The following is a 121,808-nucleotide window of genomic DNA, read 5'->3' on the forward strand; positions in this document are numbered from 1 at the left end:
GCACCACAGAAGTGCTCGTCATGTGTGAAGGCTGAGGCCATAATGTGAAGAAAAAAAAAACACGTTTTTATGCAATTTTAACTGCAATAATCTATACATGACAGTGGAATGTATCAACTAAATATAAGTAATAATAATAACTAATAGTATAGTTAATATATATTATATTAATATAATAATGAGTAACTAAATATAATCTGTAGCAGCCGTTTTGTAAAATGCATTTTTCATTGAAAATGTCACCAGTGTTACCTTTCCTATGTGTAACACCAGTGACACCTATGGACACATAGAAAAATGGACTTTTCTGTAGAATGACACTTATGTGTGTACAACTGTTCAAAGCTGTGTTTGCTAGTCATGCACTGGCTACTATGGTTGTGATGTTCTGCTCAAACTTAGCTTCAACCGTCACACAAGCAACGCATCTGGTAAAGTTTCGGTAGTGTTATAGTTGTTTTGGCAGCGGCAAAATGGAGTGTTCAACCATTTATTTTTACAAAATAAACAGAATTAAAGTCTAATGTTACTGAATGACCCATAACAACATTATGCATATGGGTCAGTCTACAGAAACGTCCACTTTTTTATCTCCCCATAGCAGTCACTGGTGTTGCTGATCATCATTGGTGTTACACATAAGAAAGGTAACACCAGTGACGTTTTTATTGAAAAATGCATTTTACAATTCAGTTCTAAAACTGAACTTTGGAGGTGTGGAAAAATATCCCTGCCGATTTCTCTGAAAGCTGAATGAGAGTCTCCTGGAAAGGACGGAGGCTGTAATGATCAATCAAATGTCATATTTAGTTGTCGAGGCTTCTGTGTGAATTCATTTCAACATTTTTCTGCTTTTTCCTTGATGCTGAAAAATGAGTAACTAGTATTTAGTGGCCCAACAGGAGATTAAAACAATGAAGGGTGGTCTCAGACAGTATTGTACATAACATTGTGATGAGCGATACACCTTAGATCTTCAACAATGATGGAAACAGCATTAATATCTATGCTCAGTGTCTCAGTCATGTCTGTAAGGTCCTCATACGGCACCAGCCGTCTGTGTGTCTGTCTTTGTCACCTCTGCAGGGCTTTAAGTGGAGTCATAAGATGGAGCAGCAACAGTCGTCAGATTCAAGAGGAAAACAAGGTCAGCACAGCATTGGAAACTGGATGAGGGAGCAATGGATGCAAATGCACATCCCCCAGAAACCTGTATGTAAGACTGCATGTGAGTCATGTGGTGAGGTCTGTGATTTTGATTTGGCCACAGCCAGTGCATTGTGCTGTTGTACAAGCCGTGCAAAAGTAAGCAGAGATTTAAAATATCAGCCCGTTTAAAATATATTTAACAATTTTAAAATATAGAATTTTAAAAAAATATTGAACAATTAGGTCAATTGTACCGAAAACCAACATAGACTGATCAGGCATAACTTTATGACCACCTCCTTGTTTTACAAAAAAATTTAGCAAAATTTAAACATTTTTTTCCAACTCCAGGCTTCTCCATCCAGATATGTGTACATTTTCAACATTTGGATAAAAGAGATGTATGGAAAACTATCTTATGATTATCAACTTATCACCTTTCAACATATTTCATAGATTTATTTATCCTACATTTTTCTTTTCTTTCATCTTTTTCCCATTGAGGTCCACTTATGTTTGTGTGGCTTTATGGGTCGTAATTCATTTTTACCTGACCATTTTCCAACCTCCCTTTATCCCTTAGAATCAAATAGGTTGTTTTTGTTACTGTGCCTTTAAAATTGATGTATGTAAATGACCTCATTCAAAAAGTAAGCCCAGGCTGAAACACTCCACATAACTTCAGTTCTAATGGGTGGGGCTAAACCTTTGTAAGCTGAACAGGCAGGGATGTGTAATGTTTTTGTTTTTAATTGTTTTATGATATCACAAAAAGTGAATTCAAAATGTTTTGTTTAAAATGTGTTTAAAATCTACATCAGAGTCTTTTATTTAAAAAAAAATGAGAAAAGAAGTGGTTTTCCAAGCTATGGGCCCTTTAAAATAATATTTTCATGTTTATTTTAAAAGCAAAAGTTAGTGTTGCTTCCAAACTTTAGGCCTGTGGTGCCCGGTGTTCTCACTAGGATATGAAAGACGGAGTGCATGCAGGGAAAAGGTGCTGCTGTTTAATATCATGTGACCCAAAAGGATGACATGAGATGCCGCTTGTGGCATGAGCCTATGTTTATTACATAGATAAACAATAATGTGCCGTGACAACACATTGGCCAAGTATGGTAATGAGACGAATGCCGAATATAAATATAGAGCTCTTCACTACTTTAGGTCAACGTTCCATAGTAACATGTAGGATTAAATACAGAGAGAGGGTGGGAGCTTAGCTGGAGTTACAACACAACACAGCACCCACAGAGTCAAAAAAACAAAAAGCTTATACATTAACACTGCAAGGGGGTGTGCAAACTGGACACACAGGTAGATGTGGTCATTCTGTCAGTGACATCCAGGCAGAGCTGCACTTGTATCAGCACCATGTACCACGTCAGGAACACTGCTGTGCTGAGAACGGTCCACCCATACAATATCCAGTCAGTGGTGGTCCTGTGATGGTCATCTCCATGTACATACCACCAGTTCCTACCACTGTCTGTCTCTGGACTCCTTGTAAAACCATCCCTTCAATGAAATGAGAAGTCCATAACACCAAGAGAGTCAGTCTGGAAGGAGGGGGTCGGAGGTGAACACAGACGTTCCTTCAACGCGTGACGGTTTGGCACAAATACTGAAGATGTGATCGAGTCCTTCCTCTGTTTTAAGCAGAGTTGAGCAGCAGCAATGGGGGCGGTGTGGGGTTCACAGTGAAAGGTCCACTCTCCACTTTGCTCTTTTCTGTGTGTTTGAGAGAAAGGCGGGTCATGCTGTCCTCCAAGGTGGTGCTTTTCTGATTGCCCGCCGATGTAGTGTTGTCTCGCCTTCCCTCTGCGCCTTCTGCCCTTTCCCCTAAAACATGCACAAGCACAGGTCACGGTTACATGCAGTTAGAGGCCCAGTATGTGGCACATCCTGTTATTGTGAGTCAGTGATGGCCCTGGATTATTAGTTCAGAAACTAGATTTTAGGACCTATTGATCAAATTTAGTCTCAGCTTTTATCCAGTACTGTGCAAAAGTCAGAACACACTTCATTCCATTTCCAGTCAAAACATCAAGTACAAGTTCTTCATTTTTAGGAGATATGTATGAGGACATTATATATGAAGTAATCCATTAGCATATAGAAGGAGAAAGTCAAAGGAAATTAAGGACTATTAGTCAACAACAGTGAAAGACCTGGTAGACCACCTTCAGATAAACAGCACCTAAAACTTCATCTCTGAGAGAGAGAGGAGAAAATCAAGCTGCTTCACATCTGAAACAATCCACACCCATCCCTCCACTGTCAGAAGACAACTCAGCGCTATGGGTCTGAAAGGATGTGTAGCTGTTCAAGAAGCCTTAGTGAGAAAAGGAGAACAATGGACTGTTCACCCCAGTGTCCAGACCTTAGCACTGTTAATGTATTTGGGATACTTGGACTGTCAGAAAATACAATTTATCCCTTCACATTTCTTTGAAAAACTGAAAGCGAGTCTCCTGAAAAGTATGGAAGCTGTAATGAAGGCAAAGAGTGGACACACTAAATACTAAAAACATTTAGTAATGTATTTAGTTGTAGAGATTTCCATGTGATGTATTAAGTAAGTTATCTGCCTTTTTTCTGAAGCTGAATAATGAATAAGCAGTACTTAATGGCTGTGTTGACTGGAACTCTAAAAAAGACAGGGTGGCCTCTGACTTCAGCACTGTACTCTAGCATGTTAATATTACTGTAAAATTAAGAATAAGTATAGACTGGAATCTCTCAAACACAGTATGACGTGCTTGCTTCTTTTCCCCTCACCCACCATGACGAAAGACACAGTACAACTCAATAACAATAACAGGTGTTTGAATTGTATGTGAATGCCAATGTGCTCACATGTGTTTGGGCAGCATACAGCCAATATTGCCTTATGTCTGCATAAATGTGTCTAAAAGTTTGATGACAATCTTTAAATATTCTAATATTTGTATCATCAGAAAGCTGAGATGTTCCAGTGATGTATAAAATGTGTCTCTGGGTCAAAGTGATTTAAATGGAACAGGTTACGTATAGTGCACTGTGAAAGTCATATCAGTGGCATATATGAGCAGTAATCACCTCTCTCCTGGTCGCACTCAGGTGAAGAGGCACCGCTGCACTCACTGCGAGGGCCCAGCACGGGTGAAACCAGGGCGAAACCCTCCAGGGAGTCTGGCTCAGGCAGCTCCAGATCACCAGGGCAGTGTGAGGGTGAGGGTGACGGAGGAGAGGACGATGAGGGGAAGGGGCAGGAGGAAGAAAGCAGCGGGTAGGGAGAGGAAGGTGAGGGTAGATACGGGCAGGGCACGTCCAGAGGGGCTGAGTTAGAGCTGAAGCTGCAGGTGGACTGGGTCTCTGGATCCTCCTCTGATGCAGCACCGTTACAGCTCTCCTCCTCAAAGGTCTCAGAAATCACTGAAATCAACACACACCTGCATCAGATCCCCACACAGCTTCATACTTTCATTACTTTCTTAATGGTCCCCTAATCATTATAACCTACACTGGAAAATCAAGGTGTATGTGTGTACACTATTACAGGGATCCGAAATGATCCCCTAACAACTATGTACTACATAAGAGCTCTACAGAACACTATTATAGGGAACTAAAGTGGTCCCCTACTCAATATATCCTATATTGGAAAACTATAAAATACTACTACAGGGAACAGGAATGGTCCCTAACCACTATTCCCTACATTGGAGAACTATATAACACTACTATATGGAAAAAGTGGTCCATTAATCACTATTCCCTATATTGGAGAACTATAAAATACTATTATAGAAAACACAAATGGTCCCTAATTACCATTCCCTACACTGGAGCACTATAAAACACTATTAAAGGGAATAAAATGGTCTCCTATTCACTATCCCCTACAACTGAGCACTACAGACAATATTATAGGGAACAAAAGTGGTCCCTAATCACTATTCCCTATATATGAGAACTATAAAATACTATTATAGGAAACACTAATGATCCATAATCACTATTCCTCACTTTGCAGCACTATATAGAACTCTCTTACACGGAACGGGAATGGTCCCCTAATTGCTATTGCCTACACTGCAGCACTACAGAACACTATTAAAGGGAGCAAAAGTGATCTCCTATTCACTATTCCCTTTATTGAGCACTATAATATACTATCATAGGGAACAAATATAGTGTCTAAATCACTATCCTACATTGGAGTACTATAAAATACTATTACAGGAAATACAAATGGTCCTCACTCACTATTACCTAGATTGGAGCACTATTAAAATTCCCTATATTGAAAAACAAAAAAATGTTATTATGGGGAACAGCAATGGTCCCTAATCAGTATTCCCTACATTGGAGCAGTAGAGAACACTGTTATAGGGAAAAGAAATGCTCTTTAATGACCATTCCCTGCACTGGAGTACCACAGAACACTATTACAGAGAAGTGTTCTGAATCAGTAAACCCTGTACTGCAAAACCAGGATCACTGTACAGAACACTATCACATCAAATCCATCCATTCATTTTCTAAGCCGCTTCTCCGTCAGGGTCACGGGGACATCAAATCAAATCTAATTTATTTTTTGGTGACAGTGGCAAGAAGAACCTTCCTCAGAGCTGAGGAAGAAACCTTGGGAGGAACCAAGGCTCACAAGGGGGGACCCATCCTCCTCTGGTCAAACTACCTACAAAGTGATTATACTACTAATATTAACAGTAGTAGTAATAGCTAAGAGTCCACAGAGAGCAGAAGTGGTCCTGTAATCACTATTGCCTGCACTGTTTGTACACTACCTATCGTTTACTGTGGGATTATAATTGTGCACTGTATAATCACCTTTATGTCTTAGGACACCACAAAACCCCCAAATAGTGCGCTATGTAGTGAACTAGGCAAACATTTGAATGTAGCCTTAGAAACAAGCAAGCATTGTTCAGAACCAGCCTCCTTTTGGCATTGATGTTGTATCATCAACAGCATGATACTGCATCAACAGTCCCAAACAAATGTTTTGTTTCTCCTTTCTAATGCACAATGCAGAACTTCTTCTCCCCTTCAACAAAGACGGGCCTGTGCTTCTGCCGAGGGACACGCTCTGTGTTTTAAGTGAACTATTTTATGCCCTTTTCTTATTAATCACACTCCTTAAAGCATACCACTTCCCATAATGCAGAACAGTCACAGGCCAATTGATAACCTAAAGCAGGGGCATATGTTTACTCAATTTAAAAAGACGATCCTGATCTATACTTCCACTCATCCTCTTCACTCAATTTCAGATGCTGTCATCAGGCAGAATACTGTCAAATTACTTCACCATCTCTAGGCTGGTATTTCTTGTTCAGTAATTTTAACACTTTATTTACCTTAATGTCCAAATGTTGTGTTTTGTTGTGTATCGTACGTAGTGTTTATACGCCCATGTCAATGGCTCTCTCTCAAAATTTAATAGACAATACATGTATGATCCTGAATGGAACCCTAACTGTCCTCCAGCAGAGGAGGTCACTCACTGGATATGCCGTCTGACTCCATCTTGAAGTTGGCGATGTCGTCCCCGGCTCCTCCGTCTCTCTCGGCCCCCACTCCACAGCCCCGGGGCCCCATGGCCGAGAGGCGCCGGCGGGCGTGGATCTCGTCTGAGATGGTCTCCAGGTTGCGCAGCGCTGTCCTGTACTCCGCTTTGGCCTGGGTCAGCTTAGCCTGCCGCTCGTCCACTCTCCTCTTCAGTTGCTGCAGGACAAGAAGTCACGTTCTTTACTGTCATGCGCACAGAGGAGTGGGTTCACTGAAATATTCTGTTTTAGCACCACTAACAAAGAAACAGAATAATGCATTACTGACACATACATGTACATAATTCCCAAACAATTCCCAAATGCAGAAAATGTTATTTTTCTGCTGCTTGTTCCCCAAATTTCCCCACTGTGTAATTCTATAAATTTTAGATATTTCATATGTGTATAATAACACACGTTTTCAATATATTACAAATAAGCATTTTTTTCAGGTTTGGACATAAATTTCAATTATTCTTTTGAAGCGGCCCAAAATGACCAGGAATAAAAGTCTGGTTACACTGACTTATATTAAAAGTAAAGTAGTTTTTTTCCTTTTCCTGTAAAAGGTACCATTTTGGAGATTTCATTTCGACAGCAGCAACAGACATAAAATACTTAAAATGTAGATATATGTAAAAAATATCTGCTTCATTTTTCACAATCCATGAGCTGCGGGTGCTTTATTAAGTGACGTTTCTTTTAAAAGAAAATAAATAAATTATATATATATATATATATATATATATATATATATATATATATATTTGTGTGTGTGTGTATGTATGTATATATATATATATAAATTTAGTTGATTTTCATACAAAATAAACAGTAATTGTGCATTAAAATGAGCAGATATAAGTTCTGTGGACTACATATATAGTCTCATCGCTGTTGGAACAAAGCCCCATTTGTGAAATAAACACATACAGTCGTCTGCAAAAGTTTTGATGGCCCTGGCCAAATACCATGTTTTCTTGATATATTCTTGTTGTATATATATTCTCATGTAACATGGTCTTTTTACAAGCAAAAACACTCTTACTGCTCCAATAAATGGTTCAAAACGATCTGCTTAGATGCCGTACACTTTTGCGCAGTACTGCATTATATGTATATTCATGGTAACTACAATACAATGTAAATATATGACATTTAAGCAAATACAGGAACATATGCAGTCAAATACAAGAACATGAGATTTGTGTATAGGAAAGCAAATGAATATTCAGTACTGGATGAAACTCAACTACAGAGGTCAGTTTTCAAATGTACACTTTGGACTAAATATTACTCTGTTTTTTTTGTTGTTGTTCAAAACCAACTTAACAAGTGGCTGGAAAACCAAACCAAACAGGAAACATAACCAGTGGAAGAAAAATGTACCTACCTCAAGCTGAAGGTAATACTTGGCTTTTAATTCAAAATACGGCCTATAGGGGGAGAAAAAGACAGAGACAAGTTTGAGTCCACAGTGCAAGAGAGATCACCATGGCAACAGCGGAGCTCCAGGAGAATAACACTCTGCCACCACATTCCTGAGTAGAAAGCAAGTGAGAGACGGCACATCTGGAGCACATCAGCCTGGCCCAGCAGACCAGCATACAACAACACACAGAGGCCCGAGTGGGGAGAAACCTTACAGTACATACATATTCAACACTTCCCCACACAGTTGACTGTACAGACACTCACAGGGACTAGTGGGCTTATTTTTACACAGTTTCCAAGAGTGCTTAGAGCACAGTTCAGGACCAGTTGTGTTCCTTCTCTAAAGGAAGTGGTCTTTTTTAGATTGGAAACGGGTCAGTTCTCAAATGCAGAGAAATGTGTTATTTTCTGCCCTGGCTGGACAAATAAAACACTAAAAACTGGACAAAATCCAAAACCCAGGCTGAAATGCATCCGACTTTGCAAAAACATACATCCTGACCGAGTGTCCAATTGAAAAGGACAAATGTTTCATAACAAAACCCGTGATTTGTCACCCAAGAGGTTTCTTTTTTTGTTGGGAGTGGGGAAAAATGATTGGTTCTGTTGCTCAAATGAAAGGACAGCAGATAAATTTCAGTGAATTTTCTCAGAAATGCCATGAGATCAATGTAATAAATATATTTCTGAGAAATGTGTCCACATACCCATTTTCAGTGCCATCCATTTTGCCATATTACTGTGCAGAAATAATGCCAGTGAACTATATATGCTTTTAAAGGGTCCATATCATGGAAAACTGAATTTTCTTTTCTTTTAAAAATAGAGTAAACATTGTTAAAGTCTCAAAACATGCTGTTCACTGCCCTGTCCATACAGTCCACATATGGAGGCAATGCTGCAAAAATGCCCTATTTTTTTGTGATGTCACACAACTATATTTTATACACATAGACATACACAAAAACATATTATGTATGTATGTATGTATTATAATGAGCGTTTCAGACCCAGGCTGCTTTCTGAATAAAGGACAATCTATAAGTCAGCCAATCAAAGGAAAGATTATTTACATCAGTCTTAAAGGGACAGTACTAAAAACATTGTTTAACTGTAAAAGTATAAAAAGAAAGGTTGGAAAATGGTCATGTACAAATTATCTCTGTTTTTGGTACTGCAAGACAAACAAATGCCATAAATGGGCCTCAGACAATACGAGAAAAGTGTAGGCCCTTTAAAGTGACTATGACTCAGGGGAGAGAGTCAAGAGTACTGACCGCGACTTGTTGATGGTGCGTTTGAGTTTCTTCTCCAGTTGCCTCATGTGGCTGATTGCTGCGTTGTATTTTCCTGCTGTCTCTCTGTGCTCCAGTTCACTGCGGGTCCTGCTCTGCTCCGCCTCCATCACCTGCAGGAAGTCATGTATGGGTTACATAAGTCATAAAGCAGGGCTGTGTTCAGTTACAGGAATGGTTTGTAACAATTGTGGTTTTGGAAAGTATGTGGTTTCACACATTTACTGTGCAGTACAAAAGACCACCCTTTCGTCTAGTTTCCAGCCAAAGTCATTAAGTACAACCTAATATTAACATTAACTCAATTTAACATCAGTTTAATTTGTCCACTCTTTACTTTTGTGTGCCTTAAACAAAACCATCCCCACCAGATAAACAGAACTTAAAGCTTTCGTCTTTAAGATGAGCTCCAGGAATCAGTCTATGCTGCATTCTGGTGTCTTTCCTGCTCTAACCAACCTGAACTGATCAGTGAATTAACAATCCCTTCCTGAGTTTAAGTAGCTGTATTAGAGCAGGACAGGAGTACTGTAGGACCAGGACAGGGAACCACTGAGTTAGAACATGCAGAGTGCAATGCTTCTGAGCAGAACTCCAGCATTTACAGAGGATTTCCTGAACAAACTGCTGTCTACTGCATCTTTATCTCACCCTCTGGGTGGCATGGTTGAGCATTTCCTGCCAGGCCGAGTCAAATTGTCGGCTGTCCTCCTCCAGAAGCCTCTCCTCAGCCAGAGCGATGGTCTCCTTCGCTGCCCTCAGGATCTCTATGGCCCTCTGGAATTCCTGTGTGGCCCTCTGAGCCTCCACCTGAGCCTGAAAGAGCAGTGAAGGACAGTGAGCCAGCGCTGAAACTCGGTAGGCTTACATATCAAAGGTCTGATCTCTATTTTAGTGATGGCCTGGAGAAAGATGAAAGGCACACGGTTTTTCCCTGTTAGCTCAAATGTACTCAGTTACAGGAGACGTGTTTGGTGTTTGAAATGTTCTTATTTAGTTTTGCACTCAGAGCTGCCAGGTTTGCAGTTTTCCTGACAACACAGTTGCCAGTGAAAATGAGAAAGTCAAGAACTGTATTTGTTGGGCTACTTTCAAAATGAACAACGACATAAAATGAACAACAAAAAAGACTGCAAACAGAAGACATGAAAAATCAAAAATCAGAGAGAGAGAGAGAGCGAGAGAAAGAGAGAGAGAGCGAGAGAGAGAAAGACAGAGAGAGAGAGCGAGAGAGAGAGAAAGACAGAGAGAGCGAGAGTGAGAGAGAGAGAGAGAGAGAGAGAAAGAGTGAGAGAGAGAGAGCGAGAGAGAGCGAGGGAGCGAGAAAGAGAGCGAGAGAGAGAGCGAGAGAGAAACAGAGAGACAGAGCGAGAGAGAAAGAGAAAGAGAGAGAGAGAGAGAGAGAGAGAGGGAGCGAGAGAGAAAGAGAGCGAGAGAAAGAGAGAGAAACAGAGAGAGAGAGAGGGAGCGAGAGAGAAAGAGAGCGAGAGAAAGAGAGAGAAACAGAGAGAGAGAGAGAGAGAGAGAGAGAGAGAGAGTGAGACAGGAATGAACGGACGGACGGACACAGGACAGCAGGACAGTAAATGTTACGTGTTATTCTTTGTTCATTCAGCATAAATAAAACACCAAAGCTCCAAAGTGAGCTAGTGAGCAAATTGAGTAAACAAGTGTAAAAACAATCCGGGAACTGAACCAACACAAGGGAATGAAATTAAACCCGAAAGAGGAATTAAGAACTACTTCTCACAAGCAAGCTTTAAAACAAATAAACCATGAGGAAAGTACAAATCTATCAACAGAGTACAACTTACCTGTTTAAATGTACTGAGTTATTGTAATTAAGTACTACCTACCTCTGTACATACTACAATACAGGCTTGTGGATACATTTTAGGCTACTTCCAGCTTTTAGTGGGTTTAAAACACAATGTAGGCTGGAGATTTCTGTCAGATGTGGCAACCCTGTTTGCACTGGAGCTACAAAGCTGATGTAGCGAACAAGTAATGCAAACAGCCTCCCATTAACATTGTGCAAACTGGATGCCTAAATTATTACCCACTTGCTTCAAACTGCAAACTTTGGCCACCAAAGAAGTTTTGGCTGGATAGCTATATTTGGGATAAGGGGATGAAAACCCCCAAACCTTTGTGTTGGAATTCCTTTCATTCTGAATCCACCACACGCATCACTTCTTCCACAATCATGCTATAAATCCACTGTCTTTTTTCCTTAATTCCTGTCTTTTACAGGACCTTATGATGGCAGTGCTGCAAAATTAGCCACTAGATGTAAAAACCAGTCCCTGTCAGTTGCCATACGTCTCCGGCCTGCAGTGTGTGTGAAGGGGCTCATGCTGTATAACGATCTGCAGCTACACAGCTCGTCTCTCCTGAATTATTCAGCAATATCTTGTGCTAAAGAATTCATAAAGAAAGCCGGCACGTTGAGCTGAGGAGCAGCTGTATATTTCATAAAGCGCTTTTCTCACTGAAAGGCAGAGAGCGCTCGGGCCCTCTGCTCTGTGAGATACGGCGCCGCGCTGCTGACAGAGCTTCCTCTGAGCCACGAGACGAGTGGCTGGATTAATTTAAAACCCTCATTCCCGTCCGCGTTCCCAACCTCATTAGAAACCACAAACCAACAAACAAACGGGATGTCATTCAGAGCTCCTAATAGCTTATTACCATCACAAAGGCAGTCTTATCATTCCATGCTCTCTCCTTTTTAAGAAGGCTCTCAGTGGCACCCTGAGGGCCAAAGCCCCGGAGCCTGGGGATCAAAGCAGGAGGCATTGATTTTGGGTAGCAGCGGCTTGACTTTCCCAAACTCTACGGAACAAACCGTGACCTGCTTTATGGAGCCTTGAGTTTTCCTTTTTCTGCACCCGCCTTTTCTGTGGCCTACATTTCTTCTGAGGTGAAAGACAGAAAGAGAAAGTGGGGTTGGGGGGGCAGACTACTACGTCATACTGCTGCAGACAGATGAGTCACCAACTCAACTGTCCCCATCTTCCCCTCATATGAGGACACTGGGGACTTTAGTACTGGGGGTGGGTACTAATAAATCATATTATTCCATTTATGTCACAGGATAATGGTTTAGAATGATATTTAAGTTTGTAGTAACACTGTTACCACAGTTAAACAGCTGACAAGTCATTCAGAGTGGTTTGGTGAAATGCTCCTTTCTGGAGAGACTTGTTGCGTCAGAATTGTTCACAGTAATGGTGATAGGAACCGAACGTCTGAAGACTTAAATGTGTCTAAAAACTCCCTCACATTAAATAGTTCTGAATACGCTGCCTGATATCTGAGACATTGTTTTATGATACTTCTGAGACTCACTGGAGGATTTGGATAGTAAATAAAAAGGCTATATCCACGTCATAGACATTGTGATGCCTGGTTCTTATCACCACCACATCCACATCTGAATGAGAGGCTCTCTGCAACGAAGCGTTTCACATCAAACCACTCTGCATGACTTTGCTGACAAAGACTGAATTAGAATTTCCCTTCAGTGAACCCATGTTTTCAGGAGTGCTGCCAGTCTATGCTCCAAAAAGGCTGTTTAGACACCAAACGGAGCCTTACATAGCACCGTAACCAGAGAGAATCCACAATTACAGAAAGCAAACTTACTGTTTGTTTTCTGATCTTATCTTATTCTTATCTGTTCATTCAAGATAATCTGAAACACCCAGCAAAAGACATACACTGCCGTTAAAAGAAGAGTGAGAAATCCACAAAATATATCCACAAAACCTCTCTCAACCCACTCAAACCACATCCAGCTCTTCATCAAGGATGCACAGACTTGTCAATGTGGTTCAGGACACAGCATGACCTATTGTGAACCATAAAATGAACAAAACACCACGTAGCTGAACACGGCAGGCAGCTGCTTTAGACAACAGGTGCTGTGCCAAATTCTAATGATTCAAACCAGAGAAGCTTGATGCTTGAGCGCATCCCAAAGGCCAAGACAATTTAGATCTGTTTGACGTAAAGTCAGCAGCAGCCATGAGCACAGAGAATAACCACTGTTAGCAGTCGTGATATAAGCAAATATGTTTTTGTTAAAGAATTTTCATTTTAGGCTGAGAATATGCAATGGGGAAGGTTCTAACTAGCCTATATATTCGTGCGATAACATGATTTTGTACAACAACCAACATATGACCCTTTTGTTTAATTTGTCTTTATTTGGCCTTAATACCTATGGGACCCACCAAACCAGCCTGCCTACAACTAAATCAGTTTTTACAACCTAAATAATATATTTGAATGAATTAACTGAGAAAAGGTGAGTTATTAGACCTATGTGCCATGCTTCTAGGTCCAAAAATCATTTATACTGATATGCATATTATGTTAATGACTCTTGCCTAGTAACACTTGTGAAAAAAATACAGAAAGTAAACCTAAAAATATTGTGAATATCTAATATCTAAATGTACAATATATAAGTCTCCTCACAGTCAGACTTTCCACCAGGGGATCTCCCTAAGACCTCTGCCACAATTCGAACCCTAGTAAATGGAATTTTTATTAGTTCAACCTGCTTCCAGCACTGCTATAGTCACCCCTTTGTCAAAGTTGTGAGGAGGGGGTGTGCAGTCCATAATTTTCCCAGCTGACGACATTTAGGCTGCTGGACAATGAACTAGGAGGCGATTCCAACAAAGAGGTCATTCTTCCCCCAAAAAATGATGCAGATGTCAGTGTGTTGGGCGACACAATGCTAACGACTCAGACAATTCTCGAGCTATCAACGAGGCACAATACTGTACAGTATTGTTCGAATAATGGTGACCTACTAGAACAATACAAACTACAAAATTGTGTCATAACAGCTGCAGTTGGCCTAAAATGGTCAGAGCGTCACTCTTCCCGCCGCAGTCTTTGTGCTCTGGCTGCATGTATGTGAGTATATCTGTGAAACTGTGATTGTGTTCATGTGAATTACTGGGGATTTAGCTGGAACACTGGCCCTCTGTGTTGTTTACAGAGCACAAAGGTCATCCAAACTGACGCATGTCTCAAGATGATGGGCATGTAAGACCATCCACTGCTGTCATTATGTAACGTACAGCCCCCTGTTAGTCAGGCCCAAAGCCAGCCAGCACTCACGTCAGCTGTTCCACCGATTTTACGCACCCCAGCCTCAGCTGCTGACTTAACACCCGAGGTGTTCCACACTTTCACCAGCGATTAACCTGAAAAGCTGCTTTGTCATTTATACTTGGTGCCAGTAACTGAGTTTAAAGAGCTCAAGTCCTACATTTTTTATTTTTTTGCTTTTTAGTTTTCTTTTTACCCCCTGAGGTTCACATTAGCGCTGGTTTATGAGCCCAAAACAGTCATAAATAATTTTTACTTGACCTTTCTTTGTCCCTTAAAATCACAACCACTTTATTTCACCAAATATGTAAAATATGTACAAATTTTGTTGATTTTCTTTCTAAGTGAAAATAAAAAAAACATCATCTACAGAGAATAAACAAAAAAAGGCATTTTTTTTTATTTTAGTGCACGATTTCTGTTTATTTACTGACTTTAACATATTGGAAAGAAATAAAACATAAAATAAGCTGCAAAAAATAGTATTGTGTCAAGTGAAATTACCTATCCATCATCCATCCATCCATCTATCCATCCATCTATCTATCCATCCATCTATCCATCTACCTACCTACCTACTTACCTAATACTGATGTCCCATTCTGAGATGGTTGTGCACTTATTATAAGCTTATCTAGCTTATTTCTAGGCATTTTTTATCTGTTTTAAGTAATTTTATCAAAATATCAAAAATTATCTCACTATACTGGCAGATAATTTTGCTGGTTCCAAGCACATTTCTTAAAATAAGCAACATATCTGACAACATACTGAGAAAAAAATTACATAAAAAAATCACTCAAAACAAGTAAAATATGTTTGGAAATAAGTTAAATCATCTTAAAATTATGATTCATTTAATATTAAATATTAGATTTATTTACTAGATTTAAGATCATTTTACTTGACAAGACACTATTTTTTGCAGTGTATAAATCTGTTACTATAGCACAGATTTTTTTCAACTTATTAAATTCAGCAAATAAACAGTAAGTGTGCATTAAAATGAGCAGAATGTGTCTCTGTCGAGGACGTGTTCACTTATTATTACTCAGAAAAACAATGAAACAATGAAGTTTTTCAAAATTCTAACGTTTTTTTTCCAGGTTTAAATGATAATTCAAACTTTTTATCTTTTTGCATATGTACATGGCATATGAAACAGTTGCTGTATTTACACGACAGCAGGCACTGACTGGTATGAGGTAAACTAAAAGCACAATGAATATAGACATTACTAACTAGGAGTTGCATCAATATTACAGTGTAAAGCATAGTGAAAGTTTCGTTACAGCAGCAGGTTATGATATATTGCACAGTGAGTATTACCAGGAGAGGTGATACAGTGATGAGGTTCAGCACAGTTCAGACAGCAGGAGATCAGTACCGTCTCTGCAGTAAAGAGACTCGTTATAAAGCCGTATAGCAGTGGGTAAGAAAGATCTCACACAGCGCTGTTTAACACAGCACAGTTGTAACACTGTGTCATACAGAGTCAGACACCACATAAGCAAATTTATTAGAGATTATTTAACATGTAATAATTGAGATGTTCAGTTTACAGGATGCTAATTGGCTGGGTACAAGCTTCTTGTGAACATTAGCCTTGCAGTTCCATTTCAAAACTAAAGAAGTGAATTTCAAACCCCAAACAAGCACTGGCTGAACAACATTTGGGGCAAAATTGGGGGAAACTATGTATACATTTAAATTCTCACCAAACTATGGCTTTAAGAGAGTGAGCAAAGTACACCATTAACATAGCTGAATCATGCTAGTAGGATCCTGTTCAAGATAACCGCATCTCCAAGGTCAAAACTAACCACACACAAATCCCACATGTTAACAACTCTCTTCCCTCCCCTCCCTTCCCCCCACCCAGCCCAGGATATAGAAGTGATGAGAAAAGCACATCTTCAGTAAGACGCTCTTCCTCAGATCTTAGTTACTGTTATGTGGAAATTCAGACTCAGCTCTGCGTTTCTGGACTGGGTTTGTTATTTTCTTCTCCTTAGTAATGGCAGAAACAGCACAGCAGGATTCGATTCGTAAGAGGTTCTCTAGCGCTCTGCATCCTGTGACCTACTTCAACTGGCCTTGCTGCAGACAGTTAGGCAAAAAAAAAAGAAACCAAGGACTGATGTATATTTCATGGAGATTGTTGGTTCTGCTTTAGGATGATGCTAACGTAGCCGCTGCACTGGGATTTCTGCCTGTGTTTAACTCCTGACCTGCTAAAGCCTGCGACCCACTTCTGCCCGGCCCTGCCTCAGCCCTTAATGCGAGTTCATTCACCCTGACAAGGAGAGGAAGTCGACCATCCGCTGCTTTTATAACAGCAGAGACAACCCCCATAATTAGTCACTGCATAACACGAGCTACAGCATGAAACTACGTCAGCTGTTCAACCGCAGCTTCCCCTATTCTTATGGGCAAATCATGTACAGTAAATTATGAAAGGGGGAATATGGCAAAAATCTAGCAAAATTGTGAAATATTTGGGTTGTAAAAAACGCAAAGACAGGAAAACAGTACAGCCGGGTTTGCAACTCATTCCAAATTTAATTCCTGCAACATGTTCCAAAAAAGTTGGAACAAGAGCATGTTTACCACTGCGCTACAACACAAAACATGCCAGTTTTTAATGCAGTGCTGTTTGAGAGATCAAATTTTGTGGATAGTGAACGTCTTGTTTTGTACTGTTTTCTGTCAAACTCAGGTCAAAGTACATTTCTAAACGACCAATTTTTGCTGGGTTATTTTGTCATAAAAAATCTAGCATAAATCCAGCTAGGAGCGATATATTAGGAAATTTTCACAAATTCATTACATTTTTTTTAATGCAGCTTTTCTAGAAGCTGAGATTACCGGTCCTGGGTGATGATTCTGAGAAAAAAACAGGCCTCAAAACTGCACCAGCCAGTGAAATCTCAGACAACATTCAGCATTTGTGTGAATGCTGTGATTAGCACAAAGCCAATACAGGCTCACTTTAATTGGTCTTTTTTTATGATCCAAGCACTCGCTCAGTGCTCTAGAAATATTGACCACGCCCATCATATACTCAGAAAAGCATTTCATGACACACATGACAAATGATAAAATATCACATTGCCCAGCCCTATGACAAATACTACAGTAACAGCAGTCTAATAAGTTACAGTGTGAAGTCCTAAAATACAAAGAGTATGTCACTGGTTGAACCAACGGCATCCTATGGTGCCCCATATGTGGTCTCTCCATGTCTGCTTCAACTGCCCCTCTATTGTGACACACATGAAGGCCATTCACAGAAACACAAGGGAAACTGTGTATACTCATAGCACGGCCATAACCAGGCCAATGAGATTCCACAGTCTCAGCTAAAGCTGTATTGTTTCCCAGCTATCTCCCACCCTGTTACATATGAGGGGTCTCAGTGTGTTCTGAGAGCGTGTTCAGTGGTCCTTATTAAATTTGTCTGAGTAGAACTGAATAGTGCTCTTACTCGAAGACATTTCACAGCTGTAGCCCCTTGCTGAAAATTGCCTCATCACCCAAAAGCAGTGGTTTGTGGTTGTTTTTTTTTGCATGTCAGTCAAACCACTCCTTCCTGTCAAAGAAGGCCGGCCATGTTTCTAGAGAAAACACACCACACTCTCTGACTACAGGTAGAAGCCTGGCTCGTGAGACTAAATTTAAAGCCACAATCAGGAAATGACAACGCAAGCACGTCATTTCTAAAACTCTGAGAGGGGCGGTTGGTGACACATGCCTATTAACATGAATCAAACAGCTAAGAGGTGCATCAAAATCTGAACAAGGCGGGTCCCGCATATTTGGCACAATACATTTTGAGGCTCGTATTATGGTTTAAAGGGTGGGGCAAGTTTTGGCTCCTTATGGAAGCAGATAGAACAGCAACAAATAAGCTAGAGGTGTGCTGCAGAGAAAAACACATTGGCACTTACCACACACTGCTGTCGGAAGAAAACCTCATATCTCCACTTTTCCGCTCCAAATTTTTCATATTCCAGTTTTTGATATAATGTGAAAATACCTGTTGCCCTTTACATTGTGAGTGCATTTTATGATGAATGGACCAAATGAAACGTCCCAAAATGACTTGGGAAAAAATCTGGTTCCACTGACTTTAAAGGCAAAGTAGTTTTTTTCCTTCCCCTGTAAAGTTACCATTCTGGAGATACGAGGTTTTCTTCCAACAACAGCGATACACTACTATACTATGCGTATAAAAACAGGCTTTTCATGTCCTGGCAGTATCTATCATTGGCTTTAATTTAATTCTGACTGACTTGAAGATGCTTTGTATCATAATCAGCTAATAACAATATATAATGTTGTCGCGGTTAAAACAACATTGCAAGTGACGGTGACAGTGATGCACTGCATACTGTGTGGTTCCATGTGCGATGTCTTCTGTCTTCCAGCATTCAAATGTTCAAATTTCTGTACTGCTGTGGCACAAGGGTTGAACGAACATGCTCTGTGCCAGTGGTGGAAGCAGTGTTCACAAAGGCAAGGTGCGAACAAGGACCATTGCCCAAAGCAGGCGGGTGCAAGAGGGCATGACATGGTTGACATGACATGCTATAAATATGCCATAACCAAATGCTGCCTATAAATCCCTTACTGTACCTTTAATACCAGGTCTTGAATGCACAGCAACAGACACAAACTGTGAACACACTCAAGCTCAGTATGAGTAATGGAAAATTAGACATGTCATCAGGCAAGTTGGGCAACACCAGACACACGGCAGAGTGAACTGAGGTTAGGGGTATGAAGAATTGGTGAATGTAGACTGTAAGTCTCTAAAGATTCTGTTGAGTATATTTTCTGCTTTTCTTCCTGACACTGAGAAAAAGAATAAAATGTCATTTCAAGTGAACATTAATCAATAAAAGGTCATCTCTGACTTCCACAGTACTGTATTCAGTGCACTCTGGAAGAGCAGAACGTTTATATGTCATGCTGAATAATTTCACTAAAATGTCTGCCTTTTATTCATTTTACTGAATTTGTAACCCTAAATTAAAGTTACATTTTCTGTAATGCTAAGTGTGGATTTAGCCCCAGTTTCTCTACAGTGTATCAAACAGCATCAGCACCAGCATTGACGAATAAGATGAAAAATACTAGACATCAACCCAGAATTCCCACATCACTTCATCTACAAATCCCTGACTGTATCTTTAAATGATTCATAGGCCAAACTCTGACTGTGCTGAATAGCCAAAGGTGCAAATGAACAACAACTGAAGTGCCCTATGTTTTGTATTTAAAAAAAAACAAAAAACAAAAACAAAAACCACTGCTGTACAAATCTCTCACTGCACCTTTAATCTCTCTAAACTGTACATTCCTGTTCCTTCCTTGTTTCTGCAATAACAAACACATCTATCATCATGCTCAAGCTCCCCGTGAATATTACTGCACATGCAAAATTAGGCCTGTCAGCAAGCAAGCTGCACTGACACACTGCTGAGTGAAGAATGAATGTATATCTGTGGCGCAGAAACGCTACGAGCTTTAGGCACATGGAAAGAGACAGAGGAGACAGAGGAAGTCAATGGGTGGGGGTCTGACTGAGCAAGGTGACTTCGAGATGAAGGGGGAGTCCGTGAAGCATGGTACCAGCTGTGTGACTGAAATAGCGAGTGTGTGTTCTGTGGACTTCCCCTAACCTGCCTGTATGTGTGTGTGTGTGCGAACAGCTGGCCAGCAGTAGGAAACAGACCACGCTGATTGTGGCCTGGATCCACAAGGGCACTCATGACCTCACGTGACTAGGCGTGGTCTCATAATCAGCCCGTAAGAACAGATCCTCTACTCTGTGCTCTTTTAAAGGGTACATATTGCTGCTTTTGGAAGAAAACCTTGTATCTCCAGTTTGTATCTCCAGTTTTCAGTTTTTGACATAATTTGATAATGTCTGTTGTCATTTATATTGTGTATATATTTAATGAAGAATGGACCAAAGGAAATAACCCAAAATTACTTGGAAAAAAATTTGGTTCCACTGAGTTACATTAAAATTAAATTAGGTTTTTTCCTTCTCCTGTAAAGTTACCATTATGGAGATACAAAGTTTTCCTCGGACAACAGCAATATACTACACTTTCCATGCATTTTATTTTGGCCCTGAAGTTCATTTAAGAAGTTTATGTACAGTTGTATGCAGATGTTTGGGAAGCCTGGTCAAATTATATGTTTTGTTGATGACTTTCTACATGAAATGCAATCATTAGTTAACATTAATGACAATTAATGACAACATTAGACAATACCTTATTTTTGCTGCACATAATGTGCTCCCTGAACACACAACATATACACACTTTTAAAGGAGTTTTCAACCACGCTTTCTTAGCTAACATCCATTTGCTAATGAAAGGCTTGTTGTTCTTCACACACAGTCGAGCATCGCCCATGTTACACTCAGTTCGTTCCCACCCTAATATGTTCCCCTTCACATTTAGCCCAACATTTCTCTTGGTTGTCCCCAGATGTTCTCCTTACACTACAGGCACCCAAACTGCTCTGCCTCCAGCAAATGGGTTAGATTTTTAGATTATCTGCTGGCTAGTCCAAACCCTCACAAACACAAACAGCAGCAGGACCATGACCAGAGGGATGAGGAGTTTAGCTCTAAGCAGCTCACGTGCTTATCCCGTTATATCTCATTCAGCCAAACGTGCAACACAGCACTGAACAGATGTCTCTTCACTGGCAGTCAGTTCCTGTCTGGTCTGTGAACAAGGCCGGCCTGTACTGTGCCCGAGCAGGCATGCGTATGTGAGACAGGGGTTAAATAAAGACTTGCGGTATGCCAGCCTGCAAGAGGAACACAGGATGAACCATTCTTTCCACAACTGTCCCGTTACTCTTTGGTGTGTATTATCAGACCACATGAAATCCTGAGATTAATCAGAGAGCTCAGTGAACTCGTCAAAGATGAGTAAGCACGCGAACACTACAGCGCAGTGGAAAACAGATCACTTTTTTTTGTATTGTTCCATCGTCCTTTCCCTTTATCTCTCAAGATGTCTGTATATCTGGTTATCTGGCTGGCTTTCTGTCCGTGTGTTCATTTGACTATTTGTCTGTTATCTATCAGTGTCTGTCTCTCTATCTATCAACTTGTAAATCAATCTGCCTGGCTATGTGTCTATCTACCCATGTTTTCTATGTACCTGTCTGCCTGTCTGTCTGTCTATTTACCTATCTGTGTCTGCCTGCCTGTCTCTCTATCTATCAACTTGTAAATCAATCTGTCTGTCTGTCTGTCTGTCTGTCCCTAAGGTTTGACAGACAGCCAAAGATCTCAGTATTTCAGGCCTCTGTGGTATTGCTGAATGGTGGTCTGTGATTGGCTGGAGAGGAGGGGTTGGGGCTCGAGCCCCTCTCTGTGAGTGACAGCTGGCCAAGTCGAGAGCAGTTTGTCCATCTGTTCATCTGTCTGTCTACCTGTCTGCCTGACCCACCAGACACAGTGGGGGGGTGTATGTGTGCACAGAGAGAGAGAGAGAGAGAGAGAGAGAGAGGGGCATAGACCGGCAGGTGTTTGGACCCTCCTTAGTGGGCACGTGATGATGGGGGTCTTAAGTCAACATAGGGCAGTTATATGAGACAAACTCCCATAACACACACACTGAGCTTATTAGTTTACCAACACAAACAGCTGAGGACACAGTCCACCTCAAGGGAACATGAGAAGACTTGTCACCTTCACACCGAACAGGCTGCAAATACAATTTGCACATAAACACACATGGCACAATGACAAATGAGGCTTCCAAAAAATCATTAAAAATATTTTAATTAAAAAATATATACAATGCGCTTTTTGTATTTGCAAGAATAATTTCATGGCTTTTATAGGGAAATTTATTTTTAAACAGGAATTTGAATCTATCAGGAAATGTCAGGTGGTGCAACCAGATATTAATAAAAACATTATTCATGTCTATTTAAAACCTCTATATACTATTTTTTGTCTTTGGATGCCCATATAAACCTTGTCCTTGAAAGATCTGAATATACTTTAAATTATTTTTCAAATACAGAAATATAATTATAATATTAGCAGATTTTCATTGTTCCTGTGGTCACACCACAAGAACTGGTGAACCAACCCACAAGCCTGACCAATGACGCAAAATCTTTTTTCCAACATTTGTGAAGGGGCTACTGATCTTGGCATTGCACCAAGAAAGTCACTTGGGGTCATTTTTTATGATGCAATATGTGCCTGCTCTTTCTTAGAAGGATGTCAGAATAAAAGTCCTTAGCTGTTGATTGTGCCATTTGAGGAAATCAGAATTTGTGGGCTAAGATTTTGCAGTTAGTTGATTACTTTTGAAGCTGCCCTACTTTGCATAATTTATATGATTAAATTACCCTTTTTGGCAGTTTATTTAATCTGACATATAAGGTTGGATGGTCGCACCACAAGATGTTTAGATTTTAGGTGCTGAAATTGAACTTTATTTTGAAGCATTTGAAAATGCATTGGCATAAAGGAGGTATCGTATAATAACGTGATATATGTCAGATTTAGTGAATTACTTTATAGAAAAATAACGGACACGACAAACGCAAGGATAACATGTTAACTTGACGCTAAGATGTACATATTAAAGTCACTAATGCTAATGTTTGCTGTAACTAAGCACTTGGAATCTTAACCTGTACCTTCTGCCTGCAAACATTCTGTGTCTATTTGCATATGTATGTGAGTGAGTTCAGCCCCTGATCCAGCCGAATTAAACGCTGTGCCAGCAATTTGCTGGCAGAACACTCCTTGTTCTGCTGTTAGAGTTGTGAATCTTCCCCGCAGCCATCTCTATTTCCTTGACGCTTTTTCACGGGGAAAATAGTGCACACAGCAACTAAGGTCACAAATGTGAAAGACAGCGGTTGTTTATGTGCTTGTTTTTCCCCCAGAGTTACACCCAATTGATCTGTTAAAAAACAGATCAGCTAAGGCTCCATACTCCACTGCCTCACTTTTTGAGCGGACTAATTCAGTTCTACAGTGCGGGCCTGGTCTGCAAATAGATCTTGTACAGGATTGAGATGCAGGCCGACGTCCGAGAAAGTCTCTTATCAACCATGCAGTGTCTGACTCTCACAGATTAGCATGAAAAGCTCTGCCTCACCCCACTTACATGCAGCAGCACACAAACTGTCACAATCTTTTACTTCATAGGCCATAGCTTCATACTAGGGCTTTCAGTATTTGATGTTTATTTGATGTGAAATTAAAAGGCCCACATAATACACTTCACTTCTATAACATTTTGAGCTATGCTTAGGGTGTCATTGTGGGTTTATGTACCTAAAGCAGTACATGACCATTTCCAGCCTTTTTATCCCTTACAATTAAACAGGCCATATTATTCATGTGCCTTTAAGGCTGATACACCGATCAGGCATAACATTACGACCACCTCCTTGTTTCTACGCTCATTGTCCATTTTATCAGCTCCACTTACTGTATAGCTGCACTTTGTAGTTCTACAGTTACAGACTGTAGTCCATCTGTTTCTCCAGCAGCTCAACTTCAGCAGCACTGCTGTGTCTGATCCACTCAGAACAGCACAACACACACTAACACACCACCACCATGTGAGTGTTACTGTAGCGCTGAGAATGACCCACCACCCAAATAGTACCTGCTATTTGAGGGTCCATGGGGGTCCTGGCCACTGAAGAACAGGGTAAAAGGGGGTAACAAAGTATCAGAGAAACAGATGGACTACAATAAAATTGAGGAAAATTTGGCAAAAAAATGTATTTCACATTTTCCACATTACCTAAATACACCCAGTCAGCTGAGACATGTTTGACAAGTTTGCTTCTTTAGTGTAGCACTGGGTTCCTAAGGCTAATGCAGCTAATAAATAATGAAAGACTATGAAGCACCAAGTACTACTGTGCAAACTGTTACGCCTACATCATCACTAGACATCACAAACAGACTTTCTTATGCAGTTTCTGGCGCTGATACATTCTATTATGTATAAAGATGTACAAAGGTAAGCCTATTTGAGACTTCCTAACCCATCAATGCAGTGAATGGTGTGTCCAGACTATGACTTGGCCCAATCCCATTTCACGCTGTGCCCCTGCCACTTAGCCCTACCCCTCCGTTTTGCATGTTCACGTCTAGAGGTAGGGTCTCCCAATTTTTGTTGAGATAGAGGGGTAGGGCGAAGTGTCAGGGCTACATGGCCCTCCAGATTTCAACCACTACCCCTGGTAACTCATGAACAAGAGGCAAGGTGACACTTAGAAACAAGGGGTAGGGGTAAAAATAAGAACTGGGACTGAGCCCTGTAATGTGCACAGTGCTAATCCTGATGGGCTGTAAGCTTTCTTGTTAGCTAAATTAGCCTTATATCTTCAGAGCAAAACTAATTCAGAGAAGAAATAATTTCAGACACCAAACATGTCTTGAATAATTCTGTGGTCAGGGGCAAACTGTGTGTTTGATTTTTCCAAATAGTATCGCTTTGATGAGTTATTTATTCCATTTAATTCTATTTCTCAGAACCAACAAGAATCTTGTCTGCGTTCTGTCAGACTGACAGGAAAACTTTGACATAATTAAATCATTAAGGGGTAATCAAAGTCGTTCAGAGAGGTTTGGTGTGAAATGTTGAAATGTCTGTTCTAGAGAAACTGTTCTAGAGTCAGAACTGTTCACAGTGGTGGTGGTGCGAACCAGACGTCTGAAGAGTTTAATGCCTCTAAAAATCACAGATAACTTTGTTGTGATACATTTTTGAGCGGGTTTAAGCCTAACAGGTATTTTTCAAAAATCAATTCATGGTGGAGAGGTACATACAAGGTGTTGTCAGGCAAAATAATCTTATATTTTCTGATTAATAGCTGTTTAACTATTATCAGCATTACATATAAAAGCGCAGAAGACACATGTAGGTTCACTGGTCATGTTGGATAGTAAATATATGTGTTGAAAATATTTGTTTTAATACTGTGTTAATATTGTATATAGCAGACCAATGAGTACAGCAGGATAAAGAGATCATATATTACATGGTTAAAGAGAGCATCTCATTGCATGCATTCATCTCTGAGAGGAATGTTGTGTATAGACTGTGTGCATGTGGGGGCCTGGCTGCTTAACTGGTATCACAATGTGATGATAATTGCCGTTTCATGGCTGCAGCCTCCAATCAGCTGTAATCCCGGCCTTCGTGCTAGAGCCTCACTAATTAGCTCCAGCGCTTTCCTATATATAGCACTGTCGGCATGAAGTCACACATACGCACACAATCCTGCACTGTGAGGAACAGAAGCTGATCCTTATTTCAAAATAACTTTCTAGACTTGAGCTGCTGGGCTGTGAAAAATCACTCTGACCTATGAGCAGCTGTGCAGATGAAGCTGTCCTCTGAAACATCCCTCCCTCTTCGTGGGAACTGTACAGACTGTTTGCTAACAAATGACTCCAGCACTGATGCACGTACAGCAACGTCATCTATTACTGAGAGTGCAGAGGCTACAGCGAGCGTGGGAAGGGAGGGAAGGGGAGGTAAGTGAAGAGAGGTAAGTAAGGGTAAGGAGGGTATCTGAGGCTGCAGAGTGAAAGTAGAGCAAAGATTTAGCAAAAGTGCCATGTCAAAAAACTGTTTTCTGAGCCACCTCGTTTTGAAACTAGTTAAAGAGTGAAATAAGGTTGCACAGAAGTGCTATATGTTGTTATTTTTGAAATTCAGAAGTATGCAGTGGTTTTGTACCACTGGAATGCACGGCTACTGCAATAGAACACAGCTTAACACAAGCTAAATGGCTCTCATGCTGCTAGAATGTACATTCATTGTATTAGGAAGCAGATTAAATGGACTGGTTATTATGCACCTGACAAAATGAGTGCCACTTCATAGTCTGAATAGCTGCTTAGCTTTGGGTCATTAGCTCTTTCCCCGACGCTACAAAGCCTCTCGCAGCTGCCAAAAAACTAAGTGCCTTTCTCTTTTTTGAAGCCTGCTGTCCTACGAGCTGTGATGACTACATCTGCTGCGTTCCTTAACGTTTGAAGAGGCCTATAAGTGTTTTCCAAAACATTCCCACCAAGTAAGCTGCAGCATCAATCTTGTCTGTGTTCTGTCAGACTAACAGGAAAATTTTGACATAATTAAATCATTAAGGGGTAAGCAAAGTCATTCAGAGTGGTTTGGTGTGAAATGCTCTGTTCTAGAGAAACTGTTCTAGAGTCAGAATACACACTCTCAAAACAACACACATTACTGTTAATGGAAGTCAATGGAACCAGATGTTTTCACAAGTCATTTTGGGCCGTTTCTTTTGGTCCAATCATCATGAAATTTACACACAACATAAGCAACAACAGGCATTTTCAAATTGTTTTTGCTTTTTTAAAACTGTTCTTGATGTTAAACCTCCACAGAGAGGATTCCTCTCCTTATAAGCTTCAAACGTTCCCATATAAGATAAACTTACTGGGGGTAGTACAGCAATGTTAGCCTGGCGCAAACACAAGAAAAGAAAACCTCATAGAGGTGCTACTGGAAATCAGCACTGTTATAACAATGGATAAAAAAGTTTTTTATACATTTAAAGGAATGACTTCTGGGAAAATTCAAAATAACACAAAATTCCCCACTCACCCCAGATGTAGTTGATCAGCCAAGCAGGCCTTGGGTGACATTTAAAACACTGAAGCAAGCTGAAGTTACAAAGCATGAAGGCATTTATTTTTAGTTCCATGCACTCAAGCTAAACTTAAAGTAAAGAAGTAGAAGGTAAAGAGCCATACTGTAGCTAAAGCTAGGATTACAGCGAGAACAAACACAGGCAGCTCCTGTTCTCTCAAACATGAAAAAGTCTACTGAGGCGCATCTTAAAGAAACATGAACCCCAGTTTAGTGGTAAATTGGTCTGTTTCCAAATCTGTGATTATCATGTTTTACACATCGCCATCGGGTTATTTATCTATCATCAATGATATCCGATGACATCGCCATATCGCCCAGACCTACAGTGTGTTAGTTTAGCGCTGGAGCTACAAAACAAAGATTAGCAGTCAACAGACCCCAAATATTTCCATAAATGCATCCCAAATCATCTACCTGGATGAAAGAAAAGCTTTTCATCATTCATTGCACTGACAGTATAACATCAGGCTAATGTGTGTTTTAGCTCTTTCTTGACTGACATTCACTTGCTTTGCTCACTTTCATTCACTTATTTATCTATTTACTTCTATCCATTCCTCCATTCATCAGTTCTCTTCTCCTCTACATGCTCAATCAGCCAAAACTTGTGCTAAAAAGGCCCAAGACAGCCACCACTGTGGGACACACCACATAAACTACAGGCAACGGTCAGTCACTGGCAGGCAACGACAGCCTGATAGTGTTTGACAGTGCATAGTCAGCTTGGTTTGTCAGAGCACCAGTTTGCAGTCTTGGTGAGATGTCTCACTCCAAGAAGTGACCAGTACCTGCCGAGCCATTCTCCGAGCTTCCCAGTATGGCTTGGAGTCCTCCACTGCTTTGCCAATCTTCTTGACCTGCTCATCCAGCTTGATCGTAGCCTCCACCAGGACAGCACGGAACCTCTGCCTGGAATCCTGACAATCAGATTTGCAATTATAGAAATGGTCTTATAGAAACAACACGCACAAGAAAGTAGTGCACAGTTAGCCCATATACTCTGTACAGTAAATCCTGGGACCAGGGCTGCACATAGCATTTGTTGATCATCACTGCAATACAGCTATTGCCCAGAGCTGTAATACACAAATGAGCTTCTAACCAATCACAAAATGACTTACAGGGGAGGTACACATTTTTAATCAGTACATACTGTAATTTATAATAGGTACAGAATTGCCTTAAGGTTAATGAATGAATAATAAGCATGAAATGTAAAATTTAAGGGGTTAATACATCACATGGCATTTTGTACTCATGTAACAACAGAATCATGATACGGTACCTTGCACAATGAGTAAACCTGAGATGGGCAGCTGGGCTACCAAACACAATAAAATCACTAAATGATGCTGAAAGTAAAACTGCATTAAATACAGTGTGTAAACCAACCATGAGTTTGAAGTATTTTATGCTTTACTGTGACAGTTCCTTTACCTTATAGCTGCGCTCTGTGCAATCTGCTAAACGGTAGCCTTTAGGCGGCTGTAGCAGTCTTTCCATCATGTCCCTCTCTGCTCTCTCAGATATGAGTCTTTATCCTCCAAACATGTGATAGATGAGCATTTATTGGCTAGAACCGAGAACCGAGTTGTACTGTGGTGGATTCCACATTTAACCTGCTAACTCAGCTGGTGTTAGCTTAGCCAAGGGGGCTACAGCTTAAAACACCACAGAACAGGTTCGATTTCATCGGTCACCTTCAGCACCCTTCATTCGTCTACACTTGTGACAGCAGAGCGCCAGATTGCTGGAATAGTACTACTAGCTAAGCTAACTAAGTGCAGCTAAGTAGAGAGAAACTGGATACACCGAAAAAAATATAGCAACCATTAAAAGGTTCTCTTGGTTAACAGAATCCATTAATGGTATCTTGTGGTTTTCTGATGGGTTGATATCACAGTGTAAAAGATTCTAATGGTTTAGTAGGTCTGATTCCAGCTTTCCAACTGATGGTTTTTTAATGGGATCTACAGGTGTATTACAAGAAACTAGTTGTCTCTAACGGTATCCCATTAAGCCAATCAGGTTTTAGTGCTAATGGTTCTAATTGTCTTTTATCAAGAGGGTAGCACTAGCCTAGCTAGCAGGCTACACATTTAAACACTACAGATCGTTCTGCTTGGCTTCGTTGGTGGTGAGCACAGCAGTTCCCGTGCTATTCTAACATTAACCAGCTCCGCTTTTCTAGTTATCAGCATTTAGCAATCATTGTTAGATTGACGGTTTGGCATTTATTCAACGGTGGATTGAAAATTGAGCACTGCTTTTATTTACTTAGCCACTGTGTAAATGATTTAAATGATTTATTTCAGTTTTGAAATAATGCTGGATGCCAAGGCCCAATGTAGAACCAGCTAATAGCTACGTCACCAAGTCATCCCACTAAAAGTTTCTGAGGCCCTAAGCCCAGTTAGCAAACCAAGAAAACCATGCTGAGCACATTTCGGCAGACTCTGCATAGTTAATCAACTGCAGAGTCCAGTTCTAACTCTTGTGGTGTTTGTTCAGGAATGCTTTATACCGATTTACATTCTCCTCTCCTTCAAGCTATGCTGCCACTCCTCGTCGTCCTACAGCAATCTGCAGAAATGAAACACTTCTATAATCGAGCTTTGTGCCCTCTTGGAAAGCACTGCTTCAGCTAATTCAATTCAGCACTAATCGAGTTAACAAGCAAGACACGCCCTGCTTCTCTACAGACAGAAAAAGCTCCTTCAGCAGAAAAATACAAGCTCTTTTGTTGTGTAAAACGTCTGCAGGGCTATGGATGTAGGTCAAATGGTGATTCCTGCATCAGTTGTAATGTTTGTGTGCCCTTGAGAAATTGTGCACTTTGGTCGTGGTTCCCTTTTGCCCTCGAGAGACAGTTCACAGTGTTTGAAGGCCAGACACTACTGCCAGTTCGTGCCTCCAATTCAAGCGCAGTGACACCTACATCCTCCCTCATGGCATCCCCACGGCTGAACAGAGGTCAGAGGGAGCCAGGCTTCCTCCGGCAGAACCCATCCTGGCGCTCTCGGGTGACTAATGGGCGTTCGACAACAGCGGCTGCGGAAAAGCCACATTTGTTGCATAACTCTTCCCCCTAGCTTGTTAACTGAAGTGCGACACAACCTCCGGAGGTACTGTTCGGACAAGAGGCCTTTCTGAGAAAGAGCATGGTACAGAGTCCTGTTCTTTCTTTCACAAACATTTTCAAGGAATTTCTTTTGTGTGGACTAAACTACTTTAGATAAGGGATCTTAACTGTTATTAGATTGCAGAAATATCACCAGACTGGATCTGCTCAAGAGATGTAAACAGCAGCTCTGTTTTCCATAAACCTGAACCTGAATAACCAGATTGTTCTACAGGAATATAGAAAAACAGCTTTACTGATGTTGATGCATAACTAAAACGCATGCATTCAAAGGCAAACGTCTGAACAGCTATGGAGAAATCAGGCATTTTGTTGACATGAAAATACATCCTCAGAGAATAAACTAAGATATGGCATTTTTGTAAATGTTAGTGTACAATTTTGATGTATTTGCTGAGTGCAACATATTTTAAAAAAAATGAAACATAAAATACATGAATACAAGAATACTTATTACATCTGTCTCATTCCTGTGCACAACTGAGGGAGCACTACTGACAAAAGCACTTCCGTTAGCCTTGGGCTGACAATCAATGCCAAATATTGCAATAGACGCAGTGAAAAATCTCATTATCTCATTATTTCCTGACTAGTGACAACTAACTCTGCAACACTGTAAATGATTGACTGATTGATTGAACTAATACATGCATGACAGCGACACAAAACACTGTCACTTCAACAAGACATTCTTGTTCATAACCAAAGAGTAAACATGCTACTTTTGCATTTTATGGAAAAAATATCCAGTATATAAGAATGTTTATTTGTTTCTTTTATATTTTATATTGTATGAATTTTCAATCTTATTGTTTGTTTTTAATAACGATTTCCATTGTCCCGAAACCACAGCATCAATGGTCCAAAACAGGGGTCAGAAACCCAAAAGATAAGAACAGTCATTTTGTCCTTTCAGCAAAAATCAGACCATGTGTCAATGTAAATCCAAATATGTCTCCAAATTATTGATGTTCGTCTTAAATTAAAGATCATTGTCTGTGTTGCTATGGTGACAGCACCAGCTGTCTGTGTGCCAACCTTCAGGGTTAAAGGGTGAATTAGCAGTTCTACATTAACTCCAGCATTTAAGATCATTTATTGTTAAACTGTGTTGAGCGCTCAGCAGAGCTTTATTTTACTGTAAAGGTGGATTATTTTATTTTCTTATTCTGCTGTGGAGCCACAACAGGGCAGCAAAAGAGCCGCAAACCAACCCCTGGTCTGAAAGTTGTGACATCTGCCAAGTAACAGTTTAGCTATGAATTTTAGCTATGATCTCACTGTACTGTTGCTATTTAACGTTTAGGGACAAAAACCTATTCACACTGATTCCAATAGTGATGGACTGTGATGCTCCACAAGAAAAAACTACATTTTCTGCAACATACAGATGCGCTGAAAATCAGGCTGACCAATCAGAGCTCAGTTGTTGGATTTCAGTACAAACAAACAGCAGCAGAACAATTCATCTTGCTTGAGGCAGAGCACAAAAACCTACATGAAAAGCAATAAGACGAATAACACTATAAATTTGTTGTGACGGTTCTACTATATTAAAAGCGCATCCATGAAAATGTATTTGGTATGAAACAGTTGAGTGACCTATGCAGCTCCCGTTTGTTTCACCAACACAGGTGGATATATTTAACAACAATTAAGTTCAACATGAAAACTAGTTTATATAGCACAACCCGTTTTAATTTATTATTGCATTAGCCCACTTTTTAAGCCCCAGTTTTCGGCACAGATGTTTCCATCCAATGGTTCTCCATGTTTGCTTGTTTGGGAACCCTAAATATTACCAAACTGTCTTGCTATAAGTGATAAAGTAATACCAGAGGCTAGCCCAGATGGTAATTACATGGTAACAGTATTACTATCTGAACAATTGCATGCTAAAGTTAAAGCTCTGTAGTGCTGTGTATTGTTTTTGCTGATGATTCATCCGATGATAATCGTTTTTCTACATTTGTATCATTACTAATAGGATACAGAATACTTCTATATGTTTTGTTTACTTTAATATATCGCTGCTGTCAGAACCAAACCTTCTCTCCCTAAATGAGAACTTTACAGAAGAAGGAAGAAACACACTCTACTTCTAATGTAAGTCAATGGAATCAGACTTTTTTCCAAGTACATTTTGGCTGTTTCTTTTGGTCCATTTGTCATGAAATGCTCACAGAATATAAAGGGCAAAGGGCATTTTCCAATTTTGTCAAAAACTGAAAAACAACAAAAATTGAGATACAAAGTTTGTTCTGAGAGCTGTGATACATAAAAGTGGACCAGCGTTACCAGAATCGCTTCTGTTTACACACACGAAGAAGCCTTTATGCACAGGAAATATACTTAATATCCAAGAGTAAGTTTAAACTGAGTGAGCCATTTATGAGAGCATGACTGCTAAAACAAAACCCTGAAAAAGTAACTCATGTGACCAATCTGTCTTATTACTTCCTAAAATGTTTTTTTTTTTTTTTACAGAGCACGAAATGACAGAGCAGCACCGGATTTCCAGCTGCACAGATAAACAATTTCCCCTCCTCGTTCAACACAAATCCAGAGGACGCCAGTCACGCGTGACAAACTTTCTATAGGCCCGTCTGGGAAGACGGGGGGAAGGGCGACGAGCTTTGAGAGAGGTCTTCCTTTCTGGAATCCTGGCTGCCACCACTGGAGAAGAAACAATAACATGATAAACAAGGCACGCGGCCGAAAGGCAGGCCTGACCTACCTCCAGCTCTGTTTCCCATCTGTTGATGTCATCCGTAGACTGATTCAGCTTCTCCAGCTCGCCCTGATGTGAGAGAGAAGGAATGAGACTTACGAGCGAAAGAAAATGTCTTTCACAACACGAGCCGAGCAGCAACATCTGGAAAGTATTAGAAAACACAAGTAGAAATTCGAGCTCGGCTGTGGCTGTTTCACCTCAGCAAACATCCTACTTCACATACTTCTGGCACTGCCTTTATATTTCTCTGAGGACAGTGGTTAAACGCCATAGGAATTTTTAAAGAAATGTTGCCGTTTTCACAACAAAAATACACTCGCCAAACTGCATAACTGTGGTACCAGGGTTTTCAGACACACGTCATGCTGACTAAAAGAAAGTGTCTGGACAGTTCACGGATAAATCTTTGGGGCTTTTCTTGAGTAACGGGGGAATTCCAAAATTCAGGCACAATAAGATGTGAACAAAGTCATTTAGAGTGGTTTGATTTGAAATCTAGTCAGAATTAGTGGTACTGATAGGGACCAGATGTCCAAAGAGGCAAAAAGCCCATAAAAGCTACCTCACAGAAAGTTATTACATGAAACAGTTGTGCTATCCAGAGCCTGAGATGGTGTTTTATGAAGGTTTTGGCCTAAAATGCAAAACAAAACTTTTTTTTTTCCAGATTTACCACTACATTATCACTGTCGTCAAAGACATATGGTTATATATATAGGTTTACTGACTGTTTCGGACTGTGAAATGACTTCCATTTGAATAAACTGACTGTTGTGGACACTGTGACCCCTGGTTCCTATCACCACCATTGCAAAGGAATAAAAGTTGCTACGTTTCTCTACAAAGAACCTTTCCATGTTAAAGCAACCTGGCTGGCCCTGTCTACATCTCAGTGACTGAACTATGCATACATTTTGAAGATTCAGAAGAATTCACCTTTAAGCAGCCTGCCCACATGAACCAAAACGGCCAAGCATGACCACCGAGCACAAACACATGCAGTAAAATGGGCATAATCTGAATGTAAACTAGGACGTCTGAACCTAAAGTTCACCAAGCAGCTTGGGTCCTTATCACAGTGTGACATTACTGAAAGCTTATCAGCTGCTGCAGAGTCTCCTTAACCTTCAAACCTTCAGCCTAAAGCCCTTTAATCAGAGAACCTGTTGAAGAAGCAGTGACTTCAGTGTGGCTGTGCAGCGTATATGACAACATATAGCCTACATTTGTACACCTGCATAGAGAAATGCATGTATAAATGTGGACATGCAGGCACGTTTAAAACTAGGTTTAAAGCCATTCGCCAGCTTCTTGTTCCAATTTCCCGTTCCACCTTAAATGGTGCGGTTGTTTAAGGTGGAACGGGAAACTCGCGGGGATGGTAAAGGAGAACGTACAGAGCCAGTACCTGAATTCTCGGGTCAACTTCTTCGTCCTCGGGAGATTCGGGCTCCTCGTCGGACTTATTTCCCTTATCTGAAGTCTCCATGTTGAGAAACGGCTTAACGTGCCGGGTTATTTAGAGGAAAAGCGGCGACGGGGAGTCAGTCAGTCAGTCGGTCGGTCGGTCAGTCAGTCAGTCAGTCAGTCGGTCAGTTGTGTCCATCGTGAACTCCTCAACGCGGCTGAAAGAAAAACGGAGGAGACCACAAGCAGCATTGTGACTCGCCTGGCGACAGAAACAGGCTAGTCGCCCCTCATTGCTCAGACTGAGGGAGGAGAGCAGAGCAGCGGAGGGGAAAGGTTCGGATCTCGGTCGCCCCCTGTGGCTGAAAGCCCCTCCTAACCGAACCTAATCTCCAGCAGTGGAGACAAAGCCGTTTGGAAACGACAGGATATGGAACACAAATACATCCCAAATCCATAGAAACCGCTGTTCCTGATGGTTTTGTAATGTGTTTTTTAATGGACTGATATCGCAGTGTAAATGATCCTACTGGTTTAACAGGTGATCACTGGCTGATTCTAAGTGGTTGCCTAATGGGATCTAAAGGTGTTCTACAGGAAAACAGTGGTCTCTACTGGAAGCCATTAAACCCATTTTCATTCAAAATTAAATCCGAATTTCTATTTTCTTACGGTCCTTTTTCAGCAGGGAAGACATATATTAGCATTCCTGGATCATTATCTTGAGACAATGAGTTAAGTATCTTGTGAACTCAAGATAAAAGTAAAAAAGCAAAGTTGTTATCTTAAGACAACAAGTTAATTATCTTGCGATCTCAAGACAGCAACATTGTTATCTTGAGACAACGAGTTAATTATCTTGTGATCTCAAGACAATGAAGTTGTTATCTTGAGAAGAGTTAATTATCTTGTGTTTTCAAGATAACAAAGTTGGTATCTTGAGACAAGTTAACCAACTTGTGATCTCAAGAAAACGAAGTTGTTGTCTTGAGATAAGAAGTTAGTTATATTGTGATCTCAAGACAACAGTCCAGAAAATACAGCTCATGGACTCACCAAACTACAGAGCCCTGATCTTGAAATCTCATATAAATAAAAATAATGCATGGCCATGACTTAGTAAGATGTGGGAATGAGATAATCAAGGTGTAGCCATGACTTAGTAAGGCGTGAAAATGAGATCATGCCTTATTAAGTTATGGCCAGGCATTAGGATCTTTCCCATACCTCACTAAGTGATACCTCACTAACTGGAGGGTCAACACAGCAGCATGTGGCACAGCGGTGTTGCTGTGGTTCTCATACTTCATTATCTCATTCCCACATCTTACTAAGTCACGGCCACGTATTATTTTTATATATATATATGAGGTCTTACCAGCAAGGCTCTGAACGTCTGCATGTATGTGATGCATATGCCAACTTATTTTAAACGGGCTGTTTTTAAATAATTATATTTCACTCGTAAATCATTATATGAACATACATGTGTATTTAACAATATATAATAAAAACAATCATATATCTGTGGCATATATTACTCATATATGCTAGCTTCATGTTATAGAATATAAGGTTTTTTATTGGATGTGTGTGTATTTGGTGTATTTCTTTTCAATCTTTTTTTTGCTGTTTGTATCAGAGAGACAGTATATATGTGATCCATATATCATGCATGCATATGTTCACCTATCTATCAGGCATGTCTGTGGTCCATTTATGTACATATGTCCAAGATTTGATCATTCTACATATTTATGTACCATATAAGTACATATATTTTGAAATATATGACTGACCTTTTATGATATGTACATACATAGCCATGTATGAAATTTCCGTATGGGCCCCCTGTGGCGGAAAGCCCCTCTAAGCAGAATGTACTTTGATCTCTTATAGCGGAGATAAAAAGACACCACAAAAACACACCCACTGCAGGACACGCCCAATGCGAGATACCCGACAGGCCCATGTAGACCTCTGAAGTTGTGTAGTCGGCGTCATGCCCATATTAGGAAAACCGGGTCTAAGCAGGTTTTCTCTACTGAGAAAATGAATGGTGTTTTCAAATATCTTGCTCTGTGGTAAATGTTCCAAAGCACTACTGGGATGGGATTAGATTTTCATGGGATTCTGGGATAATTTCCTCTTTTGTAGGCACTCCCATTTTATTTCTTTGCTTTTCTCCCTCCTCCCCTGAGAAAATTACGGCGAAAACTGCTTCCTGTTTTTCACCAAACTTAGCGCTTATCTGATAAATTTAATACATCTCTCTGCAATTTTGGTGGATTTTCCAAGCATGTGTCATCGCATTGGGACAAATAATTTGCTTGGAAGTCTTTAAACTGCTTAATTGGTCTGTGGGTCTCCATCCTCTTGACGCTGGGAGAGCATTAGCAGGAGGTGAAACAAAAAAGAAAGCCTATCAGAGAAGCAAGATTTAGCAATGACAACAGGGGCAATTACAATGGAAGTGACATGTATTTTATAATCACAGGTTTGTAGAAATTACAGCCTAAAACTGTGGTAATTTTATAGCCGTGTGGATGTGTGATTTTTATCACGTAGCCTTTTCAACTTCTCGAGACCACCGATGGTTCCAAAACGCTCTTCGTCATATTCCTCATAACTTTTATATTTCATAAGCTACATTCAGAAGCTGGGAGTCGTATGAGGCTGTAACTCTTCTCTCCAGTCAAATAGATGGTGATGTCATTTTAAACCATTATAATAAAAGAAGCTGAACTCAGTGTGTTTTTCTACTAAATGTCAACTCGTTTTTTTTTGCCTTACGATTTGGTCACGTGAATTCAAATGGAAAAAACAAAATATACCCATGGGCATAAGAGATTATGATGCCAACTACAGATAAATTACTCAACCACAGTAGTCGATTAGATGCCCGATACAAGAGACGTGCTTGAGAAAGGTCACCGTGACCTGCCGAAATTTTTTACATTTACATTTACAACATTTAGCGGATGCTCTTATCCAGAGCAACGTACAAGAAGTGTTTTGTCTATCTATAAAGTATCTTTGCTAGTTACCAATAGGTTAGAGAAAATGACAGTCCTGAACTCAGATACTGCTAGATACAAAAGTCAGTGTAGATACCCAGAAAAAAGGGACAGAGTTGAGTACAGAACTCTGTGCCATGCAGTGCCATGGAATACAATACAATACAATAAACTACAATACACAGTGCATTCAACAATATAGTAAACTACAAAACACAGTGCAATACAATAAATATGATATACAAGTGGAGCACAAATGGACAGTGCTGACTGTAAAGTTTGGTGGAGGTGGAATAATGGGTTGGGTCCTTTATTTCTAGTGATGTGAACTCTTAATGCCACAGCATACAATGACATTCCAGTAAATTGTGTTCTTTTAATTTTATGGCAGCTGTTGGAGAGTGCTCTCCCTAAAAAGGTTAAGATTAACCCTTGGTGGTTCGGAGTGGGTTGAACCGTTACAAGGCGTCTGGCCCGAGACCTGAGCTAATGAAAGTGATCCAATCCCACGTACTCAGCTTTGAATTTTATTGAAAGTCGACGGGGTATGTAGGAAGTTGTACTGGTGTGGTTCTGCAATCAACAGATACAGAATAAATGTATAATAATCAGTCAGTAACAGGTATGGTATGGTTCAAGCTATTTACACTTTAAACCTGTTTACACAAACTTTGCGTACATAATGCTACATCAGAAGCACGATGCTAAATGGCAGTGAGGCACCCGCAACTGAGGTAACGTTCACGTGCTCAGCGCATGTCCTGTTCATGCAGTAACGCAATACTCTTACCATACTTACAAACTTATAACCAACCTAACATTAATACGGCTGTTATAACGAACATCCATCGTATTAATGTAAATAACTGAAATAAACTTACATCTCTACTGAATTACACTCAACTACAAACGAATGAAAATACAAAGTATGAACAGCAACATACTACACGATTGAGAGTCAAAGACATCGAAGTCCGAGAAACATCGGCCTTTTAACAGCAGCAGTTTTGGTGAGTTTGGTGTGGAAGAACTTGACTGGTCTGCGCAGCACTCTGGCCTCATGCATTGTATGACTGTGATGAAAGGAATCTACTTTTTAGTTATCTATAGTTTAGTTATTCGCATACAACCCTCAGTTCCTTCTGCTGGTTTAGGTTCGACCTGTTGCGTTGGTTCAGAGTCTTCTTATTTTATCATATTTTAGTCCAAAAGGAGAAGAATAGAGTAGAACAAACTTTATTTCCCATGCTAACAGATGCTGAGTAGATTTATAACTGTTTTTTTTTTTTTTTTTAGGCTGGTCCTTTTTTTACACCTACTCAAGTTGTTACTCAAGAACTGAAAGCAGCTACTTTTAGTTCTCTTTGAGTCGTTATTTCATAGAAACAACAATACTCAAACATGACTGTGGGCTACTCAGTAGTAGCCACTATCTACTTCTGAAAGTGACCCCCTGATTACACCTACTGATTGCTGATTTTTCGTGGGCGAGCACAGACAGACTGCCTGCATAGATCTAATTAAAGAAAGCAGGAAAATAAACAAAGGTAGCACTCATGTGCTGGTCAGTCTTCTTGCTAAATTCACTGCATTTATCTGAGCAAATGGTCACATGTCTGCACCTTGTCCCAAACCACTGTCTTATCAGATAGAAGTGCAAACTGTGGGTGTTTGGCCTTTCTCACTCATGGACACATTGGTTACTTCAGTCCACATTCAGCTCTCTCTCTTTCCCTCTAGCCCCTGTTGAGGTCAGCACATTGTTGCAGTGTTATGGTATTTGTCCTGTGCCAGTTGCTATTTAAGTCAAACATACAGCAGCGTCAGTGTTTGTGAACGGTGTCTGGGTGAATGAGTGTGAGGGAGGCACTGGACACCCCCGTGGGACCCAAAGCTGTTCAAAGGCTGGCTTGGCTAAAATGATGATACCTCTGTGCTTCATTCTTTCATAGAGAAACATATTTTTTCAGTTGTTGTAACTACTAACAAGCACTTTGTACGACTTGACGTTCATGCTGAGGCAAAAACAGCAAACCGACTGAACTGTCCATGCAAATAATGCTGCAAAAAGAGGCCAGATGACCACAGAAGGAAGGAAAAGCAACGTCAGAGGGAGAATATTTTCGGACTTCAACAATAGAAGCGATCCTGCAGTTAAAGGGCACATCCCCTACATTTTTATTGTACTTCATTTCTCCCCCGAGGCCCTCTTATGACACTGGTGTGGGTTTAAACATGACTCATGTCCACATAATGATTTTCCAGCCTCTCTTTAAACTTAGAATTTAGAATTAGAAGCTTTGTTTTATATGTAAATAAGCTCAGTTCTGATTGGCTGCTCTGTATTCTGTCTCATTCAAGAAGCAGTCTGGGCCAAAACGCTCTCTACAACTTGTGAGCGGGAATGAGTGAAACTGAACTGTCATAAGCTGAATAGGCTGATATATGGAAATGTGCTGTTTTTTGTGACATCACAAAATAGGCTGTTTTTGAAGCTTAGTGTCTATATAGACTGGAGGGCCTACAGAGTAAATGGTGCGCTTTGAAACTTTCAAACTAGCAATGTTTACATATTACTTCACTCTTTTGTTTCAGAAAAATTTGCAGAATTCAGATTTCAATGGTACTGGGCCTTTAAAAAGCCTCTCTCTCAGTTTTATAGCCCTAGAAGAGTTAAGTCTTTTCAAGTAGGTCAGGACAGAATTGGCTACTACCACAAATAATAGCGCAGTGCATGCATTTATATTCCCTCATTGGTCACTTTATTAAGTAGGTTTTGTATCTATGCTCATTGTCCTTTTTCATCAGGTCCACTTACCATATACAGTAACAGGGACAGGTGTTTGAAATTATTTAATTTCAAACCAAATCTGAAATTAAGATTAAGAGACCCTTATTAGTCCCACAACAGGACAATTTCACCGCCACATTTAACCCATCAGTGAAGTGGGCAGTGAGCACACTTGCACACTTGGGTTAGATCAAGGACACCTCAGTCATGTACTATGGTATCAAACTGGTGATCAAACTGGCGACCTCCCGGTCACAGGGCCGGTTCCCTGACCTCCAGCCCACGACTGCCCCAAGGAAAAAACGCATGTACTCAAGAGAAAATGACACATAAGTCTCAACTACTAAAATACAATATCGTTTTTTAGAATTAATGTGTCCACTCCAAGGATGGTTGTGGATGTTTTCAGATCTGAAGCAGCTTGATTTCCTACTTTATCTCAAAGATGAATGTGCTGTTTATCTGATGGGGCAGTTTTGGTGTCTAGCACGTCTTCCAGGTGGTTGTTAGGAGCCCCATTTTCTCTGTAGCATTTAATCCTTTTTGAACTCAGTTCTGGAAACTCTGTTGTTCACATATTTTTCTTTGACTTTCTCCTTCCTTATCCGAGTGGATTATTTAATCTAATCTCCTCAGAAATATTTCCTGAAACAATTAATAACTTGAATGTATTGACTGTTGGGAGGGTGGTCTCTGACTTCCGCACAATGCTGCATGTGACAGATAATAAGAATTACATCCATGATAAAGAAAATAGCTGCGTTCCTGTTACCAGGTTTCCTGTCTTTTAGCATGTTTTCTGCATGGTCAGAATTTGCAATACAGTGCAATACAAGGCATCTTTGGTGAAGATGTAAGATAAAATAAAGCAGCCACGTCAGGTAGAACACACCTATAGCACAGAGCACCAGCACTGGGTTCATTAACCCCTTAAGCCCTTAGTTCTGTCAGAGGGCCCTAAGTTTCATTACACACTTCTATAACCTAAAAATAGCTCAGCTAGTTTGTACTGAAGTCCATGTAGTTACTGAATAATAAGCCTTTGTATGTAAGAAGCCTGGGATTTTAGGGGATTAACCTTGTTAATGGTAATAAATATTGCCTCTGTGATATTTAGGCAGTGCTATATCATGACATTGCATTGTTTGTGTCACTCAGCACTATTATTTTGTGCCAGATCTGAGACGTCTGGCCAACATAAGCCATAAAACATTGAATGTCACCTTGTAAAGCTCTGCTGTCAGGAATGCATCACAAATCCAGTTAAGCTGATAACACTACAACCGAGTCAAGATGCTTTAAATAAGCTAATACCGCCCCCTAGCTTTCAATGCAAACTCACTGACCCTCAGAAAATCCCTCCCAACATGCCTGCTGTACAGGGGGAAATTCTCTCAATCTTTCAGGGATGGAAAATAGCCATCACTGTGTGCAGGAACAATATCAGTGATTACATGTTGAACTCTAAGACAAGAACCACATCTATATTGCTCTGGCAGCTAAATGGCAGCTAAATGTTGAGCTTTATGTAATTTCAGAGACTGAATCAGAATCAAAATCACCTTATTTCACTAAATATGTTGCACATACATAAGAAATTAAGTACAACATCTCAAGTTCTTTTTTATGCATCAAGAAAAAATGCAGGAAGCATATATTTAACAGAAAATGACACATAAGCCTCAACTACTGAATACAATATCATTTGTTAGTATTTACTGTGTCCACTCAGTCTTCATTACAGCATCCATTCCTTGCAGGAGACTCGCTGTCTTCTCACAGTGGAAGGATTGATGTGAATGTTTTCAGATCTGAAGCAGCTTGATTTTCTCCTCTCTCTCACAGATGAAAGCTTTAAGTGCTGTTTATCTGATGGGGGCAGTTTTTGTGTCTACCACATCTTCTAGGTGGTTGTTAGGAGCCCCATTTTCTCTGTAGCATTTAATCCTTTTTGAATTCCAGTTTTGGAAACTCTGTTGTTCACATATTTTTCTTTGACTTTCTCCTTCCTTATCCAAGCAGATTATTTAATCTAATCTCCTCAGATATATTTCCTGAAAATAAAATCACTTTATTTCACCAAACACACTGTCTTCATCAAAAGTATTCGCTTGTCTGTCCTCACATGCATATGAACTTGAGTGAGACCTCTTTCATAATCCCTCGGCTTTAATATGATGTCAGCCCACCCTTTACAGCAATAACAGCTTCAGCTCTTCTGGGAAGACTTTCCACAAGGGTTAGGAGTGTGTTTATGGGAATTTTTGCCCAGAAGCACATTTGCGAGATCAGACACTGATGTTGGACAGTCAAGTTCTTCCACATCAAACTTGCTCATCCATGTCTTTATAGACCTTGCTTTGTGCACTGATGCGCAGTCATGTTGGAACAGTAAGGGGCCGTCCACAAACTATTCCCACAAAGTTATGAGCATGAAATTGTCCAAAATCTCTTGATGCTGAAGCATTAAAAGATCCTTTCACTGGAACTACGGGGTCGAGGCCAACCCCTGAAAACAACCCCACACCATAATTCCCCCTCCACCAAACTTTATACTGTACACTTTACACACCACACAAAATGCAGTCAGACAAGTACTGTTCTCCTGGTAACCGCCAAACCCAGACTCGTATATCGGATTGTCAGATGGAGAAGCGTGGTTCATCACTCCAGAGAACACGTCTCCACTGCTCTAGAGTCCAGTTGTGGTGCTTTACACCACTGCATTCGAAGCTTTGCATTGCGCTTGGTGATGTAAGGCTTGGGTGCAGCTGCTCGGCCATGGAAACTCATTCCATGAAGCTCTCTACGCTGCTCTTGAGCTAATCTGAAGGCCACATGAAGTTTGGAGGTGACTCTGCAGAAAGTTGGTGACCTCTGCGCAATATGCACCTCAGCATCCGCTGACCCGCTCTGGCATTTTACGTGGCCGACCACTTCGTGGCTGAGTTGCTGTCGTTCCCCATCGCTTCCACTTTGTTATAATACCACTGACAGTTGACTGTGGAATATTTAGTAGTGAGGAAATTTCATGACTGGACTTGCACTGGTGGCATCCTGTCACGGTACCACGCTGGAATTCACTGAGCTCCTCAGAGCGACCCATTCTTTCACTAATGTCTGTAGAAGCAGTCTGCAGGCCTAGGTTTTATACAACTGTGGCCATGGAGGTGATTGGAACACCTAGATTCAATTATTTGGATGGGTGAGTGAAGACTTTTGGAAATATAGTGTATGTTGCAAATACAAGGAATCTGTCTTGGTGAGTGCACACATGTACGACATATAACAAAAACATATTTTTAAAATGTAATCATTACAGAGAGATGCATACAAGGAGTTTAAGGCAAAAATAGTATCCAAAAGAAATTTTTTTTTTTTAATTTACCACTACTTTGCCACTGGGCACTGGGCATTTCTTGTCATATTTTTATCATAACCCTATCAAAGATTCAGAGAGTCAATACGTTTCTCTCCAATGAATCACATATCGTCAAACCATTGTGGATTACTTTTTTGCGTCTCAACAGCTGAATTATGCAGACATTCTGAAAAATCCTCCATTAAATAACTAGGGGCCTGTACTTTGGTCCACATTTCAATATTCAACATTTGTAACTTACATAACTCCATAACTCTACATATTACTACACACTACAGATTATTATCATAGTAGTTACTAAATACTTCATAGTAATTACAGATTAACACATGTGAATAACTGGACATTAAGCCTGGGGATTAAGAGTTTTAAAGTCTTATTATATTATTTGCATTTGCTCTATAAGAAAAAAATCCACTAGTGATCATAAACTGAAGCTGGAATACAAAATGAATTTATGTCCCTCCCCCATTATCAACTGACCCACTGAATCTACCCCTATAATGTTCATCAGCTGTGGCTGTACTGACCTCTGAACACGCTCTCGAAAGGTTTTTTAGAAAAGGACAAAGTTCTATTTAGGACCATAAGATCTGTATAGAACCATAGTGGTTCTGTGCATGGTGAAACGGTTCTTCAGACTGACGCAGAATGTGTTGTATATGGTTCTATATAGAACCTTTGTAGCCTCTTAAGCTCCTTGGAACCACTGGTGATTCCAAAATGCGCTTCATCATGCTCTTCATAACTTTCATATTTCATAAGCTACATATTTCTACTGAAAGTCGACCCGTTTTTCCCCAAATCTGGGCTATAAACTATAAACAGATGGCGTCTCTTCAGTGATCTGCTCTGTAAAAATGATTTTTATAAAATAATACAAAGAGCGTCTGAGATTTTTGGCTTTCAGCAGTAAATTGTAAGCATATAGCGATATTTGTGATTATAAAACACATGTTCTGTTAATTTGAGGGGCTTTTACTGAAAAAAATAAATAAAATAAAAAGTTACACTTACTTCATGCAGTTACTGAGTAATTTGCTGTACGATTTGGTCGTGTAAACTCAGATGGACAAACCAAAATATACTCTGGAGAATAAGAGGTTAAAGGGGTTCTATCTAGCACCAGAAAGGGTTATTCTGTTTTTACAATGTCAAGCCTGTAACAATAAAAGAACCGATTTTGATATTCACTCAATAGCAGGAAACTTTTTAATATACACATTTGATTACTAGGTGTGGTTAGTTGGCCCATTGATTTTGAGGTTGGTTGACACATTTCAATGTAGAAATGTTGTAACAAATATATATTACTACAGTAACAGCTACTACACAATATGACTAAAATGCAGTCCAGGGCTAATTCACTCTTTATGTCAAAGTTACATTGGAATTGTAATAAGTTGTGATAGGACTAGGCTGTAGGCCATTTGCTGATAAGAAACCAGCACACCTTTGAACTTTGAACCTATTTCTGTGTTGAATTAAATGTTTTTATATTGTATTTTGAACAAGGCAATGTTTAATTTGTTAAAATAGAACAGTTTTAAGTTGGTGAAGTGGCCCTGTTCAATGATAAAATAATTGAAACATTTCTGATGTTTACTTGATTAAAATGTTATTTGCCATTGAGTGCTTTAGATTGTGGTGTGGATTATTCTGATTTACAGCTTTATTCCTTGGAGCTTTAGTCTATTAACTTTGTGCCAACCATCCCCATAACGCATGCCCATGCTGATGCTGGTTGTCCACAGCATGAATCGTTTCTGATAGTGAAAATGTTTCAGATGTTAAAGGGGAACTCTCACTGTACAATTTGATTATTAGGATGTAAACAAAGTCATCCAGAGTGGTTTGACATGAAACGCTTCACTGCAGAGAAACTTTCACAGTCAGGACTGTTTGTTGTCACGATTGACCCCTCCCAGTCCTGTCCATGTGTTCATGTTTTGGTTTAGCCCATGTGCGTTTGGTTTAGCCCCCTTGTTTCATGACTCCGCCCCTGATTGTCTCCACCTGTTTTCACCTGTCCCTCCTTATCCCGGTTTTATAAGCCCTGTGTCTGCCCCTCAGACTGATCTTTGTTGGTGTTATCTGTTCTGTTGGATTCTGGTTTGTCTGTGTGTGGGTGGACGGATGACGTGTCCGGACGACGAGCGCTCAGGTAAGCCTGCCCGTCTTGAGCAACGCTGCAGGGAGGAGCGACCTGCAACGCAAGACGTGGCTAGACGGAAGGAGACCGCGGTCACGCCATCTGCACTTAGGAAAAGCTCGGTCGCGCTATCTGCGCGAAAGGTTCTAGTGCGCGTCTAAACTGCATTTTACGGTTGCAGCTCGCACTTTCAGTACAGATATTCAATACAGACCACAATTTGAAGTCCTATAAAACAGACAAATCAGAGTGTTATCATATCAGACAAGTATATACTTAAATAACACTCTTTCTTGTATTCATGGTATGTGGACCAAGTGATATTACAGTAGAAATTTGGAGTAATGGGATGGCAAACTTGTAAAAAGTGTCTATTCGGTTATGAATTAATCACAATTTGAGGTCCTATAAAATAAGCAAATCAAATTATCAAATCACTACACTATATTCTTGAGCAGCACTTCCTATGTATCCTTTCTATCACTTTCAAGTGTTTTTACTGTAGCATTTTGGAATAACAGGATGGGGAAATCCTGTTACATGATGATTCAGTTGCCTATGTTCACTATTTGGAGCTCTATAAAATACACAAATCAAATTGTTATCAAAGCAAACCACTATATTCTTGAAATACACTTCCTAATGTACCATTCCTATGATTTCCAAGTGTTTTTACTGTAGTATTTTGGAATAAGAGGCCAAAATCCTGTTAAATGGTGATTTGTTTCATTTCCAAACCATCCAAGAAAGCATTTTCTGTGTGGTCGCATTAATCGTTACATTTAAGCTGTCATAAATGCACACCTCATTTGGCCCACAAATGTTACTTGCAGTAATCCAGTGATTGTCATTAATGTTTAATAACTGTACAAATGGCTTCACTGGTGTCCCAACAATGCCTCCACGACGAAGTGCTGAAAACAGCAGACATGACTGGAAACCATCAGTGTCACAGTATTTCTGTGCCATGTAATGCAAGCTAAATCCATCTCATCACTGCTTAGCCATGTGTGTGGGTCCAGAATGTTAATGAGCTGATCATGGTGAATAACTACTGGTCTTGACAGTCTGGCTGTTGGAATGATTCCTTTCGGTGAATAAATTCCCCAGATTGGCCCATGGTTTTCTTTCTCTCCTGTTTTCATTCCAGTGCTTTTCTGTTAAACAAAATGTAATATCAGCCACTGAAAAGTAATGAATTCACTTCCACAGTGCATGCCCTTAATAATTTTACATTTAGGCTAAATACTGTTGTAGCTGATGAATTACACATTTAAGCTTAACATTACATTTTGGTTTATCATAAATTGTATACTTGTTTACATATTCAGTTCAATACTGCACATCAAACATTTTCTGTTACTTACTGATTAAGCCAGAATCATTTATTAAATATCATTATTAGAATCACACATGTAATTAATTTCTAGTATCACATAAATACCTGAACAGGAACTGAGACCTTTCTTTCATTTGTATTGGTTTTCTTTCTCAGAACACATTTAGAAGTGGGTGGTTCAGAAGATGTGGATGGTGTAGATGTCATGAATGTCACTGGATTTCTCTGTGGATATATATTATAGATAATATATAGATTATATAGTCACATAGCATCAGGTAATATAGTTAAAGCTTTACTTATTAGTTATTTCTTCCATTCACTTACTTACATGTGTGAAAAAATAAACCTGTGTTTTTGAACATACACTCACTGTCAAAAAACGAACTGCACCCAAAAGGGAGTAGGGCATTGCAGTGCTATTGGGAAGGCAGATACATGTTACGAAGATTACCATGATTACAATTTTTGGCTGATATGGGCAATATTATTGAGCTACACCTACAAAAGTACTTTGCCCTTATTAAAGGCACTTTGACACCATTAGGAACCTCTACAACTAAAATATTGCCCATATCAGTCAAATAATCACTTATGTTTCCTGGTAACCTTTATCGTCCTTCCAAGAAGCATTGCAATCCCAAACTTCCTTCTGGGTGCATCTACTTTTTTAACAATGAGATTATTTAAACATATTAAAATTTGGTCTTTTTAACAATATTAAGACTAAACACTGAAGAAATAAACTAAAGAATTATCTTTTAAATAATTGGTCAAATGTAATTAATAAAATTGCAATTTTCTTGCCAGGCAAAAGTTAGGATCCCTCCACTTTTATTACTATATAAAATGTCTAAAATTCGAATCGGGTGCAGCACATCAGCTGCATATGTAGGTGAGTCTGGGAAAAGGTTTCAAAATATCTCAGAACAACTTAAAAATCAGCTGTTTCAGGACATCCTGGCAAGTTCATAGACTGCAAGTTGCATGAATGATTTCTGTTTTTACAGCAATGGTTTCATCTTTGAACACTTCCCACGAGGATCTAATGTGTTTGGTCTGTTTGATCTCCGCTTTGGTCACTGTCTGTGAGGAGTTTGTGTGTTCTCCAAGAGGAATAATGGATTTAATGGCTAATTTCTAATTGTTCTGAGATATTTTAAAATCCCTACCCAGACTCACCTGCATCTACAGCCTTTTGTCTGAAAGCCACTGAGAGCTCTTTGGATCTGGTGATCATGGTGATCCCTCTCACCTCAACAATACAGCACAAACCAAATTAAATGTTTGAGGTTTAAAGGAGTCCTCCAAAAACAACTCTAATTCTAGCTTTGCACATGGTAAATAGTAATAAATGTGGGGTGTCAACATTTTTATCGTAAGAAAATTGCGTTTCTATGAATTTCATTTCACAATTGATTTTGTGTAAAAATTGTGTTTAGTTATATTACCTCCTTCTCTCAGTATTGTTTAAATGAAGATTAAATGCCCAGATGGTTTCATAATTATTAAACAAAAAACAGATCTCAGGAGAAGCAATTTTATATTGTTAGAATCTGGTGTCTTTTCTGGGTGTCAGGAATAGGTGAGGCATATGCAGTAGTCACTGTGGGTATAGTTTTCTGTTTGAAAATTAAGAAATAACATGGTCAAACAGATCAATAGAAGAATCAATGGAATGAAATAATAAATTATAATACAGTACAGAGTATGTGGTATATCAGACTATTGATATCATTCAATGAGGGTACATCTGCTGAAAACAAACACCCATTGTCAAACAGATACAGTATATCTATACAAAATGCACCTGTACTGTATCTGGCTGCTTCTTAGTGTGGTCCTGATCCATCCGGTCATCAGCTGCCACAGGTGTTTTAGACCCAATGCTCTTGCTGGTACTAGACTTTATAAGAAATATAAAATAATATACAAATTAATGATTAAGTTAATAAATCATTTTATAGCATTGCAAATGTATTGCTTTTTGTCCACTTCACTGTTGTACATGTGTAGAGAAAAACAGAACACAGAACAAACTATTTTATGGTAACATTCATTGCAGTCTAAAACATTTTACCTTAAATTCTGATATAAAAGATACAATTATCAGAAATTTATGTAACTATTCAGTTACCATTGAAATTTGTTTTGATCTGAGAAGAAATGGCTTCCTTATAGGGCAGACATAGACTCCCCTCTTGTTTCTTTTTCTTTGTTTCCACTTCTCTGTTTGAATTCGGTGCTCCTAGAAAATAATATATTGCATGTAAGTGATACTTGATTTGAGTGTACATGGTTGTAGATATATTATTGGCATTCCTTATAAAATACATACAATATCTCTCTGCAAAGAATTTGCTGAACAAAAAATTACATTGTGTCATCTTTAAGGTTTTAATTAAATGTTTGTTTTTGTGGTTTCAGAATAATTCATAGAATTAATGTAGAACAGTGTAGTAGCCCAATTAGTAAATAATTAATAGCCCAATAGTAAATAAAAGTTGAGGAATGTTAGATGTGTCCAGAATGATAAATAGAAATGTAGATCATTTTATCACAATATAAAGACAAAGTTCATCACAATGTTATTTAGAATTTAATAATGTATGTTATTCTTATAAATCTTGAAATATTGAAGAAACATCTACTAAATAACCTTTTGTTAATGGTGTATAATATTTAAATGCACATTGTATAATTAATATTGTATGTACAATAGCACCATAATTAAAATATATATAAACCACTTTTTAATTATTTTACTAAACATATTTAAATATATAATTTTTAAAACAAACCTTTTTCTTGCACACTGTGCATCAGCAAATTCTCTTAAAAGGGCAATGTGTGTGTCCTGATATGTCATGACAAAGTCATCAAGTCTAGTAAGTCATCGTCTCTGAAATCGTATTCTTTTGAGATCCCACTGGCTCTTTTCCATAATGCCTTGCGTCTTATTGTCTTTTGTGAAATTCTGAAGAAATTAGCATGTTTCATAATATCATACAAGAAATAAATATAACGATATAAAAACAATGTATTCTCCACCTGGGTTGTCTTTTTCGAAATTTTTGAAAATCTTTTCGAAAACTGTTGATAAGCAACCCCCTCACCATGCCTTCCCAGGTCACCTAGAAAGGATTCATATAGTTTAGATTTACTTAAGTATTTTTTGAAGGATACATCTCAGCACAATTCATGTAAATAGTATATGAACATTTCAAAAAAATATACTATGAATAAACAGTAAATATTATGGTTTAACTACAACCCCAGTTCAAAGCTGGAATGCTGCGTAAAATGTAAATAAATGTAAATTCATAGACCCATATTTTATTCACAATAGAACATATACAGTAAGACATAACAGATGTTGAAAGACATTTTAACATTTCATTCAAAACATGAAGCAGCACATCTCAGTGGAACAAGGGCAACAAAAGGTTGAAAAAGTAAGTGGTACTAATAAAAACAGCTGGATGAACAATTTGCAACTAACTCCCATGACTAGGTATAAAAAAAACATTTTAGTGAGAAATCATTCAGTGAACCAAGTTTGCCATGTAATCCACAAATGCTACTTAAAGCTGAAGTATGAAGAAGTCATGTCATTACGATGCAGAAACACCGCTGTATTCTCTGGGACAACACTCATTTAAAATGGACTGAGGCAAAAAGTTCCACTCCATTTTAAATGACCTTTGGTCCAGAGAAGACTGCTTTTCTAGGTTGTCCTGAAATATGACTTCTTCATGATTCTGGATTGTTCTGATATCTGACTTCTTTTTTGCACTATACAGCTACCACTTTTGTTGCCCCATCTCAACTTCTTGAGATTTGTTGCTGTCATCAAGTTCTAAATGAGTTAATGTTTCCATGAAATGGTAAAATGTGTTACTTTCAACATCTGATATGTGACCTATGTTCAATTTTGAATAAAATATTGGCTATGAGATTTGCAAATCATTGCATTCTGTTTTTATTTACATTTATTTACATTTTATACAGCATCCTAACTTTTTTGGAATTGGGGTTGTAACTATGGAAAAAATCATAAAGCTAGTTGTTTGTCATTTTTATGCCTAGTTGTCTTTGAGTAGTTTAATTATATAACCTACCCAGCATCAGACTTGTCCACAGTGCTGCCTGAGGCAAGAAGTGAGTAGCCAAGGTCGTAAGAAAAGTTCCTGAATAGTAGACATTAGGAGGACCTTGTAGATCTAGGGGTGCACTCTTGATGACATTGTTGAAATGTCTCTGGAAAGGTGTTTGACATGTGATGCCCTAAAAAAGTATAATAATAATAACATATTACTAACTGTATAATAGGGTAATCAGAGATTTTTTTAAATCACAATTTAGACAGTACCTCAAAGTCCTCAAACAATGCTGCTGTCATTCACAGTTGATACTCCAAAAGCAGTCAACATTGTAGGTTTTTGAAGTGTTTCTCGACATTTTCTGAACTGCATGGGCTGGAGAAGAGTACAGTGCAGCTGAGGAGCATCTCATCCAGTTCTGCCAATGTGCTTGCAGAAGTCAAGAGGCCAAATGTATGCATGGCCAGCTTGTAATGACTGGGTACACTAAGGGAGAAATGGAAAGCATTGAAATGTTATCACATACACACTATATATCAATTGCATTCATCATTACTGATAAAAACAATTTACTAACTGTTTGCACAGTGTCTTTGCATTCTTCATTACATGGCTCAGGCAGCGGTGAAGAATGGGATGGCTGAAGTCTTCTACAGTGCCTTTTCCGGTTACTATGTTAAAGTACTTCTGAAGCAAGTCACTTAGGTTTGTTTGACAAAATGCATGTGATATGGCCTGCATGAGGACCATAGAGCCATCACATACAACCATTACAGGTTTTGTGTTCCTATGTCCATGAAGTCTGGCATGATCAGTTTGAAATGAAAAGAGAAAATACAATACTGATGCAGTAGTGTGATCACAGGTCACATATGTTGCTACAGGGAAAGGGGAAGAACCTTTGCTTGGGTTTTTCACTACCAGCTCATAAACATAGAATGGTCCTGAGCTGTGTGTTGGGTTTTTTTTAGAATGCTCCCTGTTGCATCAAGGTACACTATGTCCTCTTTTGAAAGTTTGTGAAAAATGTCAATGCTCCTCTTGGACCACAGCATTACCCCTTTAGGAAGGAGGAACACTTTTTGAAGCACTTCGCAAGGTGAGTCAGTTTTTTCCTCTATCATTTTCTTCAGACTCAAAACTTCACTAGGATGTTTCCTCTTTGTTTCTTTGTCTCCAGGAGAGACTTTAAAACACCAGGAGTTGGAGCTTCATCTCTGCAACCAGATTCAATTACAGAATTGTTTAATTTTTGCATGTTTTTGTAGATAAAGAGCTCTTGGAAGCATGCTTGCAAGCTGCTGGCTCATTTTGATTTGGTCTTCTGCTCTCACCGGTCGCCTTTTCAGCTCTGTTTTGCTGTGAACTGCCATTTCACCTCTAAAGAACACATGTGCTTTGAGTAGTGCGTCACTGTACACAACAACATCTACTTCAACTGGGCAGTCACTAAATGAGCAATACCCTGAACATTTAAAAAGGGGTGCATTCCTTTTTGATCCAACGACTTTGACTCTATGGCCTACAAATGCAAAACTACAATATGGGTGAATGGACCTAATGCCTTTTGCAGTTACATTTGTCCATTGCAGTCCCTTGAAGTGATTTCTCTTTTGGTTTTTTCGAAGATCTCTCCAAGCTGAATTTGGAATTAAAAAGAATGATGGTGGTACTGGAAGACGCTTGATGAAAAATTCTTCCTTTCTCTCATCACTCACATCCTCTTGTGCATCTTCCACATCCTGCGCATCTTCCACATCCTGCGCATCGTCCTCCTCCTGCGCATCGTCCTCGTGTGTATCTTCGACCTTCCACACATCATCCACCTCCTGCACATTTTCCTCCTCCTGCACAGTTTCTCCTGAAACTGAATCCTAAGAAAAAACATAACATAAAACCATCATTTTGAAGTTTAATGCAGTTCTAGTGCTAATAATGTATGTTGTTTTTGCTGTTTGATAGCTTAGCAGAATTTCTTTTTTTTGCACATTTTTAATTTTAAAATTATTAATTAATAAGCATATTAAGTGTTACAAACATACCTTACAGTAGCTGTAGTGTGCTCTTCTCAGTCAGTATCTATTTGTAGATGTATTGGCTACACCTAGTACTGAGCACAGCCTTGCTCCAAAAGCCATGATCTTTCAGTGGAGATTCACATTCTTTATGCTGTCTTGATGAACACTGAAGCAATTGAGTCTCGAAAGGTCTTCTAAAGATATTTTCAATTTTCTGCACTGTTGAATGAAAAATACATTGTGTAGTAAAATCCTATGGAAAGATATTTTTTGCAGTAGAAAAAAAAAATATTAATTAATATAATGGTGGATGTATGTATGTATGTATGTATGTGTGTGTGTGTATGTGTATGTATGTGTGTGTATATATATATATATATATATATATATATATATATATATATATATATATATATATATATATATATATATATATATATATATAATCTCACATACCTTTCCAAATATTTTGAATGTGAGTTCTAAGGGGAATAACAAAGTACTCTTCAGCATTAAAATCATAGTAAGCTCACATTGTTGTAAATTCATGTATGTCTACAGAGCACATAAGCGTAATTACTGAATAAAAATCTTGCTGATTTGAAGACATGCTGATTTGTTCAGCAACTAAACTTCTTTAGAATTATAATTCTAAAATTTACACCATTACAAATTAAAATACTTAAATGTATTCAATTGTAAATATTTAAAAGACATAACTCACCTTTTTGCTTCCTTTTTGGATCCATCATACTACTTTTTATACTTGTTTTGTTTTCTCAATGTTTTGGACACTGTCACTGTAAGCTTATTATATTCAAATGGAGCTAACTAATTTTGACAAGAAAACATGATGCTTCAGATCAATGCAAATTCTGAAATGGTTTAACCTGTGATGACCCTGAATAGCTTACACATGGACCAAACCAAACATCAATGTAACATACTGCAATTTGAGATAAATGTTATTTGTCTTTAGTCCATTAGTAACTGAATGTAATGCATTAAATGTAAAGAAATTCTACCAAGGAAATGAAGAGTACTATGTATATATATTTATAAACATATTAACAGCAACTTATCATTAAATATAAAAGTACAGTTTGGAAGCCCCCCCCCTCCCCCAAAAGAAGTTGGGTCTACCATCTCCTTGAACACTCAAAGAGGTGTTAACACCCATGGTTGCCCTAGCAACCTGACCTATATGACCTGACAGGAGCACTGCTGACCTGAAGAAGACTTGGGTTGAGTAAAGCTAAAATGTTAAACTACAGACAAGAAGTCCACAAAATCCCCACAGACAACACATGCAATATATAAAAGTTTTATTTAGTGAAAAGCAACTGAATCTTTAAATGGTAACATAGTATACTAAATATCCAAAAACAAAGATGGTTTGGAAATGAAACAAATCACCATTTAACAGGATTTTGGCCTCTTATTCCAAAATACTACAGTAAAAACACTTGGAAATCATAGGAATGGTACATTAGGAAGTGTATTTCAAGAATATAGTGGTTTGCTTTGATAACAATTTGATTTGTGTATTTTATAGAGCTCCAAATAGTGAACATAAGCAACCGAATCGTCATGTGACAGGATTTTCCCATCCTGTTATTCCAAAATGCTACAGTAAAAACACTTGAAAGTGATAGAAAGGATACATAGGAAGTGCTGCTCAAGAATATAGTGTAGTGATTTGATAATTTGATTTGCTTATTTTATAGGACCTCAAATTGTGATTAATTCATAACCGAATAGACACTTTTTACAAGTTTGCCATCCCATTACTCCAAATTTCTACTGTAATATCACTTGGTCCACATTCCATGAATACAAGAGAGTGTTCTTTAAGTATATACTTGTCTGATATGATAACACTCTGATTTGTCTGTTTTATAGGACTTCAGATTGTGGTCTGTATAATAACTGTATATAACTGTTTAATATCACAGAATGTCTTCATTTCTAACATGTTTGTCTGCTCCACATATAGGTTTTAACATAGGTTTTATTTCTGGTACTTGTGTATGTGTTAGACTTGGTATAGTTATGTCTATTAGCCTGTAAGACCTGTTTCTTTCTCATTTTGAATATCTGTACTGAAAGCGCGAGCTGCTACCGTAAAATGCAGTTTAGACGCGCACATGAGCCTTTCGCGCAGATAGCGCGACCGAGCTTTTTCTAAGTGCAGATGGCGTGACCGGGGTAGGGATTGGCATCTGGCAGTGGCGCTTGAGGACGAGCCGAGTACCACAGTAAGGCTTTTCTGCTTGCTCCTTCTGTCTAACCACCTCTTGCCCAAGGCGCTTACCTGAGCGCTCGTCGTCCAAACCGAAGACGGGATGGTCCTTCGCCTTCCTCCGGGACCGACGAGACGCTCGTGTTCCCTCAGCGCCACGGGATTCGCTCTCACTGGCAGGGCGGCGCCGTGACGCGGGTAACTCGGGCTGCGTGGAAACAGCCGGAGTTTCGTCCCAACGGAACTGCCACAAACCAGTGTCTCGCTTACTCGCTGCGTCCATTGGTGGCTGGTCTTTCTGTAACGTGGAGCGAGGAGGCGGACGCACGTGCTGAGATAAGTGAGATTTTTTTAAGGGCAAATCCAAAATCGGGGTCAAGACCATCCAATCGCCTTCAGGGTCGCTACCACAGTGTGCAAGTCTAGACTAATCGCGTGTCGCATACTCGATCGCTGCCGCTGTGGGCATGTTTAGCGTTTCTCTGTGACAGGAGTGACCCGGTGGTGATCGAGCATTGAGGTAAGACGCGAGAAACCATGTTAACTAGATCAGTTATTTTTCGGAGTTCAAGTCAAACACGATGTTTAGATGAAAACGTTATCAGAGGAGTTCTGTTGACGTTAGCTGGCTAACCCTACCGCTAGTTAGTGTCACACACACACACACACACACACACACACAGTCGTACCTGTAAACCTTACAAAGTGCAAAGTATGAGTCTAAAGTGCTGAGTGCAGCAGCAGTTAAAGGGTGTATAGTGGCAGAGAAAGGGATCAATGAGGTGACAGTCAGGTAAGTGGGGTAATATGGCAGATGAGTAAGATGCTAGAATAAACACTGGTTTGAGTGGCAGATCCAGAGGATGGAATTGAACTTGATACTATATACCAGTATATGTAAAAGTGCAGTTGAATCTGGAATATTGTTGTGTAATATTTCCACTGTTCAGAAGAGTGATGGCTTGTGGGAAGAAGCTCCTTTGTAGCCTGGATCTGTGTTTTACCTCAGTGACCAAAAAAAGAATCTTGTTCTTAACTTTTAACCCCTCAGATTTCTCTGGTATTTCTGCATATAAAACACAGTAGTTGAACCCAGCTCCACCTCCAGCATCTCCAACAGCTCTAACATGCTGTTTAATCATGCCTCAATATGAATCATTTAATGATGTCATATGATCATATCAGTCAGAGGAACCAAAGCAGTACGTTTACTTTAATGCTACATTTTACCTCTGAAACTTATGTACTTTTACTTGAGTAGGATTTTTGATGCAGGACTTTTACTTGTAATGGAGTGTTTTAACATTGCTTTAACATTGGAGTGTTAGTACCTTAGTACTTAAATAAGAATCTGAATACTTTTTCCAAAATCAAATGCTGCTGTTGTTGTGGCCTTACTGTTTCCAATTGTTTTTATCTAGAACTGAAGATGGCAACCCAGTTATCCTTGTTGTCAACCCAGATGCCCCTGCAAAACGTCAGCAGGCTGTACTGGTGGCAACTATAGAGGCCCGTTGCTATCGGGAGAAAATAATTGTCTTCCCCAGACCTCCACAGGAGCTGCAGAACAAGGCCACTGCCCTGACCCATGCAGAGAATCTCCTTTGAGCAGATGGCATCCCTGCGCCATTACATCAGCTATGCTTGGGAAAGCTGGTGGTGCTATATGGCCAGTATGAGAGTGCCCCGTTCCGCTGGCTTGTGGCAAACGATGTGGGCTACATGAAATAGTAAGCATATTGTTTTCAATGCTATTGTAGGCTATGCATTTAAAAACCATTTGATGGCATGCTTAAAAGAAATGACCTACATATGTTTGTACAAAACTATGGCTATAATTAGTGTTTATTAAAAGACATTGCAAAGTTTCTTTATTCATTATGATAATCAGTGATATTAATGATGACAGTTCTAAGTTGATGTATATGATTCCAGCTTATTTGACAAGCACAGGTCAAAGGTAACAAACCCACATAGGAAGGCAGAGATACTGAATGAGTGGGTCAAAGACTTCCTCACAGAATATACAGAGGGCTTCCCACCTGGTCATTGAGGAGCTGAAAGGTCACGCTGGACTGGACGAGAATGGAGTGAGCCTCTTCAAAACACCTGGTAGAAAAGATCTCATACAAAAAAGTTATTACTGCATTAACACAGAGTGCAGCATGTAAAGCGAACCACACTGTGTGCGTGCGCATGTATGTATATTTACAGAGGCCATTGAGATGTGGGCAGCCCAGCAGCAACATCTGGAGTGCATTCAGGATCCACCAGATTTGAACATGTATAGGGTGGCACATACCACAACCTTCAACAATGTGGACGTGCCCTACTATAAATGTTTGCATGGAAACAGCCTGGAAGGATTCCACAAAGCTCTACCGAACATGATTCCAGGTACATAAGTGTAAACTAGTAAGTTTTCATGCTTGACCCTGTCTTTATTCTACTACCTTTTATGTTCAGGTCCCCACTGCGCAGCACATCCCTATCAGGTTTATCTGATAAGTGGCATTGCACGGTGGAACTCGGACAGGACCTCGACTGCTGTGTTTGGTGGCAGAGGAAAGCACCACAGGATTTATTCTGCACCACTGATTGACTGCCTCAACACCCGCTGTCGACAGCTGATCGGAGAGACTGTGGAGGACAACTTCCGGGCCCCAGCTGATGTCCCTTCCAACAAGCTGATTGGGTTAGAGTACCTGTTCTGCCGGAGCACGGCCGAATCCCTCTCTCTCCAGGACATTGTCAATGGTGGACCCAGTCCAGAGGAGGAGGTGGTTCGTCCTGAGCAGCCCGATCCAGATGAAGCTGACTACAGTGGCACATGGCGCTGCACTGGATGCTGACTTGCTTCACATCACGCTCACTAGTGACGAAACCTCCACTGTTCACTCTCCGGCCTTTGTGAGTAGCTGTGTCTTGCTAAAATTTTACACTGTGCAATGACTACTGCAAAAAAAATATATGTATGCATTTGTGCTTACCACATCTGTATGGCGTTTTTTTTTAACAGGAGGATGCCTGCAGTCCAAACCCTCTTCCTGGCTTTCAAAAGCTGGAAATGTTCTGCTCTTTGCTGGTGGAGGTTGGCCTGATAGAGGACAAGCTGTCACTTACCACTGAGCAGAGGAACAGGGTCCTTAAAGCCTGGAATGCAGTGGAAGAGCATGACAAGCAGGCAGTGTTTTAACCAGTTGTACAGAACACACTGGAGCAATACCCTCTATTGCTGCAGGAAAAGGGATGATCTTGTTGATGTCCTGTTGTGCTGGTGTGTAACGCTTGGCACATCAGTGCTCAGAACAGGCTGATGTACACGCTGGTGAAACTGTTGTGGTTATGATCGCCTCAAGGGTCTCGCACCAGCCCTGAAAAGAGGGCCACCCTGAAGGTGTACGAGCAAATCCAGCATCAGATATTGGTGGAGGATCCAGTCCTGCACAAGGCCTCTACCAAAAATTATCAAGACTGTGCAGGACTTCATCCATCATCAAGAGAGGGTCCTCAACCTGCATGCCACAAAACAGCCAGCCACAATCACAAATGAGTTGTAAGTATGCAGTAATGTGTTTGTCTTTCTCTCTGAGAACCAGCTACAGGACCCCAACCAATCCGGGTTCAAACCAGCCCACTCTACTGAAACTGCACTCATCGCAGTTTCAGAGAAACTCCATGCAGCAAGGTCAGCTGGACTGTCATCAGTTCTGATTCTTCTCGACCTCTCTGCAGCCTTTGACACTGTCAATCACAAGATCCTTTCTGGCCTTGGCATTTCAGGAACAGCATGGAAGTGGTTTGAGTCCTACCTAGAGGGGTGCTCCTACCAGGTAACCTGGAGGGGCTCAACATCCACTCCATGCAACCTCTCCACTGGTGTTCCTCAAGGTTCAGTTCTGGGACCTCTCCTATTTTCTCTCTATACCTGCTCACTTGGACATGTTATTTCTTCTCATGGCTTTTCATATCACTGCTATGCTGATGACACACAAGTCAAAATGAGGCTCAGTATTGTGTGTGGCCTCCACATGCCTGTATGACCTCCCTACGATGCCTGGACATGCTCCTGATGAGGTGGTGGATGGTCTCCTGAGGGATCTCCTCCCAGACCTGGACTAAAGCATCCGCCAATTCCTGGACTCCTGGACAGTCTGTGGTGCAACGTGGCGTTGGTGGATTGGGCGAGACATGATGTCCCAGATGTGCTCGATCGGATTCAGGTCTGGGGAACGGGCGGGCCGGTCCATAGCTTCAATGCCTTCATCTTACAGGAACTGCTCACACACTCCAGCCACATGAGGTCTAGCATTGTCCTGCATTAGGAGGAACCCAGGGCCAACCGCACCAGCATATGGTCTCACAAGGGGTCTGAGGATCTCATCTTGGTACCTAATGGCAGTCAGGCTACCTCTGGCGAGCACATGGAGGGCTGTGCGGCCCTCCAAAGAAATGCCACCCCACACCATTACTGGCCCACTGCCAAACCGGTCATGTTGAAAGATGTTGCAGGCAGCAGATCGCTCTGCACGGCATCTCCAGACTCTGTCACGTCGGTCACATGTGCTCAGTGTGAACCTGCTTTCATCTGTGAAGAGCACAGGGCGCCAGTGGCGAATTTGCCAGTCCTGGTGTTCTCTGGCAAATGCCAAGCGTCCTGCACGGTGTTGGGCTGTGAGCACAACCCCCATCTTTGGACGTCGGACCCTCATACCATCCTCATGGAGTCGGTTTCAGTTTGTGCAGACACATGCACATTTGTGGCCTGCTGGAGGTCATTTTGCAGGGCTCTGGCAGTGCTCCTCCTGTTCCTCCTTGCACAAAGGCGGAGGTAGCGGTCCTGCTGCTGGGTTGTTGCCCTCCTATGGCCTTCTCCACGTCTCCTGGTGTACTGGAGACTGTGAAAGCACCACCAACATTCAAAAGTGACAAACATCACCCAGAAAGCAGATAGGTACTGAAGTGGTCTGTGGTCCCCACCTGCAGAACCACTCCTTTATTGAGTGCGTCTTGCCAATTGCCAATAATTTCCACCTGTTGTCTATTCCATTTACGCAACAGCTGTGAAATTGATTATCAATCAGTGTTGCTTCCTAAGTGGACAGTTTGATTTCACAGAAGTTTGATCTACTTGGAGTTATATTGTGGTGTTTAAGTGTTCCCTTTGTTTTTTTTGAGCAGTGTATTTTTCATTTTTATGACCTTTCATTCTAAGTCATGTTCAGTGATGCCTTTCAAATTGTCTAAACCAGGGGTATCAGACTCAACCAGTAAATCTCATCACATCTGTGAGCCAGAGAATTTCTTTCTTTTTTTTTTTTTTTAATTAGTGTTGTGCTGTAACCCGAACTGGCCATTGTTTATTCAAAATATGCACCTTGAAATATTCCAAATTTAAATGTCCCTAGGAGCTCTGTCTTTAGACCAAGCAGATAGGTAGGTTTAAGCATTGTTTCTTTGCTGCAAGGTCATTAAATTACATTACTTTTGCGGGCCAGATACGTTTGTGTGGTGGGCCTTGTGTTTGACGTAGGGTCTAAACTATACTGCTGTGGTGTGTTGTCAGTAGTTTATTTAAGACGATCTGGAGGAAAAAGGAATCATTATCTGTGAATAAGTGCATCTCATTGGACCAATTGTAAATATTTTAATGATAACTTGGTGTACTTGGACTATAAAGTTTTTTTCTACGCTTCCCCAGATAATGCACTTTATTCAATAACATGGTTGGTAGTACAGTAAGTTTCTGCCAGTTGTTACGTAGAAGCACGTGTCTAGCAAATTTTATTATTTTCTGCAAATTGTCCTTTTTTTTCTGCCTGTATCCCTATTGCCATTAGGATGATACTTTCTTAACTATGTTAATTCTTTTAATTTGTAGTTAAATGTGTTTTTTAAAATATTTTCAGTGTTTTGTTTTGCAGATAAACATATCAAACAGTAATACCAAGCATATGCATTCTTTTTAGATCATTTTGGGACATTTACAGTGCTTTTGTTACAACTTACATGAAGTAAGAATAGTATATTTATGTAACTTGAGCGAAACCTTTTTCTTTAGCTGTACTTTAATGTTAAAACACAATCAAAATCAGATTCAGAATCTTTATTTAGCAAGTGCAAGAAACCTTTTGGTTGCAAGTGTCAAACTTAATTTTTCATTAAAGTTCATTTAAAAAGTGCAATTGAGTATACAGCACATGTAACATACAGATGATATAAAGGAGGTGCAGTGCAACTTGGGTAAGGTTATATTTCACTGAATCCTACACATACACATGTATATTTGAACACTGACCAGTCATGATTATCACACAGATAACATGCGAATATACCATATCTAATGAAACACATAATACACATATAATAGGGCATATAAGATATTGGAATATCTAATACAAATATACTCAGTATAAACAAGACAGTACTTTCCTGATCCCTGGGGAAATTGCATTGCCATAAAAACAATTGTACCACAGTAAATATCAAGTCAACCGAGTAAATAACAGAATAGTTACTTGAAGACACTGTTACATTAACACAGAACAGCAGCAACAACTGTAAAGAAAGAAAAGCCAAAAGCAGACAATGAACTATGACAACTCAATCCAGAACCACTGCCAAACCCTGGTCATCTGTAGTATTTAGTATAGTATCCGTACTCTGGTCATATATATTTCTGTCTCACTGTTGTTGAGGAGCCCCACGACTGTATCCTCTGTAAACTTGGCGACACGATTGCTGAGCAGGGTTTACAGTACACGACTCCGGGTGGGATGCTAAGATCCTCAGACTGATGCAGTGGGATGTCCCGTTCTGGATCCTAGCTGACACCTGTTGCTCAGAGATGTTTGCAATATAAAATGTTTCCGGGCCCCCAAAACGATTCTTCACTTTTGACTTTGAAGCACGGATAAACCTACGGAAATAAACAAAAACACAAGACATCACGTCAGGCTGTGGACTTTCAACCAGTCAAAGCATGGATAAGTGACAACATAGCGTCATCACGTCACGTGGAAACGCCTCAGACCTAATGTAGACGGTCAGCCTATCACCGCACCCCCTACAAGGGGTGACGTGATGTCTTATGTTTAAGGGAACCTTTACATTCTGGGAAACATTACAAATCCTGTATTTCGGTCAAAATCCTTTGAATGTCTTTCTTCATTCAGAAGGCTTCGATGCCGTTGAGGTGCTTGGAGGAAAGCTTATCATGAAACGTCTAAAAGTAGATGAGTGTAGCTGTCGCTGTTGTGCAGAATGAAGACCTGGCTGTTGTTGAAACTCTGAGAGGTGTTGATAGAATCCTCAAGAACAAACAAACATCCATCACGTGGGACCAAGAAACACTGGGACTCTTCAAGAACATCATCTCTTCCAGACGAGTGGAGAATCTGCAGAAATGTGTAAGTTGCCTGCGTTTGACTGACACATTTGACTGTAACAAGTCTGTAACCTGGTTATCTTAGAATTCTGTTTACTGACCTTGTAATAGTGAATTTGCAGAAGGATAATTTAGATTTAACAATAGTTAACTTATTTTAAGGTTGATAATCTTTTAATAGGTTATTAGTTAAATATTATTTCCAGCTTTTCTAAGTACAGGAATTGCACAGCACTGGTGTTTATTGTTATTTGCAATTGAACTCTTCAATTAATTATAAAGCAGTACAAACACGGTAGAGTCAAGATTTCAAAGGAAACTTTTATTGAGTTTATCCACATAACAAACCATCAGAGAATTGATAAATAAATAAATAAACACATAAATTATCAAATAAATAAAGACGTTTACATTAAATAGACTTTTATAATGTATTGTAAGAAGCTCCTCTTTCCACAGTTTAGACTGTTAACCAAAAATTTTTTGAGTTCTCCACCAGAATGAACTGCAGAACAGACAGCACCTCCCTGCGAACCACTTCCCACGCGCACACACTGAACTCCTGTCAAAATACCACACACACACAGTTTGTTAGAAATACAGCATCACAACTGAAGTAATAATAATTCATGTCACAGTAGAGAACAGAGAACATTCTTCTTTTCCTTATAGAAGCTCTCATACCTTTTCTTTCAAAAGTTTCTCGAGTTTGTCAAAATAGTCTGTAAGTGCAGCGTCTCTCACAGCAAAATCATCTTCTTCCTTTTGTGTTTTGATTCTCATGATCTGCCAAAACAAATCAAATCTATGTTTAACACACTTCATGCAGACATTCATCCAGTTCAGCTCTTCACTTCATATATTTAAAAGTCTTTCTAACGTTCTTACACATTCGCTCTCCTCGATCTGTCGGTCCATGATGATCTGAAACTTTACAAGCTTATCAGCGTCCCAGGACTGTGGAAAACTATCGCTCTCCATCAGGGAGCTCACCTTCATCAGGCTCTTATAAACAGCCTTTGCGGCCCCCACATCCTGCACGCAGTGAAAAACACAATCAAACTGATCAAAATGCAGATAAAGTTTGACCAGACAAACCTTTAACCTTCCATCTAATGAAGCTTTGGAGCAAATCTGATGAGGAGGACAAACCTGTTTGGAGTTGTTGGACTGCAAAGCCCATGTGGGAGATTTTATTTCAACTGGAATGTCGTCTAAACATTGTAAAGGAAATGGGCCAGTCTGTCAGAGGACAGAGAGAGTCAGGAACCAATTGACCACAAATGAGGACACATAGAATCTGAGATCAATCTCCTGTCAGCACTTCTTCTAGGGGTCTACATACCATGGTCTCCAGCAAGTTGTGGGTTTTTTTCCATGAGCGTCTGCTGAAGCTGGCATTTAGTGGGCATTGAGCTGACCTGCGCAATGCAGAGAAGAATGCTGATCCAAGACAAACACTGAAATGCCATTCTGAGACTGGTCTGAAGAGGAGACGAGAAGAGATCATGGTTAGGTTGTAGATACGAACATCACATGAAGTGAGAAGCTGCAGTTTAATGGTAAATGCATGAGTTACCTGCGTTCAGGACTGTTAGGAAGATCTCCAGAACATCTGCAAGCTCTGGCGTCCATGGTGTGGCTTTTGTACAGTGGAACCTGGGATGTTTGAAAAGTGAAAATAGGACAATCATTTAGCTAGAAGTGTTTCCATTTTCCTCTTTTACATCGTGTCCGTTTTCACTTCCAGTTTTTTGCAGACAACATAAAACTCCATCTGACTGTTTGATTGTCTGTTTTACTGTCTACATTTTTAATCAGTCAAACCACCTGAGGCATGTCTAACCCCTATTTAGGGGTGCTCAAGCACAGCATGCACAAGCACACATGGACACACAAACACACACACAAAGACTCTAGTGCCAGTTACAGTGTGACTGTCTGTGGTGTTGTGGCTCCAGTAAGTAGCGCAGATGAGGATTTCTTTACTTTATCATTCAGCACCAACACATTACAATCATGAGCAGCAATCCTCGTTTATTCAGCACTGAATCTCACATCACTGTTTATGTTGTTATTGTTAGCTGACTTTATTATCTAGAAAGCTGATGTTGCAGGTCATCAACTAAACCACTGTCCACTCTCTATTTGAATTCGAGTGAGTGAAGCAAGATGTTCTGCCACTGGATGGCCTATGTGTTTATTTTGAAATCAAGAAGCCACACTAGTGCATTCTGATTGTGTGTCAGCTAATTAATGTTACAGAACGACAGAAGACATGATGAGATAAATGATGTATAATTTGATCTTCTTCACTGATCTTTACATGTTCATTTATTATGCATTTATTATTTATCCCTCATTGTCTTTTACCTTTAATACTATTTCATTTGTAATACTTTGTAAACCAAGTGAGGCGTTGTGGCTTTGTTACTTAAAAATGGTTGTTGTGGCAAGAAAACCTCATATCTCCAAATGTTGTCTTTACAGGAGAAGAAACTTAATGTAAGTCAGTGGACCCAGACTTTTTTTTCAAGTAGTTTTGGGTCATTTCTTTTGGCCCATTCATTATGAAATTTTCAAAACATGTCAAAAACTGAAACGGCGAAAATGGAGATGCGAGGTTTTGCTCCGATAGCAGCAGAATGTGGGATTTGCAGTGAAAAGATATAAAATATTCATCTTTTGTTAAAAATCGGGAGCGGTCAGGGTTCTTGGTTTCACTGGGTGCTCAGCAAGCTCTGATCCAAGAATCGCCCCTCAGTATCATTCTCTGGGTTCTATGATTTATTTTGATTTCATCTATGACGGTATTTTAGCCGTTTCAATTTCAGTGCAAGATTTAATAAAATTGTAGCAAATAACAACTGCAACTTCTTTCTAACATCTTTCTTACAATCATTTCATTTCTACATGTTTTTATTTCCACTCTCCTGAGCTTGATGTTTATTTAGATCCCTTGTCTGATTCATTCAAACACAAGGACACATTTTAAAATGAACAACGCAGATTTTTCATCTTATGTTTAATATCTGGTTTTATTAAAGTAAGCACAATTCATCACACAACAAAACTTTTCAATTCCGTTACCAGCGAAAGAAACAAATTGAGTGAATAAAAACAAACAAACAAATAAATAAACGAATAAACAAATAAATAAATAAATGAATAAATACACAAATAAATAAATAAATGAATTAGCGAATGAGCTCGATCCTCCACTCAAACAGTGAGAATGAAGACTGGCACCAGTCTGTCTCTTTTATTGGAGTTCTTGTGCGGTTTGTGGGTTCAGTTGCCCTCACGTATTTATCTGTGGCCCAGAATCAAAACTGGTATTTCTGACAAGTGTCTACATACTTTTGGACATAGTGGTCTGTGTGGCATTTCATCGTTAATATGAGTTTCATTGCTTTTGCTCAGTCAAGAGGCAACGCCTGTTACACTTCATGTCCAAAAGTATGTAGATATCTGTTCATCCAGCGTTTCTTCCAAACTCAAGGGGATTAATTAGGAGGTTGTCCACATTTTGCTGCAGCTTCTGATCTTTTGGGAAGGCTTCACACCAGATATAGGAACATTGCAGTGAGGAGCTGATTGTATTCAGCTATTGAGGCGAGGTGCTGATGTTGAATGGAGCTTGTTGACTCCAGAGAACACAGATTGACTGCTCCACAGTCACATGCAGGAGGATTTCATCATCTTTCAGGCGACGCTTGGCATTAAGGCGCTTATGCGGATGAGCGTCGTATTCTGTTGGTCAGTGCTTTTCTTACAATACTAAACAGTTTTGTGTGGGCAGTTGAACGTCAGTCATGGACGCAGATAAAATTACCTGAATTGTTGCATTAGAAGGGCTATCCAAACACATTTGGACATACAGAGCATTAACTCTGTCCTTTAAAGGGATTTAATTTAGTGTCTGCCAAAAGCTCTACGATAAAATACACGTAAAATACTAACGATTGTATTAGTTCGATTTTAATTTTACAATTAATACTGTTACTATGCATGTGTTATGTATATATGTATATTATATACTATATATTCAATATGTACATTCCTGTATATAAACATAATACACAGATAGATAGATACATATAACACTGCATATATAACACTGTATATTTTATATTGTATGTCTCATATTTTATATTACATATTTCACATTTCACTTATACACACATGTATATAACAGTTATATTTATGCACTGGTCACTGTTACCACCGCACTTTATGTAAATAATGTTATATATTGCACTTCTGGTTAGATGCTAACTACATTTCATTGGCCCTGTACTTGTACTCTGCACAATGACAATAAAGTTTAATCTAATCTAATCTAATCTAATCTAAAAAGCTTTAGGTGTTGCTTCATGATGGAAATAGAAATGACATCACCCCTGGCATCACTTTCCCTTTCACTCCTAGGGTTTGGTTTGGTGTTGGTATTTCCCTTTGCCTCTTAAGAACGATTATTCGGTTTAATTCGAATTACAACGTTTTACTTTTAACCCAAAGAAAGTGAAACTGAGTCAGCGACAATGCTGGTTTTATTTGTGGTCTTTCTCCGTATCAAAACATCAAAAACCTACTTTTCCCCCACTTCTGATAAGAAAAGAACAAACTCCAACTCTTTTGTTAATAAGTGATGGTATAAAGATTGTATGAAGTGATAGATTTTCCAAGTTTTATTTCTATTAGCTTCTATTGGCGTCTTTATTGAAATATCTGTGTATTATTGTGTATTATACGTCATAATGTTCTGTACAGCTTTAATTGATATAAAAACATCTAATCAGTGCTTTGATGAAACAATAAGATGGGATTCAGTTTAAGGTGCTGACTTAAAGCAATATTAATAGGCATTATGATCAGATAAGAGAACAATGTAACACCTTCTTAGTCCGTGTTAAATAGAAATCTAAGCCTTCGGTTTAGAACACGGTCAGTCTGTATAGTATTTATTAACAGTTAATAGATGATTTGTTTTGGGGAAGTTGACAGGACCTATAAAGAAACATGAAAATTAAGCTTGAAGATCTGGTTAAAGTGAATGCTTGTTGATCAAAATTCACTTTGAAGTCCGTGTAAAGAAAATTCAGGGATTTGTTTCTATATATGTTTCATATATGTTATTCATTACTGCTGAAAACATGTGAAAATCCTGTGAACTATGTAGTCCTGAATTATTGAATTAGATCGTTGAACTGTTTTACATCATGGGCTGAAATCATGGCTTGACGACGCTCTGGAGCCACACTTAGCATGGCATCAAATGTATGTCAAATTCTATAGAAAATATTTTGGAACGTTCAACTATAGACATTGGTGTTGAAATAGTTTTTAAAAATCATTGTCAGCTGTGTATGTAGAACAGCAGCAGCCTGCCATGACAATTCAACGACGAATTAGATGATGTGTTTGAGAAATTGACTGGCAAAGACGTTGAACTCGTGTGACGGTCATTTTAATCTTGATTTGTTAAACCGAAACGATCAAAAAGCCCAGTGACCGTTCTATTGCAGACTGAGAGGAACGAGGTTGATTCTCGGCTAGGTCCGCGTCCTCTGGCACCAAACTGGATTCCATTTTTAAGGACGTACTTAAGGGAGACTGCTCTAATATGAAAGTGAAATCTGTGTGTTTGTTAGCGGAAGAGCTGCACTGTAGCAAAAAATGTAAAAAAAAAATGCTGTCAAGTGACTGGCAGCAGCTGCTACCAAACAAAAACCGTAAAATTACAGTAAAATATCTGAATTAAAAAAAAGTACAAAAACAATCATTTTATGGAAATTTTCAATAAAGGTTTCGCAGGAAAGAAATGTTTTTTGAAGATTTTCCTATAATTTTATGATCAAATACCTTGAATAAAATGAAAACACAAAAGGTTCTGCAGCCCCAAAACATTATTTTAGATTTTTAACAGATTATTTTGATCATAAACCTTCAACTAAGAGATAGCACAAAAGGTTCTGTAGATAAAAAGTTATTTTACAGTTTTCCTAAATTACTATGATAAAAAAACCTTCAATAAAAAGATAGCACAAAATGTTCTGCAGAAAAAAACTGCTATTTTACATAATTTTCCTAAATTGTCATGATCAAAACCCTTCGTTGAAGTGAAGGCACAAAAATTATTGCAGATAAAAACTGTTACTTTACAGACTTTTGTTAAACTGTTGTGATCAAAAACCTTCAACAGTGACAGCACAACAGAAGTTCTTTAACAGATTTTTTTATTACTATAATCAAACACCTGTAACAAATTAAAGGCACTAAAGGTTCTGGACAGATTACATTTATTGACATCAACAATCACATCCAAGCAATGACAAAGTCTCACGTTCATTTTACCCACTCAAAAAATTTGTGCCCCCACCAAATAAAGTATTTTAGAAAGAGATGAGATATAATGGACCAGAAGTCAAAACTTGACCAACCTGTCAATTATTCATGCAGACAAAATACTAAACTAGGTCTTTCTAATAATGTAAGACAAGGAATGCAAATTTTACCTCATCTGAGTCCCTCTGAAAACCTGTAGTTAGCTACATATTTATGGCTCTAGACATCAGGTCTCTTCCATGAATAAACTTTGAGATGTTATTTCAGCATCAGCGCTGTGTTCTACCTGCAAAATTCACAGTCTAATCAAGTCAGTAAATCAAAGACTCCTCTTAGTTGTATCTGATCATGGCAATTAAATAAGCTGAATAAGTGCTGAATTATTAGATTGGAATTATAACATCATGTTGTCAGTTCTAAAGGCTGTACAGCACCATCTTCATGAAACTACTGCTTTCACTTCATTGCACAGACTTTGTGAAAGTGCATCTTTTGGTATATTATTAATCTCTTATTAATTTACCAAATTATAATTACTCATATATATGTACTGAGTCCTCAGCAAAAAGGAAATCAGTTTCTGGAAATCAGTTCGATCACAGTGAATAATCAACATCTTACATTAAACTACATAAAAACACCATCCATTAAATCTTTCAAGGTGGGAGATGATGCATCCCAGAGTGCAGTGGGCGGTCCCTCTGCAGGCAGCAGCGTTGGTCAGCTGAAGTCATATTTTGAAGAGCTGGAGGAGAAGCTGAGAGTGAAGGTCAGTAACCTGAGATAAAGTATCAGACCTGCAATCACATACAGTTATTATTATCAGACATAAACCACCACAAACTGATTGTGGGCATAAAAGTTTTTCAAGCAGGTTAATATATGAATGTTGATTGTATGTTTGTAAAGGGATTCAGCGACTGCTCCTGGGAGATGGTGAGGAATGAAGTTCTCCAGAGTCTCAGGAAGTTTCAGCACTTTCTGAGAAAAATCTACATCCCCCGGATGATCAAATCAAAATATTAATATTTAAAAACAGTATTTAGTCATTTAAATTTAGTAGATTATATCTTGAAACTGCTAAAATACCATCATAGATAACATCAAAATAAACCATAAAACCAAGAGAATGATACTGAGGGGCGAATCTAGGATCAGGGATTCCTGAGCACCCAGCAAATTATGCAATATTCATCTCATCATATCTTCTGTCGTTCTGTAACATTAATTAGCTGACACACAATCAGAATGCACTAGTGTGGCTCCTTGATTTTAACATAAACACATAGGCCGCCCAGTGGCAGAACATCTTGATTCACTCACTCGAATTCAAATAGAGAGTGGACAGTGGTTTAGTTGATGACCTGCAACATCAGCTTTCTAGATAATAAAGTCAGCTAACAATAACAACATAAACAGTGATGTGAGATTCAGTGCTGAATAAACGAGGATTGCTGCTCATGATTGTAATGTGTTGGTGCTGAATGATAAAGTAAAGAAATCCTCATCTGCGCTACTTACTGGAGCCACAACACCACAGACAGTCACACTGTAACTGGCACTAGAGTCTTTGTGTGTGTGTTTGTGTGTCCATGTGTGCTTGTGCATGCTGTGCTTGAGCACCCCTAAATAGGGGTTAGACATGCCTCAGGTGGTTTGACTGATTAAAAATGTAGACAGTAAAACAGACAATCAAACAGTCAGATGGAGTTTTATGTTGTCTGCAAAAAACTGGAAGTGAAAACGGACACGATGTAAAAGAGGAAAATGGAAACACTTCTAGCTAAATGATTGTCCTATTTTCACTTTTCATCATTCACTTTTCAAACATCCCAGGTTCCACTGTACAAAAGCCACACCATGGACGCCAGAGCTTGCAGATGTTCTGGAGATCTTCCTAACAGTCCTGAACGCAGGTAACTCATGCATTTACCATTAAACTGCAGCTTCTCACTTCATGTGATGTTCGTATCTACAACCTAACCATGATCTCTTCTCGTCTCCTCTTCAGACCAGTCTCAGAATGGCATTTCAGTGTTTGTCTTGGATCAGCATTCTTCTCTGCATTGCGCAGGTCAGCTCAATGCCCACTAAATGCCAGCTTCAGCGGACGCTCATGGCAAAAACCCACAACTTGCTGGAGACCATGGTATGTAGACCCCTAGAAGAAGTGCTGACAGGAGATTGATCTCAGATTCTATGTGCCCTCCTTTGTGGTCAATTGGTTCCTGACTCTCTCTGTCCTCTAACAGACTGGCCCATTTCCTTTACAATGTTTGGACGACATTCCAGTTGAAATAAGATTTCCCACATGGGCTTTGCAGTCCAACAACTCCAAACAGGTCTGTCCTCCTCTTCAGGTTTGCTCCAAAGCTTCATTAGATGGAAGGTTAAAGGTTTGTCTGGTCAAACTTTATCTGCATTTTCATCAGTTTGGTTGTGTTTTTCACTGCGTGCAGGATGTGGGGGCCGCAAAGGCTGTTTATAAGAGCCTGATGAAGGTGAGCTCCCTGATGGAGAGCGATAGTTTTCCACAGTCCTGGGACGCTGATAAGCTTGTAAAGTTTCAGATCATTGTGGACCGACAGATCGAGGAGAGCGAATGTGTAAGAACATTAGAAAGACTTTTAAATATATGAAGTGAAGAGCTGAACTGGACAAATGTCTGCATGAAGTGTGTTAAACATAGATTTGATTTGTTTTGGCAGATCACGAGAATCAAAACACAAAAGGAAGAAGATGATTTTGCTGTGAGAGACGCTGCACTTACAGACTATTTTGACAAACTCGAGAAACTTTTGAAAGAAAAGGTATGAGAGCTTCTATAAGGAAAAGAAGAATGTTCTCTGTTCTCTACTGTGACATGAATTATTAATACTTCAGTTGTGATGCTGTATTTCTAACAAAATGTGTGTGTGTGTGTGTGTGTGTGTGTGGTATTTTGACAGGAGTTCAGTGTGTGCGCGTGGGAAGTGGTTCGCAGGGAGGTGCTGTCTGTTCTGCAGTTCATTCTGGTGGAGAACTCAAACAATTTTTGGTGAACAGTCTAAACTGTGGAAAGAGGAGCTTCTTACAATACATTATAAAAGTCTATTTAATGTAAATGTCTTTATTTATTTGATTATTTATTTATTTATTTATTTATTTATCTATCAATTGTCTGATGGTTTTTTATGCCGACAAACTCAATAAAAGTTTCCTTTGAAATCTTGACTCTACCGTGTTTGTACTGCGTTATAATTAATTGAAGAGTTCAATTGCAAATAACAATAAACACCAGTGCTGTGCAATTCCTGTACTTAGAAAAGCTTGAAATAATGTCTAACTAATAACTTATTAAAAGATTATCAACCTTAAAATAAGTTAACTATTGTTAAATCTAAATTATCCTTCTGCAAATTCACTATTACAAGGTCAGTAAACATAGAATTCTAAGATAACCAGGTTACAGACTTGTTACAGTCAAATGTGTCAGTCAAACGCAGGCAACTTACACATTTCTGCAGATTCTCCACTCGTCTGGAAGAGATGATGTTCTTGAAGAGTCCCAGAGTTTCTTGGTTCCACGTGATGGATGTTTGTTCGTTCTTGAAGATTCTATCAACACCTCTCAGAGTTTCACATTTGTGTTCGTCAATATTAGCATTAATAATTCCTAATTAATTTTAGTTGTGGTTTTATTAGCTGCGCTCTCAGATCTCTCTGCGTCGTAATCCTTAACCTAAACTGCGTCCATTTAGGGAGACTGATAATGAAATAAATGCAACAGCCAAAGCTCTCAATGAAACAAACTTGTCGGATGTCTTCTTTTAACGCAGTTTGAACGTCTGTCTGAAGCTCTTATTAAACCTTCTCAGATCACTGACTACTGATTAACCAGCTCCTCATTACTGCCACGTTAAGAAACGCTAACCTTGAAATAAGTAGTTTCATTTTGAGAACGTTTATTTCTATTTCTTACATCGTTCACTTGTAAATAACATTTACCAAACACCGGGTTCATAAGGAGAATGCTTACTTTCATTGCATTTTTAATTCTCAACATTTCGATTAATTCATATTTTCTTATTAATTCTTTAACATCTCTAACGAAATCTGTGTAAAGCAGGAATAAATATGCGTTCTGAGTTTGTTACACCACCAAGAAATGTGTTGTTAACCACTTCGCTAGAATGTAATTGAAGCACCATTTAAGGTGGAACGGTAAAACTCGAACAAGAAGCTGGCGAAGAATGAGGTCACTCTTTTTCGGAATTTATGGTGGAAATTGAAGCTAAAACTCTATCTATCTATCTATCTATCTATCTATCTATCTATCTATCTATCTATCTATCTATCTATCTATCTATCTATCTATCTATCTATCTATTGTTATTACAAACTGTTTATTAAATCTCTTTTATGATTCACAATGACACTTTGAAAAATAAATAAAACAGACCTTTCAACTTATATTTAATATCTGGATTTATTACAATATAAAACGAAAAGTTACTCACACAAAAACTCCTTTAAAATTCGTTACCAGCAACAGAGATAGAGTGAGTAAATGAATGAATGAATGAATAAATAAATAAATAAATAAATAAATAAATAAATATTAATATTCTGAGTCGATTTTCTGGGTATGAAGATTTTTCTACTTTTGAGTCAGAAAATGCTGAAACTTCCTGAGACTCTGGAGAACTTCATTCCTCACCATCTCCCAGGCACAGTCGCTGAATCCCTTTACAAACATACAATCAACATTCATATATTAACCTGCTTGAACAACTTTTATGCCCACAATCAGTTTGTGGTGGTTTATGTCTGATAATAATAACTGTATGTGATTGCAGTTCTGATACTTTATCTCAGGTTACTGACCTTCACTCTCAGCTTCTCCTCCAGCTCTTCAAAATACAACTTCAGCTGAGCAACGCTGCTGCCTGCAGAGGGACCGCCCACTGCACTCTGGGATGCATCATCTCCCACCTTGAAAGATTTAATGGATGGTGTTTTTATGGATATTAATGTAACGTGTTGATTACTGACTGTGATCGAACTGATGTCCAGAAACAATCGCACTCCGACATATTTAACTCACACATTTCTGCAGATTCTCCACTTGTCTAGAAGAGATGATGTTCTTGAAGAGTCCGAGAGTTTCTCGGTCCCACGTGACGGATGTTTGTTCGTTCTGGAAGATTCTATCAACACCTCTCAGAGTTTCAAGAGCAACAAGAGCCAGGTCTTCATTCTGCACAACAGCGACAGTTACACTCATCTACTTTCAGACTCTTCATGATGAGCTTTTCTTCTCGTTTTCTGACTTTGATGTTTACCTGTGCGTTTAAGAACACGTCATCTGGGAGCGCGCGCCATCCTTCCTCCAAGCACCTCAACGGCAACGAAGCCCCCTGAATGAAAAAAGACACTCAGAGGATTTTGACTAAAATACAGGATTTGTAATGTTCCCCAGAATGTAAAGGTTTCTCACCATCTTCTCCAGCAGCATGATGCTCTCCTCATTCAGATCTCTCAGTCTGAACTGCGTCCAGGTACATGGGATCACTGCAGCATCAGCCACATGCAGCACCACAAAGACGATGCTCAGCACCTTCAGAGCGCCCATCACTCAACTAGCAGATGATAGGGTTTATGGAGAATTAGCGAATGAGCTCGATCCTCCACTCAAACAGTGAGAATGAAGACTGGCACCAGTCTGTCTCTTTTTATTGGAGTTCTAGTGTCGTTTGTGGGTTCAGTTGCATTGACTTCTCAAACGGATTTCGGGGGATTATTTATCTGTGGCAAAGAATCAAAACTGGCATTTCGTTCTTCATTCTTCTGAAAAGTCTGTGTGGCGGTAACAGTACTAACCGCTACAAGTACTTGAGACCACCGGTGGTTCCTAAAAGCACTTGTTCATATTCTTCATAACTTTCATATTTCATTAGTTACATTCTAAAAGTGGGTGTCATATGAAAGCTGCAAGTCTTCTTTTCAGTCAAACGGGGAATGTAATTTAAAGCCTCATGTTAGAAAGAGCTGAACGCACTATTCATTTGTCAACTTCAGGTTTTATTTTTTCCACAGACCTGGGCTATACACTATAAACAGTCTCTGGAAATGCACAGACGCTCTGTAAAAATTATTTTTCTAAAAAAATACAAAGACTATCTCAGATTTTTGGCTTTCAGCAGTGAATGTTCAGCATATAGCAATATGTGTGATCATAAAACTCATGTTCTGTTCATTTGAGAGGAGCTTTTAAACAAAATGTATAAAAATGTGCATTTATTTCATGCAGTTACTGAATACTTTGCCTTACGATTTGATCATGTAAATTCAGATGGAAAATCCAAAATGAACCCTGGAGAACATTAATATTATTAATATTAGTGTCTATGTGCTGGACATCAATTAACGTGTTATTTATTTGATTATTTATTTATTTATTTGATTATTTATTTATTTATTTATTTATTTATTTATTTATCTATCTATCTATCTATTGTCTGATGGTTTGTTATGCCGACAAACTCAATAAAAGTTTCCTTTGAAATCTTTGAAATACCGTGTTTGTACTGCTTTATAATTAATTGAAGAGTTCAATTGCAAATAACAATAAACACCAGTGCTGTGCAATTCCTGTATTTAGGAAAGCTGGAAATAATGTCTAACTAATAACTTATTAAAAGATTATCAACCTTAAAATAAGTTAACTATTGTTAAATCTAAATTATCCTTCTGCAAATTCACTATTACAAGGTCAGTAAACATAGAATTCTAAGATAACCAGGTTACAGACTTGTTACAGTCAAATGTGTCAGTCAAACGCAGGCAACTTACACATTTCTGCAGATTCTCCACTCGTCTGGAAGAGATGATGTTCTTGAAGAGTCCCAGAGTTTCTTGGTTCCACGTGATGGATGTTTGTTCGTTCTTGAAGATTCTATCAACACCTCTCAGAGTTTCACATTTGTGTTCGTCAATATTAGCATTAATAATTCCTAATTAATTTTAGTTGTGGTTTTATTAGCTGCGCTCTCAGATCTCTCTGCGTCGTAATCCTTAACCTAAACTGCGTCCATTTAGGGAGACTGATAATGAAATAAATGCAACAGCCAAAGCTCTCAATGAAACAAACTTGTCGGATGTCTTCTTTTAACGCAGTTTGAACGTCTGTCTGAAGCTCTTATTAAACCTTCTCAGATCACTGACTACTGATTAACCAGCTCCTCATTACTGCCACGTTAAGAAACGCTAACCTTGAAATAAGTAGTTTCATTTTGAGAACGTTTATTTCTATTTCTTACATCGTTCACTTGTAAATAACATTTACCAAACACCGGGTTCATAAGGAGAATGCTTACTTTCATTGCATTTTTAATTCTCAACATTTCGATTAATTCATATTTTCTTATTAATTCTTTAACATCTCTAACGAAATCTGTGTAAAGCAGGAATAAATATGCGTTCTGAGTTTGTTACACCACCAAGAAATGTGTTGTTAACCACTTCGCTAGAATGTAATTGAAGCACCATTTAAGGTGGAACGGTAAAACTCGAACAAGAAGCTGGCGAAGAATGAGGTCACTCTTTTTCGGAATTTATGGTGGAAATTGAAGCTAAAACTCTATCTATCTATCTATCTATCTATCTATCTATCTATCTATCTATCTATCTATCTATCTATCTATTGTTATTACAAACTGTTTATTAAATCTCTTTTATGATTCACAATGACACTTTGAAAAATAAATAAAACAGACCTTTCAACTTATATTTAATATCTGGATTTATTACAATATAAAACGAAAAGTTACTCACACAAAAACTCCTTTAAAATTCGTTACCAGCAACAGAGATAGAGTGAGTAAATGAATGAATGAATGAATAAATAAATAAATAAATAAATAAATAAATAAATAAATAAATAAATATTAATATTCTGAGTCGATTTTCTGGGTATGAAGATTTTTCTACTTTTGAGTCAGAAAATGCTGAAACTTCCTGAGACTCTGGAGAACTTCATTCCTCACCATCTCCCAGGCACAGTCGCTGAATCCCTTTACAAACACACAAACAACATTTATATATTAACCTGCTTGAACAACTTTTATGCCCACAATCAGTTTGTGGTGGTTTATGTCTGATAATAATAACTGTATGTGATTGCAGTTCTGATACTTTATCTCAGGTTACTGACCTTCACTCTCAGCTTCTCCTCCAGCTCTTCAAAATACAACTTCAGCTGAGCAACGCTGCTGCCTGCAGAGGGACCGCCCACTGCACTCTGGGATGCATCATCTCCCACCTTGAAAGATTTAATGGATGGTGTTTTTATGGATATTAATGTAACGTGTTGATTACTGACTGTGATCGAACTGATGTCCAGAAACAATCGCACTCCGACATATTTAACTCACACATTTCTGCAGATTCTCCACTTGTCTAGAAGAGATGATGTTCTTGAAGAGTCCGAGAGTTTCTCGGTCCCACGTGACGGATGTTTGTTCGTTCTGGAAGATTCTATCAACACCTCTCAGAGTTTCAAGAGCAACAAGAGCCAGGTCTTCATTCTGCACAACAGCGACAGTTACACTCATCTACTTTCAGACTCTTCATGATGAGCTTTTCTTCTCGTTTTCTGACTTTGATGTTTACCTGTGCGTTTAAGAACACGTCATCTGGGAGCGCGCGCCATCCTTCCTCCAAGCACCTCAACGGCAACGAAGCCCCCTGAATGAAAAAAGACACTCAGAGGATTTTGACTAAAATACAGGATTTGTAATGTTCCCTAGAATGTAAAGGTTTCTCACCATCTTCTCCAGCAGCATGATGCTCTCCTCATTCAGATCTCTCAGTCTGAACTGCGTCCAGGTACATGGGATCACTGCAGCATCAGCCACATGCAACACCACAAAGACGATGCTCAGCACCTTCAGAGCGCCCATCACTCAACTAGCAGATGATAGGGTTTATGGAGAATTAGCGAATGAGCTCGATCCTCCACTCAAACAGTGAGAATGAAGACTGGCACCAGTCTGTCTCTTTTTATTGGAGTTCTAGTGTCGTTTGTGGGTTCAGTTGCATTGACTTCTCAAACAGATTTCGGGGGATTATTTATCTGTGGCAAAGAATCAAAACTGGCATTTCGTTCTTCATTCTTCTGAAAAGTCTGTGTGGCGGTAACAGTACTAACCGCTACAAGTACTTGAGACCACCGGTGGTTCCTAAAAGCACTTGTTCATATTCTTCATAACTTTCATATTTCATTAGTTACATTCTAAAAGTGGGTGTCATATGAAAGCTGCAAGTCTTCTTTTCAGTCAAACGGGGAATGTAATTTAAAGCCTCATGTTAGAAAGAGCTGAACGCACTATTCATTTGTCAACTTCAGGTTTTATTTTTTCCACAGACCTGGGCTATACACTATAAACAGTCTCTGGAAATGCACAGACGCTCTGTAAAAATTATTTTTCTAAAAAAATACAAAGACTATCTCAGATTTTTGGCTTTCAGCAGTGAATGTTCAGCATATAGCAATATGTGTGATCATAAAACTCATGTTCTGTTCATTTGAGAGGAGCTTTTAAACAAAATGTATAAAAATGTGCATTTATTTCATGCAGTTACTGAATACTTTGCCTTACGATTTGATCATGTAAATTCAGATGGAAAATCCAAAATGAACCCTGGAGAACATTAATATTATTAATATTAGTGTCTATGTGCTGGACATCAATTAACGTGTTATTTATTTGATTATTTATTTATTTATTTGATTATTTATTTATTTATTTATTTATTTATTTATTTATTTATTTATCTATCTATCTATTGTCTGATGGTTTGTTATGCCGACAAACTCAATAAAAGTTTCCTTTGAAATCTTTGAAATACCGTGTTTGTACTGCTTTATAATTAATTGAAGAGTTCAATTGCAAATAACAATAAACACCAGTGCTGTGCAATTCCTGTATTTAGGAAAGCTGGAAATAATGTCTAACTAATAACTTATTAAAAGATTATCAACCTTAAAATAAGTTAACTATTGTTAAATCTAAATTATCCTTCTGCAGATTCACTATTACAAGGTCAGTAAACATAGAATTCTAAGATAACCAGGTTACAGACTTGTTACAGTCAAATGTGTCAGTCAAACGCAGGCAACTTACACATTTCTGCAGATTCTCCACTCGTCTGGAAGAGATGATGTTCTTGAAGAGTCCCAGAGTTTCTTGGTTCCACGTGATGGATGTTTGTTCGTTCTTGAAGATTCTATCAACACCTCTCAGAGTTTCACATTTGTGTTCGTCAATATTAGCATTAATAATTCCTAATTAATTTTAGTTGTGGTTTTATTAGCTGCGCTCTCAGATCTCTCTGCGTCGTAATCCTTAACCTAAACTGCGTCCATTTAGGGAGACTGATAATGAAATAAATGCAACAGCCAAAGCTCTCAATGAAACAAACTTGTCGGATGTCTTCTTTTAACGCAGTTTGAACGTCTGTCTGAAGCTCTTATTAAACCTTCTCAGATCACTGACTACTGATTAACCAGCTCCTCATTACTGCCACGTTAAGAAACGCTAACCTTGAAATAAGTAGTTTCATTTTGAGAACGTTTATTTCTATTTCTTACATCGTTCACTTGTAAATAACATTTACCAAACACCGGGTTCATAAGGAGAATGCTTACTTTCATTGCATTTTTAATTCTCAACATTTCGATTAATTCATATTTTCTTATTAATTCTTTAACATCTCTAACGAAATCTGTGTAAAGCAGGAATAAATATGCGTTCTGAGTTTGTTACACCACCAAGAAATGTGTTGTTAACCACTTCGCTAGAATGTAATTGAAGCACCATTTAAGGTGGAACGGTAAAACTCGAACAAGAAGCTGGCGAAGAATGAGGTCACTCTTTTTCGGAATTTATGGTGGAAATTGAAGCTAAAACTCTATCTATCTATCTATCTATCTATCTATCTATCTATCTATCTATCTATCTATCTATCTATCTATCTATCTATCTAGATATTGTTATTACAAACTGTTTATTAAATCTCTTTTATGATTCACAATGACACTTTGAAAAATAAATAAAACAGACCTTTCAACTTATATTTAATATCTGGATTTATTACAATATAAAACGAAAAGTTACTCACACAAAAACTCCTTTAAAATTCGTTACCAGCAACAGAGATAGAGTGAGTAAATGAATGAATGAATGAATAAATAAATAAATAAATAAATAAATAAATATTAATATTCTGAGTCGATTTTCTGGGTATGAAGATTTTTCTACTTTTGAGTCAGAAAATGCTGAAACTTCCTGAGACTCTGGAGAACTTCATTCCTCACCATCTCCCAGGCACAGTCGCTGAATCCCTTTACAAACACACAAACAACATTTATATATTAACCTGCTTGAACAACTTTTATGCCCACAATCAGTTTGTGGTGGTTTATGTCTGATAATAATAACTGTATGTGATTGCAGTTCTGATACTTTATCTCAGGTTACTGACCTTCACTCTCAGCTTCTCCTCCAGCTCTTCAAAATACAACTTCAGCTGAGCAACGCTGCTGCCTGCAGAGGGACCGCCCACTGCACTCTGGGATGCATCATCTCCCACCTTGAAAGATTTAATGGATGGTGTTTTTATGGATATTAATGTAACGTGTTGATTACTGACTGTGATCGAACTGATGTCCAGAAACAATCGCACTCCGACATATTTAACTCACACATTTCTGCAGATTCTCCACTTGTCTAGAAGAGATGATGTTCTTGAAGAGTCCGAAAGTTTCTCGGTCCCACGTGACGGATGTTTGTTCGTTCTGGAAGATTCTATCAACACCTCTCAGAGTTTCAAGAGCAACAAGAGCCAGGTCTTCATTCTGCACAACAGCGACAGTTACACTCATCTACTTTCAGACTCTTCATGATGAGCTTTTCTTCTCGTTTTCTGACTTTGATGTTTACCTGTGCGTTTAAGAACACGTCATCTGGGAGCGCGCGCCATCCTTCCTCCAAGCACCTCAACGGCAACGAAGCCCCCTGAATGAAAAAAGACACTCAGAGGATTTTGACTAAAATACAGGATTTGTAATGTTCCCCAGAATGTAAAGGTTTCTCACCATCTTCTCCAGCAGCATGATGCTCTCCTCATTCAGATCTCTCAGTCTGAACTGCGTCCAGGTACATGGGATCACTGCAGCATCAGCCACATGCAGCACCACAAAGACGATGCTCAGCACCTTCAGAGCGCCCATCACTCAACTAGCAGATGATAGGGTTTATGGAGAATTAGCGAATGAGCTCGATCCTCCACTCAAACAGTGAGAATGAAGACTGGCACCAGTCTGTCTCTTTTTATTGGAGTTCTAGTGTCGTTTGTGGGTTCAGTTGCATTGACTTCTCAAACGGATTTCGGGGGATTATTTATCTGTGGCAAAGAATCAAAACTGGCATTTCGTTCTTCATTCTTCTGAAAAGTCTGTGTGGCGGTAACAGTACTAACCGCTACAAGTACTTGAGACCACCGGTGGTTCCTAAAAGCACTTGTTCATATTCTTCATAACTTTCATATTTCATTAGTTACATTCTAAAAGTGGGTGTCATATGAAAGCTGCAAGTCTTCTTTTCAGTCAAACGGGGAATGTAATTTAAAGCCTCATGTTAGAAAGAGCTGAACGCACTATTCATTTGTCAACTTCAGGTTTTATTTTTTCCACAGACCTGGGCTATACACTATAAACAGTCTCTGGAAATGCACAGACGCTCTGTAAAAATTATTTTTCTAAAAAAATACAAAGACTATCTCAGATTTTTGGCTTTCAGCAGTGAATGTTCAGCATATAGCAATATGTGTGATCATAAAACTCATGTTCTGTTCATTTGAGAGGAGCTTTTAAACAAAATGTATAAAAATGTGCATTTATTTCATGCAGTTACTGAATACTTTGCCTTACGATTTGATCATGTAAATTCAGATGGAAAATCCAAAATGAACCCTGGAGAACATTAATATTATTAATATTAGTGTCTATGTGCTGGACATCAATAAACGTGTGTGAGGAACATCATCTGATCTAGTGCAGAAATCCGCACAATCTCCAGGCCTTACATCTGGACTGAAATATCAATGACGTCACAGGCCTGACTTTCGCTTTCGTTCATTCAGATGTTCATTTTTGCTGAGGACTCGGTACATCCCCTTTTCCCTTTAGAGAGACTTGAAGCGGTTCACACTTCTTACGTTTATCGAGTCGAAACAGAAATGTATTCAGTGATTCCACAGAAAGAAACCGCACAGATATTATGTAGGAAAGTTTTACTATTTTCTGACACTGCCGGATTTCTTCATATATGCCAACCACTCACGGCCAGGCAGATAATACAGAGCAGAAGTGACGTCATTGCTGGGTCAGAAAATAATGACATAGGCTACTTAATGTAACGTGTTGATTACTGACTGTGATCGAACTGATGTCCAGAAACAATCGCACTCCGACATATTTAACTCACACATTTCTGCAGATTCTCCACTTGTCTAGAAGAGATGATGTTCTTGAAGAGTCCGAAAGTTTCTCGGTCCCACGTGACGGATGTTTGTTCGTTCTGGAAGATTCTATCAACACCTCTCAGAGTTTCAAGAGCAACAAGAGCCAGGTCTTCATTCTGCACAACAGCGACAGTTACACTCATCTACTTTCAGACTCTTCATGATGAGCTTTTCTTCTCGTTTTCTGACTTTGATGTTTACCTGTGCGTTTAAGAACACGTCATCTGGGAGCGCGCGCCATCCTTCCTCCAAGCACCTCAACGGCAACGAAGCCCCCTGAATGAAAAAAGACACTCAGAGGATTTTGACTAAAATACAGGATTTGTAATGTTCCCCAGAATGTAAAGGTTTCTCACCATCTTCTCCAGCAGCATGATGCTCTCCTCATTCAGATCTCTCAGTCTGAACTGCGTCCAGGTACATGGGATCACTGCAGCATCAGCCACATGCAGCACCACAAAGACGATGCTCAGCACCTTCAGAGCGCCCATCACTCAACTAGCAGATGATAGGGTTTATGGAGAATTAGCGAATGAGCTCGATCCTCCACTCAAACAGTGAGAATGAAGACTGGCACCAGTCTGTCTCTTTTTATTGGAGTTCTAGTGTCGTTTGTGGGTTCAGTTGCATTGACTTCTCAAACGGATTTCGGGGGATTATTTATCTGTGGCAAAGAATCAAAACTGGCATTTCGTTCTTCATTCTTCTGAAAAGTCTGTGTGGCGGTAACAGTACTAACCGCTACAAGTACTTGAGACCACCGGTGGTTCCTAAAAGCACTTGTTCATATTCTTCATAACTTTCATATTTCATTAGTTACATTCTAAAAGTGGGTGTCATATGAAAGCTGCAAGTCTTCTTTTCAGTCAAACGGGGAATGTAATTTAAAGCCTCATGTTAGAAAGAGCTGAACGCACTATTCATTTGTCAACTTCAGGTTTTATTTTTTCCACAGACCTGGGCTATACACTATAAACAGTCTCTGGAAATGCACAGACGCTCTGTAAAAATTATTTTTCTAAAAAAATACAAAGACTATCTCAGATTTTTGGCTTTCAGCAGTGAATGTTCAGCATATAGCAATATGTGTGATCATAAAACTCATGTTCTGTTCATTTGAGAGGAGCTTTTAAACAAAATGTATAAAAATGTGCATTTATTTCATGCAGTTACTGAATACTTTGCCTTACGATTTGATCATGTAAATTCAGATGGAAAATCCAAAATGAACCCTGGAGAACATTAATATTATTAATATTAGTGTCTATGTGCTGGACATCAATAAACGTGTGTGAGGAACATCATCTGATCTAGTGCAGAAATCCGCACAATCTCCAGGCCTTACATCTGGACTGAAATATCAATGACGTCACAGGCCTGACTTTCGCTTTCGTTCATTCAGATGTTCATTTTTGCTGAGGACTCGGTACATCCCCTTTTCCCTTTAGAGAGACTTGAAGCGGTTCACACTTCTTACGTTTATCGAGTCGAAACAGAAATGTATTCAGTGATTCCACAGAAAGAAACCGCACAGATATTATGTAGGAAAGTTTTACTATTTTCTGACACTGCCGGATTTCTTCATATATGCCAACCACTCACGGCCAGGCAGATAATACAGAGCAGAAGTGACGTCATTGCTGGGTCAGAAAATAATGACATAGGCTACTTAATGTAACGTGTTGATTACTGACTGTGATCGAACTGATGTCCAGAAACAATCGCACTCCGACATATTTAACTCACACATTTCTGCAGATTCTCCACTTGTCTAGAAGAGATGATGTTCTTGAAGAGTCCGAGAGTTTCTCGGTCCCACGTGACGGATGTTTGTTCGTTCTGGAAGATTCTATCAACACCTCTCAGAGTTTCAAGAGCAACAAGAGCCAGGTCTTCATTCTGCACAACAGCGACAGTTACACTCATCTACTTTCAGACTCTTCATGATGAGCTTTTCTTCTCGTTTTCTGACTTTGATGTTTACCTGTGCGTTTAAGAACACGTCATCTGGGAGCGCGCGCCATCCTTCCTCCAAGCACCTCAACGGCAACGAAGCCCCCTGAATGAAAAAAGACACTCAGAGGATTTTGACTAAAATACAGGATTTGTAATGTTCCCCAGAATGTAAAGGTTTCTCACCATCTTCTCCAGCAGCATGATGCTCTCCTCATTCAGATCTCTCAGTCTGAACTGCGTCCAGGTACATGGGATCACTGCAGCATCAGCCACATGCAGCACCACAAAGACGATGCTCAGCACCTTCAGAGCGCCCATCACTCAACTAGCAGATGATAGGGTTTATGGAGAATTAGCGAATGAGCTCGATCCTCCACTCAAACAGTGAGAATGAAGACTGGCACCAGTCTGTCTCTTTTTATTGGAGTTCTAGTGTCGTTTGTGGGTTCAGTTGCATTGACTTCTCAAACGGATTTCGGGGGATTATTTATCTGTGGCAAAGAATCAAAACTGGCATTTCGTTCTTCATTCTTCTGAAAAGTCTGTGTGGCGGTAACAGTACTAACCGCTACAAGTACTTGAGACCACCGGTGGTTCCTAAAAGCACTTGTTCATATTCTTCATAACTTTCATATTTCATTAGTTACATTCTAAAAGTGGGTGTCATATGAAAGCTGCAAGTCTTCTTTTCAGTCAAACGGGGAATGTAATTTAAAGCCTCATGTTAGAAAGAGCTGAACGCACTATTCATTTGTCAACTTCAGGTTTTATTTTTTCCACAGACCTGGGCTATACACTATAAACAGTCTCTGGAAATGCACAGACGCTCTGTAAAAATTATTTTTCTAAAAAAATACAAAGACTATCTCAGATTTTTGGCTTTCAGCAGTGAATGTTCAGCATATAGCAATATGTGTGATCATAAAACTCATGTTCTGTTCATTTGAGAGGAGCTTTTAAACAAAATGTATAAAAATGTGCATTTATTTCATGCAGTTACTGAATACTTTGCCTTACGATTTGATCATGTAAATTCAGATGGAAAATCCAAAATGAACCCTGGAGAACATTAATATTATTAATATTAGTGTCTATGTGCTGGACATCAATTAACGTGTTATTTATTTGATTATTTATTTATTTATTTGATTATTTATTTATTTATTTATTTATCTATCTATCTATTGTCTGATGGTTTGTTATGCCGACAAACTCAATAAAAGTTTCCTTTGAAATCTTTGAAATACCGTGTTTGTACTGCTTTATAATTAATTGAAGAGTTCAATTGCAAATAACAATAAACACCAGTGCTGTGCAATTCCTGTATTTAGGAAAGCTGGAAATAATGTCTAACTAATAACTTATTAAAAGATTATCAACCTTAAAATAAGTTAACTATTGTTAAATCTAAATTATCCTTCTGCAAATTCACTATTACAAGGTCAGTAAACATAGAATTCTAAGATAACCAGGTTACAGACTTGTTACAGTCAAATGTGTCAGTCAAACGCAGGCAACTTACACATTTCTGCAGATTCTCCACTCGTCTGGAAGAGATGATGTTCTTGAAGAGTCCCAGAGTTTCTTGGTTCCACGTGATGGATGTTTGTTCGTTCTTGAAGATTCTATCAACACCTCTCAGAGTTTCACATTTGTGTTCGTCAATATTAGCATTAATAATTCCTAATTAATTTTAGTTGTGGTTTTATTAGCTGCGCTCTCAGATCTCTCTGCGTCGTAATCCTTAACCTAAACTGCGTCCATTTAGGGAGACTGATAATGAAATAAATGCAACAGCCAAAGCTCTCAATGAAACAAACTTGTCGGATGTCTTCTTTTAACGCAGTTTGAACGTCTGTCTGAAGCTCTTATTAAACCTTCTCAGATCACTGACTACTGATTAACCAGCTCCTCATTACTGCCACGTTAAGAAACGCTAACCTTGAAATAAGTAGTTTCATTTTGAGAACGTTTATTTCTATTTCTTACATCGTTCACTTGTAAATAACATTTACCAAACACCGGGTTCATAAGGAGAATGCTTACTTTCATTGCATTTTTAATTCTCAACATTTCGATTAATTCATATTTTCTTATTAATTCTTTAACATCTCTAACGAAATCTGTGTAAAGCAGGAATAAATATGCGTTCTGAGTTTGTTACACCACCAAGAAATGTGTTGTTAACCACTTCGCTAGAATGTAATTGAAGCACCATTTAAGGTGGAACGGTAAAACTCGAACAAGAAGCTGGCGAAGAATGAGGTCACTCTTTTTCGGAATTTATGGTGGAAATTGAAGCTAAAACTCTATCTATCTATCTATCTATCTATCTATCTATCTATCTATCTATCTATCTATCTATCTATCTATCTATCTATCTAGATATTGTTATTACAAACTGTTTATTAAATCTCTTTTATGATTCACAATGACACTTTGAAAAATAAATAAAACAGACCTTTCAACTTATATTTAATATCTGGATTTATTACAATATAAAACGAAAAGTTACTCACACAAAAACTCCTTTAAAATTCGTTACCAGCAACAGAGATAGAGTGAGTAAATGAATGAATGAATGAATGAATGAATAAATAAATAAATAAATAAATAAATAAATAAATAAATAAATATTAATATTCTGAGTCGATTTTCTGGGTATGAAGATTTTTCTACTTTTGAGTCAGAAAATGCTGAAACTTCCTGAGACTCTGGAGAACTTCATTCCTCACCATCTCCCAGGCACAGTCGCTAAATCCCTTTACAAACACACAAACAACATTTATATATTAACCTGCTTGAACAACTTTTATGCCCACAATCAGTTTGTGGTGGTTTATGTCTGATAATAATAACTGTATGTGATTGCAGTTCTGATACTTTATCTCAGGTTACTGACCTTCACTCTCAGCTTCTCCTCCAGCTCTTCAAAATACAACTTCAGCTGAGCAACGCTGCTGCCTGCAGAGGGACCGCCCACTGCACTCTGGGATGCATCATCTCCCACCTTGAAAGATTTAATGGATGGTGTTTTTATGGATATTAATGTAACGTGTTGATTACTGACTGTGATCGAACTGATGTCCAGAAACAATCGCACTCCGACATATTTAACTCACACATTTCTGCAGATTCTCCACTTGTCTAGAAGAGATGATGTTCTTGAAGAGTCCGAGAGTTTCTCGGTCCCACGTGACGGATGTTTGTTCGTTCTGGAAGATTCTATCAACACCTCTCAGAGTTTCAAGAGCAACAAGAGCCAGGTCTTCATTCTGCACAACAGCGACAGTTACACTCATCTACTTTCAGACTCTTCATGATGAGCTTTTCTTCTCGTTTTCTGACTTTGATGTTTACCTGTGCGTTTAAGAACACGTCATCTGGGAGCGCGCGCCATCCTTCCTCCAAGCACCTCAACGGCAACGAAGCCCCCTGAATGAAAAAAGACACTCAGAGGATTTTGACTAAAATACAGGATTTGTAATGTTCCCCAGAATGTAAAGGTTTCTCACCATCTTCTCCAGCAGCATGATGCTCTCCTCATTCAGATCTCTCAGTCTGAACTGCGTCCAGGTACATGGGATCACTGCAGCATCAGCCACATGCAGCACCACAAAGACGATGCTCAGCACCTTCAGAGCGCCCATCACTCAACTAGCAGATGATAGGGTTTATGGAGAATTAGCGAATGAGCTCGATCCTCCACTCAAACAGTGAGAATGAAGACTGGCACCAGTCTGTCTCTTTTATTGGAGTTCTAGTGTCGTTTGTGGGTTCAGTTGCATTGACTTCTCAAACGGATTTCGGGGGATTATTTATCTGTGGCAAAGAATCAAAACTGGCATTTCGTTCTTCATTCTTCTGAAAAGTCTGTGTGGCGGTAACAGTACTAACCGCTACAAGTACTTGAGACCACCGGTGGTTCCTAAAAGCACTTGTTCATATTCTTCATAACTTTCATATTTCATTAGTTACATTCTAAAAGTGGGTGTCATATGAAAGCTGCAAGTCTTCTTTTCAGTCAAACGGGGAATGTAATTTAAAGCCTCATGTTAGAAAGAGCTGAACGCACTATTCATTTGTCAACTTCAGGTTTTATTTTTTCCACAGACCTGGGCTATACACTATAAACAGTCTCTGGAAATGCACAGACGCTCTGTAAAAATTATTTTTCTAAAAAAATACAAAGACTATCTCAGATTTTTGGCTTTCAGCAGTGAATGTTCAGCATATAGCAATATGTGTGATCATAAAACTCATGTTCTGTTCATTTGAGAGGAGCTTTTAAACAAAATGTATAAAAATGTGCATTTATTTCATGCAGTTACTGAATACTTTGCCTTACGATTTGATCATGTAAATTCAGATGGAAAATCCAAAATGAACCCTGGAGAACATTAATATTATTAATATTAGTGTCTATGTGCTGGACATCAATAAACGTGTGTGAGGAACATCATCTGATCTAGTGCAGAAATCCGCACAATCTCCAGGCCTTACATCTGGACTGAAATATCAATGACGTCACAGGCCTGACTTTCGCTTTCGTTCATTCAGATGTTCATTTTTGCTGAGGACTCGGTACATCCCCTTTTCCCTTTAGAGAGACTTGAAGCGGTTCACACTTCTTACGTTTATCGAGTCGAAACAGAAATGTATTCAGTGATTCCACAGAAAGAAACCGCACAAATATTATGTAGGAAAGTTTTAGCCTCCGTGTCTATGTTACCTTCTGGCTCTCTCCCTTTAGTTAGGCTGTCATATTCAGACCTGCCGGAGTCATTAGTCACACTCTGATAATTTTTTACATTTTCTGTTCTTCATAAATCCAGTCTAAACTAATTCCTAAATCTTTCCTTCCTCCGAGTTACTGACTGTCCACCGGTCCGGCCCAATACTGATGGATGTCCCACCCTCAAGTCCCCCTGTCCCCCTGATTGACCAGACTGATGGAAGTTTCTGGAACGCAGCTTCTCCACTACAGATCACATCCAAATCTATATGAACTCTAATTGTTTCCACTGTTGATTATACACACCTGAATATATTAGAACTGCGTGGATGTAAAATTGACTTTTCAATGTTTAACTTATAAGTTGTCTGACCAGTGGTAGGATGGTCCCCCCTTTAGATGTGAGTCTTGGTCCTCCCGAGGTTTCTTCCTCCTCCAGCTCTGAGGGAGTTTTTCCTTGCCTCAGCGCTCACGGGGGTTCTGTATATTCTGTATATTATGTTCAGTGTTTTGTCTGATTCTCTGTGCTGTGATTCCCATTTTTGTAAAGCTGCTTTGTGACAACATCAGTTGTAAAAAGCGCTATATAAATAAATTTGATTTGATTTGATTTTACTATTTTCTGACACTGCCGGATTTCTTCATATATGCCAACCACTCACGGCCAGGCAGATAATACAGAGCAGAAGTGACGTCATTGCTGGGTCAGAAAATAATGACATAGGCTACTTAATGTAACGTGTTGATTACTGACTGTGATCGAACTGATGTCCAGAAACAATCGCACTCCGACATATTTAACTCACACATTTCTGCAGATTCTCCACTTGTCTAGAAGAGATGATGTTCTTGAAGAGTCCGAGAGTTTCTCGGTCCCACGTGACGGATGTTTGTTCGTTCTGGAAGATTCTATCAACACCTCTCAGAGTTTCAAGAGCAACAAGAGCCAGGTCTTCATTCTGCACAACAGCGACAGTTACACTCATCTACTTTCAGACTCTTCATGATGAGCTTTTCTTCTCGTTTTCTGACTTTGATGTTTACCTGTGCGTTTAAGAACACGTCATCTGGGAGCGCGCGCCATCCTTCCTCCAAGCACCTCAACGGCAACGAAGCCCCCTGAATGAAAAAAGACACTCAGAGGATTTTGACTAAAATACAGGATTTGTAATGTTCCCCAGAATGTAAAGGTTTCTCACCATCTTCTCCAGCAGCATGATGCTCTCCTCATTCAGATCTCTCAGTCTGAACTGCGTCCAGGTACATGGGATCACTGCAGCATCAGCCACATGCAGCACCACAAAGACGATGCTCAGCACCTTCAGAGCGCCCATCACTCAACTAGCAGATGATAGGGCATAGGTCCCCAATAGGCGGCCCGCGGGCCTAATACGGCCCGCGAGGGGCAAACTGTTGGCCCGCCGCCAAACACATACGCATGCATAAGTAAGTCCTGCTTGCACAAAACCATGGCCAGTGCGAAAAAACGTAAAGTTGATAGCGAAAATAGACAGTTCAGTTCCGTCTGGACCGACGAATTTTGTTTTATTTTACCAGACCGTGCCAATGCTAAGCCAACTTGCTTGCTATGCTCTCAAACAGTTGCTGTCTGCAAGGTGGCTAACATCAAGCGGCACTTTGAAACACGCCACAGCAATTTCAATGAGAACTTCCCAGCAAAATCAGAGATTCGAAGACAAAAGATTGCAAGTTTGATTGCCTCCTACAATCATTCTGTTACTACTATCCATAAGACAACATCTGCACAGGAAAACGCAACAACGGCGTCTCTGCGCGTATCATGGAACTTAGCAAAAGCTAAGAAACCTTTCACGGATGCCGAGTTGATAAAGACGTGTGCGATTGATATGGTGGAAGAAGTTTTGAGCCACGATGAAAAAACAAGGAAAACTGTGGTGGATTTGTTGAAGCACGTACCATTATCGGACAACACTGCAATGAGAAGGGTGGAGGTTTTAGCGGAGGACTGCTTGTGTGACCTGCTCTCACGTCTGAAGAAAACGGACTTCGTGTCGCTCGCCATTGACACGTCTTGTGATAGGACGGACATCGAGCAGCTGTCCGTGTTCGTGCGATTTTTTGATGAGAAGGATTTTCGAGAAGAGCTGCTTTGTTTGCTGCCCTACACGGGCGCACGACGGGTGAGGCCATTTTTAGCGAACTAACTCAGTTCTTTGAAAGAAACGGATTGGACATAAGCAAAGTCACGTCTGTTGTCACTGATGGCGCCCCGTCCATGGTTGGGCAACAGAAGGGTCTGGTAAGCAGGCTAGCAGCTGTTATCCCCGCTCTAACAGCATTTCACTGCATCATTCACAAATCAGTGTTGTGTGCAAAACTGTGTGGGAAAATGAAAGACACCATGGATAACGTGATGAAGCTCGTAAACTTCATTAGGGAGAGTTCTAGTTTGCAGCATCGCCTTTTCAGGGCTCTGCTGGAGGAAATGTCTGCTGCACATCATGACCTGTTGCTGCATAATGATGTGCGCTGGCTTAGCAAAGGCAGAGTGTTGGAGAGAGTGTGCGAATTACATGATGAACTCTGTTCTTTCCTTGGCAACTTGCAAAATGAAAAGGCTCACTCTTTTCTGAAATTCCTGAATGACAGCAAAGAAATGGCGTATGTGCATTTTTTATGCGACATCACATCTCATCTTAATCAGCTGAATTTGCAACTGCAAGGAAAGAATCATACCATTGCAGACATGTATGAAGCAGTTGAAGCTTTCCGTTTAAAACTGGACTTGTTTCAGCGAGATATACAAGGAAGAAAACTGCACTTTCCTAAGCTGCAGCAACACTGTGAGAAGAACAAAATGCAAGAGGATGCTGTGATGCAAGCATTCTTGGGAAGACTGATAGAAAACTTCAAGGTACGATTTGAGAGCTTCAACCTCTCAAGTGAAATCCTCCTGTTTTTGCGTCAGCCGTTTTCTGTTTCTGCAGATGGTCAGTGGACTGCTGAGGCCAAAAGGCTGCTTCCATCTCTGGATGAAGCATCTCTTCAGATGGAGATCTTGGAAATATCAAAATCAGATTTGCTCAAAGAGCAGCACAAGGATGTTAGTGTGACTGAATTCTGGATCAACATGATTCCCCAGTTTAGCCAGGCAAGACAGATTGCAATGCTGCTTCTCACAGCATTTCCCTCCACCTACATCTGTGAGTCTTCATTTTCTTCAATGAACATTATCAAAAGCCAGGACAGAAATAAACTCTCCAGTGCACACCTAGAACAGTGTCTTCGCATTGCCACTACAGAGCACCACCCCAACTTCAGGTCTCTTGTTTCTACCCGCCGCTGTCACTTCTCTCATTGAATGGTGAGTAAAATAATACAACTGCTCTTGATATACCTAATTAATGACATCCACTAAATCAGCAAACAAGTAGCTACTGTACTGTCTGCCTAATTAGGTAACATTATGCAACTAATGCGCTGGCCCTTGCTTTTGTGCTGTTGGCTAAATGCAGCCCTTAAGAAAATGTAATTGGGGACCCCTGCTGTATAGGAATGAGTCTTTCAGTGAATGTCGTTTTTTGAATAGTTTTTGAATAAAACTAGTTTGGCTGCTTCTCACTGCATGAAGTAACTTCTTCGGTTGATCTGTCGAGCCACTTTTACTGCATGAAACTAAGACTTTTTCTGATTAAGTGATATTGACCACTCAGCCAACCACTGAAGGTTTGACCCTTAGCGTGAATGTGGTAGCCCAGTTTGCTGCCCAACGTAGTGAGCTAATGGATGTACTACCGTTAGTAAGAAGCTGAGCTCCACTTCCTATTCGCCAGCTTCTTGTTCGAGTTTTACCGTTCCACCTTAAACGGTGCTTCAATTACATTCTAGCGAAGTGGTTAACAACACATTTCTTGGTGGTGTAACAAACTCAGAACGCATATTTATTCCTGCTTTACACAGATTTCGTTAGAGATGTTAAAGAATTAATAAGAAAATATGAATTAATCGAAATGTTGAGAATTAAAAATGCAATGAAAGTAAGCATTCTCCTTATGAACCCGGTGTTTGGTAAATGTTATTTACAAGTGAACGATGTAAGAAATAGAAATAAACGTTCTCAAAATGAAACTACTTATTTCAAGGTTAGCGTTTCTTAACGTGGCAGTAATGAGGAGCTGGTTAATCAGTAGTCAGTGATCTGAGAAGGTTTAATAAGAGCTTCAGACAGACGTTCAAACTGCGTTAAAAGAAGACATCCGACAAGTTTGTTTCATTGAGAGCTTTGGCTGTTGCATTTATTTCATTATCAGTCTCCCTAAATGGACGCAGTTTAGGTTAAGGATTATGACGCAGAGAGATCTGAGAGCGCAGCTAATAAAACCACAACTAAAATTAATTAGGAATTATTAATGCTAATATTGACGAACACAAATGTGAAACTCTGAGAGGTGTTGATAGAATCTTCAAGAATGAACAAACATCCATCACGTGGAACCAAGAAACACTGGGACTCTTCAAGAACATCATCTCTTCCAGACGAGTGGAGAATCTGCAGAAATGTGTAAGTTGCCTGAGTTTGACTGACACATTTGACTGTAACAAGTCTGTAACCTGGTTATCTTAGAATTCTATGTTTACTGACCTTGTAATAGTGAATCTGCAGAAGGATAATTTAGATTTAACAATAGTTAACTTATTTTAAGGTTGATAATCTTTTAATAAGTTATTAGTTAGACATTATTTCCAGCTTTTCTAAGTACAGGAATTGCACAGCACTGGTGTTTATTGTTAGTTGCAATTGAACTCTTCAATTAATTATAAAGCAGTACAAACACGGTATTTCAAAGATTTCAAAGGAAACTTTTATTGAGTTTGTGGGCATAACAAACCATCAGACAATTGATAGATAAATAAATAAATAAATAAATAATCAAATAAATAAAGACGTTTACATTAAATAGACTTTTATAATGTGTTGTAAGAAGCTCCTCTTTCCACAGTTTAGACTGTTCACCAAAAATTGTTTGAGTTCTCCACCAGATTGAACTGCAGAACAGACAGCACCTCCCTGCGAACCACTTCCCACGCGCACACACTGAACTCCTGTCAAAATACCACACACACACACACACACACACACACACACACACACACACACACACACACACACACACACACACATTTTGTTAGAAATACAGCATCACAACTGAAGTATTAATAATTCATGTCACAGTAGAGAACAGAGAACATTCTTCTTTTCCTTATAGAAGCTCTCATACCTTTTCTTTCAAAAGTTTCTCGAGTTTGTCAAAATAGTCTGTAAGTGCAGCGTCTCTCACAGCAAAATCATCTTCTTCCTTTTGTGTTTTGATTCTCGTGATCTGCCAAAACAAATCAAATCTATGTTTAACACACTTCATGCAGACATTCATCCAGTTCAGCTCTTCACTTCATATATTTAAAAGTCTTTCTAACGTTCTTACACATTCGCTCTCCTCGATCTGTCGGTCCATGATGATCTGAAACTTTACAAGCTTATCAGCGTCCCAGGACTGTGGAAAACTATCGCTCTCCATCAGGGAGCTCACCTTCATCAGGCTCTTATAAACAGCCTTTGCGGCCCCCACATCCTGCACGCAGTGAAAAACACAACCAAACTGATCAAAATGCAGATAAAGTTTGACCAGACAAACCTTTAACCTTCCATCTAATGAAGCTTTGGAGCAAATCTGATGAGGAGGACAAACCTGTTTGGAGTTGTTGGACTGCAGAGCCCATGTGGGAGATTTTATTTCAACTGGAATGTCGTCTAAACATTGTAAAGGAAATGGGCCAGTCTGTCAGAGGACAGAGAGAGTCAGGAACCAATTGACCACAAAGGAGGACACATAGAATCTGAGATCAATCTCCTGTCAGCACTTCTTCTAGGGGTCTACATACCATGGTCTCCAGCAAGTTGTGGGTTTTTGCCATGAGCGTCCGCTGAAGCTGGCATTTAGTGGGCATTGAGGTGACCTGCACAATGCAGAGAAGAATGCTGATCCAAGACAAACACTGAAATGCCATTCTGAGACTGGTCTGAAGAGGAGAAGAGAAGAGATCATGGTTAGGTTGTAGATACGAACATCACATGAAGTGAGAAGCTGCAGTTTAATGGTAAATGCATGAGTTACCTGCGTTCAGGACTGTTAGGAAGATCTCCAGAACATCTGAAGCTCTGGCGTCCATGGCGTGGCTTTTGTACAGTGGAACCTGGGATGTTTGAAAAGTGAAAATAGGACAATCATTTAGCTAGAAGTGTTTCCATTTTCCTCTTTTACATCGTGTCCGTTTTCACTTCAAGTTTTTTGCAGACAACATAAAACTCCATCTGACTGTTTGATTGTCTGTTTTACTGTCTACATTTTTAATCAGTCAAACCACCTGAGGCATGTCTAACCCCTATTTAGGGGTGCTCAAGCACAGCATGCACAAGCACACATGGACACACAAACACACACACAAAGACTCTAGTGCCAGTTACAGTGTGACTGTCTGCGGTGTTGTGGCTCCAGTAAGTAGCGCAGATGAGGATTTCTTTACTTTATCATTCAGCACCAACACATTACAATCATGAGCAGCAATCCTCGTTTATTCAACACTGAATCTCACATCACTGTTTATGTTGTTATTGTTAGCTGACTTTATTATCTAGAAAGCTGATGCTGCAGGTCATCAACTAAACCACTGTCCACTCTCTATTTGAATTCGAGTGAGTGAAGCAAGATGTTCTGCCACTGGATGGCCTATGTGTTTATGTTAAAATCAAGGAGCCACACTAGTGCATTCTGATTGTGTGTCAGCTAATTAATGTTACAGAACGACAGAAGATATAATTATATAAATTATGTATAATTTGCTGGGTGCTCAGGAAGCTCTGATCCTAGATTCGCCACTCAGTATCATTCTCTGGTTCTATGATTTATTTTGACGTCATCTATGACGGTATTTTAGCCGTTTCAATTTGAGCGCAAGATTTAATAAAATTGTAGCAAATAACAACTGCAACTTCTTTCTAACATCTTTCTTACAATCATTTCATTTCTACATGTTTTTATTTCCACTCTCCTGAGCTTGATGTTTATTTAGATCCCTTGTCTGATTCATTCAAACACAAGGACACATTTTAAAATGAACAACGCAGATTTTTCATCTTATGTTTAATATCTGGTTTTATTAAAGTAAGCACAATTCATCACACAACAAAACTTTTCAATTCCGTTACCAGCGAAAGAAACTAATTGAGTAAATTACTAAATACTGTATTTAAATATTAATATTTTGATTTGATCATCCGGGGGATGTAGATTTTTCTCAGAAAGTGCTGAAACTTCCTGAGACTCTGGAGAACTTCATTCCTCACCATCTCCCAGGAGCAGTCGCTGAATCCCTTTACAAACATACAATCAACATTTATATATTAACCTGCTTGAACAACTTTTATGTCCACAATCAGTTTGTGGTGGTTTATGTCTGATAATAATAACTGTATGTGATTGCAGTTCTGATACTTTATCTCAGGTTACTGACCTTCACTCTCAGCTTCTCCTCCAGCTCTTCAAAATATGACTTCAGCTGAGCAACGCTGCTGCCTGCAGAGGGACCGCCCACTGCACTCTGGGATGCATCATCTCCCACCTTGAAAGATTTAATGGATGGTGTTTTTATGTAGTTTAATGTAAGATGTTGATCACTGACTGTGATCGAACTGATTTCCACAAACTGATTTCCTTTTTGCTGAGGACTCAGTACATATATATGAGTATTTATAATTTGGTAAATTATTAAGAGATTAATAATATACCAAAAGATACACTTTCACAAAGTCTGTGCAATGAAGTGAAAGCAGTAGTTTCATGAAGGTGGTGCTGTACAGCCTTTAGAACTGACAACATGATGTTATAATTCCAATCTAATAATTCAGCACTTATTCATCTTATTTAATTGCCATGATCAGATACAACTAAGAGGAGTCTTTGATTTTCTGACTTGATTAGACTGTGAATTTTGCAGGTAGAACACAGCGCTGATGCTGAAATAACATCTCAAAGTTTATTCATGGAAGAGACCTGATGTCTAGAGCCATAAATATGTAGCTAACTACAGGTTTTCAGAGGGACTCAGATGAGGTAAAATTTGCATTCCTTGTCTTACATTATTAGAAAGACCTAGTTTAGTATTTTGTCTGCATGAATAATTGACAGGTTGGTCAAGTTTTGACTTCTGGTCCATTATATCTCATCTCTTTCTAATATACTTTATTTGGTGGGTGCACAAATTTTTGAGTGGGTAAAATGAATGTGAGACTTTGTCATTGCTTGGATGTGATTGTTGATGTCAATAAATGTAATCTGTCCAGAACCTTTAGTGCCTTTTATTTAATATAGTAATAAAAAAATCTGTTAAAGAACTTCTGTTGTGCTGTCACTGTTGAAGGTTTTTGATCACAACAGTTTAACAAAAGTCTGTAAAGTAACAGTTTTTATCTGCAATAATTTTTGTGCCTTCACTTCAACGAAGGGTTTTGATCATGACAATTTAGGAAAATTATGTAAAATAGCAGTTTTTTTCTGCAGAACATTTTGTGCTATCTTTTTATTGAAGGTTTTTTTATCATAGTAATTTAGGAAAACTGTAAAATAACAGTTTTTATCTACAGAACCTTTTGTGCTATCTCTTAGTTGAAGGTTTTTGATCAAAATAATCTGGTAAATCAGCCGTTTTGGGGCTGCAGAACCTTTTGTGTTTTCATTTTATTCAAGGTATTTGATCATAATATTATAGGAAAATCTGCAAAATAACATTTCTTTCCTGCGAAACCTTTATTGAAAATTTCCATAAAATGATTGTTTTTGTACTTTTTTTTAATTCAGATATTTTACTGTAATTTTACGGTTTTTGTTTGGTAGCAGCAGCTGCCAGTCACTTGACAGTATTTTTTTTTTACATTTTTTGCTACAGTGCAGCTCTTCCGCTAACAAACACACAGATTTCACTTTCATATTAGAGCAGTCTCCCTTAAGTACGTCCTTAAAAATGGAATCCAGTTTGGTGCCAGAGGACGCGGACCTAGCCGAGAATCAACCTCGTTCCTCTCAGTCTGCAATAGAACGGTCACTGGGCTTTTTGATCGTTTCGGTTTAACAAATCAAGATTAAAATGACCATCACACGAGTTCAACGTCTTTGCCAGTCAATTTCTCAAACACATCATCTAATTCGTCGTTGAATTGTCATGGCAGGCTGCTGCTGTTCTACATACACAGCTGACAATGATTTTTAAAAAATATTTCAATACCAATGTCTATAGTTGAACGTTCCAAAATATTTTCTATAGAATTTGACATACATTTGATGCCATGCTAAGTGTGGCTCCAGAGCGTCGTCAAGCCATGATTTCAGCCCATGATGTAAAACAGTTCAACGATCTAATTCAATAATTCAGGACTACATAGTTCACAGGATTTTCACATGTTTTCAGCAGTAATGAATAACATATATGAAACATATATAGAAACAAATCCCTGAATTTTCTTTACACGGACTTCAAAGTGAATTTTGATCAACAAGCATTCACTTTAACCAGATCTTCAAGCTTAATTTTCATGTTTCTTTATAGGTCCTGTCAACTTCCCCAAAACAAATCATCTATTAACTGTTAATAAATACAATACAGACTGACCGTGTTCTAAACCGAAGGCTTAGATTTCTATATAACACGGACTAAGAAGGTGTTACATTATGTTCTCTTATCTGATCATAATGCCTATTAATATTGCTTTAAGTCAGCACCTTAAACTGAATCCCATCTTATTGTTTCATCAAAGCACTGATTAGATGTTTTTATATCAATTAAAGCTGTACAGAACATTATGACGTATAATACACAATAATACACAGATATTTCAATAAAGACGCCAATAGAAGCTAATAGAAATAAAACTTGGAAAATCTATCACTTCATACAATCTTTATACCATCACTTATTAACAAAAGAGTTGGAGTTTGTTCTTTTCTTATCAGAAGTGGGGGAAAAGTAGGTTTTTGATGTTTTGATACGGAGAAAGACCACAAATAAAACCAGCATTGTCGCTGACTCAGTTTCACTTTCTTTGGGTTAAAAGTAAAACGTTGTAATTCGAATTAAACCGAATAATCGTTCTTAAGAGGCAAAGGGAAATACCAACACCAAACCAAACCCTAGGAGTGAAAGGGAAAGTGATGCCAGGGGTGATTAAGTTAAGTTAAATTTTTATTAAGTGATACTGTTTTGATCCCACAACCGGGGAAATTCCATCTCCGCATTTAACCCATCCATGCAAGTGAAACACCACACACACACTAGGGGGCAGTGAGCACACTTGCCCGGAGCGGTGGGCAGCCCTATCCACGGCGCCCGGGGAGCAATTGGGGGTTAGGTGTCTTGCTCAAGGACACCTCAGTCATGGACTGTCGGCGCTGGGGATTGAACCGGCAACCTTCCGGTCACAGGGCCAGTTCCCTAACCTCCAGCCCACGACTGCCCCCATGTCATTTCTATTTCCATCATGAAGCAACACCTAAAGCTTTTCTGCATAGTAACAGTATTAATTGTAAAATTAAAATCGAACTAATACAATCGTTAGTATTTTACGTGTATTTTATCGTAGAGCTTTTGGCAGACACTAAATTAAATCCCTTTAAAGGACAGAGTTAATGCTCTGTATGTCCAAATGTGTTTGGATAGCCCTTCTAATGCAACAATTCAGGTAATTTTATCTGCGTCCATGACTGACGTTCAACTGCCCACACAAAACTGTTTAGTATTGTAAGAAAAGCACTGACCAACAGAATACGACGCTCATCCGCATAAGAGCCTTAATGCCAAGCGTCGCCTGAAAGATGATGAAATCCTCCTGCATGTGACTGTGGAGCAGTCAATCTGTGTTCTCTGGAGTCAACAAGCTCCATTCAACATCAGCACCTCGCCTCAATAGCTGAATACAATCAGCTCCTCACTGCAATGTTCCTATATCTGGTGTGAAGCCTTCCCAAAAGATCAGAAGCTGCAGCAAAATGTGGACAACCTCCTAATTAATCCCCTTGAGTTCGGAAGAAACGCTGGATGAACAGATATCTACATACTTTTGGACATGAAGTGTAACAGGCGTTGCCTCTTGACTGAGCAAAAGCAATGAAACTCATATTAACGATGAAATGCCACACAGACCACTATGTCCAAAAGTATGTAGACACTTGTCAGAAATACCAGTTTTGATTCTGGGCCACAGATAAATAATCCCCCGGGTTCCTCTGTAGTTTTGATACGTGAGGGCAACTGAACCCACAAACCGCACAAGAACTCCAATAAAAGAGACAGACTGGTGCCAGTCTTCATTCTCACTGTTTGAGTGGAGGATCGAGCTCATTCGCTAATTCTCCATAAACCCTATCATCTGCTAGTTGAGTGATGGGCGCTCTGAAGGTGCTGAGCATCGTCTTTGTGGTGCTGCATGTGGCTGATGCTGCAGTGATCCCATGTACCTGGACGCAGTTCAGACTGAGAGATCTGAATGAGGAGAGCATCATGCTGCTGGAGAAGATGGTGAGAAACCTTTACATTCTGGGGAACATTACAAATCCTGTATTTTAGTCAAAATCCTCTGAGTGTCTTTTTTCATTCAGGGGGCTTCGTTGCCGTTGAGGTGCTTGGAGGAAGGATGGCGCGCGCTCCCAGATGACGTGTTCTTAAACGCACAGGTAAACATCAAAGTCAGAAAACGAGAAGAAAAGCTCATCATGAAGAGTCTGAAAGTAGATGAGTGTAACTGTCGCTGTTGTGCAGAATGAAGACCTGGCTCTTGTTGCTCTTGAAACTCTGAGAGGTGTTGATAGAATCTTCCAGAACGAACAAACATCCGTCACGTGGGACCGAGAAACTCTCGGACTCTTCAAGAACATCATCTCTTCTAGACAAGTGGAGAATCTGCAGAAATGTGTGAGTTAAATATGTCGGAGTGCGATTGTTTCTGGACATCAGTTCGATCACAGTCAGTAATCAACATGTTACATTAATATCCATAAAAACACCATCCATTAAATCTTTCAAGGTGGGAGATGATGCATCCCAGAGTGCAGTGGGCGGTCCCTCTGCAGGCAGCAGCGTTGCTCAGCTGAAGTTGTATTTTGAAGAGCTGGAGGAGAAGCTGAGAGTGAAGGTCAGTAACCTGAGATAAAGTATCAGAACTGCAATCACATACAGTTATTATTATCAGACATAAACCACCACAAACTGATTGTGGGCATAAAAGTTGTTCAAGCAGGTTAATATATGAATGTTGATTGTATGTTTGTAAAGGGATTCAGCGACTGTGCCTGGGAGATGGTGAGGAATGAAGTTCTCCAGAGTCTCAGGAAGTTTCAGCATTTTCTGACTCAAAAGTAGAAAAATCTTCATACCCAGAAAATCGACTCAGAATATAATTTATTTATTATAATTAATATATTTATTTATTTGTTTGTTTGTTTGTTTGTTTATTTTGTTTGTTTGTTTGTTTACTCGCTCTGTGTTTTTCGCTGGTAACGGAATTGAAAAGTTTTGTTGTGTGATGAATTGTGCTTCCTTTAATAAAACCAGATATTAAACATAAGATGAAAAATCTGCGTTGTTCATTTTAAAATGTGTCCTTGTGTTTGAATGAATCAGACAAGGGATCTAAATAAACATCAAGCTCAGGAGAGTGGAAATAAAAACATGTAGAAATGAAATGATTGTAAGAAAGATGTTAGAAAGAAGTTGCAGTTGTTATTTGCTACAATTTTATTAAATCTTGCGCTCAAATTGAAACGGCTAAAATACCGTAGATGACGCCATTTCTTCATACCCGGAAAATCGACTCAGAATATTAATATTAAAAAATAGTATTTATTTGTTTGTTTGTTTGTTTGTTTATTTACTCACTCTATCTCTGTTGCTGGTAACGAATTTTAAAGGAGTTTTTGTGTGAGAAACTTTTCTTTTTATATTGTAATAAATCCAGATATTAAATATAAGTTGAAAGATTTGTGTTATTTACTTTTCAAAGTGTCATTGTGAATCATAAAAGTGATTTAATAAACAGTTTGTAATAACAAATATCTAGATAGATAGATAGATAGATAGATAGATAGATAGATAGATAGATAGATAGATAGATAGATAGATAGATAGACAGAGTTCTAAGTTATTTAGCTTCAATTTCCACCATCCATCCATCCATCAATTTTCTAATCCGCTTCTCCGTCAGGGTCGCGGGGGGGTGCTGGAGCCTATCCCTGCAGTCTTCGGGCGGAAGGCAGGATACACCCTGGACAGGTCGCCAGCCCATCGCAGGGCTCAATTTCCACCATAAATTCCGAAAAAGAGTGACCTCATTCGAAGAAACTGGAACTGAAAAATGAAACATGATGTAATAGAGGACTTTCACTTTTCAAACATCCCTTAGTTTTCAGCACAAAAGCCACACCATGGACGCCAGAGCTTGCAGATATTCTGGAGATCTTCCTAACAGTCCTGAACGCAGGTAACTCATGCATTTACCATTAAACTGCAGCTTCTCACTTCATGTGATGTTCGTATCTACAACCTAACCATGATCTCTTCTCTTCTCCTCTTCAGACCAGTCTCAGAATGGCATTTCAGTGTTTGTCTTGGATCAGCATTCTTCTCTGCATTGTGCAGGTCACCTCAATGCCCACTAAATGCCAGCTTCAGCGGACGCTCATGGAAAAAACCCACAACTTGCTGGAGACCATGGTATGTAGACCCCTAGAAGAAGTGCTGACAGGAGATTGATCTCAGATTCTATGTGTCCTCCTTTGTGGTCAATTGGTTCCTGACTCTCTCTGTCCTCTGACAGACTGGCCCATTTCCTTTACAATGTTTGGACGACATTCCAGTTGAAATAAGATCTCCCACATGGGCTCTGCAGTCCAACAACTCCAAACAGGTTTATCCTCCTCATCAGATTTGCTCCAAAGCTTCATTAGATGGAAGGTTAAAGGTTTGTCTGGTCAAACTTTATCTGCATTTTGGTCAGTTTGGTTGTGTTTTTCACTGTGTGCAGGATGTGGGGGCCGCAAAGGCTGTTTATAAGAGCCTGATGAAGGTGAGCTCCCTGATGGAGAGCAATAGTTTTCCACAGTCCTGGGACGCTGATAAGCTTGTAAAGTTTCAGATCATCGTGGACCGACAGATCGAGGAGAGCGAATGTGTAAGAACGTTAGAAAGACTTTTAAATATATGAAGTGAAGAGCTGAACTGGACGAATGTCTGCATGAAGTGTGTTAAACATATATTTGATTTGATTTGGCAGATCATGAGAATCAAAACACAAAAGGAAGAAGATGATTTTGCTGTGAGAGACGCTGCACTTACAGACTATTTTGACAAACTCGAGAAACTTTTGAAAGAAAAGGTATGAGAGCTTCTATAAGGAAAAGAAGAATGTTCTCTGTTCTCTACTGTGACATGAATTATGACTTTATAGCTGTGACGCTGGACACGTAATAAAAACGTCTTCGTCTGTGATTGATATGTTGACAGGAGTTCAGTGTGTGCGGGTGGGAAGTGGTTCGCAGGGAGCTGCTGTCGGTTCTGCAGTTCATTCTGGACAAGAACTCCAAAAATTTCTGGCCAACAAGAGTTTAACCTGTGGAAAGAGAAGCTACTCAAAGCATCTTTGACTCCTGGCATATCTTAATTCTCGAGCTATTTATTTATTTATCTATTTATTTATTTATTTATTCATTTATTTATTTATTTATTTGCTTAATAATTTCCTTGTTGAAGAATTTCCCCATTCTATTCATTTTATGCTCTGTAATTAGTATATTTAATGTACAGATTTTTGTCTTTTGTGGTAGTCATTATAATAAAACCACTGAAAACTTAAACTGTCTTTTTTGAATCATTATTCATTTTCAGTTTCGTTGGGTACAGTTGAGTTCTGTTTTTTTCTGTTTTCTGAACAATAATAATTTTGTTTTTTTGAACGTCATAAAACCGTTCACTCAAGGGGATCGTAAGGATTAAATACATTATTCAGTTATTGAAGAGGCTGTATCTGACACTTTCACTGGGTTTTTTATTTTAGGTCCACTCTAGCATTTTGAACTTTCATGTATCAAATATGGCTGTAATTCCTTTTAGCTTATCATTTTCCAACCTCTATTTATCCCTCGTTATTGTGCTTTTAAAGGGGGGTTCCACCGATTTTTCAAATATTCTTCATAATTCAACTATTGAGTGGTTCAGATTGATTTGATGTGGATTTATGCATTTTAGATAAACTTACCAAAACACAAATATACCAATTCATTTCGTACACAATAACAAAAGAAAAAAGCCAATCTTATCTCAAACTTATTGTAAAAGAAAAGTCTCAGGCATCTGCCAGCAAAATGTCTATTGAATGTAATCTCTGCGCTAAATAAGACTGGAAATCGCACTGTCGTCGCGGTGGTAGTCTCGTGACCAACAATGACTAATAAATTGAAGGTTTCTGTACTAATCAGTGCTAAATATGAAATGTTCACTGTTATAAGACAAAAAGTTGAAAAGTTCATGAAAATACCGCAATATAAAGTGACGGACGACCGTTCTTCTCTGCGTTCATCAGTCCATGGTTGACAACCACGTCATACTCGAATGTAGCTACATTTCCTGGTGGAATTCTTGTTTATGTCGATTAATATTAATAATAAGGCAAATTTATATATATTTTAAATATTTACGTGTGTATTTAATCATATTATAGCCTTTACTACTACTATGAAAGAGGGATGCTCAACAAATTACAGGTATTATGCTTTATTAAAGCGATGTGGCTACAGACCGGCCAAGCCAATGTAACCCACATTTCATGTGGTTAACATAGTTCACACTTAAAACCTTCTGGAAAGCGAACGGCTGCTTTGCCAGTAGCAACCAATCATAATGGACAGGGCAGCTTTATCCTGCCCAGCGGCTGCTGAGAGAGTGTGATTAGTACAATTCAGCTTTCTTATTGGAGCAAAAGGCTGTTCTGCTGGCTGTAGAGAATCATAATTGAGTTGATTTAGTTGTCCCGCCTCCGCCGCTGCTCAGTCTGAGCCCCCCTCCATCTCCCTTTTCTCTCTCTTGCTGGAGAGGAGAGGAGATGTAGATGGAGCTTGGAGAGCAAACGCTGTAAGAAAACTAGAGAAGTGGCTCTAAAGAAGCAATAAAAGTCGATACATTTAGGCGTCTTTGCAAAAAGAGACCCGAAACCCTAAAACCCCAGTAATATGTGTGAAACCCCCCAAAATTAGGTCTAATAAGACGATAAAAGCCATTACTGGTCAGAGCTGATTTGAGGCAGTCCAGCAGAGACTCTAGAACATTCCAGGGGTCAGAGTGTTCCGAGGATCATCAGAACCTGGCGATCACAGCCTATGGATCTCTCGAGAAGTGGATGGCGAGACACCCGAACGGTTTTCTTTGAGATTCATCTTCACGGACTGGTGAACTAACAACACACACGACCAAAAGACTCTATACGCTTTACTTCTGTGAACAAGCACGAGTTTGCCTGCTCCTTGTTTTGTCATTTGTTTGTATTTTGGGTTGTTTCAGCACGGAAACTAAAGTCTTAAGCCTAAACTAAATCAAAGACAACTAAACCTTAAACCCATTCAAGGAGAACACAGTAAGTAAGTGATACTTTTTTGATCCCACAACCGGGGAAATTGTACCTCCACATTTAACCAATCCGTGAAGTGAAACACCACATACACACCTGTGAACACACACACTAGGGGGCAGTGAGCACACTTGCCCGGAGCGGTGGGCAGCCCTATCCACGGCGCCCAGGGAGCAATTGGGGGTTAGGTGTCTTGCTCAAGGGGCCCTGGGGATCGAACCGGCAACCTTCCGGTCACAAGGCCAGATCCCTAACCTCCAGCCCAGGACTGGTCCTACACAGGTGTGTACCACGTGTAATTTAATCGCTTAAGAGGGTCAACTTGAACTCGGGGACAGAGAAGTGGTTTAGTTGTTAAATGTCTTTTCGCTTTGTGATTAGTTTGGTTTTTTTTACTCATCATTATTCCGTAAAGTCACTTTTTGTTTACTCTGCTGCCTCCTGTGTGTGCCTCCTGTATGCAGTCACACACCTTCCACCTCCTCGACGAACCTGGTCGCACTGGTCCATTGCCTTATTGCAACTTCAGCATTTGCATCTAGTCTGCAGTGTTGCGGCTTTAGTTCATTAACAGGCTAAAAAGGAGTCACACCTACAAGGCCGACTTCAGGCTAACGGCTAACTCCAGCATTGCTACTGCTCAAAAGGGGAAAAGGCCGCTGTTCTTTCCCTACAGAAGCTCCCGCTCTTCCAAAAAGCATGTAAAGCAGAACAATCCCACAAAACATTCCCCAAACACGCTACTACACTTTACGTTGTCCGCCGATTCATAAAGGCAGCCACTCGAGGCGATAATCGCAGTAAGGCAGGCCTCTGGTGACTTAGACTTTAAATTAGGCTCGTTTGGTTGAACCTGTTTATCGAACTAAACAATTGGTTTGAAACATAAACAAGCAGAACACTCCTTTTAATGAAACAAATGAAAAACACTACACAGATAAATAAACCTAAACATACCGACGGTCATTTTAAAAACTCGTGCTTCGCTCCTGAGTCATGTCTGGCCCACGTGCTGTGGAAGTCTTCCTTCAGTATGAACTGCAGAGCGCGCAGAATCTCCTTCCGCGCGAACTCCCACGCGCAGTACTGGAAACCCTGAAGAGCAACAACAGAGGAACACCAGTGAACCAGACCGAGCTGCTTACATGCGGCTTCCACCGATCAGCCATAACATCAAAACCAAGATCAATGTTTGATGTTGTGTGATGCTGTGACTAATGAGTGCCATGAGTGGAGAGACAAACGATGCATCATGACGTTGTGATACGGCCGTGCCAAACTGACGTCATGCGCACCGTGGAGAGCGGACATTCTAGTACAGTTTTACTTAATTGCTGGAAGAGTTCTAACGAAACTCAGACTGATAGTCTTCGTTGTCACTTTTTTTTAACAAAGCAGAAGAGTCCGCTTGAAAATGTGTTAACATTCTCACTGCTTTCAGTCAATTTCCACAAAAGGAAAAGACGCAGTGACAGCTCATACACCCCTGGTCAAATGATATTTTGCTGAAAATACCTCAACACAATGTACAATTACTGTTTACTTGTTGAATTTAAAATATTGTTGGGAAATAAATAACGTTTTGATGGTCTTGTTTTTCCCAATATGTAAATTTGAAAAATAAGTGGAAACTCTACACTAAAATTGGCCAAAAATGTCATTTTTAGGTTTGTTCCTAGAGGATATGTGTACTTATTTTCACTTGTGAAATCAAAATTTAGACCAGGACTCGTTTGTCTACCTTCAGCACAGGTTCTACTAGACTATTCAGTTTCAATGATACTTGAAGCAAAGAACAATTAATCAGTCCCCAGTCCTGATATAGACCCTACCTTTTCTTTTAAAACTGTTGCTATTTTATCAAAGTATGCTCTGAGGGAAGCCTCTCTGCTAAAAAAATCATCCAGTGACTCCTGGGTTTTGTCCATGATCTGGAATTGGGAAACAAAAGCATCAGTAGTTTATAGTGACTTGTAGTGAGGATATACAGCAGGAGGCTAAATTAGTAGATATGGACTATAAACTTCAGACAACAAAAGGGGGCACTTTATAGTTTCTCCTTACACAACTGTTCTCCTCAATTAGGCGGAAAATGATGTGATGAAAATTCTCCAGTTTGTCTTGGGTAGTCCACTGGTCAGGAATTCCGTCATTGTCAAACATGGAGTCAATGTACTTCAGTGTTATGTAAAAGGACTTTTCAATGGCAGTGGTCTGTTTTTTGGAAATAATAATGATAACACAATTAATACTAAATGACATCAGTTGCTGGAGCAAGCCTATACACCAAAGAAGGGATTAAGTATTAGGACAGGCACAAATAAATAGACACATAAATTGACAAGCTGATTCATAAATTGCAGAGGGGAACCCTCAGGGCCTGCTGGACCATCAGAGAAAGCCTAATGCTTTTTGGGAACCAAAAAAGTTAAATTCAGGGTGTGATCATTTTGTGAGAAAAAACATCAGTCAAAGCTTCTGGAAGTCCTAGATACATCACTGACTGTGAATATGAGCAGCGGCCTAATCACTGGGTTGTTAAAAAAGTCACTGTGAAACTGTTACAATGTAAAATGTTGGCCTGTAACAAGCTTCAAGTGAAAGTTTCAAATGTCTGCACGTTATCTAGAACTGTCACAAAATATTAATCCGAAACACTGTTAGCTTAGCGCTAACAAATGAGGAGAATCTCATAGGGATGCTAGCAGAAGTTAGCAATACTGTAGACATGTTTTTCCTCCTCATGTTTTCACCAGGTTTTGACAGTTATGCCTCAAATTGAATGCCTAGCTCTAATAGTGATGTTTGTTTAATGCAAAAAATAATAATAATGCAAAAAAAAAAAACATATCAAAACAATCAAAAGTGCATTAGTGGAAGTACTTCTTGTATCTGAACCATATTAAGACATTAGATTTTGGAGACCTGCCTGTGCATGCATGTCTAGACAAGCCTTGGTTGCTTGTATATCCTTATCCAAAACCTGTATGTTAATCATACTTGCAGTGATTGATGTGTTTGCAGGTCTTAGTATCGGTGTAAAAAAGTAGCACAGCAAAAAGTTATTTTGTGCCCAACTGGACTTGAATAAACATCTCTTCATATTCAGCCCTGCAGATGTCAATTAACTCTGTGGTGTTCACTCTGTAAAGAGCATTTACCTGTGTGGCAAGTAGCCTGCACATATATCCTCAGTTTCAACACATACATGCTCATAGACCACATCAGTGGTTCCCATCCTGGTCCTGAAGGCCCTCCCTGCATTGCACACATTTGGGTTTTCCTGCCAAAACACACCCACTGTAACTCAGGAAGTGTACGTCAATAAGCAGATAAATTGGATCAGGTGCGTTGGGAACAGAGCAAACACTAAAATGTGCAGAGCAGGGGGTCCAGGACCGTGATGGGAACCACTGATCTAGATCTCCCCCATTTCTCACCCCATTAGTGTATCAGTTAAGATACTGAGTAAATACCACCAGTTAACTGGATTTTTCAGAGAAAGAACTTCCAGTAGATCCAAGCCTATAGCCAACGCTATCATGTCAACTGACTGTTTAGCATGACGGGTTACTTGGCAGATTCTATAAAATGTTACACAACTGAAGTGTTATTACAACTAAAGAAAATCAGGTAGGCTGGAAATAATTATGAGAATAATGAAGTTGGGTCCACGCTAATGTTAGCTCAATTACATAAAAAACATACTACCCTACTATTCTAATGGTGCGACCTTTCAAATGCTTATAAAGTAATTGTTTAAGTAACTGTTTAAATTACTTAATCATACAATAATCATTCAGTAATTACATTACATAATACTAATAATGTAATACATAAATTAATTATATACTAATATCTTAATAACAAAGAAGTTTAATCTACAGATCTTTGCAATTTAAATGGGAATTCTGTTCATTTAAAAATTAATTAAGATGTTTAGAAGTAAAATCATTCTGAGTGATTTGATGTGAAATTCTCCATTCTAGAGAACTTACCAAGTTAGAATTGTTCACAGAGGTGGTGATAGAAACCAAACTGCTGAAGTGTTTAATGCCTTTAAAAGTTATCTCACGGAAACGTACTACGCGAAAGGGTTATGAATATCCTGCCTAATGCCTGATTGCTTGGACATAGTTTGGAAATCAGGTTTTAGCTTGAAACATGGAGGAGAGATGCATGCAGGGTGTTCTAAGGCCAACTTTACACATACCAACTCAGAAGACACTTAGATGGTCTTTTTGTACAGTAAGTAGAATGACTATATTTGCATGGTAGGTATTGCAAGTTAAGGTTACCATCAACACCACTGTAAAGAAATCTGAGAGATGGTTTTTCAAGGGTTCTTTAGTAAAGAAAATTGTTCTGTATAGAACCATGAACACTCAAAAAACCAAAACGTTCTTCAGATTGATGTAGATGGTTCTATCTAGCACCTCTTTGAAAATGGTTCTATAGAGCACCAGAAAGAGTCAATAGCTTGTCTCAATAGCAGAACAATTTTTGGTGCTGTATAGAACCATTTTCAAAACGGGTCTATATAGGACCATCTATAGTACAATCTCCATCAATCTGAAGAACCCTTTCACAATGCAAAGAACCCTTTAATCATGCAAAATGTTCTTTGAGTGCTCATGGTTCTATATAAAACCATTGCCCTTAATAAGGAATCATTGAAGAACCATCATTTTTAAGTGTGACAATGAACAATTTAAGACCACCCACTGACTATTCACATCTCATTGCTTGAATTATGCAGAAATTTTGAAAAATCTGTGGAATTTAGTTTGTTACATTGTAACTCAGTGAAAAGCTTTCACTGGGGGAACATATCTTACCTGTTGCCTGGGGCTGGATTTGAACACACCCGTGGGAAAAGTGACTGAAACATTGTCCTCAAGGCATTGCAAAGGAAATGTACCCCCCTACATGAAAATGAAATGAAACATATAAATGTTGGAAATCCAACCGCCACCAGCACATACCTTAATTAACCTTAGCTTACCATGGTCTCCAGGAGATGGTAACAGGTCTCCACGAGTCTTCGTTGGAACTTGCACTTTGTAGGCATGGAGCAGACCTGTACTATACAAAGAAGGGTGGTGTGCCAGATAAAACGCCAGAGAGCCATGTTTTGATCTCTCTCCTGAGGAAAAATGATCTGAGATGGCAAAATACCTTTTAAACTCTCTTAAGCTCTTTCGATGAGTCATTCGTTGTGAGCAACACTCATTCATGATACAATGAAAACTGAGGTATAGTATCCTTTCTCCAAATCTGAGTCATTAAAATTAAGCAGAGAATGACAGTATAGTCTGTCTCTGCTGCTTAATAAGCCCGGCACTCAGAGAAAACAATACTTCAGTAGCCCACTTATTATAACCATAGGCTGCTTTTTTGCCACTACTTGAACATCGTCACATCATTGTTCACATACATTCATTTTAACTATTCATCATCATGCTTTTATTCTAGACTACTGACAAAGTCTTATTTTAAAAAGCTGTTTATCTAGGAAGTAAACATTTATTTGCTCAGAAAATCACTAATATTCAAATACATTTACATAGTAATGACATTATGTCTGTTAATGTGTTCACTTAACCATTTCCAAACCTCTCCTCCTGGTAGCCAAGCATGTTGTTATCATCCAGTACCTGGCTTGATAAATCAGGGCTTTATTAAGTGAAATCAGGTGTACTTGTGATGTATTTGAGCAAATCAGTGATCTGCCTGGGGGATCCTAAGGCCACCATGTCTAGAGGCATATAAAGCCCCCCAGCTCTGGGCTGTGTAGCAGTGGAACTGTGTTCTCTGGAGTGATGGAGCTCCATCCAAAACCTAGATATGTCTGATCTACAAACCTTTGCACACACAGGGACAGTTTCCTGGAGTAAAGTCAAGAGGCTTTTATTGTCATTCCAGCTATGTACAAGTAAGTATTGATTGCAATATAGTGTGCTGCACTCATATTATATTTTATTGTATTTCTCTGGGTATCAACAGTGACTTTTTGTTTCTAGCAGTAGCTGAGCTCAGGACTGTCTTTCTCTCTAACCTATTGGTAACTGGAAAAGATACTTTCTCTAGATAGACAAAGCACTCCTTGTTTTGTCAAAGATGGTGAAGCAGGTCGCACCAGCAATGAAAATCAATGCTTTTCTAAAATCTGTTGTTTTTCAGTTTCCTCAAATGATCTAGAACACCTTGATCTGTTAGTAGGTTGTTTTCCTTGAAAAGTGTCTTTAAATGTTACTGTCTAATTGAACTGTAAACCATACTTTATTAACGGTAATATAGGTTCAAATCCAGGTCTGCAGCAAGGCCATGCAGAATCTTCTATGTGTTTTAGTGTACAGTTCGACTTACTGTGAACCACAAAAATGCATAAAAGTGCAGGATGATAGAACTTTTGGGGGAGAATATGTGGGTGACTACTGGCTTCTATAGTCCAACAACAGGCCACTTGCCAGATGGCGTTGATTTTGACTGATCAATACCATCTGAAATAAATAGTTTCAAAGTAGATATTTCACCAAACCGTTCCTTTAAACTAACTATACATTTCAACTTAGCAGTCTGATTTAGTGTAAATTTCTAATGTTCAGCCATAGTTAGACAATTTATCATATGTTGATATTATACATTATATATATATCAACTCCTACTAATTATAGACAAAAAAGCAAATGCAAAAACATTAGCTGATCCAAACTGCTTACTCTGCAAATGTGTTTTATTAGCATTTAAACATATTCCAAATTAAAGTATTATTTAATGCACCTCTCTATGTACTATGTAGGCTTCATCTTAACAAGGTTCACGTAAGGTTAAATTATTGTGTGTCACATACTTCCCTTTAGAGTCAGGTTTGAACAGTCAGTCAAGGTGAGCTTTGGTAAGTCCTCAGGGTTTAATGAGGTTTCCAAGAGCCAGCCGTACACAGAACCATGATACACCCATCTACTTAAATAAAATCACTGGATTCTAAAGAATACAAGCACACATGAGTAACAGCGAATGACTCTCAATCAAAACATCTCTCAGAACGCCTTGAGGCCTGTTGCTGTGACGTTAAGAGCTCTATTTTTAATCACAGACATATTTTTCAGATGATGCTTATATTTCAATTGTGCGACTTTCAATGTTGTCTGAAAAATCAGCAATTTCCAGATGGGGTCTCTCCTGTTAGACCAAGCATTTTTGTCTTGCTTAAATACAGTGCTGAGTCAGAGACTAAAACTCGGAGGCTACCCTTTATTCATTTAACTTCGTCAAAATGGCCATTAGGTACAGGTTATTCAATACATTACTATATTTATTATATACACACACACACACATTTTCTAAGCTGCTTCTCCCTCAGGGTCACAGGGGGTGCTGGAGCCTATCCCAGCGGTCATTGGGCAGAAGGCCATTTATTATGTAATATTTAATATAATATTATATACACTAAATAATATAAAAAACATTTAAAATCAAGCAGTTTGCCAGTGTTCTCACTGTGTTGAGGCATCTCTGTGAATTTCTGCAAATTTTATATTTTATACTTTTTTTTTCCTGACACTATAAAATTAATGACTTTAACTCCACTTCGATTGGAGATTAAAAGCAGTAAAGGTACACATCAGACACACAGCATGTGTATAACAAGGATATTCCCCCTTGAGGTCAGGTGTTAGGGCGAGACCACCACTTTCACAAGAAATTGATAGAACAGGCAGAGCAAGAGTGACTGATAAAAATAGTAGTGAGAGAGAGTGAGTGACAGAGAGAGAAAGACAGTGTAATAACATGTTCTTTTTATTTCCCTCAAGTTAAAAGTAGTACTCGTGATTTGTGGTGTGAGGGGAAGTGAAAACCATGTCAACAGTTAACACGTGTAAGAGTGACTACCATCCAAGGCTGACACACACCCACACCTGTTTGTGATACAGAAAGAAGTTGTTCTCCTCTTAATGCCCCCTGGGTAAATCCCAATATCAGCACTCACACTCTCACACATACACACACACACACACACACTTTCTAAGTCGCTTATCCCTTAGGGTCGCGGGGGGTGCTGGAGCCTATCCCAGCTGTCATCAGGCGGAAGGCAGGATATACCCTGGACAGGTCATCAGCACTCAGACTCTAATGAGTTATAATGTGACTAAAGTTGCTCTACTACTCACTCAAAAAGTACAGTCAGCTTATTATTCTCCGTCACTAAAACAAGCAGACGGTCATAAACACAGACAAATTGATCTGAACAGATTCACTTTAAGAAAACAGCATGAAAGAAATTCCTTCAGCATGACTCCTTTATCAGACTAACAGTCACCCAGCGTAACACAATGAAACTTTATCTTAAGGGTTTACACACTCATCAGACGTCTCTTCTGATTATATATATATATATATATGTGTGTGTGTGTGTGTGTGTGTGTGTGTGTGTGTGTGTGTGTGTGTGTGTGTGTGTGTGTGTGTATTTAGTGTTGACCTGTCCATTCCAATCCAAACCGACCCCCTTAGTCTCTATTTCATTTCAAATAAAGTGATCCCTAGGCAATGGAAATAGGAATGGAAAATGTACAGAGAAACTACTCAAAATATTGGATTTAAAAGTGGAAGCAAGGAGTAGAAACATACTTGAGTGAAAAAAATCATATATTTGCAAAGTAAATGTTTTATTTTTTTGTGCAATGAGTACGTTTAAGGTTTAGATGAAAAAATAAGGAGTATTTCTCCTGGAAATTTATTTAAGCAAGTACCCAAGTATTCAATGTCAATAAAACTAAAGTAAAGTAAAAATAATACTTAAATACAATAACAAAAAACACTTACTTAAGCATTTCCATCCCAGAAAATGTATTACCTGTACTGTTTATCTGAAGATAAAGAGGTACAGATGGAAAATAAGTTTAAATATAGTTTCTATGAAATGGTAAAGACTGACATCTGCTGGTAATTATCAGGAACAATGGGTTGCCCCTACAAAACTGAGTCCACTAAAATTTACAACAAATATTGTCAGTCAGTTACTGAGGATTTCTTACAGATGTTTCTAAAAGGACACAACAAACTGAAATATTCCGGTTACCTACTCACCAAATGAAATGTAAAGAAATGAAACACACTGATTGTCCAGCTACTCTTGTAGTGGTTCAAATTTGGTCCATGATGCTTTTCCTCTAGAAGTTGAAGAGCATAGATTTAACCTGAAGCACAACTGGAACTATAGTAGCTGAAGGCTAATGGGAAAGGTCCATAGTGAAGTCCCAGGGCAATTCTTCAGCTCCTCCATCATCAGGTTCAAATTCACTCCAGGAAATGTCGTTCACCTGTAGACGGTAGAGAGATAGAAGCTTCTCTTATTATCAGCTCTCTAAGAGAAGCCACAATAAAACAGTTAAAAAGGGACAACAACCTCTGTATTAACTGCAGGCCTACAAAGCAGTGAAGGGTTATGAACCACTAGTACAAAAAGTTTTTTTTCCCCCATGGGCTTTTGATTATTACAGGTGATCAAGCAGATTTTCATGTAATGGCATAAAGGAATTTCCATGATACTGCTTCAGAATTTTACTACTTACCATTGTCTTTTTGATCTACACATATAAACAACGGTTTTGTAAAATCTACGAAACTGTAGTTGGCATTCTTGTGAGATTTTTTGGACAAATAAATACATGCATTTACCTGAATGGCTCCCTCGACATTGTCATCTGGCAGAACTTCCTCTCTGTCAAATCTACATTCCACTGCTACTTTTCCATTGCCTGAAGGGCAGAAAATTCAGTCTTTAACACTGTCCAAAGTAAAACTAAATAATAGGAATAGTGTACTACAAAGCTGCAGTAATGTAAAGTCCCTCTAAATGGCATGTAAGGGTGATTTTGCACTCTGGGAGTTTCCATATACTGTCATTTTCTCTTTTCAAAGTACTTCTTAATTCTAAACAGAATTTCTGAAAACCCTCTTTTGGGGTAACAACAAGGGCTTTGGTGACAAATCCAGGGCACATTTGCTTTAAACCACTTAATGTATAAACATCAATTCAGTATGTGAGATGCTAATAAAAACAGAAACAGGAAGCAGTGGTTAGTAAAGCTTATATTAAATCGAAAACATGATATTTCCTTGACTTATAATATTTGATGTTTATCTTGTGAATATTTCTTGTGATTACAGAGAAGCGTGGTCTTGTGCTGAAATAAGCATACATGTCTCTGAAAAATAAGTTAACAAGAAGGCAACATTTGTTATTCATTCATTCATTTTAGTGCTTATGGTGCCAACATCATGGAAACTATTACGCCCCCATATATCTAGACAGTCTAGAGCCGGCATGTCAAACTGAAGACTTTCTGGGTACAAAGTGCTGCAGGGATTAGTGTTTACCCTCCTCCAACACTGAATTCAGTTCATGAAGGCCTTGCTAATTAAATTTTTAAAAAATCACATGTTTAACGAGGCAGTGCGCAGCGAGGAAGTCTGCAGTGCTTTGGTCCACGAGGACAAAAACAGAAGCATGTCGGTTTTTCATGTCAGATCGAAAGTCACTGGTATTCAGCTGTGGTTTTTGGCCTATGTATAACTTTTAATGATATTATTAACTGGAAAGGGGTAAATGCCTAAAATCCTTGCAATCTCGAGTTGAGTGTTCCTCTTAAAGCGATTATTCACTGATGTATTTTGGCAATATCACAAGCTCTTCAACGTGACAAGGCTTCAAAAAGGAAGAAGCCTTTCCTGGATGCTCCTTTCATACTCGAGGAGGTCTGCACCACCTATATAATGTGCTTTTGAACATTTTACAACATTCCTATTCTTTGTCAACCATGTTTTAGGCATCAAATTCAGACTGAGCATATATTAATAAAAAAAAAAACAAAGTCGCTAGGATAAACCATTAAATATCTAGTCTTTGTACTGCTTCCTTTTAAAGAGAGATCAAAAAGGATTTGCGAATCACTGCATTCTGTTTTTATTAGCATCTCACATACCCCAACATTTCTGGAATTGAAGTTTGTAATGTTTAAAAATAAACAGAAGGAAAAAAATGAATATGAGCTCAAATGATGAGCGTTAATGTAATACCTACCAAAAACTATAAGTAAGACTTTCTCAAAGGCTCCAACTACTGCCTTGTCTTTGGCCCATTTCTTTAGCTTGCTAATTTTCCAGAGTTTGTCTTCTGGCCCTGAAAACAAAACACATGCAATATTTTCTTCAATTTTTTTTAACAAATCACAGCAGCATCTTACTGATTATCCACCAGTGCTGTAATGTATATAAAAGTACTGTTTACCTTACAATATACTTATTTCTTTCAATCTTCACCTCACCTTTTTCTGGGTCTACAACATCCTCAGTGACACCAACCCCGCGACATGTCACTCCATGCTGGGGGATAGTCAGTTCCACAATGCAGCCATATTTCAACAGCTCTCCCTGACTGGCAGAGTCCAAGCTCCAGCCAACACCTGCACACTTTGAGATATCCTTTAGCTGGAGAAAGATGGGAAGGCACAGGATAAACCATAGTTATAAGGCAAGTCTTCATCACTAAGCTCGAATCAAATAAAACCACCCTTTTTGCCTGTCATTTTCAGTGAAAGAATAATATGATGCATATTCCTTGGAACATCTACCAGAAGAATTGGCAGTCCAAAGATGAAATAAAGAACCACAATGAGACTTTAAATTAAAGGCTGTGTGTAGTTTGGGAAGATTTTAACTGAATCGTTGTATAAAAAACTGCTTTGTGTATATACATATGAAATGGAAACAGAAATGCTTGTACTTACAGTAACAATGCGAGTTGACCAGCCATTGAAGCCCAAGTAGTGATTAGCCAAGTCTTGGCACTTAGCATGACTGAGGGATTGGGATCCAGATAGGAAGTTTGGGTTTTGTTTTGTGCTCAACCTCACCTGTACAGAGAAAAAGTAAGAGTGCATTGTTTTAAAATGTTTGAGTCGGAATTTGGAAAGATACAACTATGAAAGCTAAAACTGATTTCTCAATATTCTGACATTTATTAATATGATATAATTTACCCACCTACAGTACTGTGCAAAAGTCAGAGACCACCATTTCGTTTATCTAAGTACAATATTCACTTTTGAGCGTCAGGAAAAAGGCAGAAAACATACAGAAATTTATTTGCAAATTAATTTATTTCTTTGACTTTATTGCAGATCCCATTTTTTCAAGAGACATGGATTTGAGTTCAAAGTTCTTAGAATTATTTTCTGCGTCTCACAATTCATGTAATCTCAGTTACAAATTAGATCCATCAGTCCATAAAACCACATCTCAGATGTCCAATTTCAGCCTTCTAGTCAAATTTTCTTTTGTCTGTGTTCTTTTCTAAGTAACAGCTTCCTGACAGCTACAGATCTATTCATCCTTGTCTTCACAGTGGCACGATGGACATAAACACCTGTGGATTTTTCAAAATCTTAAGCAAGAGTGGAGTTTGATTTCCTCCTCTCTCTTTCTTAAGTGATAAGCTTTAAATACTGTTTATTTGATGATAACAGTTTTGGTGGTCTACCGGGTCTTGCACAGTTGTCAGGAGTTGTCTTTATATCTTTTAATCATTTTTGTCAAACTTCAGTTTTGGAAAGTCCTGTTTTTCCACATATTTTCCTGACTTTCCTCTTCCTTACTTAAGTAGATTATCACATATCTAATGTTCTCTGAGAATTCTCCCAAAATATAATAATTTGTCCTTAATGGTTATTTTAACTGGAAATAAAGGAACCAAAAGGCTTTTAGCTATTAACTGTGGTGGTCTAGTGATTAGGGGAAAACTGCAGATGAGTGCTTATAGTGAAATATCCTAATTCCATTCAACGACTGGTAAGAAATGTTCCAGAATATCTACCTTGCAAGTAACAGTCAACAATTTGGCTAAACTGATGTTTGTGTACTGCCTGACAAACAAACATATAGGAAATAAAAAGAAAGGAATCAGCACATTACTTTGAGGGGGGAGTTCTGGAAGAGCCTCTGTTTGTCGGTGGCTTTCTGGGCTTTTGATGCGTGGGCAGAGGAGTAAAACTTGACGATTGCGTAAAAACCTGGCGCGGCCACTGCAGCATTGGGACACACTTTCACCAGGTAGAGAGCTCCAAAAGCTGAGTACACACTCCATAGCGCCTCCTAGCAAAGGTGGAGGATAGTGCAAGAGAAAAGACAGCTTTTGAATTAAAGTGAACCTTTAAGTAAAACTAGACTGTCTAAATTGTCCTACTGCTGTCCTTGGTGGGCTATGCAGGGGAGGGGGGGGGGTTTCAATTTGACATTTTATCTTTTTTCTATCTGATCTTTTTTATCATTTTATCATTTTTATCATCACAAATGTCATATACATCATATAATATAAATAAAATACACCACAGAACATTCAATGTCCTGGATATTGTCAGTCATTAAATGACACAGACTAAATGCATGCTTCACTAAAAAGAGAACCTAATTAGTCGAGCTTTATTGGCTTTAGTGCAGTGCAACATGTGATGCTGAATAAAAAATTATTGCACTCATATTTTTTTATATGTTTCAAAGGGGCGCTACCAGTGCTTTGGGATTACACGCCCACTTATCAAACCTCAGAAAAAATCATTATGAATACGAATCGTGGTAAAAATCCAATATCGTAATATTGCTTTTCTGCCATGTCGCCCAGCCCGTACTGTAGTAACTGAACATTTTGATAGTAGTCGGAACGATGTCGTCAGCTGGAAACAAGAGGAAACGAAATTGAAATTAGCGTCTTGTTCCTCAGCTGCTTTCCGGTCCACCTTAAACGTACAGTCCCCTGAATGTAAACGCTGCAGCTTTTAAGAGGGAACAGAAATTTGCGGTTAGAAGCTGGCGAATAGGAAGCTCATTTCAGCCTCGTAAACATAGGTGTGTGTTCATGACTGCAGCGACCTAATGCTGCTATTTACTTACATATATAAACGCTTCTGAAAGGGATGCTTGTATGTCCCAGATGAAAATGGTTTTGTTGTTTTCAACTGGCACCCTGAACTCAACGAGGTCTACTTCGATGTCCATTGAATCTCAGCGCCTGTCACATTAAACGAGGGCACTGCAGCGTTGGACCTGCTTTTCTTAAGATTTTACTGACAGAATAAGAGCCCTGCTTCGAAGTGAATCACCGAAAATACGGCCAAAGTGCCGTGACATGATGATAACCGCTATAACACCACTTACAAGTTTATGCAGGCTAGTTTTAGCGGTGCTAAGTAGTGATACAAAAACGACAGCGACTTTCTCCGCTGAGAACACTTCCGTAAACAGACTGGAAGTTCCCGCGCGATTTCAGAACAGATACGTCAGACCTACGTAGGGAAAAGCGCTTGGGCGCATGCGCGGAATCGTGAACATGTCCTTTTCCTTAGCATTGAGCGGATTACTGATCATAAGTGACGTCTTATTTTTCTTTTTTTTGATCCATATTCATTTGATACAATAAGATAAGTAAACAGGATAACAAGGTTACAATACATATACACATACAGACATCTTGCATGAGGTAAATACAGTATATCTTACTGTTGTTTATTCTCAGTTGTGTAGGTGGGGAGACGAAAGCTCTGTAGACACTATCTGGATTTAAACATGAACAACTTTATTTCAAATTAATAAGATAGTGTTAAAGCCCTGTGAGAGTCCCGAAGGCCGAATATGGGAACTCTAACTTTTTCAAACTGCCTCTGCTCTTATATGGTGAATGTACGCGCACACACACACACACACACACACACACACATCCATACATTCCCATAAGGAAACATCTGGAAAAGCTTAAATCTTAAATCTCTCATATGATTGGAATGCTATTCTATACATTAGCTCCCTCTCTTGAAGGAGGGGGCGAGAGAGGCCCTCAACAGAACACACACACGTTAACAGAGGAAAGAGAGCTTAACAGTACATAAAGATAACAGATATAAAAATATAAAGAACATGAATAAACATGAATATAACAATATAACAAATACAAGATGAGTGTAAAGACTCCTCATTACAATACATATATCAAACTGAGGTGTCGTAGTTGTAAAAGTCACCTTTAAATGAGTTGGAATTGGGGTTTCTATTTTTGATTAAATTTCATGGATAAAATATTAACCAAGAAAAATGAACCGATTAATTAAACAGCAGGTATCCTTATTGCAGACTTTTTAAAACAAAATAACAAAACTTTCTATCCATGTTATAATGTTCATTTATATGTCCAGTATACTTCATTGTCTTCACTGTCTCAAGTTCTTAGAAGGGGTGCAGTTGGAAAGCAGGTGTTCAATACGTTCATTGTTCTCACCCCAAAAGTTACACACATCCTCCACCTGTGGGTTATACTTTGAGATGAGAAAGAGGAGGGGTGCCCACCAAAAATAGTTAGCATAAAAGTGAAATGTATAAAAAACCTGCTTAAGTAACTTATTATCCCCTACAGACATGCAGTGAAACATGCAGCGCCTACCATTATAGGAGCTGACAATTGTTAGTC

At 39.1% G+C, this 121,808-nt stretch overlaps 8 protein-coding genes and 1 long non-coding RNA gene across 15 annotated transcripts; 4 read left to right on the forward strand and 5 right to left on the reverse strand.

Moving 5' to 3' along the window:
- Window positions 1–2,142: 2,142 nt before the first annotated feature.
- sh3bp5a (SH3-domain binding protein 5a (BTK-associated)) lies at window positions 2,143–34,891 on the reverse strand. Its single transcript, XM_017720967.2, has 9 exons — window positions 34,558–34,891; window positions 33,153–33,215; window positions 28,062–28,190; window positions 10,088–10,252; window positions 9,419–9,549; window positions 8,101–8,143; window positions 6,663–6,882; window positions 4,231–4,566; window positions 2,143–2,991 (listed from the first exon to the last, which is right to left on the reverse strand). The coding sequence occupies exons 1-9, from the start codon at window positions 34,636–34,638 to the stop codon at window positions 2,804–2,806; spliced, it is 1,356 nt and encodes a 451-aa protein (XP_017576456.1). The 5' UTR covers window positions 34,639–34,891; the 3' UTR covers window positions 2,143–2,803.
- Window positions 10,167–33,164, forward strand: LOC119263205. The gene is made up of 3 exons (XR_005130182.1): window positions 10,167–10,294; window positions 25,923–26,671; window positions 32,903–33,164. It is a non-coding gene; the product is annotated as an uncharacterized LOC119263205 (long non-coding RNA).
- Window positions 34,892–46,639: 11,748 nt separating the features above from the next.
- Window positions 46,640–55,803, reverse strand: LOC108441442. 3 transcript variants are annotated; one of them, XM_037542118.1, is made up of 11 exons: window positions 55,673–55,748; window positions 53,815–53,840; window positions 53,383–53,577; window positions 51,918–53,214; window positions 51,610–51,826; window positions 51,359–51,524; window positions 50,289–50,371; window positions 49,375–49,485; window positions 49,048–49,143; window positions 47,343–47,462; window positions 46,640–47,055 (listed from the first exon to the last, which is right to left on the reverse strand). In XM_037542118.1, exons 5-11 carry the CDS (start codon window positions 51,637–51,639, stop codon window positions 46,777–46,779), a joined length of 885 nt encoding a protein of 294 aa, XP_037398015.1. In that variant the 5' UTR covers window positions 51,640–51,826; window positions 51,918–53,214; window positions 53,383–53,577; window positions 53,815–53,840; window positions 55,673–55,748; the 3' UTR covers window positions 46,640–46,776. The 3 variants fall into 3 exon arrangements, with proteins under 3 accessions (XP_037398015.1, XP_037398014.1, XP_037398007.1); XM_037542117.1 differs by lacking the exon at window positions 53,815–53,840 and having other exon boundaries at window positions 53,059–53,214; window positions 55,673–55,803; XM_037542110.1 differs by lacking the exon at window positions 53,815–53,840 and having other exon boundaries at window positions 55,673–55,803.
- Window positions 55,662–59,689, forward strand: LOC108441441. 5 transcript variants are annotated; one of them, XM_037542138.1, is made up of 6 exons: window positions 55,662–55,798; window positions 57,022–57,330; window positions 57,536–57,712; window positions 57,815–57,997; window positions 58,067–58,510; window positions 58,620–59,689. In XM_037542138.1, the coding sequence occupies exons 3-5, from the start codon at window positions 57,595–57,597 to the stop codon at window positions 58,450–58,452; spliced, it is 687 nt and encodes a 228-aa protein (XP_037398035.1). In that variant the 5' UTR covers window positions 55,662–55,798; window positions 57,022–57,330; window positions 57,536–57,594; the 3' UTR covers window positions 58,453–58,510; window positions 58,620–59,689. The 5 variants fall into 5 exon arrangements, with proteins under 5 accessions (XP_037398035.1, XP_017576457.2, XP_017576461.2 ...); XM_017720968.2 differs by lacking the exon at window positions 55,662–55,798 and adding an exon at window positions 55,968–56,120; XM_017720972.2 differs by lacking the exon at window positions 55,662–55,798 and adding an exon at window positions 55,968–56,120 and having other exon boundaries at window positions 57,554–57,712.
- An 11,669-nt stretch (window positions 59,690–71,358) lies between these two features.
- On the forward strand, window positions 71,359–72,376 carry LOC108416407 (interferon tau-2-like). Its single transcript, XM_037539972.1, has 4 exons — window positions 71,359–71,505; window positions 71,795–71,941; window positions 72,044–72,145; window positions 72,284–72,376. The coding sequence occupies exons 1-4, from the start codon at window positions 71,359–71,361 to the stop codon at window positions 72,374–72,376; spliced, it is 489 nt and encodes a 162-aa protein (XP_037395869.1).
- A 14,154-nt stretch (window positions 72,377–86,530) lies between these two features.
- On the reverse strand, window positions 86,531–98,973 carry LOC119264104 (interferon tau-2-like). The gene is made up of 8 exons (XM_037541761.1): window positions 98,962–98,973; window positions 97,144–97,251; window positions 95,515–95,589; window positions 95,322–95,411; window positions 95,058–95,204; window positions 94,854–94,955; window positions 94,625–94,677; window positions 86,531–86,576 (listed from the first exon to the last, which is right to left on the reverse strand). Exons 1-8 carry the CDS (start codon window positions 98,971–98,973, stop codon window positions 86,531–86,533), a joined length of 633 nt encoding a protein of 210 aa, XP_037397658.1.
- Window positions 98,974–101,061: 2,088 nt separating this feature from the next.
- LOC108439140 lies at window positions 101,062–104,280 on the forward strand. Its single transcript, XM_037542170.1, has 9 exons — window positions 101,062–101,196; window positions 101,277–101,351; window positions 101,437–101,589; window positions 101,702–101,809; window positions 101,950–102,032; window positions 103,290–103,386; window positions 103,697–103,843; window positions 103,946–104,047; window positions 104,176–104,280. Exons 1-9 carry the CDS (start codon window positions 101,062–101,064, stop codon window positions 104,278–104,280), a joined length of 1,005 nt encoding a protein of 334 aa, XP_037398067.1.
- Window positions 104,281–107,254: 2,974 nt separating this feature from the next.
- On the reverse strand, window positions 107,255–112,047 carry LOC108439139 (interferon alpha-1-like). Its single transcript, XM_017717376.1, has 6 exons — window positions 111,993–112,047; window positions 111,297–111,376; window positions 111,130–111,216; window positions 108,356–108,505; window positions 108,124–108,222; window positions 107,255–107,386 (listed from the first exon to the last, which is right to left on the reverse strand). The coding sequence occupies exons 1-6, from the start codon at window positions 112,045–112,047 to the stop codon at window positions 107,255–107,257; spliced, it is 603 nt and encodes a 200-aa protein (XP_017572865.1).
- Window positions 112,048–114,941: 2,894 nt separating this feature from the next.
- Window positions 114,942–120,579, reverse strand: rdm1 (RAD52 motif containing 1). The gene is made up of 7 exons (XM_017717386.1): window positions 120,242–120,579; window positions 119,267–119,446; window positions 118,084–118,209; window positions 117,622–117,784; window positions 117,378–117,476; window positions 115,973–116,052; window positions 114,942–115,614 (listed from the first exon to the last, which is right to left on the reverse strand). Exons 1-7 carry the CDS (start codon window positions 120,344–120,346, stop codon window positions 115,525–115,527), a joined length of 843 nt encoding a protein of 280 aa, XP_017572875.1. The 5' UTR covers window positions 120,347–120,579; the 3' UTR covers window positions 114,942–115,524.
- Window positions 120,580–121,808: the final 1,229 nt, after the last annotated feature.

Source organism: Pygocentrus nattereri, chromosome 1, assembly GCF_015220715.1.
Source record: "Pygocentrus nattereri isolate fPygNat1 chromosome 1, fPygNat1.pri, whole genome shotgun sequence".
Lineage (NCBI taxonomy): Eukaryota > Metazoa > Chordata > Actinopteri > Characiformes > Serrasalmidae > Pygocentrus > Pygocentrus nattereri.

Coding starts and splice junctions, on each gene's coding strand:
- sh3bp5a (XM_017720967.2), bottom strand. CDS start 34,638: ATGGAGACTTCAGATAAGGGAAATAAGTCCGACGAGGAGCCCGAATCT. Junction 6,883..8,100: donor AGTATTACCTTCAGCTTGAG/GTAGGTACATTT, acceptor CTTGTCCTGCAG/CAACTGAAGAGGAGAGTGGA. Junction 4,567..6,662: donor GGAGTCAGACGGCATATCCA/GTGAGTGACCTC, acceptor TGTTGATTTCAG/TGATTTCTGAGACCTTTGAG.
- LOC108441442 (XM_037542117.1), bottom strand. CDS start 51,639: ATGACAGCAGCATTGTTTGAGGACTTTGAG. Junction 50,372..51,358: donor GTGGACAAGTCTGATGCTGG/GTAGGTTATATA, acceptor AATCCTTTCTAG/GTGACCTGGGAAGGCATGGT. Junction 49,144..49,374: donor GATCAAAACAAATTTCAATG/GTAACTGAATAG, acceptor TTTCTTATAAAG/TCTAGTACCAGCAAGAGCAT.
- LOC108441441 (XM_037542138.1), top strand. CDS start 57,595: ATGAGTGGGTCAAAGACTTCCTCACAGAATATACAGAGGGCTTCCCAC. Junction 57,713..57,814: donor GAGCCTCTTCAAAACACCTG/GTAGAAAAGATC, acceptor GTATATTTACAG/AGGCCATTGAGATGTGGGCA. Junction 57,998..58,066: donor TCTACCGAACATGATTCCAG/GTACATAAGTGT, acceptor TTTTATGTTCAG/GTCCCCACTGCGCAGCACAT.
- LOC108416407 (XM_037539972.1), top strand. CDS start 71,359: ATGGCATTTCAGTGTTTGTCTTGGATCAGCATTCTTCTCTGCATTGCG. Junction 71,942..72,043: donor AGATCGAGGAGAGCGAATGT/GTAAGAACATTA, acceptor TTGTTTTGGCAG/ATCACGAGAATCAAAACACA. Junction 72,146..72,283: donor AGAAACTTTTGAAAGAAAAG/GTATGAGAGCTT, acceptor GTATTTTGACAG/GAGTTCAGTGTGTGCGCGTG.
- LOC119264104 (XM_037541761.1), bottom strand. Junction 95,412..95,514: donor ACAACTTGCTGGAGACCATG/GTATGTAGACCC, acceptor GTCCTCTGACAG/ACTGGCCCATTTCCTTTACA. Junction 94,956..95,057: donor AGATCGAGGAGAGCGAATGT/GTAAGAACGTTA, acceptor TTGTTTTGGCAG/ATCACGAGAATCAAAACACA.
- LOC108439140 (XM_037542170.1), top strand. CDS start 101,062: ATGGGCGCTCTGAAGGTGCTGAGCATCGTCTTTGTGGTGCTGCATGTG. Junction 101,352..101,436: donor ACGTGTTCTTAAACGCACAG/GTAAACATCAAA, acceptor GCTGTTGTGCAG/AATGAAGACCTGGCTCTTGT. Junction 101,590..101,701: donor TGGAGAATCTGCAGAAATGT/GTGAGTTAAATA, acceptor AAATCTTTCAAG/GTGGGAGATGATGCATCCCA.
- LOC108439139 (XM_017717376.1), bottom strand. CDS start 112,047: ATGGTGGCCTTAGGATCCCCCAGGCAGATCACTGATTTGCTCAAATAC. Junction 108,506..111,129: donor AATCCAGCCCCAGGCAACAG/GTAAGATATGTT, acceptor TCCAAAAAACAG/ACCACTGCCATTGAAAAGTC. Junction 107,387..108,123: donor CAACAGTTTTAAAAGAAAAG/GTAGGGTCTATA, acceptor GTTGCTCTTCAG/GGTTTCCAGTACTGCGCGTG.
- rdm1 (XM_017717386.1), bottom strand. CDS start 120,346: ATGGACATCGAAGTAGACCTCGTTGAGTTCAGGGTGCCAGTTGAAAAC. Junction 118,210..119,266: donor TCCAGAACTCCCCCCTCAAA/GTAATGTGCTGA, acceptor TTCTCTGTACAG/GTGAGGTTGAGCACAAAACA. Junction 117,477..117,621: donor TGTTGTAGACCCAGAAAAAG/GTGAGGTGAAGA, acceptor TTTTGTTTTCAG/GGCCAGAAGACAAACTCTGG.